This window comes from Salvelinus alpinus, chromosome 2 (assembly GCF_045679555.1).
Source record: "Salvelinus alpinus chromosome 2, SLU_Salpinus.1, whole genome shotgun sequence".
NCBI lineage: Eukaryota > Metazoa > Chordata > Actinopteri > Salmoniformes > Salmonidae > Salvelinus > Salvelinus alpinus.
In genome coordinates, this window is record NC_092087.1 from 28,026,860 (window position 1) to 28,158,267 (window position 131,408).

A 131,408-nucleotide genomic window follows, 5' to 3' on the forward strand; every position below is an offset into this window, starting at 1 on the left:
ATTCTAACAATTATTTTATTCATTCAAACTAAGCGAGATCTACCATGTAAACATGAACAGTCTCTGGCCTGGGTCATTTCTGCTTCTGTTGGTAATTACTCAAATATGTTCCATATGAGCCAGCACTTCCTTTTAAGCACAGGAATCCCATCTCCTTTATGTTTTTAATCTCTCACCCTACAATGAAAACCCAGAAGATATGCACTTGGTGTCAGTCTCTGGCATTCCAGTGTGATTATCCTACATTCCTTAAGGAGTGCTGTACAGCTCCAAAGTTGTATAATACATGTTTCATTGTTTAATGATTGAACCTGTGATACATCACCTCCTGAAGATATTCTATGAATCGCTTTGGCAACAGTGCACGGTTTGGTGTCAGATGTTATGTACAGACATGCCAATAAAGCATACTAAAATGTGTATTATGGTAACCCTAACCGTAACATGGTCAGCTTAGATTTGAAGTGCATGCATGACTGTGTCTGTATCTCAGTACTTCTCCAGCTGTGTGCGTTTCAGCGAGGACTAGGTGATTTCCATCATTGCTTGTCTATGTCTGTGTCAATAAGGAGAAGGGAAGTGTGTATTTTTCCTCTGAGGCTGATGTCGTTCCTCTAGTTCTCTGTCTGACAATGATTACAATACCAGGCCTCCTCACACGTGTCATATGCAGAGTCCCCCAAAAAGGAAAGAACAACAATACCCATCAGGCCGAGCCAAAAGCTGCTCTGAGCTGAGCTGTATCTCTCTTTACAGAGTAGGATACAGGTGCTCTCTCATGACAATACGAGTCAGACAGTGAAGACAGTTACAGTGCCTTTGCGTGAAAATATCACACACTCATAGAGAAACACACACGCTCACATCTGGGACAGTCATAGAGAACTCTGGCACAGTACACACTTTCAAAGTACACACCAGTCTCAGACACACAGACCCAAACACATTGGTGTTGGTATGTTCAGCACATAGCAATAAAATACACCGTGAACTTGTGTGATAGCTATTGACATGGAGGGAGGGAGCAGCACAGGTCAGCTCAGGTCAGTCTTGCATCGGAAAATGACTCATGCCGGTTGTTTTCTCAGCACTCATCCCTTCCCGTTTTATATAACATCTGTCAGATTACTACTCAAAATACCTATATACAGTACACTCAGCATCAGGAATGTTTTCACTATAGATCATATTCCGCTTATATTGTATATTGTCTTTGTGTGTGTTGTTCTGTATTGTGAAGGTCCATGTACAGCACATGTAAAAATGCCCTTGCTTTCCTTGCTTTCCAAGGTTCTACAATTAAAACTGTTAAGAGTTACACTGTTAAGAGTTACAGTCTCAATTGCAAAGACACGTTTAATAAACTGGGGTCCACTTCATCTCCACCATAACCTAAGTTTTCTTTTTTGCAAAACTGTAAGTCATTTCTCATTGCTTTCACACACCATGTAAATGCCAAGCACATTTTTGCAAAACAGTAAACACAACTCTCTACAGAAGACGCAAAACTCAGTTGAGTAAATCATGAGAAACCAAATTAAAACATTTGGTCACAGCTGATACAAATTACTCCCATGAATGTGAACCTCTTCTGCGCATGTGCAAAACTTCTTTGCACAATTGTTCAATTAGCAATCAGTCCTTATTCATGCATAAAAGAGGTCACCTCTTAGTTGTTGTTTGCAAGAATGGACCAAGTAACAGGCTGAGGGAACTGGCAAAGGACAGGTAGAGGGGTGCATAGAGGAGGATAGTGTAGTTCAGCTCTGCTAAACTGGAAAAAGGTCAAATAAAACCTTCTGTTTCTGAATATTCATGCTCTTGAGTGACATTCTTTCTGTATTGGTCATCTTAGGTACAATTATTTTAGGAAAAAAATAATACAGCCTATGCTCTGATAATATGTTTACTTGCCTTTTATGGTGCATACTATAATTATACTGTAGTATCAACAAATGGCACAGACAAAATTAAAGAGGGTTAACCATGTTAGAGTATATTGATAGTTGTAGTTAGTATTTATCGGGCCATTGTGTAATGACTGACTGAAAAAACTTTTCATTAGATAACAATGTTTATGTTTTATGTTTTGATGGAGGTAATTGATTTTGTGTCATGTATTTAATGTTTTCAGAGTCTTAATGCATTTTGCAAATGAAATGTGTCATTTTGGGCAACGTGTGTCAGTTTGGGCCTGCGTGTTAATTGTTTTGAAAAAGTGAACTATGTTTGGACAAATGTGCTCAAGCAATTGAGAAGAACTGTAATTAATGTATGCTAAACTTCAGAGGAGCACCACAATTGGAGCTAGGAGGGGAAGTTAATGTAACCATAGGAGGAAGTGCGCAATATTTTCACTGGATCTGACATCAAGCTGTACAAACAGAGGGATTCATGGGCATTTTAACCAGACAAAGAGACAAGAAGCAGACTTCAGCGTTATATTCAGTGGATGCTCTACTGATCAATGTAGCTATACTGAACAAAAATATAAACGCAACATGCAACAACTTCAATAATTTTACCAAGTTACAGTTTTTTATAAGGAAATCAGTACATTTAAATAAATGCATTAGGCTCTAATCTATGGATTTCACATAACTGGGCAGGGGTGCAGCCATGGGTGGGCCTGGGACTTACTTGGGAGCCAGACCCAGCCAATCAGAATGAGTCCCCCCCCCCCCAAAAAAGCCTTTATTACAGACAGAAATACTCCTCAGTTTCATCAGCTGTCCAGGTGGCTGGTCTCAGACGATCCCACAGGTGAGGAAGCTGGATGTGGAGGTCCTGGGTTGGCGTGGTTACACATGTCTGCGGTTGTGAGTCCGTTTGGATGTATTGCAGAATTTTCGAAAAGAGCGTTGGTAAAGAAATGAACATTAATTATCTGGCAACAGCTCTGGTGGACATTCTTGCAGTCAGCGGGCCAATTTGACGCTCCTTCAAAACTTGAGACATCTGTGGCATTGCGTTGTGTGACAAAACTGCACATTTCATAGTGGCCTTTTAATGGCCCCAGCCCAAGGTGCACCTGTATAATGGTCATACTGTTTAATCAGCTTCTTGATATGCCACACCTGTCAGTGGACGGATTATCTTGGCAAAGGAGAAACACTCAGTAACAGGGATGTAAACAAATTTGTGCAAAACGTTTGACAGAAATATGCTTTTTGTGCGTATGGACATTGCTGGGATCTTTAATTTCATCTCATGAAACATGGGACCAATATTTTACATGTTGTGTTTATATTTTTGTTCAGTATAGTTGTTCAGAAACAGGATATAATACATGGGAGGTTATTATGCACGTGTGAGGCTGTCTATGACTGGGGGAGTTGAGGACCGTGGTTATTGACTGGGGGGTTGAGGACTTTTGTCCACCATTTGTGCATGAGTGCATGTATGTGTGTGTGTATGTGTGTGTGTGTGTCTTTCTGTGTCTGTCTTCGACACCGGGAACCATCAGATCTTCCTCTCCACCCTCTCAGGGTTGGGCGTCTCAGACTCCTGATTTCATCCTACCTGGCAGGTCGCTTCTACTAGGTGGCGTTGTGGCAAAATCCTGCATGGAGCCTTTACTGTGCGCTGCCACTTTAAGAGCACATCAGCAGTCAGAAAGGAGGAAATAAAGATAGCTCTCCCGGCTCTCCTGGAGGTAGCTCTCGGTTGGTGTGGCAGTTTGATTGGGGTGTGCAATGCTGCAGAAGTCTTGTTTATTTTCTGCGTGATTAGTTTGTAAAGTATTTAACTCGATCATCGGTGTTACCGCTCTAGATCGTGGTTGTTATCTTTTGGGAACGCACCAGTTATTGATCGCATGGATTAGTAGCAACATTGGTGCGAAGGTTTGACATACAAACAAACCATCAGATGGACAGACAGTGCAACTGCATGCCTGAAGTCAACAGCTCTCTCTCTCTCTCTCCTCTCTCTCTCTCTCGGTTCTTTCTTGTGAATTGTTTCTAGGAAGTTGCCGTTAAATTGCTCTACCATTATTATTGTATGAGGTATTATTGGTTGGGTTACCCCTGTGCTATGGTGTCTTATCTTTTCTCTCCTCTGGCAAACAGGCTAAACTCTAGGCAGCCTCTTCTGCTGGTGTGTGTGGTAGTGGTACACTCTCTCTCCTACTATTTTCCTTTCGGCAGGGTTAATACCTGTCTGGCGCCCGAACAAAATCTTTATCTTTACCACTCTCTAACAATACCGCTACAGCGTGGACAGGATCTGCATCTGTACCACATGCGCTCACTACTGGTGTCCCCCAGGGCTCGTTTCTAGGCCCTCTCCTCTTTTCTCTTTACGCAAAGTCACTCAGCTCTGTCATATCCTCACATGATCTTTCCTATCATTGCTATGTGGATGACACTCAACTACTCTTCAACCTCGACTAAATTTCCCTCCCGGGAAAGGCCTGCCTGCTCCAAGACTTCTTCATCACGGTTGACAACTCCACGGTGTCCCCCTCCCAGAGTGCAAATAACCTTGGCATGACCCTGGACAACACCCTGTTGTTCTCTGCAAACATCAAAGCAGTGACTCGCTCCTGCAAGTTCATGCTCTACAACATCTGTAGAGTATGACCTTTCCTCACACAGGAAGCAGCGCAGGTCCTAATCCAAGCACTTGTCTTCTCCCGTCTAGACACCAATTCTCTGTTGGCCGGGATCCCCACTTGTGCAACCAAACCCCTGCAATTTATATAGAATGTCGCAGCCCACCTGGTGTTCAACCATCCTAAATTCTCCCATGTCATCCTGCTCCTCCGCAAACTCCACTGGCTTCCAGTCGAAGCTTGCATCATCTTCAAAACCCTGGTGCTTGCCTATGGAGCAGCAAGATGAACTGCACCTCCTTACCTTCAGGCTATGCTCAAGCCACCTGTGGTCTCTTGGCCCTCCCACCACTACGGGGAGGTCAGCTCCCACTCAGCCCAGTCAAACCTCTTCTCTGTCCTGGCACCCCAATGGTGGAACAAGCTTCCCCCTAAAGTCAGGACAGCGAAGTCCCTGACCATCTTTCAAAAACGTCTGAAACCCTACCTCTTTGAAGTATCTTAACTAACTCTCAATGACTAAAATGTAAAAATGTTTGTGTGTTCTTTGGACTTTGACTAAACAGTACACCTTCAGGCTCCCAGTCGTCTCTCCTGTAGACAATAAAAGCACTGCACTCCCAAGGAAAGCGAAGCTGGCTGCATGTTAAATGGTGAGCTGCAGGCAGTGTTAAGGACAACACACTCTACTAAATAAAGTCCTAATGAAGGGATGGTCCAGTGCAATGCCACAACAGCCCTCCTGTTGGGGGGGAGATCTTTAATACAGATGACTGGTCTGTAATGTGAATGTTGTTTCACATCTCAGCACATTATTGGATGTTGAAAATATTGAGAGGTATTGGTCGGGTGCATTGATTTGTTTTTATTTGTTTGTGTACTTTAAATTCCAATTTTGTTTTTGGTATTGATTGTTTTGTTAGTATTGGTCACTTGCTCAAAAGGATCCCTAACGTTAACTTGAGCCAATAAAATTTTGCAGATGGCATCCATTTTCATTTTGTTGCGTCTCCGCCTAAACTCTTAAGATGACGCAGAAGACAGAGGTTCTCTGAGGTTCTCTGTTCCGCAGCAACCATCCCTTACAATGAGGAGTGTCGTCTATGGGAGATATCCAAACAAAGCTACTGGCTGCTGTGGAGTAGTTTTATGTACAATGATGGAGAGAACTTGATTGCGATGGTTAAGGCTATGATAGAGATAGTAATTACTTCTAAAGCACAGTCTGTATTGTAGCAATTGCTTCAAATATAGTTATGTACTGTTTTGCTTACACGTGTACCCATTCATCTGTGTAAGAGTTAGTGTACTGTGAGAGTGCAGAAGTTTCCCCTTTTCCGTCTCTGATATCTGTCCAATTATCGAACAGTCCCATGTTGACATGATTAACCCAGCCTTCTCCCAAAACTTCATTGACCTCCTTCCATCCACCCTCTTCCTTCCCTCCCTCTTCCCTCGCTGTTACTGCTCTCTTCTGTTTTCTTTTCTCTGCCACTGGCAGAGGCCACCGCATAAGCAGAAAGAACATGACTTCATGTGTTTGTTGTTAGCAGTGCATAAATGTGTTTTAAATCTATTTGCTGACTAGGGACAAATTATGTTTACGTTCCCATATCCTCCACCCTAGTTGTTTATAGAGCTCATGAGATATTGTGCTGCTCATGTTTTCATAGCACAGACCAGAAAGCCTCCGTTGATGGATTTTGGACAGTGTCATTCCTGATTACTAATGTTCAGCTAAATGTCCAATCCTTTTTTTCCTCTGGGCCTTCATCAACACCTCATCAACCACTAATGGTGTATATCTCAGGCCTGGTGTGAATGGCAGCAACGCAAATCAAAACAAACTCACTGTTGCTGTTACAATATCTTACCAATCATCACACACTGTGCAGAGGACTCTGTCTGATGAAGAGCATAATCAAACAAAACACATGTTCAGGTCCTACATACACTTATCCCTCAATAATGTTTAGAGTTGCGTATCATGCTTGGTGGCGAAATAGGGGGGGGTTCTGTCATGGTTCCACTTGTCACCAAAGGGCAGCAGAGACCGTCCTAGAGACATTGACACTCAGGTGTGTCCTATTTACTCTTTATGATTTCCCTGTGTGTTTTCTGTTGTCCTTTGCAGAAGCTTGAATTGTTTACCATGTGTGTTTTGTTTCCTGAGTGAGTTTTGGATACTTTTTTTTCCTAGTGTACTGTGACCCTGCGGCTACTGTTTATCATTAAGGTATTTATGTTTATCCTTAACCACTGATTCCTCTTCTGGTCTCTTCTCTGCATCTGGGTCCAGACTCACCACATCACAGTTTCTCAGCCCAATATCAGCCAAATGGCCAACCTGGCCAGGCTGGTGAGGTAATGGCATTCAGATCTGCTGGACTGTGGACCCGGAAGGCCAGAGCTTGAGCCAGAGAGGAGACATGGGACTCTGACCGGACACACTGAACTGCTGACCATGTGCTCTTTCCCAACATTCTGAGATTCTGCCTTATTTATTCATTCAAATGTGTATTGGTCCAGCAATTAAATCTACTACTTGGGCTCCCGAGTGGCTCAGTGGTCTAAGGCACTACATCTCAGTGTTAGAGGCGTCACTACAGACACCCTGGTTTGAATCCAGGCTGTATCACAACTGGCTGTGATTGGGAGTCCCATAGGGTGGTGCACATTTGGCCTAGCGTCGTCCAGGTTTGGTCGGTGAAGGCTGTCATTGTAAATAAGAATTTGTTCTTAAAAAATAAAAAATGTTTTTTCACCTTTACTTAACCAGGTAAGCTAGTTGAGAACGAGTTCTCATTTACAACTGCAACCTGGCTAAGATAAAGCAAAGCAGTGCGACACAAACAACAACACAGAGTTACACATGGAATAAACAAAACATACAGTCAATAACACAATAGAAAAAAAGTATATATACAGTGTGTGCAAATGAGGTAAGATAAGGGAGGTAAGGCAATAAATAGGCCATAGTGGCAAAATAATTACAATTTAGCAATTAAACACTGGAGTGATAGACTGGAGTGATAGATGTGCAGAAGATGAATGTGCAAGTAGAGTATGGGGATGAGGTAGTTACATGGGCTATTTACAGATGGGCTATGTACAGGTGCAGTGATCTGTGAGCTGCTCTGACAGCTGGTGCGTCAAGTTAGTGAGGGAGATATGAGTCTCCAGCTTCAGTGATTTTTGCAATTCGTTCCAGTCATTGGCAGCAGAGAACTGGAAGGAAAGGCGCCAAAGGTTCAATTGGCTTTCGGGGTGACCAGTGAGATACACCTTCTGGAGCGCAAGCTACGGGTGGGTGCTGCTATGGTGACCAGTGAGCTAAGGTGGGGCTTTACCTAGCAAAGACTTGTAGATGACCTGGAGCCAGTGGGTTTGGCGACGAACATGAAGCGTGGGCCAGCCAACAAGAGGATACAGGTCGCAGTGGAGGGTAGTATATGGGTCTTTGGTGACAAAACGGATTGCACTGTGATAGACTGCATCCAATTTGCTGAGTAGAGTGTTGGAGGCTATTTTGTAAATGACATCGCCGAACTCAAGGATCGGTAGGATAGTCAGTTTTACGAGGGTATGTTTGGCAGCATGAGTGAAGGATGCTTTGTTGCGAAATAGGAAGCCCATTCTAGATTTCATTTTGGATTGGAGATGCTTAATGTGAGTCTGGAAGGAGAGTTTACAGTCTAACCAGACACCTAGGTATTTGTAGATGTCCACATATTCTAAGTCAGAGCCGTCCAGAGTAGTGATGCTGGACGGGCGGGCAGGTGCTGGTAGTGATCGGTTGAAAAGCATGCATTTAGTTTTACTTGCATTTAAGAGCAGTTGGAGGCCACGGAAGGAGAGTTGTATGGCATTGAAGCTCGTCTGGAGGTTAGTTAACACGGTGTCCAAAGAAGGGCCAGAAATATACAGAATGGTATTGTCTGCGTAGAGGTGGATCAGAGAATCACCAGCAGCAAGAGCGACATCATTGACGTATACAGAGAAAAGAGTCGGCCCGAGAATTGAACCCTGTGGCAATCCCATAGAGACTGCCAGAGGTCCGGACAACAGGCCCTCCAATTTAACACACTGAACTCTGTCTGAGAAGTAGTTGGTGAACCAGGCAAGGTAGTCATTTGAGAAACCAAGGCTGTTGAGTCTGCCGATAAGAATGTGGTGATTGACAGAGTCGAAAGCCTTGGCCAGGTCTATGAATACAGCTGCACAGTATTGTCTCTTATCGATGGAGGTTATTATATCGTTTAGGACCTTGAGCGTGGCTGAAGTGCACCCATGACCAGCTCGGAAACCAGATTGCATAGCAGAGAAGGTACAGTGGGATTCGAAATGGTCGGTGATCTGTTTGTTAACTTGGCTTTCCAAGACTTTAGAAAGGCAGGGTAGGATAGATATAGGAATGTAGCAGTTTGGGCAAGTTGCTGTGGAGGGGTGCAGGGCTGTTGACCAGGGTAGGGTCGGGTAATAATTAGTTCTTAACTGACTTGCCTAGTCAAATAAAGGTTACATTTAAAAAAGTACAAATAAAATCTACAATGCCTGTTCAACTTTTTATTGAGACCATTATCAACAACGGATTTGTAATTTGTGATAAAGACCTGGCCATCTGGCGCATTAGAAAACAGGAAACATGGTTAAGAATGATTAAAACAACCACTTCATCAGTGATCTATTTTGATTACATAATGTAGAAATGTCCTAGAGAAACATTGAGAAACCTACTTTATATTCTAAACACACACACACACACACACACACACACACACACACACACACACACACACACACACACACACACACACACACACACACACACACACACACACACACACACACAATGTGCTATTATATGCAGCTCCTCTGTAGCTCTCCCAGAATTTCTGGGTGTTAATGAGTCCTGAACGCCAAATAAATACTCTTTCACAGGACGGTTGGCAGCAGCACCTCTCTTTTCCCATCCCAGACATAAAACCCAGAGCACCTCGCTCACACGCTCACGCACACATTCTCTCGATCGCGCGTTCACATACACATACACACTCACAAACAGCAGGCCGTCTGTCTCGCCTGCCTTTGTGAGTGCTGATCGGTTAGGGTCTGGGAAACTCCCTTTCCCCTCTCTATATCAACCGTAAAAGTTCCCCAAGACAAAGGTCTGAATGGCCTATTGATACAGAACAATGTGAAGACAAGGTAAAGGAAGGATTCTGTTTGGGATAGGGTTATTTAGACACATATCGTAAATGAAGATGGATGTGAATGTAAACGACAGACTGTTTGTTACTGTGTTTGTGTTGGTCTCAGAGGAAACATCATGTCAACACTAAAGTGTTATACGTAATTATATTTGTTATAGCTAAATGTGTTTGTGTGTGCGTGTGTGTGTGTACTGTATACAGTGTGTATAACCCAACTTGTCCAGTCAATGAGGTGTCCCTGTTGTGTACACAGTGCCCTGATGAACTCAAACAACCCATGGCCCTGAAATTCCATTCTCTCTCTCTGACCCTTTGATCCATTGTTCCGGTGGAAGCATTCTGAGAAGAATCACATTCTAAAGAGGCAAGACTACGGGTGTGGAAAAACCACTCATTCATAATTCTCTTTCTTTCACTCTCTTTCCATGCTCTCTTCATAACCTCTCTTTTTTCCCTCCATTTCTGACAAACTCACTTGGGAGATCTGGGCTGTCAGCCTGTGTATGGGAGAGTTTTGTAACAATTCCTAACAGTTTTTATAAAGAGTAAGGTATCAAACCTGTCGGTAATACAAATAGCATGTATGTCAAGTGTCTGGCAGGGTTTGATCTACGCTGATGGGACACAGACCCCTGAAAGTGTAAAAATAACCCATTATCTTGTGCTGTCTCTCTCTCTCTCTCTCTCTCTCTATAGATGGTTGCTGTTAGATTTACAAACAGACATCAGCCTGCAGACAGACAGACTAGAATGCAAGCAAGCTGAAAGTGTCAGGGTAACTGAGATGAGTAGGCATGTCTTTGAGTCAGTGATCTTATTGTGAAAGATCTAGGCTCAGATATCTGAATGTGTGTGTCAGTGAATTACAAGTTCAGCCAAAACATGGCCCTGTCCTATTCAACACCCCTGTGAACACACATTGGACCTTGTGGTGACTTTGTAGTACCAGGGGAATTGAGGTGACGTGACTGCACGATGACACAGCTCTAACCCTGTGACTTCTGCTATGTGTCTTTATAACCTTTCTATTTAAAATAAGCATAAGATTTTTGATTGGTGTGTCAGTGAAGTAACAACACATTTGGGTATTTAGGGTCATTTACAGTTACAGTTATGGTCAGTTAATATGGTAACGGTAAAGGTAGAACAAGTAAAAAGAAAGAGAATGGGGAAGGTGCTGATTGACATAGCGGGCACAAGTAACTCCCGGCAACACTGACAGACACGGACACAATGGGGTCCTGACGACAGCTGTATGGGACGTGAGAGTGACAGTGTGTGTGTGTGCACCAAATATTTAATTTAGTCCAATACACTCCAGACTCAGCACTTTTACATATGTACGCTGAGCAAGATAACCTTGGATATTGAACAGCAACAGTTTCTAATTATAACATTTGAATGAGGCAAATAATAGATAAGGTTTGTTATGAGACTGGTACCTAGGCTCATTTTCCCACATAAGGTTCCAAATCCACTCAAATGACCTTGTAATGCATACTCATGTCCCCAGGGCTTGATCTTGTGCTTGAGTGATGAGTCATTGGTCAGAGTTAATATCAGACTTACAGATGTTGGAGAGTTCAAAGGTCAAATCCTCAGTCCATCAGGTCAGCAGGTGAAACAGAACAAGCTTATTAATGTCAACTTTCCCCGAGGACTTGGCTCACACACAGGTGATAAAGCCTTCCCTGTTAGAAGAGGTCCTTGGTCTCTACTAACCAAAGATCAAGAGAGGGAGCTGAGGGACTTAAAATTGATCCCGTCACACCAAAACCCCAACCACAAGTTTCTGTCTGGAGATTAGTAGATTCACGAGGAAGTTAAAACTGGATATCCAGTTTCAACTGTGCTGCCTGCGGCTATGGAACCCTGACCTGTTCACCGGACATGCTACCTGTCCCAGACCTGCTGTTTTCAACTCTCTAGAGACAGCAGGAGCGGTAGAGATACTCTGAATGATCGGCTATAAAAAGCCAACTGACATTTACTCCTGAGGTGCTGACCTGTTGCATCCTCGACAACCACTGTGATTATTATTATTTGACCCTGCTGGTCATCTATGAACATTTGAACATCTTGGCCATGTTCTGTTATAATCTCCACCCGGCACAGACAGAAGAGGACTGGCCACCCCTCATAGCCTGGTTCCTCTCTAGGTTTCTTTCTAGATTCTGGCCTTTCTAGGAAGTTTTTCCTAGACACCGTGCTTCTACACCTGCATTAATTGCTGTTTGGGGTGTCATGACGTTGGCCTGGGGGTAGGTTTATGACAGTCATAAATACCTCTTCCCCCCTTTTCCTCTCCCTACTCTACTGATGTGACATTAGAAAACCCTTTGGTTAACATAGAGATTCTGGGAACATCAGAAGTTAGGGGGAAATTAACTATATTCTGGTAATCCGACCAATTGAACATATGCGGTGGTACTTAAGGTATATTATGTCAGTTCGGTTGTCATCTGGCACATTCTCATCAATGATAGAATGACATAAACTCTACTGTGGAAAGTCTACACATCAGAGTTATCGGATTCACATGGAATTGTTGTTCAATTCAAATGTTTGAATATGAAATTATTCGTGATGGGATGAAATGTGATTTTAGCTTCTAAAATGTGAGAATTGGGTTTTCATGAGTGAATTAGGCCCGACTCAGTGGCCCGCCCACGTGAAGAGACCTAGGTTGTAAATTATAAAACACACCCCTTTTCTCCCTCCACTATATAAGCCATTGACGAAAATGTAACCTCCTGTTCCGAGGATGTGAGGACGACGGTCCGATGTCAGAATGGTTCAGATAATAACTACAGAACGAAGCCAACATCAGCGTGAGCTTTGGTTGCGAATGGTATGAACTTTGAACTCTTATTCACTATAGAAGTGATACCTCCTAGACGTTGAGTTAGCAACAGCAGCTGCAAACGTAAATTAGGATAGGACAGACAGAGTATCCCGTCTACCACACAACGACGTTACTACAACGTATCCAATTGACCAGCAGAGACATTCTTCAAAGGACAAAGGACTCGGTTGGGCAACACGTCCTTCCATCTACCACCAACCTACCGAAGCGCAGCTCAGAGTAAATATTTATTGCATTTTCCTTTTCCAAATGGACGGTAATTTAGAATGCATAGGATACTGTATTTACGATAGCATGGCTTCTTTCTTTGTTCCTCAAGTCTTCCCGCTCTTTCACTGAAACCCAGCCTCCTTTTCTTTTGTAACCAGCTGTCATATCTGTTCCGCCCACTAGGGACGTTTTCCTTTATGACGTAATTTGTAATCAAGTTATGATTAATTATGTGTATGTGTAATTCTGTGTGATTAGTTAGGTATTTAGTAATGTCACGAACCGGCTCAAAGCCCGTAACAAAAGGGAGACAACGTGGAGGTAAGGAGTAACAAAAATATATTTATTAAATAAAGTAACCTAAATGCAATTAACAATGGTGTGTGTAATCAGTAATCAGTAGTGTAAGTGAGTGTTTTGCATGCATGAATGTGATAATGCGGTGTGTTGAAAGGTGCTAAAGCAAACAACCAAAAAGTCACAAAAAGCCACAACAAAATCTATGACGGTGTCTGCATGGAGAGAGTCTCCTCCATGAATGGGGAAGTGGTGTATTTATCCTGGGAGACACCGGGCCCAGGTGTTTCCCATGTATCTGACGACCCTCCCAACTCCGCCCACCGACATCCTAATAAGGAAACAAGAACAAAGAGAGAATACAGCAGACAGAGTGGGAGGGTCGTCACAGTAAATAAATAATTAAACCCAATTTTGTATTGCTGATTCAACTTGTTAGCCAGGGTTCGTGAAGATAACCAAGAATTTACAACTTTCAGATGAGACTGAAATAAGGTGACGATTAATATTGACTGCTATTTATGTAAAATATTACTAGGTCTTTAAGAGTTTATTCGGAAGATAACAGCTCTATAAAACTTATTTTGTGGTGCCCCGACTTTCTAGTTAATTACATTTACATGACTAGCTCAATCAGGTAATAGTTATTACAGAGAAACGATTTTATAGAATAGCATGTCATATCACTTAATCAGGCATAGCCAAAGACACGACAGGGGTTTTAGGCTGGGTTTCTGTACAGCACTTTGAGATATCAGCTGATGTAAGAAGGGCTTTATGAATAAATTTGATTTGATATCCACAGGTTAAATTGGGAATTCGGAGGTAGGGGAGCCATTCTTGGGGGGGTTATAGTTGAGGCTAGGGTTAGGGTTGAACCGGGACGTGGACATGGGATTTCTCTTAATGGGACTCCTTGCAGCCAATGGCAATGTCTGCTTTAGGTGTAATGCCGGGAGCCACTTGTGGATTTGACAGCTCTAACGCAGTTTAAAGTAATTTAAATTGTATTTGTCACATGCACTGAATACAACAGGTGTAGACTTTACTGTGAACTGCTTACTTATGAGCCTTTTTTCGCAACAATGCAGTTAAAAGGTAAGAACAAAAAATCTGATAGTCTCATTATCGTTATTTTATTACTATGTAAAAGGAGTAGCGGTACCAAGTCAATGTGCAGGGTTCAACATAGTTGAGGTAAATGAGGTAATATTTACAGGGAGGTAAAAGTGACTAGGCAATAAGGATAGATAATAAACAGAATAGAAGCAGTGTGTATAAAGAGTTTGAAAGTGTGTGTGTGGTGTGTGTGAAAGAGACAGCAAAGAGGAGGGTTTCCTGTGCAAGTTAATGCTTGATTCTGTGCCCGATGAAAACAATACTAGGCACAGTTCCATTTTTGTGGATTTCCCATTAGGAGCCAGCGATGGCTTGGCGGTGGAAGACACAGAGGACCTTGAGGCTCTCAACCTGCTCCAATACAGCCCTGTCGATGTGAATGGAGCCCTCCGTTTCCAGTAAACCAAGAGGCGAAGGGAGAGGTTTTACTCAGCCCAAAGTCTGTCCTAGAAAATAAGCCCACAGAAGTGAGGAATTTTTGTATGGAGGTCAATGAGTGTCGAATTTAGTCAACAAAAAATGTAATTGCTCATTTGCTACGTGAGGATTATTTGATCGAATAGAGGTTTCGTAATGGTTATGTTGTTGTGAATGCACTGATCTACACTTGAAGTCGGAAGTTAACCTACACTTAGGTTGGAGTCATTAAAACTTGTTTTTCAAACACTCCACAAATTTCTTGTTAACAAACTAGAGTTTTGGCAAGTCGGTTAGGACATCTACTTTGTGCATGACACAAGTAATTTTTACAACAATTGTTTACAGGCAGATTATTTGCCTTATAATTCACTGTATCACAATTCCAGTGGGTCAGAAGTTTACATACACTAAGTTGACTGTGCCTTTAAACAGCTTGGAAAATTCCAGAAAATGATGTCATGGCTTTAGAAGCTTCTGATAGGCTAATTGACATCATTTGAATCTATTGGAGGTGTACCTGTGGATGTATTTCAAGGCCTACCTTCAAACTCAGTGCCTCTTTGCTTGACATCATGGGAAAATCTACAGAAATCAGCCAAGACCTCAGAAAATAAAATGTAGACCTCCACAAGTCTGGTTCATCCTTGGGAGCAATTTCCAAACGCCTGACGGTACCACGTTCTTCTGTACAAACAATAGTATGCAAGTATAAACACCATGGAACCACGCAGCCGTCATACCGCTCAGGAAGGACACGCGTTCTGTCTCCTAGAGATGAACGTACTTTGGTGCGAAAAGTGCAAATCAATCCCAGAACAACAGCAAAGGACCTTGTGAAGATGCTGGAGGAAACAGGTACAAAATTATATTTTATCCACAGTAAAACGAGTCCTATATTGACATAACCTGAAAGGCCACTCCGCAAGGAAGAAGCCACTGCTCCAAAACCGCCATTAAAAATCCAGACTATGGTTTGCAACTGCACATGGGGACAAAGATCGTACTTTTTGGAGAAATGTCCTCTGGTCTGATGAAACAAAAATAGAACTGTTTGGCCATAATGACCATTCTTATGTTTGGAGGAAAAAGGGGGAGGCTTGCAAGCCAAAGAACACCTTCTCAACCGTGAAGCACGGGGGTGGCAGCATCATGTTGTGGGGGTGCATTGCTGCAGGAGGGACTGGTACATTTCACAAAATAGATGGCATCATGAGGGAGGAAAAGTATGTGGATATTTTGAAGCAACATCTCAAGACATCAGTCAGGAAGTTGAAGCTTGGTCACAAATGAGTCTTCCAAATGGACAATGACCACAAGCATACTTCCAAAGTTGTGGCAAAATGGCTGAAGGACAACAAAGTCAAGGTATTGGAGTGGCCATCACAAAGCGCTGACCTCAATCCTATAGACAATTTGTGGGCAGAACTGGAAAATTGTGTGCGAGCAAGGAGGCCTACAAACCTGACTCAGTTACGCCAGCTCTGTCAGGAGGAATGGGCCAAAATTCACACAACTTATTGTGGGAAGCTTGTGGAAGGCTACCCGAATCGTTTGACCCCAATTAAACAATTTAAAGGCAATACATTCAATTAGTATTTGGTAGCATGTAAACTTCTGACCCACTGGGAATGTGATGAAAGAAATATAAGCTGAAATAAATAATTCTGTACTATTATTCTGACATTTCACATTCTTAAAATAAAGTGGTCATCCTAGGTTAAATGTTAAATGTCAGGAATTGTGAAAAACTGAGTTGAAATTAATTTGGCTAAGGTGTATGTAAACTTCCGACTTCAACTGTAATTATAAGTGGACGCACATGTTATTTCAGCAACTTTGAAAAAATGACTTTATATCGGAGTTGCTCAACATGTTGGCTCAACATGTATATAACCCATTTAAGCATGGATATTGCCATTGAGAGTTTCCACCATTTTAAAGTAATCAACTGGGTGGGTATTCCTATTAGTTGTGAGCGATCAGCCAATGAAAATTAAGAAACTAGTCTACTTGGTTATAGCCTTAACTTCTTGCAACTATATGGGGTGCTGTTCCGCATTAGCATATTTGGGTCTCCAAATTAAACTGCCTCGTGCTAAATTCTTGATCGTACAATATGCATATTATTGTTATTATTGGATAGAAAACACTTTCTAGTTTCTATAGAAGTTGGAATTTTGTCTCTGAGTGGTACAGAACAATATCTACAGCACTTTTCATGACAGGGGTCAGATTTCAGAAATTTTTACCCCTGATCTGGAGTCTGTTTTTAAGGCGACAGTGAATGCTATGAAGAAACCGACACTGCCTACGTCTTCCTCTGGGTGTCTGTACGTCATCACGTTTTGAATGGAATCGATTGCACAATCACAGCCATTATAAAACCACAAAATGTATAGGGACCTCCCTTTCTCGTCGCGCGCCTGAAGCGTGAAGGACATCGGACTTGCCTCATTCCAAATCGTTGTCTAACCAGCAATATTTCTCCGGTCATGTTTTCAGTCGTTATAGTTGTTAAAAACATCATAATGTAGTTAATTTGAACCGTTTTATAGCAATTTATATCCGTTTAGTGCGATTTTGAGGAATTTCTTTGTTGTGCACTCTGAAACTTTGGACACGTTTTGTGGTCCCGTTCGATCGTTAGTGGATATTTCCAAGGACAGAGGACATCTATCGACCAAAAGAAGATTACAACATAGAAAGGATACATTGCCCAAGAATCTGATGGAAGAACAGCTCAAAGTAACCAATATTTAATATGATAAATCGTTGTTCTGTCGAAATATTTTAAACGCATATTTCGCCATTTTGTTTGTTATCGCGTCACTTGGCGAACCCTGTATTGAAAAGTAAGGATAATTTTAAAAATGTAAGTCAGCGGTTGCATTAAGAACTAATTTGTCTTTCGATTCCTGTCAACCCTGTATTTTTTAGTCAAGTATATGATTAGCTTTCAATTAAACTAGATCACTCTGATAGATGACGTCAGACATATTGAGGCTTGATTTCCTAGTATTTTTATTGTGTAACCACGGTTTTGTATGGCTAAATATGCACCTTTTCGAACAAACTGTATATGTATGTTGTAAAATGATGTTACAGGAGTGTCATCGGAAGAATTCTGAGAAGGTTAGTGAAAAAATTAATATATTTTGGCGGTGATTACGTTATAGCGCTCTTTGGCTGGAATCGATGCTCTGGTAACGTTTGCACATGTGGTATGCTAACTTATCGATTTATTGTGTTTTCGCTGAAAAACGCTTAGAAAATCTGAAATATGGTCTGAAATCACAAGAACTGGGTCTTTCCATTGCTATGCTTTGTCTATTTTTATGAAATGTTTTATGATGAGTAAATTGGTCATACACGTTGCTCTATCTAGTAATTCTAGTCGATTTGTGATGGTCGGTGCAATTGTAAACTGTGATTTCTACCTGAAATATGCACTTTTTTCTAACAACACCTATCCTATACCATAAATATGTTATCAGACTGTCATCTGAAGAGGTTTTTTATAGGTTATTGGCTATCAATATCTTAGTTTAGCCGAATTGGTGATAGCACCTGAAGGAGTAAGAAACTGATGGAGTTAGAAAAGTGGTGTATTTTGCTAACGTGTTTAGCTAATAGATTTACATATTGTGTCTTCCCTGTAAAACATTTTAAAAATCTGAAATGGTGGCTTTATTCACAAGATCTGTATCTTTCATCTGGTGTCTTGGACTTGTGATTTAATGATATTTAGATGCTACTATCTACTTGTGAAGCTATGCTAGCTATGCTAATCAGTGTGTGGGGGGGGTGGGGGGTGATCCCGGACCCGGGGTAGAGGCTCGTGAAAGGTTAATGGCACTGCCAATGCTGTTACAGACTATCACGTATCAGGATATGACCCAGATGCAGACACAGGAGGCGGATAGTACAGTTCTCATAATATTTATTACACAAGGAGACAGGCCAGGGCAGGATGAGGGAAGTCAGAGGTCAGTAATCCAGGGCTGAGTCAAAGAGGTACTGAACAGCAGGCAGGCTCAGGGTCAGGGCAGGCAGAATGATCAGAATGCGGGTCTTGTTGAAAACCTCCCGGAGGTCCTGATACTCCGCGAGGACGGTGGAGAGATCAAAGGCCTTACCCAGGCCCACGGGAGGATGTCAAGGGCTAAGCTGCGCCGCCTTGAGGCAATGTGCGTGGCAGAATGGGTTACACAACAGGATAGAACCCGTAGCCCAGTCGATCAGGGGGTTGTGCCTCTGGAGCCATGACAATCCCAAAACCACAGGTGCATGAGGAGATTCAATGAGCAGGAACTGCATGGACTCACTGTGATTCCCTGACACTCTTAGGTTAATAGGAATAGTGCTATGATTCTTTTTTTTTTACCTTTATTTAACAAGGCAAGTCAGTTAAGAACAAATTCTTATTTTCAATGATGGCCTAGGAACAGTGGGTTAACTGCCTTGTTCAGGGGAAGAACGACAGATTTATACCTTGTCAGCTCGGGGATTCGAACTTGCAACCTTTCGGTTACTAGCCCAACGCTCTAACCACTAGGCCACCCTCCCGCCCCTATTGCCGATTGATCCTGCCAATAGAGCGCCCATTCAATACTCTGGCGTCCATGGGAACGGAGAGAGGTTGTGTGGAGATCCCCAGCTCCGACACTAGGACAGTGTCCAGGAGCACCCGGAGAGATTTAGACCGGTCACCCCACAACAGGATAGCATGGAGAGGAGTACAAGTAAAGGGAGATGGGAGACTCCCTGTATGGCCCACCAGCGTACTCGTACCTACTGATGGGCCTGGGCTTTTTATTGAACAGGTGGAAATGTAATGTCCCGAAATATCACAATACTGAGAGCTATTAGAGCTCAGTCTGCTTGAACGTTCCTCAGGGGATAATCTAGCCTTGCCCAGTTGCATGGGCGCCGGAGGAGACGAGTTGACAGTCCTCTGAGACAGTCCTCTGACAGTCCTCTGATGATTCCAGATGGAGCTCTGGTAACTTCAGATTCTCTCGGGAGTGTAGGAGTCGGGGACTTCCGGGATTTTTCAGAGGCGAGGGAAAAACCGAGGACAAGCGAGGGTGGTCGGGAACAGACTTCCTCTCCCTCCTGCATTTTCGTAATCGCCCATCAATCTTTATGGTCAGGACTATGAGGGAGTCGAGGTCCACGGGTAGCTCCTGGGCTGCGAGCTCGTCTTTAATCCTCTCCGATAATCCATGAAGGAAGGTGTCGAAAAGGCACACCGGATTCCAGGCATTCTCGGCGGCCAATGTGCGAAAGTCTACCACGTAGTCAGGTACACTACGGGAATCTTGATTCAGTTGCAGTAGCTTCTGAGCCGCTTCTCTCCCGGACATCGGAGAATCTAACATCTTCCTTACCTCCGCCGCGAATGCCTCCAGATTATGGCACACGGAAGTTTGTTGCTCCCACACCACCGTAGCCTAGGCGAGCGCCCTCCCAGACATCAGCGTTATAAGATACGCTATCTTCGAGCGATCTGAAAGAAACAAAGAGGGCTGCGGCTCGAAGATGAGGGAGCACTGGGAGAGAAACGCCCAGCATGTTTCAGGATCCCCAGCCTAGCGCTCCGGAGGAGGTAAGTGGGGTTCTCGGAGAGCCGGGGTAGGAAGGGGAGAAGGACCGCTAGTAGCGGGGTTACTGAGAGTCTGGGTGGTTACCGTTGTGGCTGGCTGCCTATTAGATAGCCCGCAGAATTGCTCCAGTAAGGTGTGGAGGGTTTGGTCATGGCGTTCTGCCACGGTGAGGAATCCTTCCATAAGGTTTTGTAGCAACTCCTTTGGTCTTCCAATGGTGGCTCCTTGTGAGGAGACAGTGTTGCAGAGCTAGTCCGAGTCTGTTGTGTCAGTCATGGCCAGTTCATACTATCACGACTCAGGATGACCCAGATGAAGACACAGGAGGTGGATGGTACAGTTCTCATAATATTTATTATACAAGGGGACAGGCCAGGGCAGGCAGAGGTCAGTAATCCAATGAAGAGTCAAAGAGGTACAGAACGGGGGTCAGAACCGAGAAGACTAGAAAACAGACACTAGACAGACTGGAAAACGGAAAAAACACGCTGGTAAGACTTGACGGGACAAGATAAACTGGCAACATACAAACAGAAAACACTGGTATAAATACACAGGACATAATGGGGACAAATGGCAGACACCTGGTGGGGGGTGGAGACAAGCACAAGACAGGGGAAACAGATCAGGGTGTGACACAGACGCTATACTTGCACAGATACAAAGATGAGTGCTGTATCTGTATCTCTATGGCCTGTTGTCTATCTTGTCAATATAATAGACAATTGAATTGGGCCCCAAGTAGGGGCTTGGATGGGAGCTTTAATTTTGTTGTCCCTACTGGGTGGCTGGAGACTTGAGATGGTGAAGTGAGATGCATCCAGCTGTAGCCACGCAGCAGCCTGTGACTAAAACTAGCCTGTCACAAAAATCAGCCTGTCACTAAAACCAATACTATCGCCATCTACTGGCCGTGGTTAATCCCTACCACATACTGTACATGTGAACTTCTCCTTTTCTTTCCTATATTCCTTTCCTCCTTTTGTCACTCCCTTTACTTTACTCCTGTCCTATCTTTCTTTCATCCTTTCCTAACTTCTTTTCCTTCTTCCTTTCCTATCCTCTCTACTGGCCGTGGTTAATCCTTACCATATACATGTGAACCTCCTTTTCTTTCCTTTCCTACTATTCTTGCTCCCTTTCATTTCCTCCTTTCCTAGTTCCCTTTCCTTTACTTCTTTCCTAGCTTCCTTTCCTCCTTTCCTAACTTCCTTTCCTCTCTACTGGCCATGGTTCATCCCTGCCACATACATGTGAACTTCTCCTTTACTTTCCTAGATTCCATTCCTCTTTTCGGAGCTTCTTTTCCCTCCTTTACCAGCTTAATTTCCTCCTTTCTTAAATTCCTTCCTTTCCACCCTTTCCTCTGCTCCTTTCCTAGCTGACTTTCCTTATTTTTTTTCCCTTTCCTCCTTTTCTTTCCTAGATTCCTTTCCTCCCTCCCTTTCCTTTCCTTCTGTCCTAGCTCCCTTTCTTTTCCTCCTTTCCTAGCTTCCATTCCTTTCCTCTTTCCCTAGCTTCCATTCCTCCTTTTCTAGCTTCCTTTCCTTTCCTTCCCTAACTCCCTTTCCTTTCCTCATTCCCTATCTCCCTTTCTTTATCTTCTTTCCACTCCCAGCTCCTCTCCTTCTTCCCTAGCTCCCTTCCCTATCTCCCTTTCCTTATCTCCTTTCCTTTCCTCTCTACTGGCCGTGGCGAATCCTAGGAAAGGAGGAAAGGAAAGGAAGCCAGGAAAGGTGGAAAGAAAGGCAGTGAAAAATGGAGGAAAGGAATCTAAAAAATAAGAGGAAATGAAATGAATAAGGAAAGGGAGATAGGAAATTAGATACGAAAGAAAGGGAAATAAGGAAAGGGAAATAGGGATTGAGGCGAGGAAAGGGAGGCATGGAAGGAAAGGAATCTAGGAAAAGAGGAAAGTAGGCTACGAAAGTAAAGTAAGCTAAGAAAGTAGGAAAAGAAATGTAGCTAGGAAATAATGTAAGAAAAGGGAGTGGGGAAAGAAGGAAAGGATTTTAGGAAAGAAAAGGAGGAAAAGAAAGGAAGAAGGAAAAGAAGCAAGGGAAGGAGGAAAGGAAGCTGGGGAAGCAAAGGAAGATTCTGGGAAAGGAGGAAAGGAGGAAACAAAACGGAGTGAGGAAAGGAGGAAAGGAATATAGGATATACAATGAGGAAAGGAAATGTTTAAGGAAAGGAAGCTAGAAAAATGGAGCTAGGAAAGGAGGGAATTATCTAGGAAAGAGGGAAGGAAGCTAGGACAGAAGGAAAAGAAAGGGATCTATGAAAGGAGGAAAGGAATGGGGGAGAGGAACGGAATCTAGGAAAGAAAAGGAAGCGTTCACATGTATGTGGTAGGGAGATAGAAAGCAGGAGTCTAGTGGTCTCACTCAGGAAAGAACACACAGGGTAGGAATTATGTGGTATTACCAGGAAAATTAGACTGATTGAAAATATAGAGAGGGACTATGTGGATGAAGGAGAGAGTGGAAAGATGCAGAGAGAGAATGATAGTAGGCAGAGCTGGATGTTTAGGGTAAGACCACACAGAAAGTGGATGGGTCAGAAATGGATGGGTATCACTCTAGTTCTATCCAATATTTGTCATTGCCAGGTTGCCATTGAGCACTTTACATTATCTGAAATTGAATTGATTTGTTGAATGGTCATTTGATTTTGCTGGGAGTTACCACACCCCACTCCCTCTCACTTTGCTACCTCCTTCCTTCTGATTCAGCTTCCCAGCCCGGCCGCAGACACTTATCACGTTGCTGACATTTATCTAGGGTTTTCATCCAAGCCACCAAGTCTCTCCATCCCTTCTAAAGGGAGGAGAGATTACTTTCATAAGGCTGGGGTTAGTGGGGTATAAACCACTAACATCTTAGGGAAAGTTACATGGCTGGTTATGCAGGAAATCCAAACATCCAAACCACTAAGCCTCTACTCATCACCAGAGTGAGTGGAACTTTTCACGTTTTCATGTATGAATTCAGTATCCTGGTGCAGTTTGTCTGCAACGAAAGCATCATATCAGACTCTTAGGACACAGCGTGAGTATCAAGCTGGGCTTCAAGGGCTCAAGAGGCTATAAGGCAGGACAGTCAGACACATAATGCATAGACAGAGAAGTTTTAATATACCATCCATTTGCAAATGTGTTCAAAGAACAAATCATTGGTTTTGATACTTAACAATACTCCATAGTTAATACTCAATAACTCACGATGCATTGCATCCATACATTAGTACTGTAGCTTTTGCAAAACACAATATTAGGTACAGTTGAAGTCGGATGTTTACATACACCTCAGCCAAATAGATTTAAACTCAGTTTTTCACAATTCCTGACATTTAATCTTAGTAAAAATTGCCTGTCTTAGGTCAGATAGGATCACCACTTTATTTTAAGAATGTGAAATGTCAGAATAATAGTAGAGAGAATGATTTATTTCAGCTTTTATTACTTTCATCACATTCCCAGTGGGTCAGAAGTTAGTATTTGGTAGCTTTGCCTTTTAAATTGTTTAAGTTGGGTCAAATGTTTTAGGTAGCCTTCCACAAGCTTCCCACAGTAAGTTGGATGAATTGTGGTCCATTACTCCTGACAGAGCTGGTGTAACTAAGTCAGGTTTGTAGGCCTCCTTGCTAGCACACGCTTTTCCAGTTCTGCCCACAAATTGTCTATAGGATTGAGGCCACTTCAATACCTTGACTTTGTTGTCCTTAAGCCATTTTGTCACAACTTTGGAAGTATGCTTGGGATCATTGTCCATTTGGAAGACCCATTTGTGACCAAGATTACATTTCCTGACTGATGTCTTGAGATGTAGCTTCAATATATCCACATACTTTTCCTTCCTCATGATGCCATTTATTTTGTGAAGTGCACCAGTCCCTCCTGCAGCAATGATGGTGTTCTTCAGCCTGCAAGCCTCCCCCTTTTTCCTCCAAACATAATGGTGGTCATTATGGCCAAACAGTTCTATTTTTGTTTCATCAGACCAGAGGACATTTCTCCAAAAAGTACGATCTTTGTCCCCATGTGCAGTTGCAAACCGTACTCTGGCTTTTTAATGGCAGTTTTGGAGCAGTGGCTTCTTCCTTGCTGAGCGGCCTTTCAGGTTATGTCGATATAGGACTCATTTTACTGTGGATATAGATACTTTTGTACCTGTTTCCTCCACCATCTTCACAAGGTCCTTTGCTGTTGTTCTGGGATTGATTTGCACTTTTCGCACCACAGTACGTTCAACTCTAGGAGACAGAACGCGTCTCCTTCCTGAGCGGTATGAAGGCTGCGTGGTTCCACTAGTGTTTATACTTGCGTACTATTGTTTGTACAGATGAACGTGGTACCTTCAGGCATTTGGAAAATGCTCCCAAGGATGAACCAGACTTGTGGAGGTCTACAATTCTTTTTCTGAGGTGTTGGCTGATTTCTTTTGAGTTTCCCATGATGTCAAGCAAAGAGGCACTGAGCTGGAAGGTAGGCCTTGAAATACATCCACAGGTACACCTCCAATTGACTCAAATTATGTAAATGAGCCTATCAGAAGCTTCTAAAGCATGACATAATTTTCTGGAATTTTCCAAGCTGTTTAAAGGCACAGTCAACTTAGTGTATGTAAACTTCTGACCGACTGGAATTGTGATCGAGTGAATGATAAGTGAAATAATCTCTGTAAACAATTGTTGGAAAAATTACTTGTGTCATGCACAAAGTAGATGTAATAACCGACTTGCCAAAACTCTAGTTTGTTAACAAGAAATTTGTGAAGTGGTTGAAAAACGAGTTTTAATGATTCCAACCTAAGTGTATGTAAACTTCCGACTTCAACTGTATATGCATACAAATATACATTTTTACAATTTACTTCGATTTTTTTTTTAAGAACAGATAATATAACATAACATACTTTTCTTATCAAAGGATTTGTTCAGATTGTTAAATTGGAGTAAGCAAATGTCAATGTGTACAGCGGCTTGCGGAAGTATTCACCCCCCCTTGGCATTTTTCCTATTTTGTTGCCTTACAACCTGGAATGAAAAGGATTTTGGGGGGGTTTGTATTAGTTGATTTACACAACATGCCTACCACTTTGAAGATGCAAAATATTTTTCCTGTGAAACAAACAAGAAATAAGACCAAAAAAAATTAAAACTTGAGCGTGCATAACTATTCACCCCCCCAAAGTCAATACTTTGTAGAGCCACGTTTCGCAGCAATTACAGCTGCAATTCTCTTGGGGTATGTCTCTATAAGCTTGGCACATCTAGCCACTGGGATTTTTGCCCATTCTTCAAGGCAAAACTGCTCCAGCTCCTTCAAGTTGGATGGGTTCTGCTGGTGTACAGCAATCTTTAAGTCATACCACAGATTCTCAATTGGATTAAGGTTTGGGCTTTGACGAGGCCATTCCAAGACATTTAAATGTTTCCCCTTAAACCACTCGAGTGTTGCTTTAGCAGTATGCTGAGGGTCATTGTCCTGCTGGAAGCTGAACCTCCGTCCCAGTCTCAAATCTCTGGAAGACTGAAACAGGTTTCCCTCAAGAATTGCCCTGTATTTAGCGCATTCCATCATTCCTTCAATTCTGACCAGTTTCATCCCCACAGCATGATGCTGCCACCACCCTAGGGGTGTTCTAGGGGTGATGAGAGGTGTTGGGTTTGCGCCAGACATAGCATTTTCCTTGATCGCCAAAAAGCTACATTTTAGTCTCATCTGACCAGAGTATCTTCTTCCATATGTTTTTTTGAAACAAGTATTTTTTTTTCATTTCACTTCACCAATTTGTAGTATTTTGTGTATGTCCTTTACATGAAATCCAAATTAAATCCATTTAAATTACAGGTTGTAATGCAACAAAATAGGAAAAACGCCAAGGGGGGTGAATACTTTTGCAAGGCACTGTAAGCTCATTAAATAACCATCAGCTATCAAACAATCATCAGCTTTTCAGATACAGTGTAAGCCCTTCTCATACATTTTGCATATAGAATGTTTTCCACTTTAGGTATGGATAGAATGTGTTCTTGTCATGTGTAGATAGAATCCTCTCTAAAAGACCACTAGCGCTCACACACTCTAGGGAAATTTTCACTGCATCACAAACTACTTCACTATCCAAACAGATATGTGGATTTCAAATAGAAGATAAAGCCAATAATCAATTGTTACTGTTACTCAGACTTGAACAGATATGACAACTTGCACTGCCCTTGTCCCTGTCCACATGTCAAGTTTCCGATTTGGTGAATATCATTTACCTAAAATAAAACTGTTGGTATGAAGATTACAGAATAAAGGCGGCTATTTTATGTGTGTAGCTTACAATTAGTGCTGTGTTAATACAATACATGTTTTATCCTCTCCCTCACATTTTGAATCACACCGTGCAATCATTGGACAGGCTACACACTGGGGAAAGCCAGGGTTGGAGAAGAGTTAGCCTCTTTTAATTGTCACACACTGTATAATAACATCACTGAGCAGAAAGAGACACAGTCATTAGTCCCTGTCCTGGTTCACCTCCACTTTATCTGGAAGACCTCAACATGTAGTCGATCTCATTGATAATCTCAGCTCAGGAAACCAAATGTTGCCTCCTTTTAGTGATAAGTCGCTAACACTGTGCTAATTTTATTTGAAGTCATTCCTTGGTTATGAAAATAGCTCTACTCTCAGTTTAATGAATGGCTCTTTGAAAAGATAACCGATGAGGAATTGTGTAGAGTAGACTGCTGAGTACACAACATTGACAGAAACACTGAATCAAAAGGTCTATATTTTGACTGTAAGAAACAATCAATCACAGCTCAATATCAATAAGGGGAACAGCACAGTCAATGATCAGCATTTAGACCAGCACAGTACACAAAAGCCACTGAAACAGGAAACGCCAAGGCAAATATGTCAATCAATTAGCTTAGGATAGGATCACGTCCCTCTCCCCTCTAGTCTCGCGTTGCCACACTTCCAAGTCTTGTTCACTTGGCAATTGGAATGAAAGTAAGAAAGCCCTAAATCTTACTTACAGTAGGAGCTACAACCCACTGGACTGGACTGTCCTGGTGATGGAAACCCATTGTACCCTTCTCATCAGATAATTAAATCAAGTGAGTATGTGTTCATTAATCAAAGTGTGAGTATAATATGGCACATCTGTTCTATTGTCAGCTAGTGCTGTGTACAGTAAATGTATGAAGATGATGGAAAGAACGTGAACTGAACTGTGGGGGGAAAAAATTGTAGAGTAAAGCCCAAATCCTGCTTTCTCTTTTAGAGCTAAATGACCTTAAGATGAGTGAGATAGAAGAAATGAAGAGGTGAGACAATGAGATGTATATTTACATTCTTTAATTCAAATTCTCTCTGTACAGATACATTGGCTCGGAAAACAACCAACATATGAATGGAGGTAAGATCCATGGAAGAGTAGTCAAAGTGGGAACGTTAGTAGTATCTACATGGTCAGATAAGTATCTACACTTACAAATGTGTCTTTAGTTAAAAACATCCACATCCTGCTTTGGGTTGAGGAAAGGCCGGACCTCATTTCATTCTCCATGGTCTTACAGTAATATCTATAATGGATTAAGTCTTGAGCAGCTTTATCAACGGTATCATATTCCCCCCATAGGGAAGAGTGTGGCTTTTAAGAAACATCAAGGAGTAAAAACTGTGGGTTAACTGAGACCTATTCTTAGTACTAAGAGGAATGGCTGTGTATGTAAGTCTATCTCCCATGAGGTATTACACTTCTCAACTGGGAAAGAGATCTAGACAGAAGAGAAAAGTCTGTATTTTAATGATTCAATTACCACAATGAAATATGTACAACAATACAATGATAGAAATGAAATTGCCTCTAATGCTGCATTAACTGTACAGAGATATAGGTGTATCTTTAAATTTGTAAAAGCTACCAGAAAATAAACCTTTGACATTGTCCTAAAGGCATAGAGAGGAAGTTCCTGTGCTGAATTAGTTAAAATCAGAAAGCCTTGTTCTGTTACAAGCCTGGGGAGCACAACTACAAACTTACAGTGGTGAAGCACAAACATGCTGAGAAAAAAAAGACAAAGTATATAGTCCAATAGATGGAGTATTCCCACATGGATTCTCCAGCAGTGGTATTAGGTGAATGCATCTGTGTATTGTAAGGCTACATTTATACAAATATAAAATACAACAAAGCCATACAATTATAATTCTGAGGGGCTAAACTTATTATCGTCATAAAGATGTGTATCTGCAGTACAGGAACTATAACACAATGGTTACCACCATACATGATTGTGCAATAGACCTTTCATGCTATAAAACACATGTTTCCAATAGGGACCTGTCTTCTGACCATGCAGATATCATTAGTGGATTCTCTTTCTAGAAGTTGTCAAAGGGGAAGGATAATTAAGATAGAAAACAGCATGTACATAAATGCAGAGATGTAAAAAGCAGACACACATTTTAAAAGGACAAGTAAACAGTTTGTCCCGCACCTCAAAAAATAATACCCAGGATTACTCTGAGCACCACACCTCTCCTCCTCTTTGTTCTCCTCATCTCCCCCAATCCGTTCAAATTACCTCCTCTTGTTGGCATCAAGTCCCTCCTCCCCAACCTGAATTCATAACCCGCCTTCCCCCCCTGTTGGCAGGGCACTGGAACAACTCTGTATTCCTGGCCAGACTGGGTAGTTCGCTGGTGTCCAGAGGTAAATAAATGGGAAAGCCATTGCTGGGCAGGGATCAGACCAGACTGGTTGGATGGCAGCGGTAGGTGCAGTTGGAGAGGGGGTCGCGCTCAGCCCCCCCATCAGCACTCTGGGAGCAGCATCCCTCGCACGGAGACTCTGGAACACAGAGTGAGAGTGGATGATCACCACACAGAAATCTGAAAACTCAGGACGCTTCTAACTACACTATAAATCTGCCTCTTATTAGCTTATTTCAAACAGTCCCCTATTGGGCATTAGACAAAGATTACATATCAAAGTGTTAATGAGTGAGACAGTGTAACTGATTGTGTTTGAGAAGTACGTAAGCCTGAGCCTAATACACTGTGAAAAGGACTGGTTATTCACTAACAACATACTGTACATAGCAACAAGACATACTGGGGATGAACAAAACAGAACAGCTAAATTAAGTATTTTTTTGGAGGGGTGGGGCATTCACAATATCATGTCATGTCTCCAGTTATTCAATTATGTTTTGCTACACTTAGTCCTAACTTGTGTTGTGTGATGGAGGTTTGCCCCACTGACCAGTGGTGTGCTCTGTCTCTGTGGCCTCGGGCAGCAGCAGGTGGGCTCGGAGGGGGCTGGGCAGGGTGGTCTGGCTGGGGCCCTCCTGACTGGTGCCCAGCTGCAGACGCCTCATGTGACGCACCACTGCCGTGGCGTTAAACGCTTGCTGCAGGAGGGAACACATTCAAATCAGAATGTTTAAAAGTGATACATAATAACTGCCATAGAAAACTGTACTGGCAATGACAGACAGCTGAATGCTGTAGGATTCTACTTATATAGTAAACAAAGCAAAAATGTCTTTGCATTTTTAAGAAGGCCAGGTGCACAGAAAAAGTAACTCACCCTCCACTTGCTCTTGGCAAAGTTCTTCTTGATCTGGGCACTGACAGACTCATGGATGTTCTTATCTAGAGCTGTGTCACCAGCGATCCTGAGGAACAGAGAAAGACATGAGGGGACAAGTTCAGCTGGTTGTCACAAGAACAGGTGAAAACTAGACAAAAGCACAAATGTAGTAGATTATGATAAAGTTGTGTTATGTGCATGCCTGTGTGTGTGTGTGAAGGAAAATATGGTGTACACTACCAGGGGTGCTGCAGAGCCTGGTCACATGTGTAGCGTATCCTGGGGTCCTTCTCCATCAAGTGAACTATGAAGTCTTTGGCTGAAAACAACACATGAACAGCCACACATTTACAACTCACATATTTCACCCAAAAACAATGCCTTTTTTCTTAATTTACATGAGATATACAGTAACTAATAATGCTACATACAGGTGACAAAAAAGGTAGCTAAAGTAGAAATAGACTAGCTCCCAGGTTACTACAGTACAAGAAGCTTCACTGCATCAGAAACACTGTCCAGACTGACAGTAAAAAGAAAAACTGTCCACATGCCTTTGACCTGACTTCAGAAACTCCCTACAGGACTAAGAAATGGTGATCTCACAGGGCCTCAGTGATTGTTCTATGGCCAGTGAGTGTCTTATGGTTAATCCCATACACACTGACAGCTTGGCAGACACTCAAAGCATAACAAACCCTAGAGCTAGGGAGTAATTTCCATTAATATGAAACTGCTGACAAGGGGAACTAATAATGGCAACATAATGTTATACATACTGTATTTCACTATGCTGTAGTGTCCAGGTTTTATTTCTCTCTCCAGGGAGCAGAGAAAGGAGAGGATTACTGTACCTGAGTCAGAGATATCGTCCCAGTACGGAGAGTCAAACTCATAGTCAGCCTTCAGGATCTGCTCAAAGAGCTTGGCATCATTCTCGTCATAGAACGGAGGGTATCCACACAAACTGTGTCAGAATAAGAGCGTAAAGGCATCACAGGAGAGTTAGGAGACCTGTTGTAGTGCTTTCATACTTCAAAATGCATCCATGAAGTTATCATTGATCTGGTATGAGTTGATTGTTGAAAACAATGTAGTGGAAAGAAATGTAACACAGAAATTATGTTTTAAGATTGGTAGGAGAAAGACTAAAGTTAAAGAGTCAGTCCAAGCCCATAACTCACAGGATGTATGCGATGACCCCGATAGACCAGCAGTCCACCGCCTTGCTGTAGGGTTTCTGGGCCAACACTTCAGGGGCTGCAAGACATCAGAGCAGTGTTTTCATCAGCATCATTACACATGTAGTCTGACATGATCACTGTGTGTGCGCTTGTTCTCAAACACACTAAAATCATAGAAAACACATGCTCTTGACAAATAGATAAAGACACACACACACAGGCATACACTGATCAGTGCCAGTCCTCCTTACCCACGTATCCTGGTGTTCCGCAGGCTGTGGACATGACACTTCCAGATCCCTCAATCTTGGACAGGCCAAAGTCACTGATCATGATCTTAGAGTCCTCCTCCATACTGTCGTACAGAAGGTTCTCCGGCTGGAAAAGACAGAGAAATCAATCAACTTTATTGTCACAAACATTTAACACACACACGCACACGCACACACACACACACACACACACTGGGGAAATAATTAGTTATCCAAACTAATGATCAATCAGTTTACACTCTGCTGAACTGCCTGTAAACAAATTATAGTTAATTAATCTAATTTGCAGGCACTGCAGAATGCTTGGGGCAAAACACTAGCGTAGGAAACAAACATTTTGCAGTTTTCATGGTGGGGATACCTATCACTCATCCAGTCTTGTGACTATTCAGTCATTGGACAGAAACGAGAAGGTAAAGGACTCCATTGTTAAAGACTCTGAAATCTTGTCTTTCATGCCCTTTGTCCTTCCCTTACACCCAATCACGGACAGTTGTGATACAGCCTGGAATCGAACCTGGGTCTGTAGTGATGCCTCTAGCACTGAGATGCAGTGCCTTAGCAGCTGCGCCACTCTGGAGCCCCTAAATGCCCATCTAAATATCGTCCTCACCACCTGACCCTTGACTCAGGCTCACCTTCAGGTCGCGGTGTACGATGCCCATGTCATGGAGGTATTTAACAGCATCCAGGATCTGCTGAATGAGCTTGCTGGCATCTTTCTCTGTGTAAAATCCCTTCTCCACAATCCTATCAAACAGCTCCCCACCAGACACCCTGGATAGAGAAGAGGAATGATTTTGATATACATATGGCCATCTAACTGCTACATATGGCCATCTAACTGCTATATATTGCCGTCTAACTGCTACAGGGTGGCGGCTGCCTACCTACAGACTTGATATCATTGGCCACTTTAACAAATGAAACACTAGTCACTTTAATAATGCCACTTCAAGAATGTTTTCATATCTCGCATTACTCATCTCATATGTATATAATGTATACTGTATCCGTCACTGTCTATTCTTTACGAACTATTGCATCTTAGCCGCTCGGTCACTGCTCATCCATATATTGTATACTTACATATTCTTATCCCATCCCTTTACTAGATTGTGTGTATTGCGTTTCGTTGTGGAATTCGTTAGATATTAGGTTTTGTTGTGGAATTTGTTAGATATTAGGTTTTGTTGTAGAATTGTTAGATATTACCTGTTAGACACTGCTGCACTGTCGGATCTAGAAGCATAAACATTTCGAAACTCTCGCAATAACATCTGCTTACTGTGTGTATGTGACCAATAAAATTGGATTTGATTTGATTATATGTCGTCTAACTTCAAACTACTTTATCTATCTTCAACCTGGTATTAGCCTACATCACCACTAGGTGGAGGCATCACTTCTTCCTAGATGTACCCACCACTGCTCTATATGATTCAGCACTAACAACAAGCTAAAGCCCTGTCAAGCTGCCTCCCAAAGAGAGGAGGGAGAGAAAAAGAGGAAGAGTGAGAGAAAGAGTTAGAGAGAGGGGATTTTTATGTGTGCAAACCCCCAACTGTTCTTTGGTTAAATCTGACTGCCCTTACGGCAGTGTTGCTAAAGTGAACACAACATCCCTCTGTCATCACACCACCCACTGTTTTCAACAGCAAAAAAAACTCTCTCTCTCTCCCCCTTTCTCTCTGTCTCTAACTTGCTCCACACCTTCTGACATTTCAGGAAGAGAGATGGGTGGGAGAGAGCAAAGTTACTGTGTGAGGACATATTCCCCAGTGGTTGTCAGCAGGCACGATGCTGTGAGTGTATGTCTGTATGTGTGTGGGAGGGGGGCTTCTCTTGAGATCAGTGAACAGAAAGGCCCCTGAGCTCAGAGAGTAATTAATGGAGAATGACACTGTGCGTGGGAGACAGCACAGGCAGGGAGCCTGAAACACACACGCAAACACACATTACAGAAGCATAATCCTGTAAGTTTTTAAACTGAAGGCTGCAGAGAGTGAGTTGTTTTAGGGACAGGAAGTGTTGACGTGGGTAGAATTGGAGAACAGAGATAGATAGCAGAAAGAAGGACAAAATAAAGACAGCAGGATGGTCACTCACAGCTGCATAATCAAGTAGAGGTGGGTTTTACTCTCAAATATGTCCTCCAGGGAAACAATGTTGGCATGTTTTAACCTAGAGAGAGGGAGAGAACTTTAGAGTCATAGTCATGAACACCTGCTCTTACCATGACCTAGACTGACCAGGTGAATGCAGGTGAAAGCTATGATCCCTTATTGATGTGACATGTTAAATCCACTTCAAATCAGTGTAGATGAAGGGGAAGAGACAGGTTAAATAATGATTTTTAAGCCTTGAGACATGGATTGTGTACGTGTGCCATTCAGAGGGTGAATGGGCAAGACAAAAGATTTAAGTGCATTTGAATGGGGTATAGTAGTAGGTGCCAGTTTGTGTCAAGAATTTAAATGCTGCTGGGTTTTTCACACTCAATAGTTTCCTGTGCGTATCAAGAATGGTCCACCTAGGGCTGTGGGGTCACAAAATTTAGTAAGCCGGTGATTGTCAAGCAAATAACTGTCGTCTCACGGTAATTGAGCGTTAATTAACATAAACACATTTAGCATCTCCTGGCTTCCACACATAGCATACAAGCAAGACACTGATGCAGACCTTGGGAACATCTACATTTTAATAAGTCTAATAAATCCATATAATATAGCCTACACCATCACAATAAATCCATTATTTAATTTAGACAGGTCTAAAGAAGCATGATATGAAGAAAATGTAGTCTATTTCAGAAGAAAAGAACAGCATACTCTGAGTTGTCCTTATGTTAGGTCCTGATGTGGCTATGCCAAATGGCTGTAGGCTACACTAGTCCATTTATCAGACAAGATTTGCTTTGAATTCCGTGGCATTATTTTATAGTATGAAGAATACAATTGAACAAAGCTGAATAAAATCTAAATATATTTGAGGGAGTGCGCACATGCAACTATTCTGTGTTGAGCGGTTAACAAATAAGTAGGTAGTCCTATATATGTAATTTTGAGTTTTAAAGTAACTTTAGTTGTTGTTCAAACATTGGGCTATATGTTAGGATTGTACATTGTAAGGCTGCATGATGAGATTCATGATGAGACAAATTATGATTTGAAAAAAGTTGCTTGAAAGGTATGAGCTCTGCTTTATTTTTTGCAGGCTGTACACACTTCAATAGTCTCTCATTCACAATTTAGAAAGCACTTGATAATGCCTCGAATTTCACAGCAGCATCCCCTTTGTGGCCGTAATGCACCCTAAAAAAATGTGCAGCGTTGTTCCCTTCTTCCTGATTGCGGCGCAATCCGAAGCGCCTCTCACTCACATGGCTCTTCATCACGTGATCAGGTCTTTCTCACAGGCTACAAGTGAAGACAGACACATCAGGGATGCAACTGCGTGTGTCCTTATTCAATTCCCGAGGTGCATATTGAAGATATTGGAAGAACTGTCCACATTTACTTTTCATCAGCCAACAAGATGAATAGGCCTGACGAACAGCAATCTACTATCCCCCATAGTACAAAAGTTGACCAATTCTATTCTGTGCAAGAAATAAATATGCCAAACATAGTCTGGGACAGTTGTGGGGTGCAATAGATCCCAAATTAATACAATCACTAGCATCAAAAAATATTTTTTTACGCAATGTGGCTGACCTAAGAGATGTTTAGCCTAAAATGTTGATAAACTATTAGGCTATTTCTTCACATTAGAAGCGCTGCAATGCGCACATGGCAGTAGGCTATAAGCGCAAATGTGCCATTAACGGGAAAACACCATTATCAAAAGTGACTGCAAATGCAATTTTGCATGTAATGTTTTAATTATAAAGGTGCATTTATTTTTATGGTGAAAATTATCTTCCCCAAACTTGAAACTAACGTGTTGCTTATGTATGCCAGTTAGGCTCTAAACCCCTTGTAAAGCATATTAATGTGCTTCATTTTAAGAAGTTATTTGGCCACTTCAGTTGTGATACAAACCTTCTAAAAACACATAGGCCTATGGGCTAGGCTACATGAGGTGTGTGACTATGATTCGAAAAAGTCGCCAAAAAAAAGGAAGTTTCTTATGCTGGGCATCATTTACAAGTGACAATATATAATTCACAAGTGATAGGATAATATTGACACCCATCAGACTATTCTTGATTTAATCTTTTCTTTACATATACTAAATAATACATGTGTGAAATTTGTTTTGATTTAGAATGGACCATTATCATGGAGCTGTCTCGAAACAGGGGCAGTGGGAAAAAGTACATGTCATCTATGCACTTAAATAGCGAATGGAGGATGCTTTCCTGTGGTTCATTTTCATGCCAGCCATGTAGTCCTGTTGTAAAGGTAAACAATGTGCTTAATATTAGGAAAGTTGAGAAATAAAATAGTAGGCCTAGTCTATAGAAAGCTGATGGGAACCTCCTTTTTTTAGTAGAGGCCATCACTCTGTTTTCTCACGCAATTGTATAGCCTATAGAAATGTTGCCCAACATGAGCTCATGGGCTCTCATTAAGTATTTGATTAGATTTTCGATAACATTTGGATTTATGTCAGAGTGATTAGAAGGACAATAGAGTGCTGAGTACCAGATAGTTAGCAAGTTTGGTAGGCTACTAATGACCAGCAGCAACATCAGAGCTTGGAGAAGCCTAATTACTGTGACTAAACGGTCACGTGGAATTTGACTGCCTTCATGACTTGTGACTGCCGGTGTGGCGGTAATAGGGTCACCACAACAGCCCTAGGTCCACCACCCAAAGGACATCTAACCAACTTGACAAAACTGTGGGATGAATTGGAATCGACATGGACCAGGATCCCTGTGGAACGCTTTCAACACCTTGTAGAGTCCATGCCCGACGAATTGAGGCTGTTCTGAGGGCAAAAGTGGGTGGTGCAACTCAATATTAGGAAGCTGTTCCTAATATTTTGTATACTCAGTCTACGTTACCATGAGAAATACAGAACTGTCTTTTTCTTGACACAGTGTGATTGTTAAAAATAGCATTTCAATTTTCTCTCAGATCATTTAGATCATTTTTGTATATAAATTAACTTCATAGGAGCACTATATGAAAAAGTTTAAAAAATATATATTAAAAAGGTAATATTAGTTATCTGGAGCTAGAGTTTTATCAAGAGTGGTCAGACTGTGTGGTGGCACACAGCTCTCTAATTGGTTGAGCAGTGTATTCCGTCGGCCCTGAGAGTCGTTGGCGTGGTGACAGAACACTGGTGATTCACTGCTCTGGAGGCGGTTTTTACAAACACACACAATCTCTCAATCTCTCTTAGACACTCCTCACCTTACTGACACATCTTCTTCACTGCCATTTTTCTATCTTTGGTTTTAGCTCTGCAGGAGTGCAGAACCATTCATGGGGTAGAAAGCTAACAATGCTCTGACACAAGGCTGAGTCCTCCTATGACTGCAAGAGTAGCTCCTACTCTGTCTCTAGGTCTCTCTCTCTCTACACCAAAGTAGCATGGCACAGCACAGGTAGAATACATTGCTTTCCCCTTAAACTACCGAAAACTCATCCATCTGTGTCACTAAATTTTGAGAAGACCTGCCCATAAAGAATGATATTAGGTGAAGGCACTGCATCTCAGTGCAAGAGGCGTCACTGCAGTCCCTGGTTCGAATCCAGGATGCATCACATCTGGCCATGATTGGGAGTCCCATAGGGTGGCGCATAATTGGCCCAGCATCGTCCCGGTTTGGCCGGGGTAGGCCGTCAATGTAAATAGGAATTTGTTCTTAACTGACTTGCCTCGTTAAATAAAGGTTAAATGAAATTAAAAAAAATAAAAGTGGCCTAAGTCTTCAGTATAGCAGCAACTGACACTCACAGGGAGAGCCAACATTAGTCATTCTTCCCATGGAATTTAAGCAGACGGGTAACTACTGGCCCATGTTGACTCCAATGATTCCCACAATTATGTCAAGTTGGCTGGATGTACTTTGGGTGGTGGATCATTTTTGACACACAAGTGAAAATGTGGAGTGTGATAAACCCAGCAGCGTAGCAGTTCTTGACACAAACCGGTGAATCTGGTACGCACTACCATACCCTGTTCAAAGGCACTTAAATATTTTGTTTTGCCCATTCACCCTTTGAATGAAACACATACACAATCCATGTCTCAAGGCTTAAAAATCTTTCTTTAACATGCCTCATCCCCTTCATCTACACTGATTCCTAATGTTTTGTCCACTCAGTGTATAGGAGTCGTATTGAGACTGACCAACAGATAGCCAGACAATCAGAGAGACGAACAGCACCCCATTGATGACAGACACAGCTCAGAGAGAGGCCAGATCAAACATGGAACCGCACCGCAGTATTAATCTAGTATCACGTGTGTAACTATGCCCTTTCTGAAACACTGTTGTCTGGGGAAAAACACAACACTTTGTCATTGGCAGTGATCCAACTGAGACAAGAGGGAGATTATAAAAGCCCTTTGATTTCATTATGGTCTCAGTAAAGTATGTTTTATTGAGTGGAGAGAGTGAGCGGAGGTAATGAATTGCTCCATACAGGGGCTGACTAATGGTTTCATGCAGTACTCTGGGGGATACAGTACAGTACACTATATTAGGCTACATCTCTTACACTAAAAGGGCATTATAATCATTTTCACAAAACATTATGAACACCTGCTCTTTCCATGACAGACTGACCAAGTGAAAGCTATGATCTCTCTCTCAGTACAATACAGTAAGGAAGGTTAGTGTCACAGCCCCTCTATAAAGGGTTCTCTCTCTATCTCAGTTGATAACTGTATCCACAACCCTTCACACTGATAGTAACTACCCGCTGACTTCTACAATGATGTTAACTACATCCACAATCTCGATCACTGATGTTGTCTTCTAACCACCTCCTTGCTATCTGATGACACTATCGGTGACTAAGCAGCTCTGTCCTGGTGGCAGTAGTGACATCCTCTAACACTACTCAAAGAAATGTTGGCTTATTTGTACTTTTAGTAGTTTAAACTACGGTCTATGTATGTCTCTTTCTTTCTCTTTCTGTCTCTCTCTCTTTTTGTCTCACTCTCTCCCTCTCGAACCCCAATCCTCACCTCTAGAAGGATCCCTATATATTCACTAGGCCTATGTGTCTCCTGTAACCCAGGCAACAAGAGCACTATAAATAGCTTAGGCCCCTCTAGTTCCGTTGTTTCCGGCTTGGTACGTAATTCCCCTGTTTTAAAGTGAGGTATTTTAACCAGACTGTCATTACCACAATTGTAGTCACTATCTGACTCAGAGTTAAATCTCCTCCTCCCCTAAAATCGATGAGCAACATGTGGGTGTGTGTGTGTGTGTTTGTCACTCACTTGTGTAGGACAGCAATCTCGTTCTCAATGCTGTTCTCTTTGCCCTCCAGGGCTTTCTTAGGGATGCATTTGATGGCCACCAGTTTCTGGGTCCTCTTCTCTTCTGCTAGGACCACCTCGGAGAAAGCCCCCCTGAAACAAAAACAAGACAGGTCAGCCAAAGACAACACAAACTGCCAATCACATGTATTTTCATCTGCAATCATTTTTATTAGTAACCCAGGACAAACACTCCAAAAGAGCAAGCAGAGGTACTGTAACAATGGCAAGGAAAAACTCCTTATTAAAGTTTATGAACCAGAAGCAACTCTACAGGGGTAGCTCACTTAATTTTGGAACATTCTAGATTTTATGCAGTGGCCTACATCAAACAAGTTTCAATTTTAGTTTTATTTATTTATCCTCTAAACGAATACTGAGGAAACTGGACTTTGGACTGGGAGCATATGGGTTGGCTTATTTCCTCAAGTGTTGTAACTTGCGTAAATGTCTGAGGACGTATGTGTGCATGTGCGTGGTTTGTGTACATATGTGTGTGTTATGCAGTGGTAACAGTCCCCAGCCTCACTCAGTCTTATCTCTCTCTAGGTTGCTGGTAGCTGTGTGCAGGACATGGACATGGCTGAGCCTTAAGCCTCAGAGGGCAGGTTTTATACAAACATAATCTACAGTAAGACAAGGCATGGCACGATGGCACCATGCCAGGGTCTCAGAGAAGACTCTGCGTAACAAAATCTTCTTCACTAATGGCAAGCCGTAGGTGCAATACACAGTCAGAGAATAAAAATGTTTTACTAAAATGACATGAAATTTGACTTTTCCAATACAGGTGATCAAATCCCAAAGGCCAGCCATATATTTGGCTTTGGATAATGATGACGCATGCTCTCAGGCACACCTGAGATGGAACTGAGGGGTTATTGTGGTCAGCATGCTCCATCTGATTCTAACTTCCTGGAATTAAAGTAGGACATAATGGCTGTTGGACAACACATGTTATTGTTTGTGTGTTTGGTACACATGGGCACAGGTGTTACACGTAACGACAACAAAGGATGTGTTAGATTTGTGTTTTGACCCTCGGGACTGGTTCATTCATTTGAAAGGACAGAAAGAAAAAATAACGTTTGCATGCTATTTATAACCCTGCAGAACAGCATCAAACGCTTAACATTCAGGAGTCAAGCCAATCACTGACCTTAAACCACAATGGGAATGATTGTGCTCACCGGGTTATTTCAGTAGAAACACACCAACAACTTGCAGGAAAACAAAAGAGACAAATCTTCTATAAATTGTCAATTTGACGAAACCGGGTTTTCAATGGTAATTCATCAATGTCGCGCAAAATCTTGAATTTGGTATATGGTTGTTGTTGTTGAGTCTTCTTCCTGCTCTTGCTAAGACAAAGTGTAAACATATTATCTCATCTAAATCACTGTGGAAACGGAACGTTTTAGTATTCTTGTGATTCACTCAATACAACCATGTTTCTTGTCTCAACCCAGCTACGACCCAAGGGGACTGACCACCAGTAGCGGTGTCTGGGTAAAATTACTGAAGAAGCCAAGCCAGATTACAACCTATGTGTTGTGATAATTGCGTTGTTTGCTCTATAACTTGTTAGTTCATATCCCTTGCCACCGTCATATATAGGTCTAAGGCCGAGACAATAAGAAGGCACAGTGGCAGAATAAATTCAATCGCACCTTTGTTTCATCACAAAACTGGAGAGCAACATCTGTCCGGTGAAGTCCACAAAAAAACAGTTACATGACCTACAGCAGGGATCATCAACTATATAGATTCAGCCGGGGGACGATTTTTTGTTGAGTGGATGGTCAGGGGGCCGGGAACATAATTATAAATAATTTGTAGACAGCAAATTGACCGTAGAAATCCCAAACAGATATAATGCTTGACTAAAACATAATAATTTCAAACCTTGCTTACATTTGTATACGATCACGTGTCTCTCTATTATGTGTGGGAATCCTTGGAAATAGATTTCTTAAATTAAATCACTTGGAGCTGATTTCCTGGTGTTTTTACAGTCTTTAATGTACTACAATGAAAAAAAAACTTTGCGGGCCAAATTCGGCCGTCAGTTGGGTAACCCTGACCTACAGCATGGTCAAGCAAGTTAATGTTTCCAACATTTTCAGACTACTAAACTAAACTATTGATTTAGAAACACGGAGAGTTACCACAAGTCGCAAAGAAAACAGGAGCTGCGTTCATTATTCCAGCACCAATTAAACTTCAATTGTTCAAAATAATAAAATCACCTATGCTTAGTCTAATACAGTGAGAACTAAGATACCAAAAACAATTTAGACTAATCAACGTGAGCTAAATATGATCTCTGTGTGTGTGTGTGTGTGTGTGTGTGTGTGTGTGTGTGTGTGTGTGTGTGTGTGTGTGTGTGTGTGTGTGTGTGTGTGTGTGTGTGTGTGTGTGTGTGTGTGTGTGTGTGTGTGTGTGTGTGTGTGTGTGTGTGTGTGTGTGTGTGTGTGTGTTTGTGCTGCTAGTAAACATTATCATACCACATCTAGCTACATTTTGAACTTCCATCCTCTCAGGTCAGGGGCACAATGTATGCATTTATGGTTAGATCAGAATCACTGTTTTAATCATTGGCCAGTAAATAGAATTAAGTAAAAACCACAAGTCCAAATCCCTTTCTCCATCCATGGCTAATTTAGGAATGGGACGATTTTAGATAGCTAGCCACTGGAGGACAACGACACGATGAGATGCAACAATTCAAGTTTTTTTTAAATCTGTAAATGACGTTTGGCTTGTGATTGGTGTGAAGCCAAATCCAAACTGGCTTCCCTTGACACTTTTGTTTTTGGTGCGCCAGGACCATTCACAGTTGAGCTCACTCAGTTTAGCTCAACGGCGATTGGCTATTATTATTATTTTTTATTATCAAGAGAAGCCAAATGTTTGCTGGCTTCCCTTGCAATCAATGCTACGGGCAGCAACAATGTCATACTCTTTTTGACCAGACAGAATCAGATAGATGGCCTACACATCCTGAGACAGAGGAGCGCTGTTTAACTCGGATGCTTTCTCTGGTGAGATACATTCAGCCTCTTGATAATTAAAGGAAAATTGTGAAACACAAAGAGACTAAATATATTTTTAAAAGAATCTTGGGGGAAACCTGGCTTCCCTTTGCCTCCATGAATACACGCCACTGCTGGCCACAGTTCACCATTAGGAAACATGGCTCTATACTGGTCATTGTGACTCTGGGCCCAAATCCAGCCCTGCAGCAGAGGGTGGGGAGTCACCAGTTCAAATTCCACTCTAGAATCTGTAGCAAATGCAATTCTGAACTCTGAAGCTGCCTCCAGAAAGACCAGACTAGAAATGGCAGAGAGTGCAATGGACCCATGATAATAACAATGATGGATGATGATGGTGATAATGATGATCTCATAAGCTTGCAAGTCTGTTTTAGGATTAGCTTGCTCTATTGTCAGGGTATATTCAAACATGACAGTACCACATCCTCTCACGTGCCAATGTGTCCTGTTTTCACAGACCTGCTGTATTTACACAGAAGATACGTGATAACAGACAGTAAGCATGCTCTACAGTACATTTAGATGTTTGACTGATAATGATGCCTTATAAAAAATCTTGGAGCCTTTAAATCACCTCCAGTTTTTTTCATAACAAACAACATAGATCCTTTTGACTAATGCTGAAACAATCCCCTGGACATCTTGAGGGATGTTAAGAAAATATACTATGCAGTCTTCTTAATATTTATTAGGAACAGGGCGGGTGGTTTTGGTTCAGTGACGTGCTGTGCTGTGGGTTTTGGCTGGGATGGAGCAGAGCCGGGGGGTGGGTGTTTACTGAGCTGATCCTAACAGGATGTTCCTATCATCACCAAGAGACATAGGTCGGGGAAGACGCCTGGCCCTGACACTATCCAACACCAAACAGTCCCAACATACTACTAATACCAGTAGAGAGAGCCTCCTCTAAGATACACTCACATAGACACTATCCAAACACACACCTATCGCAACAGTACACAGCTTAGACACTATCCAAACACACAGCTATCGCAACAGTACACAGCTTAGACACTATCCAAACACCCTCCTATCGCAACAGTACACAGCTTAGACACTATCCAAACACCCTCCTATCGCAACAGTACACAGCTTAGACACTATCCAAACACACAGATATCGCAACAGTACACAGCTTAGACACTATCCAAACACACAGCTATCGCAACAGTACACAGCTTAGACACTATCCAAACACCCTCCTATCGCAACAGTACACAGCTTAGACACTATTCAAACACCCTCCTATCGCAACAGTACACAGCTTAGACACTATCCAAACACCCTCCTATCGCAACAGTACACAGCTTAGACACTATCGAAACACCCTCCTATCGCAACAGTACACAGCTTAGACACTATCCAAACACCCTCCTATCGCAACAGTACACAGCTTAGACACTATCCAAACACACAGCTATCGCAACAGTACACAGCTTAGACACTATCCAAACACACAGCTATCGCAACAGTACACAGCTTAGACACTATCCAAACACACAGCTATCGCAACAGTACACAGCTTAGACACTATCCAAACACCCTCCTATCGCAACAGTACACAGCTTAGACACTATCCAAACACCCTCCTATCGCAACAGTACACAGCTTAGACACTATCCAAACACACAGCTATCGCAACAGTACACAGCTTAGACACTATCCAAACACCCTCCTATCGCAACAGTACACAGCTTAGACACTATCCAAACACCCTCCTATCGCAACAGTACACAGCTTAGACACTATCCAAACACCCTCCTATCGCAACAGTACACAGCTTAGACACTATCCAAACACCCTCCTATCGCAACAGTACACAGCTTAGACACTATCCAAACACACAGCTATCGCAACAGTACACAGCTTAGACACTATCCAAACACCCTCCTATCGCAACAGTACACAGCTTAGACACTATCCAAACACCCTCCTATCGCAACAGTACACAGCTTAGACACTATCCAAACACACAGCTATCGCAACAGTACACAGCTTAGACACTATCCAAACACACAGCTATCGCAACAGTACACAGCTTAGACACTATCCAAACACCCTCCTATCGCAACAGTACACAGCTTAGACACTATCCAAACACCCTCCTATCGCAACAGTACACAGCTTAGACACTATCCAAACACCCTCCTATCGCAACAGTACACAGCTTAGACACTATCCAAACACACAGCTATCGCAACAGTACACAGCTTAGACACTATCCAAACACCCTCCTATCGCAACAGTACACAGCTTAGACACTATCCAAACACCCTCCTATCGCAACAGTACACAGCTTAGACACTATCCAAACACCCTCCTATCGCAACAGTACACAGCTTAGACACTATCCAAACACCCTCCTATCGCAACAGTACACAGCTTAGACACTATCCAAACACCCTCCTATCGCAACAGTACACAGCTTAGACACTATCCAAACACCCTCCTATCGCAACAGTACACAGCTTAGACACTATCCAAACACACAGCTATCGCAACAGTACACAGCTTAGACACTATCCAAACACCCTCCTATCGCAACAGTACACAGCTTAGACACTATCCAAACACCCTCCTATCGCAACAGTACACAGCTTAGACACTATCCAAACACACAGCTATCGCAACAGTACACAGCTTAGACACTATCCAAACACACAGCTATCGCAACAGTACACAGCTTAGACACTATCCAAACACACAGCTATCGCAACAGTACACAGCTTAGACATTATCCAAACACACAGCTATCGCAACAGTACACAGCTTAGACACTATCCAAACGCACAGCTATCGCAACAGTACACAGCTTAGACACTATCCAAACACCCTCCTATCGCAACAGTACACAGCTTAGACACTATCCAAACACCCTCCTATCGCAACAGTACACAGCTTAGACACTATCCAAACACACAGCTATCGCAACAGTACACAGCTTAGACACTATCCAAACACACAGCTATCGCAACAGTACACAGCTTAGACACTATCCAAACACACAGCTATCGCAACAGTACACAGCTTAGACACTATCCAAACACCCTCCTATCGCAACAGTACACAGCTTAGACACTATCCAAACACACAGCTATCGCAACAGTACACAGCTTAGACACTATCCAAACACACAGCTATCGCAACAGTACACAGCTTAGACACTATCCAAACACACAGCTATCGCAACAGTACACAGCTTAGACACTATCCAAACACACAGCTATCGCAACAGTACACAGCTTAGACACTATCCAAACACCCTCCTATCGCAACGGTACACAGCTTTGTGCTCTTCAATACAGACTATCATACTACACTCTTGAAGAACCGTTTTTGGTTCCAGGTAGAACCCTTCTGGGTTCCATGTAAAACCCTTTCCACAGAGGGTTCTACATGGAACTCAAAATAATTCTACCTGGAACCAAAAATGGTTCTACCTGGAACCAGAAACAGTTCTCGTATGAGGACAGCCGAATAAACTTTTTGGAACCCTTTTTCTAAGAGTGTAGTCAAACAATCCAAACAGTCAACTATACTAATAATAATACCAAAAGGTTTAGTATTTAAGTCAATCAACAGTTAAAACAGCCAATTGTTCACATAGTCAAGCATCCTAGCAGAAAGTTATTTTAACAGCCAACTGTCCCTTAACAGTCCATCTCTTAAATCAACATTTTGCTTCAGAGCTTCTTAAGACAGTCTGTCACTATGCTGACAGTCTAGTGTCCCAACGGAGTCTTCAGAGCTTCTTAAGACAGTCTGTCACTATGCTGACAGTCTAGTGTCCCAACGGAGCCTTAAGATCCTCACTGTTTGAATCAAAGGCTTTCATAAGCAATGCCAAATTCATTCTGTGGCAAGGCAGGGTCTCTAAGGGAGAGAGTTAAAAATATACTAAGGGCCAGTGAAAAGTGTGTATGATTGTCTTCTGAAACTTTTACAATTGGATTACAAATAACTTTTACAATTGGATTTCCTCTAAAACAAGTTGACTCAATACAGGTTGATTGTCTTTGTCTTGTAGACACAGAGGACAAAGTTCAAGCTTTTTTCTATAAATCTAAGTGCACTATATCTAACCCATAGACTTGGAGACTATTTACTGTATACACTAGTCCCAGGCAGGCAGCACCCAGGATATGACTTCTAGAGAACAGCATGTAGGCTAGCTGCAGCCACAGTGGCCATACTGCTGCCTCAGGCTTCAGGCCTCACTGCTCAGGCACCTCCGAGACACAATTACAGTAGAAATCCAATCAGCTCTCCATCTGCACCAGGCTGGCAGGCCTGGATGAGTGTAGCCACAGGACACTGACACACATCCTGCTGTACGCATTGGGCTAGCACCAGTCCTCTCGTACACCACACATACTGTAATGCAAGGAGCTAGCGCATAGGTCTACACCACATACACACTACCAGCTCTAATGCACACAGTGTATCCTACGATATACAGCCATGATACAGTGCATGTATAATTCATCGCTTCACACTCCTTATGCAAACTGTATATAAGCTACATGTAAACTATAGCATACTGTTTGTAAAGGCTATGGTCTGTATGCAAACTACAGGTTCAGGAGGACTGACTAGTGTTATCAGAGAGTTGCAGAGTATGTTGTTCACAAGCCATCACGCAGTCATGATGTCATACAAGACCTTATTATCTACCAATAAAACTTTATTATGCACCAATGCAACTTTATTATGCACCAATAAAACAAGGTGAATCAAGCAGACATACACTAAAACACTATGTACTGGCCAGAAAGTGCACAGAGCTTTGTTATTGCCAAACCGGGGAAGTTAAAACACTTGTCCTATCTGATCTTACAACACATTAACGCTGACAAGCGAAGGGTATCTGCTCTATATGAAACAAAAAACAAACATTGGAATAATCGAGCCATTAAATCTCTGGCAGTGGAAGATTGTTAGAACATTTCCCCCATCTGCAAATAGCGCTTAAAATAAAGACTTGGTGTTGCTTAGATTCCATTGCTAATAGCAACCCCCTGTGAGTGTGGTTCGCTCTCTCTCTGCCTCATATTTTAATGACTTTGCTGTGCATCAAAGGAATTCAAAGCTTAACACACTCTCCCACACACAAGCGCACAAAAAAAGGTGTACACACACACAAACACACACACAGGCAAACACCCATCCACACACACTCATTAGAGTGTTGTCGTGTGGCAGAAATAAAGGTCATATAAAGCAGTACCAGGCTAAAATGAAAGCAGTCTCTGCTGGTGTGTAAGATTCTGGGAAGCAAACACAGAGCTCCCCCATAGTGAGGCAAACTGAGATAGGAATACACCATCTTGGGCCTTTGCTCTTATTTCCTGCCTGCTGAACATGGGCCTGGTGTTTTCTGGACCATGCAACAACTGAGCCATCTGTACCACTTAGACTCTTGGTCAAGCAGGTAGGAAACAAGAACATATGAGCCAAATGAAGCAAGGCGAAGGAAAGGTCAGCTCTCTCTACTTTGAATAAAAAACGAGTGATGAAATCCTTCATTCCTCTTTTCAACACCCTTAACAATGCTATGATATGACCGTTTGAGATCTTGCCTAAAAGCCATTGATAGTGCGTGTCAAAAAACAACTCAAAGAGCACACTGGCAAAATGTTGGACCATTTGCGTGCAAAATGACAGCCGTGACTACAAACGCTTCTTTAAGAGAACCCTGATAGAGCTGTGTCTAACAGTATGAGTAACAGCATATAGTGTGAATGACACTTTTCTCTGTGTATTGCTAATCCCCCTCAGGGTCACTCAGATGGCTCTCAGCTAGCCCGGGGAGCCAGTCTGTTCTTGCATAAGCCAGTGACGACAGAGCAGCAACCCACTGTCTGGCACCCCTGCTATAGCCCTACTGATGTGGACATTCCAAACTTCCCTCATCATCTTTGATAACATGCAAACCTGCCTGATGGAAACAATGGTCCCGGTGAGCTCATTAAAGAGACCACTCTCATTCCCCTGCTTTCTCTCCTCCCTCCAATCCTCTCATCCCTCGATCCTATCCTCCGCCGCTCTGCAAGACTGATCAAAGGAGCTACATCTCCTCCCTGCTCTCTCACACGCTCTCTCCCCTTGACATCTCTATCTTCTTTCCCTCTCCTGATCTCTTTCTTCCATCTCTTTCGCTCTCACATTAATTTTCTCTGTTTTTTCATTCCTCCATCCTATCCTCCTCCTTTTCTCCATTGGGCCAGCATCATCTATGACAACTGATTACAGACTGGTATTACTGTGACGACAGCAGGCCTGGCCAGAAGAGGGAGGACAACCCCTCATATCCCTCACTCTCCTTTTCTCTGAATCCCCCTCCACCCCTCATTCTCCATTTTTACTCCCTATCCCCTTATGATAGTGTTTCCATGTCCACTAATATTCCCCTCTGTCCTCTCTTTCCTACTATTACTTCTCTCATACTCCTTTCACGACACACTACGTAGTGCACATGGTAATATGAGGACAATAAAGGCCAATAAGCACACTTAACTGGAACGTCCATGGAATTCATGACTTGATGTCAAAGGGACATTTGTTCCGCTTGTTTCTCACAATTCCCAGTGCATCTTGTGTATGATTGGCTGAGGCTTTGTGGCTCTAGGGCCTATTCTGTGATGGAGTCACCACTAGTTCTCTGAGACAGAGGAGAAAGTGGGACAAAATAATAAGGGGGGCAGACACCTAGGGTGGCAGAGGAATGGGAAACTCACATTTTATGTGCTTGACTACTTAACACTTTAACAAAGATGAAAGTAAACCCAGGCTGACAGAAATGCTCACATTTGTGCCAGCATTGAGTGGTTTCGTACAGGAAACTGGGCTAAAAATAAAGACGTGTTATTAGAGAAAAGGCTGACCAAGTTTAGGCATGAGCCTTCTTCAGAAGCAGGATACTTTTCCTCAAAAGCTCTGTGAAGAAGAATCTGTTACGATCTGACAAGCACACAAACACAGCTGGGAGAGGTAGTCACATATAGTGTGGAAGCTACTGGAACAGAAAGGTTCAGCCAAAGGAACTCATGTGCTGATAAGTGATAAAGCAGACTTTCACTAACTCTTACTGAGCTAAATACAGAGGGATTACTTTTTTCCTATTTGGCAAGTGAGAAAATCATCCTCATGTCCATTTATTTAGCATGAGTTATCCTAATCTGGAGAAAAAGCAAAGTACCATTATGACCCAACTGAAAGCCAGGGAGCCGTATCACTGAAAGAGTAAGAACCTAATAGAACAGTGCATGTCCCAGACTACCACCAAGCCCCCAAAAGGTTCAACATACAGAAGGTTACCTAAACAGACTCTTTGATAAACACTCAGTTAGCATCTTTCCTATAGTAGCTGTCCAAAGTGCCTTGTGTGTTACTGAGTGTCTGGCATATTTGGCCATCAGTCATGAACCCCTCTCAGTAGTGGTTGAAAGCAGATGGTCTTATGTAAGAGGGACAAACACCAGGTGTGTGTGGCCCAGACACTGCAGGCTATCCTGTGCTGTGCTGCTATTATGTAGGGTTGATACTAATAGAAGTGGGTCAGGACAGAGCTGCCGGTGGTTAATGTACACTGCTGAACTGCTGTCCATGTCTCTAGTGAGCCATTTGTTCTCCTGACACAAAAAACACAGAGACATTCTACTTCGGGTTGCACTTTACAGCTTTTATTAAAACCTTCATAGACTTGAAGTACACTGATATGTCCAAACTGATACATCCAAAAACTGATATCTGTAAAAGCTTTGCATGTTACAGTATTCATGCTTACCACTGTTCTTGTAAATAGTGACATACAACCTGTGAGTAAATTGATACCAAAAAGACCTTTCCTCCCGCTAGCATGAAAAGTATCAGGGGGCAGTTAGTTAGAACTCACAAAGCATTCCTCAAAACACTGCTCTCCTGACTGATCCTTCACATGCTTTCGCTGGTGGACATCAAAGTAAAGAGAGATCTATGGTGGTGGTGGTAGGCCCATTAGTGACTGATGTGCCCACAGAAAGATTACATCCTGGGAGTTGTTAGCATGGAGTTAGGGGACCAGTGTCAGATAATTAAGTTAAAATGCTTAAAATACACTGTGAATTGAATTCTCCAAGCACATTAAAATGACATGAAAGCGTAATACTTAAATCAATAAATGAGACAGATTGACATTGAGCCTCACTTGTCTCCTCCTTCTGGCTATTGGGATAAAATCGATAGTGAGGTTTCAAGACTTACACTGAGTATACCAAACATTAGGAGCACCTTCCTTATATGGAGTTGCACCCCTTTCCTCCTTTTGTCCTCAGAACAGCCTCAATTTGTCAGGGCATGGACTCTACAAGGTGCCAAAAGCATTCCACAGGGATGCTGGCCAATGTTGACTCCAATGCTTCCCACAGTTGTGTCAAGTTGCCTGGATGTCCTTAGGGTGGTGGACCATTCTTGATATACACAGGAAACTGTTGAGTGTGAAAAACCCAGCAGTGTTGCAGTTCTTGACACAAACCGGTGTGCCTGGCACCTACTACCATACCTCTTTCAAAGGCACTTAAATCTTTTGTCACACATACACAATCCACGTCTCAATTGTCTCAAGGCTTAACGTGGAACTGACAGCATTTCAGCAACATTAAATCGTATTCAAATCTGTTCATATAAAGATTTTACATTTTCTGACAAGCGAGCACCTAGATATCGTCATTTTCAAGTTTTCCTAAATTCATAGCATGTTTGGGAATGACGTATAGTAAGGTTTTTTGGAAAATTCTATAGCAATATAGAGTGGGAAAGCTGCCACGCATTTGGACAAGTTATAGACACTGCAATAAATAAAACCAAATAAAAATCTGTCCAGTCCAGGACCGGCATCTACGCAAACCAGTGTACCATAGCCAATCAGAGCTACAATAGGCCTATATGCAAATAAGCCATTTGCCAAATGGGCCTGCCATCATGCCCTTTAACTGGACTGTGTGTTTACAGGCAGTTGCAACAGAATAACTTTAGATCATTAGAAAGCATTCGCCAAAAGCCACAAAATACACCTGAATGGATTTCTGCAAATATGTAAATACCACGGGAGTCCTCTTACATCTCTCCCTCAGTTGCCTAAGCACATCATCAACAACCAGATCAACAACTAATGCTAGCCAGAGGAAGATGAGCTAAAATCTAAGGAGGGAACATTAGATAAACCCTCTCAAACTTTTTCAGCTAGTAGGCCATCAAAATTGCACTGATTAAAGATGGGGAAAAGTAGCCTACTCATCCTTCTGCAACTTGCCTACCAATGCATGCTTGTCCTAACCCACGGCTTGACAACTGAATTGGAACTTGCCTGCTTGTAGGCCTATTACAGCAAATGTTGCTGTAATAGGCCTGCATGTTTCTCTTTTGCATGATGTTTTGTTGCAGGTTTAGTTTTTGGTTATTCATTGTCAAGCTTTAAAAACCAAAGCCAGACTGCAACATTTTAGTAGCCTAGCTAAGACTGTGGCATGTGTCTGTACACTTTCTCTCCGCTGCCTGCTGTAAAAGGAGCACAAGAAAGCAGTGAAATTGAAGTTGAATTCACCGATGCATGCACATCAGGCTGTAATTTCATAAAGTAGATGACTCAACTGTTGACGCATTTATACTCGCATGTGTGTCCTATTCGGCCCATGGGTCTTGTGTTTAACACAAGTGCGCTAGCCTATTAGCCACGTTATGACTGACTTGTGATAAGTGCCCTTGCTAGTTTGATTGTATTGACATTCACAGTCTTAGTTACAGTCATCTGTTTTTGTTCAAAATATTGAGTCATTGAAACTGAAACGGTGCACCCCGAATAGGTGGCAGTAGCAAACAATGTACCAGGCCAGCTGATAGCAATATTTTTTGGACTAACAAGAAATGTATTGGTGAATTAAGTTAAGGATCGAACCCTTTTCTTTTCACCTAAAATGACATACCAAAATCTAACTGCCTGTAGCTCAGGACCTGAAGCAAGGATATGCATATTCTTGATACCATTTTAAAGGAAACACTTTGAAGTTTGTGGAAATGTGAAATTAATTTAGGACAATATAACACATTAGATCTGATGAAAGATAATACAGAGAAAAAAACATAATCTTTGAAATGCAAGAGAAAGTTCACAATGTATTATTCCAGGTTAGGCGCAATTTCGATTTTTACCAGTAGATAGCAGCAGCGTATGTGCAAAGTTTTAGACTGATCCAATGAACCATTGCATTTCTGTTCAAAATGTTGTATCAAGTCTGCCCAAAAGTGCCTAATTGGTTTATTGATACATTTTCAAGTTCATAACTCTGTACTCTCTTCAAACAATTGCATGATATTATTTCACTGTAATAACTACTGTAAATTGGACAGTGCAGTTAGATTAACAAGAATTTAAGCTTTCTGCCCTTATCAGATACAGTACCTTGCAAAAGTATTCATCCCCCTTGGAGTTTTTACATTTTGTTGCATTACAACCTGTAATTTAAATAGATTTTTATTTACATTGCATGTAATGGACATACACAAAATAGTCCAAATTGTTGAAGTGAAATGAAAAAAATCACTTATTTCAAAAAATAAAATAAAAAGGAAAAGTGGTGGGTGCATATGTATTCACCCCTTTGCTATGAAGCCCCAAAATAAGATTTGGTGCAACCAATTACATTATTAGTTAAATAAAGTCCACCTGTGTGCAATCTAAGTGTCACATGATCTCTCACATGATCTCAGTATTTTTACACCTGTTCTGAAAGGCCGCAGAGTCTGCAACACCACTAAGCATGGGGCACCACCAAGCAAGCAGCACTATGAAGACCAAGGAGCTCTCCAAACAGGTCAGGGACAAAGTTGTGGAGAAGTACAGATCAGGGTTGGGTAAAAAAATATCCCAAACTTTTAACATCCCCATTAAATCAAAAAATGGAAAGAATATGACACCACAACAAACCTGCCAAGAGAGGGCCGCCCACCAAAACTCACGGACCAGGCTCTCCAAACATATAGAAGAAGGTACTCTGGTCAGATGAGATAAAACTGAGCTTTTTGGCCATCAAAGAAAACGCTATGTCTGGCGTAAACACAACACCTCTCATCACCCCGAGAACACCATTTTTCATCAGCAAGGACTGGGAAATTGGTCAGAATTTAAGGAATGATGGATGGTGCTAAATACAGGGCAATTCTTGAGGGAAACCTGCTCCAGTCTTCCAGAGATTTGAGACTGGGACGGAGGTTCACCTTCCAGAAGGACAATGACCCTAAGCATACTGCTAAAGCAACACTTGACTGGTTTAAGAAACATTTAAATGTCTTGGAATGGCCTAGTCAAAGCCCAGACCTCAATCCAATTGAGAATCTGTGGTATGACTTAAAGATTGTTGTACACCAGCGGAACCCATCCAACTTGAAGGAGCTGGAGCAGTTTTGCCTTGAAGAATGGGCAAAAATCCCAGTGGCTAGATGTGCCAAGCTTATAGAGACATACCCCAAGAGACTTGCAGCTTTAATTTCTGCAAAAGGTGGCTCTACAAAGAATTGACCTTGGGGGGGTGAATAGTTATGCACGCTCAAGTTCTTTTTTTTGGTCTTATTTCTTGTTTGTTTCACAATAGAAAATATTTTGCATCTTCAAAGTGGTAGGCATGTTGTGTAAATCAAATGATACAAACCCCCAAAATATCAATTTTAATTCCAGGTTGTAAGGCAACAAAATAGGAAAAATGCCAAGGGGGTGAATACTTTTGCAAGCCACTATGTCCTGGGAAATGTTCTTGTTACTTACAACCTCATGCTAATCACATTAGGCTACGTTAGCTCAACTGTCCCGCGGGAGAGGGGGGGTGACACCGATCCTGTAGAGGTTAACCAATCTCATTCTGTTTGCAGTGGATTTAACAAGTGATATAAACACTCAACATGCAAAAATGTCAAAGATTTTAGTTACGGTTCATATAAGGAAATCACTCAATTCAAATTAATTAATTAGGCCCTGATCTATGGATTGGTTACAGGTACCTTAAAAAAGGTAGGGGTATGGATCAGAAAAGCAGTCAGTATCTGGTGTGGCCTGTGGAATGTTGTCCCACTCCTCTTCAATAGCTGTGCGAAGTTGCTGGATATTGGCGGGAACTGAAACACTCTGTTGTACACGTCGATCCAGAGCATCCCAAACTTGCTCAATGGGTAAGTGGTGAGTATGCAGACAATGGAAGAAGTGGGATATTTTCAGCTTCCAGCAATTTTGTACAGATCCTTGCGACATAGGGCAGTGCATTATCATGTTGAAACATGAGGTGATGGCGGCAGATGAATGGCAAAGCAATATGCCTCAGGTGGGTGACTGACGAGCAACCCTAGTTTCTGGGGGGGGGGCATTGTTTCCAGGAGTGGGGGGTTAGATGGAGACATGTTGACTGCGTGGGGTTGGGGGAATGGGATAGGAGGTTGGGGGTGCAGGCCCACTTCTTTTTTGCTTTCTTTTCCTGTTAATACTAAATTTGTTATTCAACGTTGTATTATTCAACTCTGTATGTATTTCTTAATGTTTTTTTTTCTTTTGAGTGGCAGCCTATGGGTACATGAAATGCACCTGTAACCTGCCCAACAACAAATAACAAAACAAATATAAATGGCATTGAGCTAGTGGAGATAAAATATATATATATATATAGTTCCATTCGTACTTTCATAAGGTGAGGCTAAATTGGTACTGGGTTCCTCTCACAGGACAGATGACTGGTTGACAGGACCTCTTTATTTAAACTAAACATGAGCCACTGCTTTCATGCAATGGTGTCATTAGTGATTCTCTGAAGCCACAAGACACAACAACAGGCCCCATTCAGCAGGTTTCTCCCTCAAAATCCTCCTGTTACCAAACGTGTGTGTGCGTTTAAGAGAGAGAGCAGAAGAGAGAGAAGACAAGATAAGGAGAAAGAGAAAAAGACAGAGCAGGGAGAGAGGATAGAGGAGCTGGGCCAACTGTCTGGAGGGTCCGGTACAGTAAATTACAGTGCTGTCTGAGCTGGCTCAGGATAGATAGGGGTTACTGGTTTCCTCTCACAGGACAGATGAGCGCTTGACTTGACTTCTTTATGTAACCTAAACATGACCCACTGCTTGCATGCAATGGTGTCATTAGTAATTCTCTGAAGCCACAACAACAGGGCCCATACAGTCACTGCAGTGTGCATGTGCAGGTTTCTCCCTCAGAATCCTCCTGTTACCAAAACATGTTGCTAACAGGAGGAGCTGCCTAGGGCCACAGTAAACAACCAAGGTATCTGCACTCATCCTTTCTCCTTCTCTCTCTCTCACTTATCTAACCTCTCCTACTTTCTAGCACATCCCTCTCTCACGTGCACAAGTGACTATTTCTATCACCCTTTCTCAGTTTCTCTCCCTCCGTTTCTCTCACTCCATTTCCCTTTCTCTCTATCAAATGTTAGTAATCTGTAAACCAAATGTGATGCAGTCAACAGCAAATGCAAACAGATTGAGTCGAAGCTGAAGTACTTGCTGTGGTTTTGCATATGTGCATTATTTACTCTAAAGATTAGGCAAATTATAATGAGACGCACAAAAACCAGGAAGAAAAGATGAGAGATGAAAAGAGAGAAAAAGAAACGGGGAAATATTGAGATAGTGGTAGAGAAACAAGGGAGAAGATACTGTATATCAAGTTTGTGTGTGTCAAATCAAATTGTATTTGTCACATACGATGAATACAACAGGTGTAGACCTTACAGTGAAATGATTACTCACAAGCCCTTAAACCAACAATGCAGTTTTAAGAAAAATACCTAAAAAAATAAGAAATATAGTAACAAATAATTAAAGAGCAGCAGTAAAATAACAATAGCGAGGCTATATACAGGGGGTACCGGTACAGAGTCAATGTGCGGGGGCACCGGTTAGTCGAGGTAATTGAGGTAATATATACATGTGGGTAGAGTTATTAAAGTGACGTATGCATAGATAATAACAGAGAGTAGCGGCAGCATAAAAGGGGAGGGGCAATGCAAGTAGTCTGGGTAGCCATTTGGTTAGATGTTCAGTAGTCTTATGGTTTGGGGGTAGAAGCTGTTTAGAAGCCTCTTGGACCTAGACGTGGCGTTCCGGTACCGCTTGACGTGCGGTAGCAGAGAGAACAGTCTATGACTAGGGTGGCTGGAGACTTTGACCATTTTTGGGGCCTTCCTCTAACACCGCCTGGTATAGAGGTCCTGGATGGCAGGAAACTTGGCCCCAGTGATGTACTGGGCCGTACGCACTACCTTCTGTAGTGCCTTGCGGTCAGAGGCCGAGCAGTTGACATACCAGGCAGTGATGCAACCAGTGCATGCATGTGAATGTGTGCCTGCGTGTGTGTGTGTGTGTGAATGCGTATGTGGGTGCGTGTGTTTAAGTGAGCAGAAGAGAGAGAAGAGACAAGATAAGAGGAATGAGAAAAAGAGAGAGTGAGAGATCGAGGGCAGGGAGAGAAGATAGCTCTCTATAGGGTCCAGTACAGTAAATCACAGTGCTGTCTGAGCTGGCTCAGGATAGATAGGGGTTATGTTCTCCTGGCTGAGCCAGTAACTCAGACATGCAGCACAGAGAGCTGTGTCAGCACACTGAACCTACAGCCTGAGCTGTAGAGGACAGAGGGAACACTGTCGTGGAGACCTATGGGATGGAGGGATGATAGATAAGTCAGGATGTGGTAGAACAGAGAGTCAGACAGATGGGGGAGCTGGTGGGATAAAGAGCTGGATAGATGGAAGAAATGTATGGAGCAGAGCTGAGGGACAGTGGAGTGGTGGAACAGAGGAAGGGCTAAAGACATGGTGCCATGAACAGGGAGATGGACTCTCATGCTTGTCTGTGTTTGTCCTCTGGAGAGTGTCTCTGGAGAGGGGAAAGACTCATTTGTTCACAAAGAATGGGTACAGACCTACAGATGGGTAGGGGCCTACATGGGCACACTCAAAAGAGGTTCAGTGTACTGTTACTTTCATTGTGGGGAACTGAACTTTTTCCCAAGCAGAGATGGAAATATGTGGGTGTGGGAAATGTGGGGTTCAGTATGGAGGGGTATGGAGGGGTGATCTATGGAGGGAGGCTAAGGGAGTGAGTATGGCGGTTAGAGGGGAGCGAGGGGGAGGCTGAATAATTGATGGAGTGAGACACCTCCCTGTGTTTTCCCCATGCTGGGAGAGACAGCTGCTCCGTTGCCTCTCCAGACTTGCCTAGACTACCTCCAGGGAGAAAAACTACAACTGCTGTACCTATGAAAGGAGGGCTAGGATAATTTGGAGGTTAAAAAAGTATGTTGACTTTCTATTAAAGGTCCAATGCAACCATTTTTATCTGGGTAACAATTTATGGGTAACAATAAGTAACTTGCTTTGATTGTTTTAAATTAAAATGGTAAAAAAATGGCTTCTTAGCAAAGAGCAATTTCACAAACAAGAAATGTGCTAGGACTGTCTGGTAGTGGTTTAGTGGGGAGGGTAAAACTGAAAAGTTGCTGTTATTGGGAGAGATGATTTGAAACACTCTTATTGGTCTACTAACTAATTTACTACGTAGTGATGTCACCATGGAAGGTCAAAACAGGCTGAAATTTCAGGCAGTCTTTTCAAACAGCTCTTACACTAAAAGGGCATCTCTCCCTCTCTCTCCAACAATACAAATTAAAAGTAAACATTATCACAATATATGGTGTCAGTACTCTCTGTTTAGGGCCAAATAGCATTCTAGTCTGCTCAGTTTCTTTGCTAATTATTTCCAATGTGTCAAGTAATTATCTTTTTGTTTTCTCATGATTTGTTTGGGTCTAATTGTGTTGATGTCCTGGGGCTCTGTGGGGCCTGTTTGTGTTTGTGAACAGTCCTAGGACCAGCTTTCTTAAGGGATTCTTCTCCAGGTTCATCTCTTTGTAGGTGTTGGCTTTGTTTGGGAATCGCTTCCTTTTAGGTGGTTGTAGAATTTAACGTCTCTTTTCTAAATTTTGATCATTAGCGGGTATCGGCCTAATTCTGCTCTGCATGCATTATTTGGTGTTTTACGTTGTACACGGAGGATATTTTTCGCAGGATTCTGCATGCAGAATTCTTGGTTGGTGAACGGATCCCAGACCTCACAACCATAAAGGGCAATAGATTCTATAACTGATTCAAGTATTTTTTGCCAGATCCTAATTGGTATGTCAAATTCTATGTTCCTTTTGATGGCATAGAAGGCCCTTCTTGCCTTGTCTTTCAGCTCGTTCACAGCTTTGTGGAAGTTACCTGTGGCGCTGATGTTTAGGCCGAGGCATGTATTGTTTTTTGTGTGCTCTAGGGCAACGGTGTCTAGATGGAATTTGTATTTGTGGTCCTGGCAACTGGACGTTTTTTGGAACACAATTATTTTTGTCTTACTGAGATTTACTGTCAGGGCCCAGGTCTGACAGAATATGTGCAGAAGATCTAGGTGCTGCTGTAGGCCCTCCTTGGTTGGGGACTGAAGCACCAGATCATCAGCAAACAATAGACATTTGATTTCAAATTCTAGTAGGGTGAGGCTGGCTGCAGGCTGTTCTAATGCCCTCGCCAATTCATTGATATATTTGTTGAAGAGGGTGGGGCTTAAGCTGCATACCTGTCTCACCCCATGGCCCTGTTGAAAGAAACTTGTTTTTTGCCCATTTTAACTGCACACTTGTTGTTTGTGTACATGGATTTTATGATGTCGTATGTTTTTCCCCCAACCCCACTTTCCATCAATTTGTATAGCAGACCCTCGTGCCAAATTGAGTCAAAAGCTTTTTTTAAATCAACAAAGCATGAGAAGACTGCCTTTGTTTTGGTTTGTTTGTTTGTCAATTAGAGTGCGCAGGGTGAATATGTGGTCTGTCGTACAGTAATTTGGTAAAAAAACAATTTGACATTTTCTCAGTACATTTTCATTGAGGAAATGTACGGGTCTGCTGTTAATGATAATGCAGATGATTTTCCCAAGGTTGCTGTTGACACATAAGATATTGGGGTCAAATTTGTCTCCACTTTTGTGGATTCAGGTGATACGTCCTTGGTTCCAAATATTGGGGAAGATGCCAGAGCCAAGGATGATGTTAAAGAGTTTAAGTATAGTCAATTGGAATTTGTGGTCTGTATACTTTATTTATTTTTTATTTTTATTTTTTATTTTATTTTTTAGGGGTGGATCAGCTTAATATTGCGGAAAGAATGTTGCTTCCAATGTAATTGTCTGCATCATTTCCAATCCCCCATATTTTTTGGGGTAAATATATATATCCATACACGCATGCATACATATACACATATATACATACACATACCTATATAGACATACATACTTTTTTAAAGAATATACCTTTATTATTATTCCCCGCAACCCTACCACCGCTCCCCCAATTGGAGTAAACTAATAAACACTTCTGCTTTTACCTTCAATTTATACATCTTATACCTATTTTACAGACACAGTCTACTTTATAATAGTTCTCTCTTGTTTGTTCTTAGTCCTTCCTCTATTTCTGTTGTCCATCCAATTTTATTTCCACTTGTAACTGTGCTATTTCACAAAAGCTCCGCACCTATACACATTTCACAGATCCCGTATGCCCTACATTGTTTATCTTGTTATTAGTCCCACCCTTCAGTTCCACTCAACCCTTCCCATCTATCTTCCAACATCATCCATTTCGGATTTTTATTTGCCATATATTTTTCAACTGTGCTGTGATGCTTCACAAAAGATTTGAACCTTCCTATTCTCATAGCTTCTACAGATTGTAAATTAAAAATAAACATTTTTGCTAAAATAATTATTATATTATTGATTGATTGACTATGGCTTTTCAAATCCCCCAGTATTGCCATCTGTAGCGTTAGTTCTAGGCAAATGTTGCAATTCTTCAGCCATTCCTGGACCTGTGACCAAAAACGAGCTACATATGGACAATACCAAAATAAATGATCTAATGACTCTGCCTCCTCACAACAGAATCTGCAGAGCTGGGAAGATTGTATACCCCATATATATAACATTCTATTAGTTGCAAGAATTTTGTACAGTAATTTAAATTGAAAAATTCGAAGTTTTGAATCCGGCGTTGTTTTGCATATCAATTCATAAACCATGTGCCATGGAATGGGTACATCGAAAATCTCTTCCCAACTATTTTGCAATTTATATGGCACAGCTGTCAGTTTTTTGGTCCTTAAATGAAATTGGTATATGTTTTTATTTATCACACTTTTCTTTAACCATTTATGTTCTTTAATACAGGGCCGACATACAAGTTCCTTACTTTTTTCCCCTTCTACTTGCCTCTTCCATTTTTGTGGTAATGCTGCAATTAATTGGTTGTAATTTTGGGTAGTAGTGGTCTGTATACTTTATAATTTCATTGAGGATACCATCAACACCACGGGCCGTTTTGGGTTGGAGGGTTTGTATTTTGTCCTGTAGTTCATTCAATGTAATTGGAGAATCCAGTGGGTTCTGGTAGTCTTTAATAGTTTATTCTAAGATTTGTATTTAATCAAGTATATGTGTTTGCTGTTTGTTCTTTGTTATAGGTCCCAAAAGATTGTAGACGTGGTTTACCCATACATCTCCGTTTTGGATAGATAACTCTTCGTGTTGTTGTTTATTTTGTGTTTTCCAATTTTCCCAGAAGTGGTTAGAGTCTATGGATTCTTCAATTACACTGAGCTGATTTCTGACATGCTGTTCCTTCAATTTCCGTAGTGTATTTCTGTATTGTCTTAGTGATTCACCATACTGAAGGCTCAGGTTTTCTTGGTCTCTATGTTTTTGGTTGGATAGGTTTCTAAATTTTTTTCTACCAAGCATGCGACAGAGCTGCAGGAGTTGTGACCCATTTTTGTTGGTTATGTTGTTGTAGTTGTGCCTAGAGGGGGGGGGGGATATGGGGGAGGGAATGCTGTCACCTCCAGGTAGGTGTTTGTCCCCATGTGCTGAGGGTGTCAGGTTCTTGTCCAGTTCTGACATTTAGGTCGCCACAGACTAGTACATGTCCTTAGGCCTGAAAATGATTGATTTCCCCCTCCAGGATGGAAAAGCTGTCTTCATTAAAGTATAGGGATTCTAGTGGGGGATATAGGTAGCACACAGGAGGACATTTTTCTCTGTTGAGATCATTTCCTTTAGAATTTCTAGCCAAATCTAAAATGTATCTGTTTTGATTAATTTAATACAAGGAGTTAGATCTGCTCTATACCACATTAGCATACCCCCCAAGTCCCTTCCCTGTTTCACACCTGGTAGTTTGGTGGATGGGACTACCAGCTCTCTGTAACCTAGAGGGAAAGCAGTGTGTCCATCTCCTCTATACCATGTTTCTTGTAGGATGACAATGTCTGTATTTCTGATTTCATTGGTGAGGTCCAGGTTCCTGCTCTTTAGGCCAAAGGCAGATGACTTCAGGCCTTGGATATTCCAGGATGACATAGTGAAGGCATTGTGTTCCATAAAGTGTCCAATGTTGTTAGTCATTTGGTTTGGCCTCAGACCAGTAAGTGTGAGCAGAGCCTGTTGAGCATCTGGGGGTTGGGCCTGTTTGCCTGCTCCCGGCCTTGGCGTCTGTGTGACCTTCATGTTGAGGCCCTCTTTGTGGGAGTGGGGGGAATGGGGTGGGCAGGAAGGGTATAGGTCTGATCTGAGGGGGCCTAAATGGGGTGTGGGCATGGTTGACTTGGGGGGATTGATTGGTTGAGGGGGGTGGATGTGGCTGGTGGTGCTGTGGTCTGGATTTAGGTCCTCTCGGCGTGGGTCCTCTGTGTTGGTTGGTGGTGGGGGGGGGGGGGGGGGTCTATTGATCTGTTGCTCTTGTGTGAGGTGTTGTGGCTGCGGTTGAGGGTAATGTCCTTTAGGGTCCGGGCGAAGGTGGGCACTGCTGCCTTGTATAAGTGGACCTCGTCATAAAGGCTGTTCAAGTCTAGGGTGGAGTGGTGGGCATGGTAAACATTTGGTTTTGAGGCACAGTCATAGGAAATACTTGCGTTTACCTGTTGTATGGTAGCAGGGTGGAAGTGTTTTCGTGGTAGCAGGGTGGAGATAACCGTTGGGGAAAATAGAATGTTTTTCAATCAATCAGTCCCTTGAGTGCTGTGGCCACCCTTTCCTGCTGTGCTCTCAGGTCGTTCGTGCCTGTGTGTATTATTATGTGGCTGGGTGACCCTAGTTGGTTCTCAGACAGAAGGTCTAGGGCGAGCTGGGTGTTTGAACACCAGAGATTAGACACTGTATTTGGGAAAACGTTTATTTTCTTGTATATATTTTCCGTTTGTGTCCATAAGCAGTACAATCTGTGGCTTGTGTATGTCCTCAGTGAGTGTGGGGGGGGGGGTTGTCAGGAGGACTATCAGGGTGGCTGAGTGGGGGGTTCAGAAGGGGGTAGGATCCCCTGGGCTTGGGGTTCTTCATTTATCTGTCCTGTTGTGATGTCGAGGCTATGGTCAGGGGCTGAGGTGGGCTCTTCTGCTGGCTTCTCTGCGGGGGTGGTCAGCTCTCTAATGGGTGGTTCTCTGTCACACACCATCACCCTCACCCTTTCCTCCATCAGTCTGATCCTCTCCTCTAATGCTCTGTTCTTCTCCTGCCTCTGCTCTTTCTCCTGTTGATGTTGTCTCACCACATTCCAGAGTGCAGATATGTCTCTCTCCACCTCCAGCTCTCCGGGTCTGGGTGAATGTATCCTTCATTTCAATGAGGGAGTAGTACTCTATGCTGGGAGGTTGACTTTCCGCTTGGGGTTGCTCGTATGTGGGATTGTATAATGAAGAGGTCTGGTCTGACACGCTAGAGGTGGGGGTATCTATCTCAAGAGAGAGCTTATCCTGCTGAGCTCTCTTTGATTATGTGAAAGTCCACAATGTGGTTGCCCTGTACCATTACTGTTTCAGAATTGTACAGGTTAACATTGGCTGACTCAGTCATCGTTGTCTAATATCCTGAGTTTCCATCGCTAACACCCCCCTCTTAACAGATTGGTAGTGTGTAAATATAGCACTGCGCCATGCCAGGGGATGGTCTGCGTGGAAGATTAAGTTGCTTTTGTTCCCAGTTTTATAATAGACAGCAAAAAGTATCTCTTGATTTTCCATAAGGAGATTATTTTTGTACTCTCAGGTTTTTGCCTTATCATTTTTTACATCCAGGTAGGCTGTGAAACTCTCCTGGCTGTGAAACTCTCCTGCCATTGTTGGGCTCAAGGGCTTTGACATCTCTCAAGCCACACCTCAGTGCTAATTGAAGATGCAGTCTGATACAGTTGAAGTCAGAAGTTTACATACACCTCAGCCAAATACATTTAACTCAGTTTTTCACAATTTCACATTTAATCCTAGTAGAAATTCAATTTCTTAGGTCAGTTAGGATCCCCACTTTATTTTAAGAATGTGAAATGTCACAATAATAGTTGAGAGAATGATTTATTTCAGCTTTTATTTCTTTCATCACATTCCCAGTGGGTCAGAAGTTTACATACACTCAATTAGTATTTGGTAGCATTGCCTTTAAATTATTTAACTTGGGTCAAACGTTTTGGGTAGCCTTCCACAATAAGTTGGGTGAAGTTTGGCCCATTACTCCTGACAGAGCTGGTGTAACTGAGTCAGGTTTGTAGGCCTACTTGCTCGCACAAATGTTCTATCGGATTGAGGTCAGGGCTTTGTGATGGCCACTCCAATACCTTGACTTTGTTGTCCTTAAGCCATTTTGCCACAACTTTGGAAGTATGCTTGGGGTCATTGTCCATTTGGAAGACCCATTTGCGACCAAGCTTTAACTTCCTGACTGATGTCTTGAGATGTTGCTTCAAAATATCCACATAATTTTCCTCCTCATGATGACATCTATTTAGTGAAGTGCACCAGTCCCTCCTGCAGCAAAGCACCACACAACATGATGCTGCCACCCTCGTGCTTCACGGTTGGGATGGTGTTCTTCGGCTTGCAAACCTCCCCCTTTTTCCTCCAAACATAACGATGATCATTATGGCCAAACACTTCTATTTTTGTTTAGTGTTGTATGCGTCCATTCTATATTTATTAAAAGAATGAACACTGAACAAACTAACAAAACAACTAAATGAACCGTGAAGCTAATATGAATAGTGCAGACAGGCAACTAAACATAGAACAAGAACCCATGAACACAAAATGGAAAATGGCTACCTAAATATGATCCCCAATCAGAGACAACGATAAACAGCTCCCTCTGATTGGGAACCATATCAGGCCACCATAGACATACAAATACCTAGACCTACAAAACCCCTGACATACAAAACCCTAGACAATACAAAAACTAGCATACCCACCCTCGTCACACCCTGACCTAACCAAAATATAAAGAAAGCAGAGATATCTAAGGTCAGAGCGTGACACTGGCTTTTTTAATGGCAGTTTTGGAGCAATGGCTTCTTCCTTGCTGAGCAGCCTTTCAGGTTATGTCAATATAGGACTCATTTACTGTGGATTTAGATACTTTTGTATCTGTTTCCTCCAGCATCTTCACAAGGTCCTTTGCTGTTATTCTGGGATTGATTTGCACTTTTCGCACCAAAGTACGTTCATCTCTAGGAGACAGAACGCGTCTCCTTCCTGAGCGGTATGACGGCTGCGTCATGGTGTTTATACTTGCATACTATTGTTTGTACAGATGAACATGGTACCTTCAGGCATTTGGAAATTGCTCCCAAGGATGAACCAGACTTGAAACAAACAAAAAAATTCTAAGGTCTTGTCTGATTTCTTTAGATTTTCTCATGATGTCAAGCAAAGAGGCACTGAGTTTGAAGGTAGGCCTTGAAATACATCCACAGGTACACCTCCAATTGACTCAAATGATGTCAATTAGCCTATCAGAAGCTTCTAAAGCCATGACATAATTTTCTGGAATTTTCCAAGCTGTTTAAAGGCACAGGCAATTTAGTGTATGTAAACTTCTGACCCACTGGAATTGTGATACAGTGAATTATAAGTGAAATAATCTGTCTGTAAACAATTGTTGGAAAAATTACTTGTGTCACGCACAAAGTAGATGTCCTAACCAACTTGCCAAAACTATAGTTTGTTAACAAGAAATGTGTGGAGTCGTTGAAAAACGAGTTTTAATGACTCCAACCTAAGTGTATGTAAACTTCCGACTTCAACTGTATGTACAATCTGTGTTCTGTCCTAGCAACTTGGTAGCCTTAACTTAGAATTTAGTCCCTATGAAGTAAAATATATAATAATATTTGGTAGTAGGAAGGGTGTAGGTTTGGAGTTTATGTTGTGGAGGGTAGTATCCTGTATAGGTCCAAGTTTATCTCTCTCACTGAAAGCAGTGTTTAATTTCCCATCAAAGTTATTATTCACATTTGAAATAACTCCTTTGAACTGGAATGCTTTAGGTATTTTGTATTTTCCTCTCTCTCTCTCTCTCTCTCTCTCTCTCGCTCTCGCTCTCTCTCTCTGCATGCTGGGAGTTTTTTGGCGTTTGAGTGTTTGGTGTGGAGGGCTCTGTCCTAACTAACTTTCTTGATTATTTTCTTGGTCTTTTGTTTCAATTTTATTTTCTATGGTGGAGGGTTAATGCAATATTTGTTTTAGCGGTATCGACAATTTTTTCAAAGTTAGCTTCTCAGCCTAGCGCGGAGGAGACGCTGTCGATACGGCATGGATTCAGGTGTGTTCCTGCAAATGGAGTTAAGGTGGAGGAGGTTCTGCTCACGGTCGGTGAACAGGTAGGAGCTGAATTCATACATTCTGCTTCTAGAATGAACAAAGCTGTGGTTGTGTTCATGAAAAGAGCAAATTTGGTTGGTAGGCTAATTGCTAGTGGAATATTTGTAAGGGGTGTGTTGGTGCCAATTTCACCTCTCTCTACCCCTTCGACAAGAGTGGTAGTTGAAAATTTGCCTCCGTTTATTACGGATGATCAAATCAGGAAAGAGCTGAGTCGTTTTGGTAAGTTTGCTAGCGTTTTTCGTGTACTGTCGGCAGGTTTTCAGGCAGATGCCGTTAAGCACGTTGTTTCGTTCCGGAGGCAAGTGTTTATGTTTCTGAATAACAATGCGCAACAGCTAAATGTGCATTTTAAAGTGAGACATGGGGAGGGGCTCTACGCAGGGTTTGCCAGCACAGATAGTCTACGGTGTTTTGAGTGTGGGGGATTTGGGGCATAAGAGCTTTGCGTGCCCACATAAAAGCTGTAGACAAGGTGAGGGTACAAGCGCCAGTGGGGGAAATTGAGGTCAACGTGCAGGGGGTAATGAGATGCAGACAGCAGAGGCTGGGCCTAGTCATGCCAGGGATGGTAGTGTAGATGAGGCTGTGCCTAGTCATGTAAGAGATGGTGGTGTAGATGAGGCTGGGCCTAGTCAGGCTAGAGATGGTGGGGTAGCTGAGGCTGGGCCTAGTCAGGCTAGTGATGGTGGGGTAGCTGAGGCTGGGTCTAGTTATGCTATGGATGGTGGGATATCTGAGGCTGGGTCTAGTCATGCTATGGATGGTGGGGTAGCTGAGGCTGGGTCTAGTCAGGCTAGAGATGGTGTGGTAGCGGAGGCTGGGTCTAGTCAGGCTATGGATGGTGGTGTAGCAGAGGCTGGGTCTAGTCAGGCTAGAGTTGGTGGGGTAGCGGAGGCTGTATCTAGTCAGGCTAGAGATGGTGGGGTAGCTGAGGCTGGGCCTAGTTATGCTATGGATGGTGGTGTAGATGATGCTGGGCCTAGTCATCCTATGGATGGTGGTGTAGATGAGGCTGGGTCTAGTCAGGTTATGCTAGTGGATGAGGAGAGTATAGTGGGGAAGTGTAAGAGACTAGGGGGGAGGAGGAGGGTGTCAAGCGGAAAAGGAAAAAGGGTGTGGTCAAAGGCACCATGGAAACTTTGCCTGTTGCTGTGGGGGATACCCTGACCAGAGAGGAAGGCCAGGTGGTCAGGATGGGAGATAGAGATGAGGAGGAAAGTGAGTGTGAGGAAGAGGATGAGGAGTTATTTTTTTGTACCTGGGCTCGGAGAAGTGGGTCAGGAAGAACTGGGAGGGGCTGTCACAGGCAGTGGTGTCAAGACTGGCCAGGTGGAGATGGCTCCTGTCCCAAGTGTCATATAGAGGGAGGGTGCTGATAATCAACAAACTGGTGGCATCTTCCCTGTGGCATAAACTGGCTGTCCTCAACCCTGTCGCCGCTCTGCTCACAGACCTGCAACGCAAGCTGGTGGACTCTTTCTGGTCGGGCCATCACTGGCTGAGGGCGGCAGTGTTGTACATGACCGTCAACGAAGGAGGACAGGGCCTGGTGGAACTGGAGAGCAGGATGGCTGCTTTCCGGCTAAAGGCGGTGCAGAGACTGCTGTACCATACTGATGTTGGCTGGAGGGAACCAGCATGCGCGCTGCTGAGGAGAGCTGGCAGATTAGGGTTGGACCAGCAGCTGTTCCTCATGAAGCTGGAGAGGCTGAGTACAGCAGGTCTCTCAGATTTTTACTCTGCAGTGCTGAGGGCCTGGCAGCTGCTAAGGCCCACACGAGAAGGGGGTGTGGAGCCTGGGCTGTGGGTGTGGGAGGAGCCTATCTTCAACAACCCAGCCATCCCTTTGAGATCGGTTCAGTCGGCCAGGTTTACAAAGGCTGGGTGACCTGAGACTGCTGGGAGAGGAGGGGTGGAAAACCCCGGAAGTCTTGGCACAACAAACAGGAATAATGTTTCTTAGGCTGCTGGAGAGATTCCTGGAGGAGGTCCAGGAGGCACTGTCTGAGCCGGTAAGGGAGGTGTTTGAGCGGCCAAAGGGGGAGGGGCCACCAATGTTTCCACCACTACAGGTGACGGCAGAGACTGGAGACTGGCAAGGGGGTCTGGAGGACTTGTTAGATTTTAACACTCCGAGCCTGGGGGGGGAAGTAAAGCCCTCTACAACCTCTGCGTTAAGGTTAGGAACATTAGGAGCCTAACAGGAGTGAAGTCACATCAGTGGCAGGGGGTATGTGGGGCGGAGAGTATGGTGGGTTTTAGATGGAGGGGGCTCTACAAACCCCCAGTACCAAAGAGGTCAGGGGACCTCCAGTGGAGGGTTCTTCATGGAGCTCTGGCCACTAACAGCTGGTTGAACTGGGAATCGGGCCTGGGTGTCCTTTCTGTGTAATGAAAGAAACTGTGATTCATGTGTTTTCTGTGTGCACCAGGTTAATGTCATTAATATCTCTGTTGGAATGTCTGTGTGAGAGGTTGGGGGCGGGTTTTACTGTTGGGATGTTTATAATGGGATACAGGTATTCGATTAAGGAGGCCAAATGTGTTTTGTTGAATTTTCTGTTTGCTCAGGCGAAGTTGGCTATTTGGCTAACAAGGAGGAACAGGGTCAAAGGTGGGGGGATAACAGACCCTTTACTATTGTTTAATGGGATGGTCTCTGTGCTCCTTAGGGTTGAGTTTGAGTACTATAGAATGATAAAAAGTGTGGAGATGTTTCAGGAGATATGGTGTGTTGGGGGGCTGTCTGTATAGCTGGGGAAGATGTTTTGGATATACGGTTGTAGAAGTGGGTATTGTTTTGGGTATTGTGATGTTGGTTTGTATCATGTGGTAGATGGAAAGGTGAGTATGGTACATGAATGCAGTACAGGATATATTTTGGTGTTTTATTTTTAAGTGGGGGGGGTGAGTTTTTTTTTATGAAATGAGAAGGTTTCAGTAAAGAAAGACAAAAAGTCAAAGTCTCTCTCTCTCATTGGACAAAATGAGTATAGTAAATCCAATCCTATAGTAAATCCATTGGCGTTGAAAAGATTTTCCGCTGGAAAAAGGCTAGGATACTTTACAACACATATCGCTGTGTTTTCCAAAGATGAAGCGATAAGAACAATGTAGGACATCTCAGAAAGACAGGAGGAGGAGCGGAGCCCAGAGTTTCCTTATTTCAAAGAGGTGGTTAATCCATCATTCTGAGGTCTCCGAGCTCTGAAGCGGCCTGCTGAAGAGGTCCAGTGGGACAACTGCCCTGTGTCCAAGAGAGCAGGCAGATCACTGGCCCTGACTAGGAAATGAAAAAAAGCTATGGACTTAATTCCACTTCAACCAAATACTGCAACAAAACAATAAACACATGTTATTGATTTAATATGCAGCCTGTATTATGAAGGTATTGAGGAAACAATGTCCCCATGTCTGTCCGTGTCCATAACAGGCACAATATGCTGAGCTGGTGTTCTCAGGCTTTTCAGGCATTTCTCAGAGCCTACAGGCTTTTCTCAGAGCCTTACTCTCTCTCTCTCTCTCTCTCTCTCACACACACACACACACACACACACACACACACACACACACACACACACACACACACACACACACACACACACACACACACACACACACACACACACACACACACACACACACACACACACACACACACACACACACACACAGACAAAGACGACACAGACACACAGAAACAATCCCAGAAATAGCAGCCAGTGAGAGACAGAGCACACTGGGCCACCATTAAACGTCAACACTGGGGAACGTTGATCCATTAGCCCTATTGATTTTAGATTATTCCAGTGCTTTCCCCACCTCCCCCTCTCCTCTCCTCTTTCCCCTCTCCTCATCCCACACCCCCTTTCCCTGCTTTGCAAGGCATTCTGGGATTGCACATAATAACTGTATTGAAGGGCTGTAAAGTATTTTCCTCTAGAGGCCTGTGCTTACTGCTGGGGCCCGGACTGTCCTTGCAATGTATTACTAAGCCATTTAGAAGTCAAAATGGCACTGGCAAAGGCGGTTGTACAGTATGAACAGTTTGTTGAGAAACCCCAGTCTACCCAAAGGTCACTGAGACATAGCTATGGACTTTTAAAAGAGAACCACTACTACACAGTACAATCTAAACAAGGAGAGTGATGCTGGTTAGGAAGTGCTATGTAGTCAGTGGGCCCAGTGTGAGCAATAGACTGATAAATAGTAAAACAATAACTACAATGAAAGATACACAGCTATTAAAATATCAACACATGCCAAAAACATAATCAACCAAGACATTCTGCCAACAAATTAAAATGGCGATTAACTAATCACATTTGCTCAAGGCGTAGTCAAATATTCCTCTTTGGAAAATTGCCAGGGGGCTCTAAACATTCCCAGTTATTTTTTGTGTGCACGTGTATGTATGTGTGTTAGTGTGCTTCTGTTTCCATTGAACCCTTGCTTATCATACTTGTCTATTTCACCCTACATACAGTCTGTCTGTCAGCTATGGAAATGATCAATATGTGTTTTTATGTTTCACTGCCCCCATCAGCCTGCACAGTGGTGCTCCCATTTCAGCTTCACAACACACTCCAGGGCCCAGTGGCATAGAAACCCCAGTGTGAAAACTGCTACTGATTATGAGGCACTTGGGGAGAAGAGAGCCAAAATGGAGCTGGATTTCAAATAGGATAGTTAAGAGGCAGCTAGGGATATAAGCTAAAATAAAGCTGTGTTTGGGGAAGGTGAAAGAGAGATAAAAGCTGAGGACATAGATGGAAGGACAGATAAAGAAACAACAGCAAAGATAACAATTAAGATAAGGAGCACGGAAGAAAGGAAAAGAGAAAGAGATGAACATAGTGAGGGGGAGAGGATTTGAGTTGATTGCAGTGGCAGTGATGTTGACTGTGTGTGCATCATTAATCCAGATCTGTTTTAATTACAGAAACACATGCAGCAGCAGGACACACACACACACAAAATGATGGCAACAGTCTGGGATGTTTATCATAGGGCACATAGCCCAAAAAAGGTATTCTTCAATGTGTCTGAAAAAGTCACCTTCAAAAACTCACTACATGAAGACACACATTCATTAACCAGGAGTGCATTCTGTAGTCTGACAAAAAAATATTTACTTAAAGAGACTCATTACATCCTTAACAAATAGAGGCACATCAGCCCTGTGTCAGTACAGGACAAGACAGTGAGTAGAAAAAAGGTTCTCCCCAAGATGCCTCAGCCTCTCTCTGTGTGACAGAATACATCATTGGGTAGACGAGGGCCTGAATTCGATTTTAAATTAATGAAATGGTTTGTCATTAGAGTGCTTCATTACTATGAATGAGAAGATAGTGGATACATAAATTCATTGTACTTGATAGAGGCAGATTGATCAGTCAGCTATTGTGCTGTGGATTAGAGCTGAATAAGATGAAAACACAGGCGAGGACACAAGCTTAGGCCATGATCAGAGAACGTCTGCTATGAAGAGATGGCATGAGGGGGTGGAGGGTGGGATGGGAGTCATGTGGACAGGGGACTACATGGTGAACTCCACACATGAACAGACACACACACAGATTCTTCCCTCATAAGGCCTATTCGTGACAGAATGTCAGAGAGGGAGGCTCCAGGAATTTAGCTCTGCTCCCATATTCAACAGTGTATACAATGAGGGGACTTAATCGCCCCTCACAATGCTCACACATTCAACAGTGTATACAATGAGGGGACTTAATCGCCCCTCACAATGCTCACACATTCACAGGCCAGGATTATTAATAGCAGATAAAGACGTTGTTTCCATAGTGACTGTTAGAGTCCATATGGAAAGTGTCTCCTCCTGTTGCCAAGACAACCAGCCAACGGTGAACTTGCAGCTGAGCGATGTGGTGAGCCGGTGATCTTTCCATAAACAGGTGTGGACAACACAACTGGCAGACCATGGGATATGGGGGAAAGAAAACATACCGAACACATTCCTAACAAAGGGATCCGAGAGAAAAGGTGGTTTACCATGTAAATGTTGTTTACCCAAAATGTTTGACAAACATCACGATGATAGGAATGAGACAAGCACTGTGGTAGGTTTATCCCAATCAAATACAGACTGGCTTATACATACACCAACACAGGAGCCTGGGGAACACAAGGTATCATTGGGCTACATTATGTAAAGCGTGTTATGGATGATGTTTAAATCCTCACTAACAATAATCCATGTGTGTACTTAACGGGCACTTCATATAATGTATGTGTGTCTAATGTAAGCGCACCTTAGATAAACATCCTGTATCATTGAAAGAGTTCATTGCTAAGTGTTACTGTAAATAAGAATTTGTTCTTAACTACCTTGGCAAGTTAAATAAAGGTTACATTTAAAATAAAATAAAATGTTTTACTCTTTGCACAAAATAGAGTAGGCTCAAGCCAGAACTGACAGAAGCTATGAATGTAAAGTAATAACAAAAAATGTCAAAAGACAAGCAGCATAGAGACAACATAATCCCAGGTAAATTCACTTCAAATGCACGCAAAGACAGGCGTTAGTTTGAGAGCCTCCCTAAGGGCTTGGGGAATAGTAAGTGAGAGAATAGCACTGTTTGGTACACAAAAGCCTTTTAAACACCTCCACTGGACAATAGGTTTAGCCTGATTCCATTATCCAGGCACCAGGAAGAGATCAGAACAGAGTAGTCAGCAGTCTGAAGACAGGCTGGGCCAGAGACATTTACCTGAGAACCTAAGAGCATCACAATAAGTTCCTTACAACGCCTACTACTGGGGAATTGAGCGTGAAATCCCCTGACCTAAATGTTAAAGAAATAACCAGCGCACTCTGACCATTAGGGTGTGTATCTGTTAACCACTAATTTATGTCAATAAACCCTCCTTACATCAGACACAGACACACACACACACACACACACACACACACACACACACACACACACACACACACACACACACACACACACACACACACACACACACACACACACACACACACACACACACACACACACACACACACACACACACATACACACACCAGACACACCAGACACACAAACAAACAAACTGGGAACAATATTCTCATCATTGGTATTGTGAGGGGGAACAGAGCCACCTATCTATCCACCACTCAGGGCTAAATGAAGAGAGTAGACCCTGTTGAAAGGCCCTGTCGACTGGATTAGTCAATGCTTTGGTGTAGAAGGCAGACCCCCTCGAACCTAAACACAGAGTGGTTGAAAGGAATGGTTTCATGAAGCTACAACTGGCACTGACACAGGCACTACTCTGATGGAGCTACAGCTGGCCCCCTGCATGTATCTCATGCACACTCCTGGCTCTTCTCTCTGTCTGCGTCTTGTACATGCTAGACATTTAGTCTCTCTCAACCTTTCATTCCTCTTTACCAATGACCTGACCTAAGCAAAGATATGGATATAATATTTATCATTTTATCTCACTTGACACTGTACTGCAAGGCCTTCTTAATGTAAAGTTCCTCACTAGAACTGGCTCCTGCATGGATATAGTTTGTCTCTCCTGTAACTTCTGGTTCCTGCCGGTCTCTCTCTTCCATGCTCTCAGGGAAAGGGCACCAGAGCCCCTCTGTTAACTACTTCCTGGGTCATGGGTCAGTGGACACGTCGACACACTGAGCAGGCAAACAACATCACTGAAGAATAAAAAATAAATACAAATAAATTATTATTAGGATAAATGTTCTCCTCCACCAGGGACTACAGCGCCTTCAGAAAGGATTAATACCCCTTGACTTATTCCCCATTTTGTTATGTTACAGCCTGAATTCAAAATGTATTAAATATTATTTTTCTACACACAATACCCCATAATGACAAAGTGAAAACATGTTTTTAGACATTTTTGCTCATTTATTGTCAATACATGTTAGAACCACCTTTGGCAGTGATTACAGCTGTGAGTCTCTCTGGGTAAGTCTCTAAGAGCTTTGCACACCTAGATTGTACATTATTTTCACATTAGTCTTTTTTTATTATTATTCAAGCTCTGTCAAGTTGGTTGTTGATCATTAGTAGAAAGCCATGTCATAGATTTCCAAGCCGATTTTAGTCAAAACTGTAACTAGGCCACTAAGGAACATTCAATGTCATCTTGGTAACCAACTCCAGTGTATATTCGGCCTTGTGTTTTAGGTTATTGTCCTGCTGAACGGTGAATTTGTCTACCAGTGTCTGGAAAGCAGAATGAACCAGGTTTTCCTCTAGGATTTTGCCTGTGCTTAACTCTATTCCATTTATTTTTATCCTAAAAAACTCCCTAGTCCTTGCCAATGACAAGCACACTCATAACATGATGCAGCCACCACCATGCTTGAAAATATGAAGAGTGGTACTCCGTGATGTGTTGGATTTTCCCCAAACATAACAATTTGTATTCAGGACATGAAGTTATTTTCTTTGCAATTTTTTTTTACTGATAACATAACTCAAACGGAAGGAGTTTGCATTTTGGCACATGCATGTTTTGGAATATTTTTGTTCTGTACAGGCTCCCTTCTTTTCATTTAGGTTAGTATTTGTGGAGTAACTACAATGTTGTTGATCCATCCTCAGTTTTCTCCTATCACAACTCTAACTGTTTTAAAGTCACCATTGGCCTCATGGTGAAATCCCTGAGCGGTTTCAATACAATTCAAATTTTATTTGTCACATGCGCCAAATACCGTGAAATGTTTACTTACAAGCCCTTAACCAACAATGCAGTTCAAGAAATTTAGTTAAGAAAATAACAAAAGTTAAGAAAATATTTACTAAATAAACTAAAGTAATTAAAAAAAAAAAAAAATTTAAAAATAAAATCTAAAAGTAACACAAGAAAATGTCATAACAATAAGGAGGCTATATACAAGGGCTACCAGTACCGAGTCAATGTGCAGAGGTACAGGTTAGTCGAGGTAATTTGTAAAGTGACCATGCATAGAAAATAAACAGCAAGTAGCAGCAGTGTAAAAACAAAGGGGTGGGTGGTCAATGTAAATACTCCGGGTGGGCATTTGATTAATTGTTCAGCAGTGTTATGACTTGAGGATCGGAGCTGTTAAGGAGCCTGTTGGTTCTGGACTTGGCGCTCTGGTACGGCTTGCCGTGCAGTAGCAGAGAGAGAAGTCTATGACGGGTGACTGGAGTCTTTGACAATTTTTTGGGCCTTCCTCTGACACCGCCTAGTATATACAGTAGGTCCTGGATGTCAGGAAGCTTTGCCCCAGTGATGTACTGGGCCGTACGCACTACCCTCTGTAGCGCCTTACGGTCAGATGCCAAGCAGTTGCCATACCAGGAGGAGATGCAACCGGTCAGGATGTTCTCGATTGTGCAGCTATAGAACTTTTTGAGAATATGGGGACCCATGACAAACCTTTTCAGTCTCCTGAGGGGGAACAGGTTTTGTCGTGCCCTCTTCACGACTGTCTTGGTGTGTTTGGACCATGATAGTTCATTGGTGATTTGAACACCAAGGAACATGAAACTCTCGACCCACTCCACTTCAGCCCTGTTGATGTTAATGGGGGCTTGTTCGGCCCTCCTTTTCGTATAGTTCACGATCAGCTCCTTTGTCTTGCTCACATTGAGGGAGAGGTTGTTGTCCTGGCACCACACTGCCAGGTCTCTGACCTCCTCCCTATAGGCTGTCTCATCGTTGTCGTTGATCAGGCCTACCACTGTTGTGTCGTCAGCAAACGTAATGATGGTGTTGAAGTCGTGCCTGGCCACGCAGTCGTGGGTGAACAGGGAGTACAGAAGGAGACTAAGCACGCACCCTTGAGGGACCCTAGTGTTGAGGATCAGCATGGCAGATGTGTTGTTGCCTACCCTTACCACCTGGGGGCGGCCCATCAGGAAGTCCAGGATCCAGTTGCAGAGGGAGGTGTTTTGTCCTAGGGTCCTTAGCTTAGTTATGAGCTTTGTGGGTACTATGGTGTTCAATGCTGAGCTGTAGTCAATGAATAGCATTCCCACATAGGTGTTCCTTTTATCCAGGAGGGAAAGGGCAGTGTGGAGTGCAATTGAGATTGCATCATCTGTGGATCTGTTGGGGCGGTATGCAAATTGGAGTGGGTCTAGGGTTTCCTTCATGATGGTGTTAATGTGAGCCATTACCACCCTTTCAAAGCACTTCATGGCTACCGACGTGAGTGCTACGGGGCGGTAATCATTTAGGCAGGTTACCTTCGCTTTCTTGGGCACAGGGACTATGGTGGTCTGTTTGAAACATGTAGGTATTACAGACTAGGTCAGGGAGAGGTTGAAAATGTCAGTGAAGACACTTGCCAGTTGGTCCACGCATGCTTTGAGTACACGTCCTGGTAATCCATCTGGTCCTGCGGCTTTGTGAATGTTGACCTGTTTAAAGGTCTTGCTCACATTGGCTACGGAGAGCGTGATCACACAGTTGTCTGCAACAGCTGGTGCTCTCATGCAAGTTTCAGTGTTGCTTGCCTCGAAGCGAGCATAAAAGGCATTTAGCTCGTCTTTTAGTGTCGCGTCACTGGGCAGCTCGCGGCTGGGTTTCCCTTTGTAGTCCGTAATAATGTTCAAGCCCTGCCACATCCGACAAGCGTCAGAGCCGGTGTAGTAGTATTCAATCTTAGTCCTGTATTGACGCTTTGCCTGTTTGATGGTTAGTCTGAGGGCATAGAGGGATTTCTTATAAGCGTCCGGATTAGTGTCCCTCTCTTTAAAAGCAGCAGCTCTAGCCTTTAGCTCGGTGCAGATGTTGCCTGTAATCCATGGCTTCTGGTTGGGATATGTACGTACGGTCACTATGGGGACGGTTTCCTTCCTCTCCGGCAACAGAGTTAGGAGGGAGGCCTGCATATTTGTAGTGACGCACCATCCAAAGTGTAATTAATAAGTTCACCATGCTCAAAGGTTTATTCAATGTCTCCATTTTTTGTACCCATCTACCAATAGGTGTCCTTCATTGTAAGGCATTGGAAAAGGTCCCTGGTCTTTGTGGTTGAGTTTGCGGTTGAAATTCATTGCTTGACTGAGACACCTTACAGGTAGTTGTATGTGTGGGGTACAGACATAAGGTAGTCATTCAAAAATCATGTTTAACACTATTATTGCACAGTTATTAGTTATTATGTTATATGTTATTATTATATAGTTATTATGTAACTTGTTAAGCAAATTTTCACTCCTGAACTTATTTAGGCTTGCCATAACAAATGAGTTGAATATTCATTGACTCAACACATTTCAACTTTTTATTTTGTATTCATTTCTAAAAACATAATTCCACTTTGACATTATGGGGTATTATGTTTAGGCCAGTGACACAAAATCTCAGTGTAATCCATTTTAAATTCAGGATGTAACATAACTAAATGTGGAAAAAGTCAAGGGGTGTGAATACTTTCTGAAGGCACTATATGTCAAAATAGAACAGCTGATGTCAGCTCTTTAAAAAAAATCTCTATTTTAGCTTGCACTTTCATACTTAATGTGGTACAGAATATCTAGCACACCATTGCCGTAATTTCCACTATAATCACATAAAGACATGAAACACAACACACTCTGGAAACTGCATGAAAAGCTAAATATAAAAAGCAAAAGTGTAAAATCCCCCGGGCCATTTATAATTCAGTGATAATACGCGTGACGCGCCAAAGCACTGCTCAGAGCAAGGCAAGTTCTATCATACAGCATATATACCCCAGAGCTGCTGTTAGAATACATTATCAACTGGACCAGACAGAAACGTACAAAAGAGACATGAGAGCCTATACAGACACAAATACACACACACATTCACATGCATGTGCACGCCAGCATGTACACACGTACCCACACACGAACGCACGGACGCACGCACACACATGCACGCAAGCACACGAACGCACTTGCACACACAACTAAACAATGTAATCTAAAACCATGGCCAATTTTCCCAATAGGCTAGTAGACCTCAGCATTAATAATGACCACCCATGGGCATATCACCAAGCTAGATTCCTGATCTAAGGGCTTTACACGAAGAGGATATCCCCCAATCACTTTCTACCCACACACTGTCCACTGTGGCCTGCATTAAACAATACCATTATACCTAAAGAGGTAGTCAAGTCAGTCCATGTCAAACATACAAATTCAATAAGTACAGGTACAGAAAACTACTCTGTAGTTATAGTTCTGTAGCTTGCATCTGAATAACACCGCTGAACTCTTCAGGGTGTTCTCATCATGAGTAGAGGGATAGTAAAAGGCTTAGACACTCTTGAACCATATTGTCAACAACAAAATTAGATATGATTTCAGCACTTACGTCCCCAGTATCTCCTTGAAGTCGTAGTTTTCCTTCACATCTGATGTTTTCTTCTTCCAGGAATGTCCATCATCACCCAAAGGCATCTTTCTTTTCTGTCGGTCGGCTACAATACTGGAGAAGAGGAGAGAAACTGATTGTTTAAACAACGGGAAAAAACTGTTAAGACAAGACACACTCTTTCTGGATAGTTGCATACCCAAATATTTGTCTAGGTATGAGTTGAAATTGAAACGATAAGAGTTATTTGTGTTTGAGGATAAGATAGAGAATAAAATGTAAAATATATGCGTTATTGTCACATACACCGGATAGGTGCAGTGAAATGTGTTGTTTTACAGGATCACACTGAAAAGGATTTAAAGACAAAGAGATAAGGGATGACTGACAAAGTCACTGGACTGGACATCTTTTGGACATTTTTTGTTTGACACAATTGTGTTAGACTTACCTGGAAACTAAGTTTGATAAGGTGAGTCAGGCACTTAAAACAATAAATATTTCACACAGAACAGACAAACTTCTACAAACTGCTTCAGGTGACAAGGGTTGTCAGTCCTATTCTTCCTTTACCTCATATCATCCTGAATCAACAAAACTTAAGCTTCACTTCAACATCTCGTGTTGCTATTCTTACCAGTCCGAACACCAAAGAGAAGTATCAGAGACTAGTTTTGCAGGTCCATAGCAATGCAGACTTTTAAACCGAAACACTGTGGAAAGTAGATGTAGTTATGATTCAACCAATAAAACAACCATAACTAGGTCAAACATTATACAATTTCTGTGTTACTATAATTAGTCCTCACAGACACAATCTTTCTGCATTGTAAAAAAAAGATTTGTTGAGTCAACTTTAAAAAGTTTGGATTTTAACGCAGCAGGGAAACAATCTAAATCTAATGTTGAGTTAAGTTAATCTAAAGTTACTTCAATTTAGTATAGTAAGTTAAACTGATACATTTCGATTTAAGAACTTGTTGAGTGAACTTGATACTTTTAGTCAAAAGTATTTTTTTGGTTAAATTCTTCACTGTGAGCACACTTGGGACTCAACCTCATCTGGGATTTGAGCTCACCACCTCTTGGTTGCCAGTGACTTGAATGTCCTGCTATGCCACCAGGTCTGTGCGGATGGAAGAGATTTATTGCCAAGAGTGCATTAAGCACTTAGCTAAAACACTGTAATCAAAATTAAAAGTTCAATGTTTTTCCATCGCATTTTTAACTCTACAGATAGTTTTGTCACAAAAACTGTTGCATTAAATATTAAACATGTCTACTCTGGTCTTGGCACGTGAGCTCTAGCCAACAGCTGGCAGATACAGTACGGTTAGGCTGTACGGGTAGGCTAGTCTATATGATGAGATTATTATGGATAATATTTGTATTTGTCAACCAGCAGTCAAGCATCAATCGTCATGTCACCAGAATAAGACCCTCAATATTTATTGGAAAGGAGCATCAAGATCACCTTGCACTTTCACCACCCTGGTAAATTCATCATAAATTATTTAATCTATAGCCTAATAAACTGCATGGTTTCCCGAGTCGTCGTGGGAGGACCACACACCATATCATCGTGTGACTGAAAGTTTACTTCGATTGGATGGTTTTTATATCAATATTTCATGCATAATTAATTTTTGAGACACAAAAAGATCCCACCATGTTGAATGAACAAATTATCTATTGGCATTTATAAAATTGTACCGAAACAACCTGTTTCTGTCACAGCTGTTTGATATGGTATTACTTTACTCGCATAAAAATTGTGGATAGAAAAAACATGGATACTGAAAGCTTTACAAATAAAAGGAACTGAAATTAGAAGTAGACATCATAGACCAGTATGGAAAGAAATCTGCTTGGGGAAGCAGTAAGAGGAAGTCTAGTCAAATGTGTGACAGAGAAAGAGAGAGCCCTGTCAGTTACTCTCATTAGTAACACAAGTCTTCTGGGCATTTCTGGTCTGGTAGCATGTGCAGCATCTCAATAGTCTAGTGGCTTCCTCTGCTCTCCTCTTCCTAGTCTGCACTGAGCTGAGAAGACGGGATAGCTGAGAGTAACATGGTGTAAAATACCCAGCTCAGTATTTTCGCTTAAAACCTGTCCATTTATTATAGATCAGAGCAGATGAAGGAAAGTAAGCAGAGAGGAAAGTATTGATGCAGCCCTAGCCTATATGCTCTCTGAGTGTCTGTGTTATGGGCCCTTAGTTGACACAGGTGCACTGCAAAGAGATACTGGCCAAGAGCAATGTTGTTCAGAAAGATCAACGCTGCTAAAGTTGGCAATGGCATGGATTATAATTTCTCTATTAAAGGGTGTCTTCTTATACTGTACCTCTACCATAATGACTGTTAAAGTCTAAGTGTGTCGATGTAATGTATTATAATATGTTTATCCACTGTACTGGCAAAATAGATGGGTTTTATACAATACAATATACAGCTTAGCCGCAGGAAGATGTTTTGAGTTGGAAGTGCTGTTTAAATTTTTTTCCCCTGTTATAATAACACATTCTATCTATTTCATTTGCCTAGTGGCATACAGTTACGGAGAAACATTTTTAGGATTTACACACATGGGGGAGAAATCTTAGCAGGGTCGAGAAAAATGTGGCCTTTTATAAACGCATTTCATGCAATTCTACGTAATTTAGGAGACATTATCAGAATATTTGTTAATACTACACAAAGGACCAAAATGAGTGGCTACTCTGACACTGTCAAACAGATAAATAAAATCGCCCTGGGCCCAGTTTCCCAAAAACATCTTAAGCTAAGTTCATTGTTAGAACCATAGGATCCAATGGTTCTGAGATTAATTTAACTTGAAGGTGTTTTTGCCAAACCGGGCCTTGGTCTTGACCTGACTCAGGGCCAATAAAAATAAGGGAGACGGGGCCTCCCGGGTGGCGCAGTGGTCTAAGGCACTGCATCGCAGTGCCACCAGAGATTCTGGGTTCGAGCCCAGGCTCTGTCGCGACCGGGAGGTCCATGGGGCGACGCACAATTGGCCAAGCGTCGTCCGGGTTAGGGAGGGTTTGGCCGGCAGGGATATACTTGTCTCATCGCGCACTAGTGACTCCTGTGGCGGGCCGGGTGCAGTGCACGCTGACCAGGTCACCAGGTGTACGGTGTTTCCTCCGACACATTGGTGTGTCTGGCTTCCGGGTTGGATGTTCGTTGTGTCAAGAAGCTGTCGGCTAGGTTGGGTTGTGTTTCGGAGGCCTCATGGCTCTCGACCTTCACCTCTCCCGAGTCCGTACGGGAGTTGCAGCGATGAGACAAGACTGTAACTACCAATTGGATACCATGAAATTGGGGTAAAAAAAGAAGAGAGATGCACACAATAATATGAGGAAATATATAAATATTATAGGCAAGAGTAAGTTACTAAATCAACTTTCCAGTGGCATGATGAAGATAGCATGAATACGGGTAGCCTAGGCTTCTCACCGTACTGGTGATGGTCTCAACATAGGCCTGAGCTACTTTGGGAAAAAAAGTGCTGTTCGTCCGAGGTGTTGACAAAATAAATGGTAGCTTCTACTGACAAATTAGTGTTCTCGTTTTAGCAGTAGCCATTTGCTTTACAAAGGTATTTCCCGCTATTGTATTATGACATTTGCAAAAGGCAAATGTTACTGTCAGCTATTCACTGACAGTGCAAAGAGAAATTGAATCCATAGAACCCATTCAAGTCAGGACTAACAGCCATTTGGAGCATACCCATTTACCAGTTAAATTACCCGGGTGAGGTTCCAAAACCCTTCCCAGCTAGCATATTTGGTTCCTTGGAAATTGTGGGAACGTACATTTTTGGTTTCCCATTGGTTCTGGGAATGAAGCCATAAGTTTCCTGACCTTTAAAACTGAAAAATAAATTACGTTCTGAGAACAGAAGTGAAAATGTTGCCTGTTTTGGGAATGTACATTTTTAGGTTGCAGGGAGGTTCTGAGAATGTTTTTCTATGGTTCCCTGAAAGTTTTCCTAGGAGATTTTATTAACATTCTGATAACAAAAATTATAGGTTATTTGAAGGTAATTAAATAAAATTCTGAGAACATGTTAAAATAAGACTTTTAATAACACTGCTAGCTAGTTTTTGTTAACTGTTTTGAACACAGATAGAACACATTAGAAATAGATATAAATACATTTGCTTAAGCATTTATAATGCTTTTCTTTTTATTGTGGCATGGCGTCAAGTGATATTCAAACCTATGATCTTCTGCTCTTTATCCATGGAATTAGGCCACTGCGCCACCAGGATGGAGCTAGCATGCAATGTTGTTGTTTTTTTAACCCATACCAAGATGTTAATTTTTGTCTGTTTAAACAGACCCTAATTTCAAAGGAAACGAGCACTCATTAAGATCAAGTGTGGCCAATTTGTGAACGCGGCCAACACACCTGAACACACTTAACAAGATAGACGATAGAGAGAGTTTTGTTGAAGCTGAGAACGGAATGTATATGTTTTTAAATAACATTCAAGAACATTACTAATGTTTTCTTATGTTTTTTATGGAAAGTTTTCTTAATGTTCTGAGAACAGGACTTTAAATTGAACCATGAGGAAACCTGTAGAAAACGTTATGCTGAAGTACTGGAATTCCCACAGAAGAACATTGTTTCTCAATGTTCTGAGAACATGACTTTAAATAGAACCACGAAGAAACGTTATGCTGTACTGAAATTCCCACAGAAGAACGTTGTTTGCTAACGTTATCTGAACAGTTAGAGAACATTACTTTAAATAAAACCATGAGGAAATCTGTAGAAAACGTTATGGGAAGGTTGTATGCAAAATAATCAAAGGACAATCATGCCCTCACCCAGCTCTAATAATTATACGGCTCTCAGAACGTTATGTGCTAGCTGGGTTCTATGGATTATACTGTATTTCTATGGCCGCATGGTAACAAGTTGTTCGTTATTTGGAGCGTGTGCTGCCCAAATTCAGTCAGTGTTCAGACAGGAGTAATTATATCATTTAGAAAACATTATTTCATGTGAACCTACAGCACCCCTACTTCCCTCAGCTATGGTATACAGTATCAGCATATACATATAAGCATATACTCCAAAATGCTTGAGACACTTCTGCAACTCAGTTGAACAGGACAGAGGACAGGCCAATGAACACAGACAATTGTATATTTATCCAAGACCCACAATACAATGCACATATTAACCTATTCAGGCTTGTAGAGCTGAAGTTGAGCTCTCAAAAGGGACAAAAAACAATAGAAAAAGTTCAAAAAGAGCAAGGGATAAGTGTCTTAAAACAAACAAGGATTATTTTATATAAAAACAGTAGGGCTTGAGACTTGCATAAGAGCGGACAGGAGCAGATAGGAGAAGTTATAAAGGGAAGTTGAAGAGGACCACATGCAGGTAGAGCTCCCAACAATGTTCTGAGAGAAACAAGATTTTCTGTTTGATTAGATCGTTTGCATTCATCAGGAAACGTCAAGACGCCCAGCGACATATCCGGGAGGCAACAGGATTGTGCAGGCTTTTTGGATAAAAATATATAACCATAACCACATTCCTAAGAGCTATTTGACATGCAGCATTCGCCGTTGTTAAGCTTATTGAGAGAAGCACTGTACTCACTGGTTTCCCATTGCTGCGCAGTGGACAGAAGAAACACACATACAGAAAAGTGCTGACATGTATGAGAAGGCAGTTTGACAAACTGGGAGTTTCTGAAACCTGTGACCTCACAGGCTTGCAGCAAAAGAGATAAGGAGTCCCTTTTTAGATGTGCTCCAACCACACATACACACAGAGTCACACGTACACACACAGACACAAACATAGTGACAGCCACACGCACGCACATCCACACACAGTCACACGTACACACACAGACACAAAGGAAGTGGGGAGACCCATTGGCAAGCCCTCTTGCTTAATAAGCCCTCAGTAACATGCAATGGAAAATTAAAAACATCCTGGCCATTTCTCTGAAGCTCATTCTGAGTACAATCTGTCTATAAAGATCCTCAAGCTTATCTATCTTTATTGTATAATGTCATCATTCACTTAGGGATAGGGATCATTTCCTGATCACACACAGCTATGTAGACTGGACTATCCTAGCAGCATACCTGTCATATGAGCATGGCAGAGAATGCCAAAGGGCAGCAGGGATGTGTGTGTATGTGTATGTTTATGTGTGTGAGTGTGTGTGTGCATGATATTGGCCCCCAACAGAGAACAGGGACAGAGGTGCGCATAGGAACAATGAAACTAAGTACGACATAACAAAAAGAAAACAAATCAGGTTAAAAACATGGTCAATTATAAAAGTCAATATTTATGGCAATCATTATGCTATACGTTTTCAAAATCGCTCTAGCCTAACAGTAATTCCAGACAAGCCTTGAGCAAATACATGCTGTGTCCCCAGTCGCTTTTATCCACTGTAGTTAACACACCTTTATATGTTTGGCCTATTGACATAACTTTACCCCTTATGACAAGAAGTCAAGAACACGTTGGCTATCCTTACTGATAGATCCACATTGAGAGCTGCCACATGAGTGCCTCTGTGTTACAGTAACATCTCACTGTCCCATACACAGATATCACATTCTCCTTGTCATGATAACATCCTGATCTGAACCACAAGCTCATCTGGGGCACCGGTGTCCAGGACACTAAGCAAATCCCTTTCAAAATGAGCTTATTAATTGATAAGCCGCCTTCTCCTTCCGAGCTGGCATGTGGAAAGAAAGCGATGGTGTATGTGTGCGTGTCGTGTCTGTATGTGTGCGTGTCGTGTCTGTGTGTGTGTGTGTGTGTGTGTGTGTGTGTGTGTGTGTGTGTGTGTGTGTGTGTGTGTGTGTGTGTGTGTGTGTGTGTGTGTGTGTGTGTGTGTGTGTGTCGTGTGTGTCGTGTGAGTGTGTGTCCATGTATGTGTGTGAATATCATTGACTCTAAAAAAAATTATGAACACTCAAAGTTGAGAGAGAGAGCGAGAGAGAGAGCGAGAGAGAGCGAGAGAGAGCGAGAGAGAGAGAGAGAGAGAGAGAGAGAGAGAGAGAGAGAGAGAGAGAGAGAGAGAGAGAGAGAGAGAGAGAGAGAGAGAGAGAGAGAGAGAGAGAGAGAGAGAGGAAAATACAAAATACCTAAAGCATCCCAGTTCAGTAAGGCACTAAACACATATGTACAAAAAGTACAATAAGTATAACACACTCTCAAATGTGAATAATAACTTTGATGGGAAATTAAACACTGCTTTCAGTTTATCTTTGTTCTATTGGTTTGCACACACTCCATCAGTCCCTCTGATATCCACTGAGAAATACACAGAGTGCCATAAACAAATATTCCCTTCAGTATCTGGGCATTATTAATATTAATATTAATGTAATACATTAGCATGCATATTATGAATGAACATTCCATATGACGGGGCACTGTCTGTCTCTCCGGCAGAGTCATAACCTTGTTTCATTCTGCGATGTCAACCAGCTGCGTTAAACTATTACTTTCCATACATTATTAATTTAAACTATTAAGTAACTACATTTATAAACTTAATAAACTATTAGGCTATGTATGGTTTAACATTTCAAACAGACCAGAAATGTCAACTATTCTCGCGTTTAGGGCATGTTTCCATATAGCGAATACATCTCGATTATGTCAATAATTTTCATTTTGTCCACACAATGTTACAATCAACATGACAGAGACTCGTACCTGTAAATTGCACGATCTCAAAGGTCGATTCTTTCTTCACTGCTTCTCCAATTTAGACTCACGGCGTTCGCCGAAAAACTGGATTCGACACCCCCCATCTGCACTCTCCTGACGTCAGGCAAAGAGCGGAGGGAGTGGCCAACACACAAGGGGCCGACCATTCTTGTCAATCAACCAATCAACAACCTGTTTGTGGCACACAGGTAAGCAAGCTGCTTCATAATTGGTTTATTTTATTTGCCTGGCATTCAGTCATGAACGGTGTCTTCTTCGTCCAAGGACACATCTTTACTTTCACCATTCAATTTTTTGTTATTATGTTAACTTAAATAGAATGGTGAACGTAGCAATCGAAAAGGCTATCTGGACGGGTAAGTTGTCCCAGATGATTAGATAAATCGTTAGGCTATAGATAGACAGGCTATATAAAGCCTACTAAAGACATCCAACAAATTAATATTTCATTAGATGGGACATGTGTTACAATGATGACATGTCGTAGAAGTAGGCAACATCCATTCCCACTGGAATTGTATTCAATATGCCTATCTGTATTGTCGCCATAGGCTATACACAATGTCAGGGTGAGAAGAATAGACAACATAAGTTATCAATGACTAAAGCAAGATGAAAATCTAAACAACTGCACCACCAACTTTGTTAGATTCAACTGCCCTCTAGTGGATGATATGATAGTGGCGTTACCTCATAGATGACTCATTATTTTCCATCCATCTCAAATACAAATCCCCATTCATTCATGAGACTTTATGCATGACATTATAGGGACTCGATATAGGCTATTGGATACAGGTTGGGAGCATGACTATAAACAATACTATTTGTAATTAAGCATTTTCTGAATATCGATGCAAGTGCAATATAAATCAGTGATGTGTGAAAGGCAGACAGCATTGAGCTATAAAAGAATGTGTGAAAGGTAGATGCACACAAAAAACGTTGTGCAATATCCGGGGAACACTTCCATACAACAACTGCCACCACATTTTCGACCCTAGTCGTATATGGGATTTTTTATAACTAAACCAACTAAACCAAGATAGACCGCAGCCTGTCATTTCCAATGGGAACAGAAGAGTCATAGTGGGCAGAACATGCAAGGTGGTCCCGTGTGGCTCAGTTGGTAGAGCATGGCGCTTGCAACGCCAGGGTTGTGGGTTCATTCCCCACGGGGGGACCAGGATGAATATGTATGAACTTTCCAATTTGTAAGTCGCTCTGGATAAGAGCGTCTGCTAAATGACTTAAATGTAAATGTAAAGGTGGGAAGCCAAGCACGAGCTAGCGAGATCCCATTGGCCCGTTCTAGCTCACATCTGCATATTTCCGTTAGGGAACGCCTACTCTGTGAAATGCGCGTATGCAATAACTTAATTCGACTTTGCACTCCTAAACAACACGATTTGTAAAGGCTAAAGTCTACAAAACTTAGTCCACTCAGTTCATAACATAGTGTCGTTTTGGGAGTAGAAAAGTGTATTGAGATCAAATGTTTCATCGATGAGAAAATGTGCAGAATGTAGGCCAAAATCCATCTTCTCCCACTACCCGCCAGTGGGCTTCCTCTCACTACCATATTTGGTAGTGAGTGGAAACGCCAAACGGATGCTTCATATTTATACATCCAGTGAAATATCTGTATCATTGTTCTATCTGTGGTACACCCGTCAAACAAACGTCGACGTTGATGTACCAGTTGCCTAGTGACGGAAAAGCTACTGATGATTTCCTGTTTTGACAATCGTCCTGTTGGTACATTAGCCTGCGCTAAGTAAGTTAGATATCTGGATTTATTATGTCCAGAAAATGGGAGATATTCACAGGTTTTCTTCAATTACGTAGTTAGATTATACCCTTTGAATTCGGGGTAATATTTACAAAGATTGGACGATTTGAAGTCATGAATAATTACATGTTCATCAGAGTTGTTGGAAAGGGGAGTTATGGAGAGGTGAATCTGGTGAAACACAAAACAGACCGTAAACAGGTAATACAACAATCCACTTCAAAACTGGGTTTCAATAATGTTATAATAGCTTTGTTTGGTCGACTCTGATACATTTCTCCCCTTTCATGAATCTTAGACATTACAAGTTAGCAAGTAGCTAGCTAAGCTAACCAACCAACTTTGATAGTGCCAATACTAAGGGATCTACAAATAATGTTTGCCAATTAGAAATAAATAACTGCGGCATTTGTGGTGAACATTCTGTCTAGACGCATTTGTGACAAAACTGTCTAGGCAGAATGTTCGCCACTAATGCATCTAGACAGAATGTTCGCAGAGTGCAGCACGTGTCGAGCCCTTTTCTTAAATTTGTTTAGTATGTCATAAAGAAGTTGAACTTGACCACGTCCTCGAAACGTGAGCGGCGAGCCGCGGAACAGGAGGCTCAGCTTCTCTCGCGACTACGACACCCAAACATCGTGACTTACAGGGAGTCGTGGGAAGGAGAAGACTGCCAACTCTACATCGCCATGGGCTTCTGCGAGGGAGGCGACCTCTACCATAGACTCAAGCAACAGAAGGGGGAACTCCTGCCTGAAAGGCAGGTGGTGGAGTGGTTCGTCCAGATAGCTATGGCCCTCCAGGTACATTAAAGTGCATTTAATCAAATCATAGCTGAGATATTATATACAGATTGATTGATATGCTGCAACATCTGCTCTGCCCCCAGCCATTACCTTTGGCAGAGGCCGAGGCTTAATTACAGGAGAGTTACAGTGACAACACCATGTTCTCTGTTGAATTGTAGTATCTACATGAGGAGCATATCTTGCACCGGGACCTAAAGACCCAGAATATCTTCCTGACCAAGTCTAACATCATTAAAGTAGGAGACCTTGGCATCGCCCGGGTTCTGGAGAATCAGAACGACATGGCCAGCACTCTAATAGGAACACCGTACTACATGAGCCCGGAGCTGTTTTCCAACAAACCCTACAACCACAAGGTACTGTGTGTATACAGTAGATCCATGCTTGAGATCATCACTGTTGAAGCACCAGTTATGTTGAGCCAGAAGGAATCTGAGGAGGTAGATGCTGTTGTGTGCACTAGGCTAACTCAACCCTCCTTTTATTCCCAGTCTGACGTGTGGGCGCTGGGCTGCTGTGTGTACGAGATGTCCACCCTGAAACATGCCTTCAATGCCAAGGACATGAACTCACTTGTTTACCGCATTGTAGAGGGAAAGGTCAGTCCCTTACATCTTGCCCAAATTATTAGTCACGATGACAGATTATTTGTCTGCTACTAGATTAATTGATCTATGTCTTTCCAGCTGCCTCAGATGCCGAGTAAGTATGACCCTCAGCTGGGAGCTCTGATAAAGAGCATGCTGTGTAAGAGACCAGAGGACAGACCTGATGTCAAACTCATCCTACGTCAGCCCTACATCAAACGACAAATCGCCATGTTTTTAGAGGCCACCAAAGAGTAGGTGGCATCATCTGTTGTAGTACCTGGCTAGTACTCTCTCTCTCTCATCTATGTATGTTGAACCAAGAGTTAGTAAATTAAGTTTGTTGGATTGATCTCATCTTGGATGCCTTGTTTGTTTGATTCACTCCAGGAAAACTGCCAAGTCCAGAAAGAAAGCGGTTGGTGGCAGTCGCAGACCCAATAGTGCAGCATCTGTGGTTTCATCTCAGCCAAGGCCTGAGCGCCCCCCTCAATGTCCCCAGCCAGACCCAAACACCAGAGGGAAAAGGGTGAGTTAACAGCTAACAGAACAGCACTAAAATACAGTGGATAACATCTATATTTTTTTTTATAGAGAGCGGCCATGAAGTAAAAACGATGCTCATCAAGTCCCACGAGTGTCTCGATTTTTTAAATTGCGGTGTGTTTGTTCTGTTTTTTTGTTATCATTCATAGAAGGAAGAGATCAACACACAGGAGCACAAAGGACGCAATGGAATCACACAGGACACCCCACCCCAGACACATCTAACAACCAAATCCCCTACACAAGACATTCTCAACACCACTGGTGTGTCTTTGGCAACCATCAGTAACATTGACATTGATCTCCAGACACAGGAAGAGGAGACAAACGCCCAGAGAGGGGATCCTCCCCAGACCGTGTCCAACGCCAGGGCAGATAATGAAGCTCTTTGTCAGAGGTCTGTGGAGGAGCAGAGTGGAGGGAATCCGGATCCCCCCCTGCCTCTGCACAGGCTGCTATCAAGTGTCAGTACCAGGGAAGAGGAGAGCAAGACCACCAATGGACCTGTAATGCAGGGCGCCCCAAAGACCAGAGACAGAGTCAGAACCTCTGTAGAGAAAACTGTGAACACGGATGATAAAGATGACACAATGGAGCTACTCAAGGATGTGGTCATTGAGAGCCAAGCTACTGGACATAGTATATGTCTGGGTGTTTCTACCAGTTTGTCTGAGTTAAGGTCTGCAGGACAACTCAAAGTGGAATCCACTGGACAGACCTTTGAAGTAAATATAGAGAAGAAGGATGACACCAGGAATCTTCTCAAGGAAGTTCCTGCACACAAACATACTGCCGTTGTCAAAGTAAGTGCCTGGCTTGTGGATGGGGAATGATACTATCATGTGCTGCACACAGTGCACATACGGTATAAATTTGGTGAATGAGAGTAAGCCTCTCTGCGTTATTGTCTTTAAAGGAGAGCTTGGTATCCACAGAAAAGCTCTTAGAGCCCCTTCCTCCTGTGGTAAGAACATGATTTTACCTGTGTTTGATCATGCATAGTCTACTCTACCAGACTCCAGATATTATTGAGATATCACAATATTTTAGAGGTCATTGACACTGGTTTATGTTTTATTGGTGTATGCAGGCACCCTGTCATGTGGAGCCCCTCCCCCAAGTCCCAGAGCAGGACACGCCCCCTCTGTGTACCCCCTCCTCCTCTGAACCCTCTGTCTCCTGCCAATGTAGACAAAGGGACAGGGGGCGGATACAGAGTGATCAGGACAAGGTGAGGACAGTGTCAGGAACTTTTTATCATGGCTTTGGGCTATCAAACTGTACTTTATAACAAAAGGCTCCTCATCCCTTGCTTGTTCTTCTACAGTGGAATAAATTAGCAGCTCCTAGACCTCTACCGCCTCCTCCTGTTAATGCACTGGTAGTGGAGGTGAATAAGAGAAGCAGGACGAACACAGATAAGAAGAGGGCCACCGCAACAACTTCCTTCACAACCATTAGCTCCTCCAAGGACGGCAACACTCCACTGCCACAGGTGAGCTAAATAGATTAAACAATTAACAAGGTAGATTAGTGTTACTGCACACAAAAAAACTGTCTTGAGGTCTGGAATGTATATTGTAAAGAAGTGTATTTTGTGTTGTGTTGGTCCCACTCACAAGTGCCCCTAATACTATGTATTTACACAGTAGTTACATAGGCAGGTAACGTTAATAACATCTCTACTGCTAGCAGGAGCGTCCTCTGACAGCCAGGGAGAGGAGAAGACTGAGGCAGTCCCAGCAGAACCCCAGCCAACCAAGTAAATAATAATAATTAGGGGGCACTTATATAGTCCTGTTTCACTGTATGTACAAGTGTGAGTTGTGAATAATTTTTTTTGCACATCCTACTCCCCTGAGACACCCTCCGAGTGTGGTCACAGCCAGGGGATCAGCCATTATTGACATTGATTCTTGAGCAATTAGGGTTAATTGCCTTGCTCAAGGGCAGAACGACATATTTGTACGTTGTCGGCTCGGGGATTGAATCCAGCAACCTTCCGTTTACTGGCCTAATGCTCCTAACCGCCAGGCTACTCCTCCGACCTCTGTTGTCAATATTTCATATGACCATGGGACCAGAAGGAATTAGCAAGGGACATTTTGTCTAGTATAGTCTGCCTATTTGAACAATAAAGCGGTAGCTCTGCTTACTATTGCTCACTGTAGTATTCTTCTTTCCCACAGTTGTCAATGCAGAAAGAAGGGCGTCTTATGATGTTGCCTCTTTACATAAGCAGCCAGAGTCCCAGAACTCCACTGTCACTCGCTCTGTATCTGAAATGGGAAAGGAAACCAACCAGGTAAATATAGGTTCATCTCCATTGTCTTACTGTTTCAGTAAGCTAAAAGTTCAAAATATGGCTTCAGTCTATAACAGTGGTGTGTGTTCCTGTAGCAGGACAGGTTTTTGGGGCGCCCATCAGACGAGGACGAATGCAGTTCCTCCACCAGCTCAACAGATCACTCAGAGGGGGACTGCAAAGAGGGGTAAAAGCAATTTGTGGCTCTTTGGGAGCAGTGCCACACCACACCCATAGAAGCACATTACCCCCTTTGTATTGCTGGTAATGTTCACATTTAAATCTGACACATTGTTATTTTCTTCTCTTTTTACATTGCAGAAAGAGTGAATCCAGTGATATGCAGGACCTGGTTCAGATGATGACCCAGACATTGCGAATGGATAGCAGAGATACTGTTTGTGAGCTGGATGGTGTTAGATCTACTCCACTAGCTGAGTTTAAGCTGAACAGGAAGTATAGGGACACCCTGATGCTGCATGGGAAAGCTAGAGAGGAGCAGGAGTTCCACTTCAGTGAATTATCCACCGGTAAGTCTCAGCCAAAACAGTCTCTCTGAGTTTCCCTAGCAAAGGGTTGCCCAAACTCAGTCCCGCGGCCTCCCTGGATGCACATTTTGTTTTTTTGCCCTAGCACTACACAGCTAGTTCAAATAGTCAAAGGTTGATGAGTTGGTTATTGAAATCAGCTGTGTAGTGCTTTTGGAGAATAAAAAAAGTACACCCAGGACCGAGTTTGGGAAACTCTGCCCTAGTAGATTCTATCTGGTGTCTACATACTTGCATGTTTCAATGCAAAATTGCTGTCGACATGATCTGGCTTATCAGTGAGAAATCAATTTATTTCTTATGGAGGAATAAATGGATTTCTTTGAAACTTATGTTTTTTGTATTCAACCCACCTCTTACAAGGCACCACATCTGGACCTGCAAAGATCCGCAGAGCCATTGAGCACCTGAAAAGAGATGTGGTGAAGGGACTTGGGGTGAAGCTGTTGGACAGAGTCCTGGACATAATGGAGGACGATGACGAGGACAAACGAGAGGTTAGGATTGAAAATGGCATCCATGATACAGTCCTTTTTAGCTAGGCATGGTTGTAATTTTTCTTTTTCTTCGCACACAGCTGTGTCTTCGGAGGCAGATGGGAGAGGACAAGTACCAGTCATATGCTTTGATGGTGCGGCAGCTAAAATTCTTTGAGGACGTTTCTTTCAAGGGTTAGAATCACCTAATGAAAAATGCATTTACACACAAGCAATGTAATACTTTTTGTATAGACAATCATATCTCCATTTCTATGTACATGTACATGTAGACTATTTTTATACCTCACTTTAAGAGCAAATTTAGAAAATACATGGCATCCATGATAGTCCTTTTTAGCTAGACATGGTTGTAATCTGTTTTCTTTTCTTTCTTCGCACACAGCGGTGTCTTCTAATTATCCATACAGGTTACAATATGCAATGAATTTGAGTCTTCTGTTACTGTGTCCACCTGTCAGGTAGATTATTGTAGCAAAATACTAATAAAATGAGTTAATATTTCAAATGCAAACTAGTGAAACGAGATGTACCTATAAATACTACATAGGAAATCCTTAATTTGCTGATTGTATAATATAAGTTGCAGGATGTAGAAGTAGTGTAGATATTTCCAACCCCTCTGACTTTATAATGTGAAAATAGTTTGTTTTGATTTATCCACATGATTAAACAGTTGGGACAAAATCAACATGTGTGAAATCGACAAAGTAGCCACAGTAGCAGAAATTAGTTTGACATGAGACATTCCACCACTGATGGAAAATTCACTGTTAACAAAGGCTTCCTTTAAACTTCCTTCCCTTGGTCCTTCAAACAAGTATTTATTGTACAGACAAACAGTTTCAGTTACAAAACGTGTCTTGGGCAAACTGGTACAAACATTCATGAGCTACTTGTGCTTCTTCTTCTTCAGATTCTCCTGAGGCTTTTGCTGGGTTTCTCCCGTAGTCTCTGGTAGGGCTGGCTGCCAGGAGAGGGGGTTCTGTCTGTACATGGGCCAGGGGGGCAGGGTCAGCTGAGACAGAAGGTGGTGGTGAGGGAGAGATTGTGAGATGTAAATCAGAAGTTAGTTTGGGTCCTGTAAAAGCAGATTGAAGTCAACGTGGGTCTGTGGGTGCACTATTTGCACAAGTGCAACATTTTCTGCTTGGCACAACTGAAAGAATGTCAAATAAACATATACAAGGAGGTTGGAATGAAACTTAACTCACCAAACAAGACACAGCGAAACCTCCTAACACTATGTACACAGTCCACCCAAACTGTTCAATGATGAGGCCGTAAGCAAATCCAATCACCTGGAAGGTAATACAAGGGGTTAGCCTTGTGTAAAAACAACACATATGAAAAGTCAATTTTATTAGTTATGTTTGACAGGCCACTCACCGCTGAGACAAGTATGATTCCTTGGAAGATCTGCTCCGCCAGTTTCTGTCCTTTATAATCCTATAACATCACAAGTTTTATTTTTGAGGAAGGACTGGTAGATGGTTGATCACAACTGGAAAACTAATATCTGAAGTGTCAATAATCAAAACAAATCAGGAAGGTTCATCCGAAGTGGTGACTTAAAGAGGGTTGTGAATATTATATCTAAGCTTTGTTATTGAGGATGCATTTATACATTTGGTTACGACAGGTTCATAGACGTGCCATATGGGCATCTAGCTGGCTAGCATCCAAACAATTCATATGAAATGGATTGATGGTTGTGATGAAGAGCTAGCTAATTATCATAACGTTAGTCTTAACCATGTTCAATATGATTACTGAATCGGTCTAACTAACTTGTGTAGCTCGCTAGCTAGTTGCCAATTACCACTTGGCAAGTTAGCTAGCTACGTTACCTTGATATTTGTAGCAACAGGCTAACGTTTTTAAATTGGTATCTATTTGTAACAGTCGGCGAGTTCACTAATAATTCAAACTCTTACCATGTGTGTTGGAATGGAGTTGAATATTGACAACATCTTGCTATATTGGATAATCAGATGAAAGAAGAAAAATTCTTCAATTTGTCTGGTTAGACTTCCGGTTTCAAAAAGCATACGTAGTATTTCGAAGGAACCCAGACTGTTGATGCATTCAAGCGCATCAAATCTGCGCGAGGCTTGTGCAGCTACACAACGTTACTACTTCTCGTCCTCTAATTAAGTTCCCACCCCTTCAACGACTTAAAAATATCTAAATAAATACTTATACAATTCAAAGTGATGTTGTGGTAGTGAACTCCATTGTAATTTATGATTATCCTACAGTAGACTTTGCGATTTAAATACAGGCAAATATGTAGGCAACTATGGCCATTCAAGTTAACAGGCGACATACTTGTTGATGTTGAGTTGGCACTTCGCTTTTGATTTGAATTGCTTTTGTGTGTTTTTGTCATTGTTAAACGTTACAGAACATATACTCACGCTTTCCTTTACCCCAGATTGTATGTATATGTTGTTTTAATAAGAAACGATTTGATTTGGTTTAGAAATCATAGCGTAACCATCGGGTTTGTTATTGTGCTTATTTGTGGGACAGTGGTTAAATCACTATATAAATCAAAGTACTTCGTTTTTTGTATGGATCATTATAACATTTTGCTTCATTTGTACATTCTGTGCAAGATAACAAAGGAGAGCGAAGGTTAAGCATGTAACCACGATTATGTGAGCTATATGATCACTCCAATATATTGGTATCACTCCACATCCAAAGTGAGGATTTACCGATTCACTCCTGTGTCACAGGCTGGGTTCCACCCCTATATATAGACCCCATGGCCGCGACACATGTTCTCTACATCATTTTTGAGGCGCCTCTGGCACCGTAGAGGATTGGAGTGTGTTTCGTTACCTTCGTTATGTTTCACTTTATTGGATCACTCCAATATATTGGTATACCCGTACCAGATTTAGTCAATGCTAGAGGGACCTGGCCAGCCAACCAACCACAGAGGGAGGTGCCGCATTACCCGATAGTACCTAGCAAAGGTGCAAGAGGAAGCCCAGCACAGATATCAGCGAGGGGCACTGCTCTCAGTAGAGCCCAGGACGCAGCCACACATGTTGAATGTGCCATCACAGATCCCAGCACTGGCCTGCCAGCCAGGCGGTATGCTGTTGTATTTGTGTCCACGATCCAGTGAGAGAGCCTCTGCTTGATAGCCCATCCCCCAGGACTCTCTCACCATAGCAGACAAAAATCCTGTCTGTTGTTCTCACTGACCGTGTCCACTCCAAATAGGTGGCCAGTGTCCGCACAGGACACAGCATGTCGGAGGGAGGCCCAGACTCCCCTGCCACTGCCGGGGGGTCGTAAGCAGACAGGATAAAAGGGATGTTCACATGCCTGTCTGACAAAACCTTCGGGAGGAATGAAGGGTTGGGGCGGAGCGATATACTCCTCCCACCGGGGTTCATCCGGTAGCACTCAGAATTTACCGATAAAGCATGGAGCTCACCCACCCTCTTCATGGAAGTAATCGCTACTAAGAAAACCACCTTCATAGAGAGGTGTTTCGGGGAGGCAGACTCCCAACGGTTCGAATCCCAGCTCGCCATTGAGCGGGTCCTAGCTGGACGCAGGCGACAAACCCCCTTCATAAACCTGGCGACACACAGTGGGGGCCATCCCTTGGTCTCCAGGTATTTCTATTATATTTGAGTGACATTCTACTGCACTGTTGGTGCTAGTAACATAAGCATTTCTCTGCACCTGAAAATCTGTGTATGCAACCAATAAACTTTTGATTTGAATGAATACTAGACATATGAATATGATATATTTGCAGGGGACATCCAAGAGCTTTTTGACACAAGCCTAAAGTCGGCATGCAGCTGCGTTGTCAGATGACAGTGATTCTGCATCCACAAAGGACATCGTTGGAGGAGCTGGGAACCAAGTACACAACACAAGCTGTGGACTCTACAATGACACACAAAGGAAATAAAACCTCAATATAATAAATGAATGAACAGAAGGGGTCTTATTTTACATAATGGTATGAAAGCATTTTCCCCCCTTCATATTTGTACTTGATACCATATCAAATAATGTCAACGTTTTAATTATCTTAAGTATGTATTCCTTTAGAACAACTATATTGGCTTTTAAAAAGAAGGCCATCGAGAAGCTGGGCATGAGTGCCAACACGTGTTCCTTTAATCCTGGGGTGATCGTGGCCAACCTGACGGAGTCGAAGCATCACAACATCACCAGCCAACTGGAACACTGGATGGAGCTCAATGCACAGTAAGTCACCAGCAGAGCCAGACAGCCTCAGGGGCATAATTCCCTCAGCACTCCAGAGATTATTTTGAAATAAAATATCTACACGGTATATCAATTAAAACAATCCAAATAGACATTCACTGTAGACAATTGAAAAGCATTCCCTTTGAGTTTTCATTTGCTTTAATTGTATACATTTTTTTGTCAGGGAAGACTTGTACAGTAAGACTCTGGCAGAGTATCACCACACCTCCCCTGCTAATTGTCTTCTAGAAACACCACTCTAGCATCGACCCCATGTGGCACATCAGGTAAGAACTGTACTACTATGGTCTGTCCATGTTTCCCTAACGATGAGCTGCAGACAGCCCTGGCACACTTAGTGGTGTAATGTTGTATGGAAAAGTACAAATAAAGGTTATAGTTAGAGTATCATCATTGCCCTGTACAGTTTATTCTCCTCTAAACTAGCAAGCTGTTGGTCTTTGTTTGCATAGAAATATTCAGTATTCCTCTATTTTCTGGGGCTACTGGTGCTGGAAACCGCTACTCTCCCCAGTTTGTGAAAGCTGCCAAACTCCTCCATTGCAACAAACATTACAAACCATGGTTCAGGACCTCTTCATTCACAGAAGTCTCGGACAAGTGGTATATTCAACATCCCACGGGTAAATTCCACCCAGTTCAAAAACATACAGGGGACAAGTAGACTAAAGCAGGGATGTGACCAGACAACAGCTCATCTGCCCGTCCTCCAGTGACTTCTCAGGAACCCTAACATACACCTAACGTGATACCACGATGGTGTTGTTTATCTCAGGCAGAGACAGGGCATGTTCCATATGGTGTAAGAGGATGTTGCAGAGAAATGAATGTCATACATAACATACATTTAAATTACCCCATTCATAAAAGCTAGCTACCTTCGCACCTATTGCCGATAGTATGTTCTGACCAGGGGTTTTTCTCAAAAGTCCCAACGCTCGGTCAGAACTTGAACACGCATCGCTTGTGGTACGGTTTTGGAAACATAAGGAACGTATCTTTCATATCAGCAAGAAATCATTTTCAGAAAACAAAGGTTAAATTACTACACACCTTTATAGGGTTAGCGTTCCCACACGGCCATATCCATGTTACAGCGCTTGTTTACGGAAAACAGACTGAAGACAGATTCGACTACCTACCTGTGCTAATTAGCTATCTGCGTCTCCGAACACCTGTGTGTAAACGGATGCCACAAAGGTGTTAACACTGTCACAGAAAGATACTGTAGCCAGCAACTGTGTTAAAACCAGTTAAACAGTGTGTATATTCTGCATTTATGAAATTAGTTTGATGTGATCTGAAAGTAGAGGGCATAATGTTTCTAGAACTGTACCGCAATATATAATCTATTTACGTTTAGATTGAGTATTTGAATGTTTTGGCTGCCAAGCCAATCTGCTCTCTAAACAGAACATGTAAGGTCCTTGGACTATAAGGATTGCTAGGCTCCTTTAGTCCATTGGGCTACATCTCAATAGTCTAGTAACCTTCCTTCTGTCTTATATTTTCACATCAATGCAGATGCAGCTACTTAAGACTGTTGAGATGCACCCATGGTTCTGGGCTTAGCTTCACATGAGAAAAGATCATGTATATCTATAACATGAAGTAGTGTTCAGGAACTGTCCCCTGTGACAATTTGCCAAGATCACCATTTTCCTTAGACATTCACTTTGATACTGTTAGAACAAGGATCAATGTTTTGTTACTGCCGGTTGTCTTGCACTTTAACTCCTTATCCTTTAAAAGGCTGTCTCTATGGGGGTGCCACAGGGTTCAATTCTCGGGCCGACTATCTTCTCTGTATACATCAATGTCGCTCTTGCGGCTGGTGATTCTCTGATCCACCTCTATCCAGACGACACCATTCTGTATACTTCTGGCCCTTCTTTGGACACTGTGTAAACTAACCTCCAGACGAACTTCAATGCCATTCAACTCTCCTTCTGTGGCATCCAACTGCTCTTAAATGCAAGTAAAACTAAATGCATGCTCTTCAACCAATCACTGCCCGCCCAGCATCACTACTCTGGACGGTTCTGACTTAGAATGTGGACAACTACAAATACCTAGGTGTCTGGTTAGACTGTAAACTCTCCTTCCAGACTCATATTAAGCATCTCCAATCCAAAATGAAATCTAGAATCGGCTTCCTATTTCGCAACAAAGCATCCTTCACTCATGCTGCCAAACATATCCTCGTAAAACGGACTATTCTACCGATCCTTGAATTTGGCAATGACATTTACAAAACACTCTACTCAGCAAATTGGATGCAGTCTATCACAGTGCCATCTGTTTCGTCACCAAAGCCCCATATACTACCCACCACTGCGACCTGTATGCTCTCGTTGGCTGGCCCTCGCTTCATATTCGTCGCCAAACCCACTGGCCCCAGGTCATCTATAAGTCTTTGCTAGGTAAAGCCCCGCCTTATCTCAGCTCACTGGTCACCATAGCAGCACCCACCCGTAGCACGCGCTCCAGCAGGTATATTTCACTGGTCACCCCGAAAGCCAATTCCTCCTTTCCTTCCATTCTCTGCTGCCAATGACTGGAACGAATTGCAAAAATCACTGAAGCTGGAGACTCATATCTCCCTCACTAACTTTAAGCATCAGCAATCAGAGCAGTTTACAGATCATTGCACCTGTACATAGCCCATCCAACTACCTCATCCCCATATTATTTGATGTATATATATCCCCCCCCTTCGCACCCCAGTATCTCTACTTGCACATTCATCTTCTACACATCGTGTTTACTTGCTAAACTGTAATTATTTCACCACTACGGCCTATTTGTTGCCTTACCTCGATAATCTTACTTCATTTGCACACACTGTATATACTTTTCTATTGTGTTGACTGCACGTTTGCTTATTCCATGTGTAACTGTGTGTGTCACACTGCTAGGCCTTATCTTGGCCAGGTCGCAGTTGTAAAAGAGAACTTGTTCTCAACTAGCCTACCTGGTTAAATAAAAATAAGTAATTTGTGTATCAGGATCACTACCACAACTTTACACAAGCCTACTATCCTTTATCTTGATTGCATTTTGCAGTGTCATGCCTTTTGTGCTAAGGATGGATGTCATACACCCAAACCACTAGTGTGAATACATATGCAACAGCTGAAATGGTTATGAATTTGATAATTGTCAAGTAGCTTATTTACACAATCCACAAAGTATTAAACATGGTGTTAAGTTACACCATTTCTTTACTTTGTACAAAAGGATTAATCTAACCAATGTACATTTTCAAATTGTCATCCTTTTGTAAAAGCAGCTTACTAAAACAGTCAACCACATTGAGTCTTGGTCCTGATAAGGCAACCTAACACCATGGCAAACTAAAATTGAACATCATATGTGGGGTTGAGCTGTTGTGTTCATCACCATTTTAACTGGAATGAGAAAGCACAACTTGAGCCAAAATATGGATCAATTTATTTGTGTTCAGGCTATATACAATAATTCACAATGACCATGGACAGATCTTAAACAATTTACCGCTGGACCTTTACGCAAAAGGCAAAACATTGTTACAGGTTACATCCACACACACAGGCCTTCAAACAGTAACTTCAGATGGTGCCAGTACAGCTAGTAAGGTTAAGATATGAGAGAGTTGAAAAACAAAGGCTGCGTTTACACAGGCAGCCCAACTCTAATATTCTTTCCACCAATTATTTTGACTGATCACATCAGATTTTTCTCAGAGCTGATCTGATTGGTTTAAAGACCAATTAGTGAAAAAACTAACCAGAATTGGGCTGCCTGTCAAACGCAGCCAGAAGGTCATAGATGTTCATTTAAAATCTGTGTTGAAGTCATAGGCATCATCTGTCTGGACTGAGGAGAGAACGTTGACTGGGACAGGAACCTGGAACCTCACTTTGGCTGGTTCTTCTGCAAAAAGGAGAAATCATTAGTTAAGTGATGTTGACAGACTTGTTTGGGAATGTAACAGGAATTAAGCTATTCCCCGAGGGAAAAAATTAAATATCCATTTAATTCTAGATTCCAAGCAAGGTTCTCAGTCTGGCTCAGCAGTGGGATCAGAGTTGGATTAGAAGTCTTCACTTAAAGTCAGACTTGCTTTATTGTCCTCATTTCCACACAGACCGATCCTATGTCAATAAGGAACATAACAGGGATGAAGCTGGTCTCTAATATTGATTTACTTGTGACTGGTGTCTTTATCTGTGGTTCATCCGTTTCATCTGCATCAGACACCTCTTCAACCCCATCATCCTGAAATTAAGAGATATTCCATTACAAAGGCCTTTATTTCTCTGCAGTAATAGCTCAGATCTGCCCTGAAAAGAATAGTTTAGACATTTTATACATTGATTGTAAATTCCAGACAAGGCAATCAGAGTTGGATTAGATGTCTTCATTAATTCAGTCCATGCTAGAACAGACTGATCCTACTTTAATCTGATTTATCAGGTGAGAAATAAGAAGTGTAAAGATTTTCAGCTACCTCTTGGTTCGCACAGCTACCCTCCATCTCCTCCTCTTCTTCAGTGGACCCTTGAGCAGGTTTGTCCTCAACCACGTCACTGTCACTCAGCACTCCGGCAGTGGGGCCTTTAGAAAGGAGGACAATGCTGCTGGCCTGGTTTGGGAACTTTACACCTAGGAGGAGAGTAGGTCAGTCATCACATACACTTACTGCACAAAACATTAGGAACACCTTCCTAATATTGAGTTGCACCCATTTCCACTCAGAACAGCCTCAATTTGTCAGGGCATGGACTCTACAAGTTGTTGAAAGCAGTCCACAGGGATGCTAGCCCATGTTGACTGCCAATGCTTCCCACCACTGTGTCAAGTTGGCTGGTGGACCATTCTTGATACACACAGGAAACTTGAGCGTGACAAACCCAGCAGCTTTGCAGTTGACACTCAAACCAGGGCACTTGGCACCTATCATTCCCCACTCAAAAGCATTTAAATCTTGTCTTGCCCATTCACCCTCAATGGCAAACCATGTCTCAATTGTCTCAAGGTGTAAACATCATTATTTAACTTGTCGCCTTCCCTTCATCTACACCAACTGAAGTGGATTTAACAAGTGACATCAATAATGGATCATAACTTTCACCTGGTCAGTCTGTCATAGAAAGAGCAGGTGTTTGTAATGTTTTGTAACCTCAGTGTACATCAGTTTTCCAACTCTGGTCCTCCAGTACACCCACCAGTACATATTTTTGTTGTGGCCCTGGACAAGCCCACCTGATTCTACATGTCAACTAATCATCAAACCCTTGACAAATAGAATGAGGTGTTTTTGTCCAGGGCTACAACAAAAAGGTATGCTGGTGGGGGTACTCGAGGATCGGAGTTGGGAAACACTGGTGTATATCAACAAACTCATTCATTACTGGGCGGAAGGTAACCTGGCAGTTGAGTGTTGGGCCACTAACCGAAAGGTCGCTGGTTCAAATCCCCGAGCCGATTAGATGAAGAGCGTCTGCTAAATGACTGAAATGTAAAACGAGAAATACTAAATTAACACACTTCTTAGAGTCTCCTCGTTGTTCTTCCTCAGCTTGTCCAAGTCCCAGCCCTTCTGCATCTCTGTTACAATGTCTTCTGAGAGGTATGGGGGAAGGTTTGGCTTCTCAGGGGCTTTGCAGTGATAACTCAGCTTTGCCCTGAAAAGATAAACATTTTAACTATTTACAAAAAATACCTTTCATTCTAGTTTCCAGGCGAAGTGCTCAGTCTGGCTCAGCAGAGGGATCAGAGTTGGATTAGAAGTCTTCACTCGAACTCAAGAATTGCGTTAATTATCCTCATTTCCATGCTAGCCTCAACTTACTTTAAATTTGATTGGTGACAAATCACGACGATGACAACACTCACCCTGTCCAATCACTGAGGAAGGTAGAGGCAGCCAGCTCTGTGTTAGGGACTCCACCCTTCTGCAGAAATCCACGTTTCTTGGCAAAAAAGGATAAAAACTCCAACGAGTTTCTGAAGTCTGGAACATTGTACTGAAGCATTACCTGAAACACAAAGTCCAGGATTAACTATTAGTAGGCTCAGCAGACCTAGGGCTTGATCTCAAACTTGGCAGTAAACATTTCCTCACACCAGTGATCTCAGTTTCACCTGTTGCTTGTTGCACTGTTTGAGCAGGGTCCTGACGGCCTCTAGAACAGTCTCCTGCTTGTCCTCCACCTGAAGACTCCTCAGCGCCATGGCAGCTTTTGTGTTAGACTGGGCCGCCACTACCCCTGGGCTGTCAATCATCTTCACATTTTTAGAGATGTGGACATCTTGGAAGCACCTGCAAGAGTCAGATGGTAAGCTACAAGTGGCATTTGTGCATTTGAGCAAATACAGGTAAACAGACATGACCAAGGGTTTTGGACTGTTCTGCCCTAATTGGTAAGACCTCGATGAGGTGTATGAAGCTCAGTGTTGGATTGAATATAGACTCCATTGTTTTGTCAGATCTTCAACTTCATCATGCTTCATACAATTCCTCGCCATCTACGAATAGAATGGACTCCATCACTATCATGAATGGTTCAGCTTCACTCACCTGGTGATCCCTCTCTGGACTCCTGCATTACAGGCCCTCATCCCTTTCAGACTGTTGATCAGACTGCTCTTCCCCACGTTGGGGAACCCTGAGGACAGCGGAGGGCATAAGTGGTTCAAGTAAAAGACAACGTGCATTTATACTATTCAGGATAAACCCTTAAAGATTAATAATCTTGTTGTAATATAACAGATAAGACAGGCTAATGTGTGCATACAGTACGATAATATAATTGGATAAAATAAACTGAACGAACACAAGACAGATCAGACGAAATATGACATAGGGTACACAACAGGACACTGCGATCGCTATGGATGAGATCAGCGTTGTAGTAGTCGTCACAGACATCAGTAGTTCACACAAAGCATCATAATTTCGTAAGCACAACACTTTAATACCACCACTTGAGAGCCATACTAATTACGAGAGGAGATGCAGTTTATGTCTAAATAATGGTGAGGGGAGTAGCTTCCTTACCGACTAAGCCCACTTTTACTGAGCCCTCTCTCCCTGTCCCATTTGCAAAGTCTCCCAGGAGCTGGAGAAGACAGCCGCTGCCATAACAGGCCACTCCTTTGGTCTGGTCTACTACTCCATTAAGAGTTGCAAACCTAGCCTTCTTCTCTTGCTGTTTAACAAAAAAACATGTATAAGCATTTATGATCCATATTCAAATATTCTACACAGTAATGACCAATTTTCTACATTCTGCACGTGTGACCGAACCCGGTAATCAATATGGATTCCCCAAGTAGTCAGTGAAATTAAATCCATTAACTTAGGCACTGCATGTACATAGTCCATACCACTGTTTTATCCTGTAGTTGTGTGGACGCCTTGAACGCCACAGCTGGGAACTCAAGCTGAAGACACTGCAGCCACTTCTCCACATTCTCTTTAGGGACAAGATCTGCAGGATTTGGAAATGTAATTTTATGGTTAAGTTGAATTACCCTTTGAATAAAGATAACACTACATCTACATATAATTGACATTAAAGACTTATCCCTAAGATAATTACCTATTTTGTTCAACAGGAATAGTAGCTTCTTGTTTCCACTCCTCTTCAGTACAGCTTCCTCTAGCTGTGGACACCTGCAGCCAAGGGGATCTCTTGCGTCTAGGACTTCAATTATAACGTCAGAGGCATCGATCACCTGGAGAAAATATAGACTGAATATTAATCCACGGGGACACTCAGGTAGGGCATGTCTTTATTAAAGCTTCTGTCTTGCACAGCAACTCTGCCAGACAAGGGCTAAACATTCCTTGCCTGGGCACCTAATACCAATTGAGACATGTAGATTTAATAATCTTAGCTACCTTGTTTAATTCTGAACAAAAGTGCTTCTTTGAATTCCTTGGGTCACTTTGTTGCACCATCTGTTTGACAAGGTCCTCCTGTGACGGTAACTCCTATGGAGTTAAAATGTGGAGTTAAAATACTGTCAAGCTACATGAGTGCATGATTTTTGATGCCCTTCACATTTTCCTATACCTTTCTGGCTTTCTTCACTTTGGTGTCTCCATCACTACTGGCAGCGTTTTCCTTCTTCCTCTTCTGAGCCCGTTGTAGTTGCTTGGCAAGCTTTTTCCCCTCTTTTTCTTCTTCAAGCTGGGTTGGAAAGAGATGAGTACACGTTCATCTAGGCCTAATTATTTGCCACCTAAAATATGAGAGAGGACCACAAAACAGTTCATGAACTCACCTTTAACCTCCTATGTTCTGCTTCCCTCAGAATATCCTCTTTGAAGGGTGCTTTGTTGGGAACTCCAATATCCCGTTTCACTTTTTTGCCTACTCCTTTCTTCTTTGCATCTTTTTTTAGTTTTCTGTTGTGTTCCCGGACCTAAAATCAAATGAGGGAAAAATCATGACAAGACTTCAATTGCGCATATAGTATATTTATAATTAACAGTACATAGCTTATTAGAACAATATACTGAGCTAGCCAGCATACCTGATTCAACTATTCATCATGCCCCTGAATAGGTGAATTAGGTGAGCTAGTTCAGGGCTACAACACAATTGTGAAACGTATGGAGGTCCCCGCAGGAGAGGTTTTAAACCCACCGAGCTAGCTAACTTAGTTAGCTACTTAATGACAGCAACTGCTACAGTTAGGAGTAGCCTAAATATAATTAAGTATTGACAGTAAATAATACAATTCACAATACCTTTTTCTGTATTTTGTAACGTTTGGAGCAAGACACACGTTTACTTGCTTTCTTTAACCCTGGAAAAACATGAAACACGCATGAAAGTCTCGGGCTAGCTTGCTAGCAAGCTAATGCTAGCCAGCATGGGTCATTAGTTAAGTGTTAGCAGTCTAACTGGCAATGTACACATATATATTCAACTGAAGACAATATTATTTGTGATTAATAAAGAAAAACGACTGTACAAGCCAAATGTAAAGACTTCAGCTACACATACCTGGGCGCTTCATTGCAGGACTGTGGTTCTGGCACTGTGACTAAAATTCTGCTGCACGTGGAACCACCAGCTAGCCTTTACGTTTCCGCTTCCGGTTTGGTCATCTTTGCTCATCTGCAGCTGTGCCCAGCAGATGGCGCCAAAGCAGTATTTGACTCACTTTGACTTCATTCAGGTGGGTGCCACTACCACATCTATTTCATAGGATTTAAGTTCCATCAGTGCAGTACAATTAATAACCATTGCAATAAACGCAAGAAGTCATACTTTACTAAAACGCGATCTCTCTCTTCAGCCTACTGCATGGGTGGCCCCAGAGTTGACACACTGTGCTTTCTCTACCCCAACTTCACACTCCCTGTGACTATACCCTCCTGCACACTTCTCTCGCAGCTTGGGATCTCTCTCCTACACACTGCTGCAACATGTCTGAATCATTCGCAACTAAAGCACCGCAACAGGTTCGGAACAAAGGCCTTCACAGAATAGCTGATGTAACCCAACCTGAAACTGTATCAAAGTTCAACAATACAGACAGGGTACACTATTTCCACCGTGTCTACGTCTCACCAAACGGCGGGCGTCACAAACACCAGAAATATTATTTCTAATCTGATCCACCTCTACACTAAACGTCACCCCATTTATTACTCCAGAGACTGTCCGTAAAGTAAAGAATCCCACAAAAGCTTTGGGACCTTTAGTCTTCCGAAATAGAGGTCCAGAAAAGTCGGATCCGCAGCCACTCCATATTGAAATTTCATGCAGTCTGACTGTGCTGTAAAATGGCTATACAAATCCGATTGGTCAGATTTTTGCAACTCATTTACCAATTACATCATGCTTTGTGTTATATTGTGATTGGTTCCAAACCCATAGGAGGCCATTTTTAAATTACTTTCTCTTTCTTTAAATCCCCCAGGGCCGAAGTAGTCTGGTTTTCAACCAAGAAGCATTTTTATCAAGTTCCACTCTCCCCCGATAGTTTCTGAAATTCCTTTTCACTTTAGTCCACAGATCTTGGCCTATCGGTGCCGGTGAGCAATCTGTATTATGTAGCCTATATTTTATGAAATTATGTAGAATTGGCATGCAGTATTCCCCGAAAATTATCAATTATTTTCTTGTATCAAGGGAAGCAATATACAGTCGTGGCCAAAAGTTTTGAGAATGACACAAATATTAATTTCCACAGTCTGCTGGCTCAGTTTGTATGATGGCAATATGCATATACTCCAGAATGTTATGAAGAGTGATCAGATGAATTGAAATTAATTGCAAAGTCCCTCTTTGCCATGCAAATGAACTGAATCCCCAAAAAACATTTCCACTGCATTTTAGCCCTGCCACAAAGGACCAGCTGACATCATGTCAGTGATTCTCTTGTTAACACAGATGTGAGTGTTGACGAGGACAAGGCTGGAGATCATTCTGTCATGCTGATTGAGTTCGAATAACAGACTGGAAGCTTCAAAAGGAGGGTGGTGCATGGAATTATTGTTCTTCCTCTGTCATCCATGGTTAACTGCAAGAAAACACGTGCCGTCATCATTGCTTTGCACAAAAAGGGCTTCACAGGCAAGGATATTGCTGCCAGTAAGATTGCACCTAAATCAACCATTTATCGGATCATCAAGAACTTCAAGGAGAGCGGTTCAATTGTTGTGAAGAAGGCTTCAGGGCGCCCAAGAAAGTCCAGCAAGCGCCAGGACCGTCTCCTAAAGTTGATTCAGCTCCGAGATCGGGGCACCACCAGTACAGAGCTTGCTCAGGTATGGCAGCAGGCAGGTGTGAGTCCATCTGCACGCACAGTGAGGCGAAGACATTTGGAGGATGGCCTGGTGTCAAGAAGGGCAGCAAAGAAGCCACTTCTCTCCAGGAAAAACATCAGGGACAGACTGATATTCTGCAAAAGGTATAGGGATTGGACTGCTGAGGACTGGGGTAAAGTAATGTTCTCTGATGAATCCACTTTACGATTGTTTGGGGCATCCGGAAAAAAGCTTGTCCGGAGAAGACGAGGTGAGCGTTACCATCAGTCCTGTGTCATGCCAACAGTAAAGCATCCTGAGACCATTCATGTGTGGGGTTGCTTCTCAGCCAAGGGAGTAGGCTCACTAACTATTTTGCCTAAGAACACAGCCATGAATAAAGAATGGTACCAACACATCCTCCGAGAGCAACTTCTCCCAACCATCCAGGAACAGTTTGGTGACGAACAATGCCTTTTCCAGCATGATGGAGCACCTTGCCATAAGGAAAAAAGTGATAACTAAGTGGCTCGGGGAACAAAACATCGATATTTTGGGTCCATGGCCAGGAAACTCGCCAGACCTTAATCCCATTGAGAACTTGTGATCAATCCTCAAGAGGCGGGTGGACAAACAGAAACCCACAAATTCTGACAAACTCCAAGCATTGATTATGCAAGAATGGGCTGCCATCAGTCAGGATGTGGCCCAGAAGTTAATTGACAGCATGCCAGGGCGGATTGCAGAGGTCTTGAAAAAAAAGGGTCAACACTGCAAATATTGACTCTTTGCATCAACTTCATGTAATTGTCAATAAAAGCCTTTGACACTTATGAAATGCTTGTAATTATACTTCAGTATTCCATAGTAACATCTGACAAAAATATCTAAAGATACTGAAGCAGCAAACTTTGTGAAAATTAATATTTGTGTCATTCTCAAAACTTTTGGCCACGACTGTACTGTACATAGAACAGCAGCAGTTTTTCTTTAAGTATTACTCATGGTGGGACGTCCTTGACTGTCAATCTAATGGACACAGGGACCCATTAAGGACCCATGATGCATTCTCTTCATAATGTCATAGGGATTGGAACATCACTGCACTGAAATGGACATCATTTTAATTAACATTTACATATGTCGAGCATGTGCTGTTTGTTGTCTGTGTGTCATCTGGAATCTAATGGTGAATAAGGTGAATGCACCAATTTGTAAGTCGCTCTGGATAAGAGCGTCTGCTAAATGACTTAAATGTAAATGTAAATGTAATGGGTTCTTTATGATTATTCAATTGTGCCATGAAGTGGAGCACTGCCCGAAGGGGATGAAGTGGAGTGGGGAAGAATGTTTGTGACTGAAGCTCTATGGGCTGGTTTCCCAGACACAAATAGATTAAGAATAGAACTGGACTAAAAAGTGATTTCAATGGAGAATTTCCATTTTAATTCAGGACTAGGCCTAATCTTGGTCTGGGAAACTGGGAAACTGGTCCTAAAAGATAGGGGCCCAACCATAAGTCTATGGGCCCAACAGTATGACAGAGTTGCCCTTGATGTACAAAGGTATCAAAGCTGAACACAAAGAAAGGACTTCTTAAAATCAAAAAGGATTGCAAGTGCAATTGAATATGACTACTGAAGAATACCAGGACTCAAAAAGACACTGAAATCTTTTAATATCTTCCAATTGTTCATGACTATTATGAATCCAGATATGGATTATAGTGAGAAAGCACAGCCATCCCTTGATGTTGCTATTACTATCCGTTAGTTCACACTCTCCTCTTCGATATTCCTGTCATGCCATTGGACACATTTCTATGCAGAATATTAAAGCTCAGAACATGCAGGGGAAGCACTCTGTTAGATATCCTCTCCAGACTCAGACCCGTATCCCCCTCTTCTCTTCAGGTCATGAACAAAAAGGGTGTGAATGAGAAAGAATGAAGACTCTGGATCACTGCTTATACAAGAAGACTAATGACTTCAGGTTAGTGAATGACTCCTCCCACCCAGCTTTTCCCACTAATGTTGACACGGTGTTAGTCAAGTCCCCCCTGTGTCTGTGATGCATCTTCTCCCTCCAATATGTAGTCGATACCTTCCTCACAGTTTTACACTCGGTCTGAATCAAATTGACCATTACCATTATATACATGTACATACTACCTCAATCAGCCTGACTAACCGGTGTCTGTATGTAGCCTCGCTACTTTTATAGCCTCGCTACTGTTATTTTTCACTGTATTTTTTCTGTTGTTTTTATTTCTTTACTCTACCTGTTGTTCACCTAATACCTTTTTTGCACTATTGGTTTGAGCCTATAAGTAAGCATTTCACTGTAAGGTCTACCTACACCTGTTGTATTCGGTGCCCGTGACAAATAAACTTTGATTTGAGTTGATTTCACCAAGAAGACTGGCATGTTATAGAGACTGAGAGTGTTCTAGGGACTTCATTCATGCAGGAGGTAGTCAGAGGGAATGATTGATAATAGTATTGATTATGGGGAGAAGAGGGAGTGAGCTGTCTACCAGTGCCAGGCATGGGTGGCCAAAGCCTTGGTAGAGTTACCCTCCAACCCCCCCCCCCCCCCCCCACAACCCTCTCCCTGCCTCTCTCCCTCCTTCTCAAGCCCTCCCTCAACATCCCTGCTGCTAGCAACAGTACTCTGTAATTTAATCTATTTAGGCATGGCTCGGGATCAATATCCTATATTTCCTGGGCCTTGGGGATGGCCTCTTGATTTGCCGTTCTCTCACGGTGGCAGGATTAGCAGCCAATGAGCTGGCGGCATCTGTCTTCTCTGAGCCAGCAGGGCTACACAGATGTTGCATACCAGAGCATGAGAGGAGAACACAGAGCTTACATCAGACGCTCATGCACTCTGTGTTGTGTGACCTCTCATGTGTGTTACTGGATTAAACAAACATGGGCGTGCCGTGAAGTAGTCTGGAGTTGGTTTAAAATGGGTTTATAATCACATGTTTGAATGCCACATACTAGCACCCTCATTCCTTCAGAATCAGAATGCTTAAACAGTGTCTGATCACCAAATGGGAAACGATCAATGCCACCCAATTAAGTTTTCTTTTCTCGTAAACTTTTATTTCAAAAGCACATTGAGACATATAGTCTATTTTGCAAGGGAAACCTGCCCAAGAACGCAACAGCAATCAATATAACATTAGGAATGTGAAACCATACAATCAGCAAAACAACATGATCCGACCTACAGGAAACATTTACATTCCTCTTGAACAGTGTTTTGCACCAGAGTGGCCAGTGCAACGTTATAAGGAACAGTGATTCTCCTACACCTGCTCCTCTGCCTTGTGCATCTCCATGTATTATAGATGTGTGCTCATTAAACATTCTGAGTCAACATTTGCATGAAAAGTATTTTCTACTTCACAGCTCTGTGACAAGTCAAAGGGACAGATAAACAGTTTACAGTATTTAACTACTGTATCTCTCCAAAGAGGTAGGTATAAGTGGGTTGTGCCTGATAGGTCAGCTTTAAGATTATCTAACCATTGTTGTGGTTGGTGTGGATGTGGAGGGGATTTTTTTGCCGATATATTATGTTGGTATAAACACAGTAAAAAATAATTTGTTGTTATGATGATGATTTATGCTTTGGAGTTTTTGCATTGAATCTGTAATCCTTAACAGTATAGTGTGTGAGGATTTTTGATTGCTATAAACAGCCAATGGGCATCTGAAAGGAAAACGTATTGTAGAGTAATTGACTTCTCATACAAGTGTAAGTGCTTTGTAAGTGTTTTGCTGTCCCCAATTCAAAATTGTCAGTGTAATTTTGGAACAATGTAACTGAATTATATTTTCATATAAACTCATGTCATATGGAGGGACCTGAATTTTTTATAAACGTCCTTTCACATCGTGCGATATGTTTTTAGTACTCTCTGTATACAAGTGGCTATGACAAGTTCCATCCTGTAAGTGAATCCCTGCCTTGCAAATTGTCCAGCCTGTGCCATCACGCAGATACTTCCTTTTCACTCATCAAATTCCTACCAGCAAATCCAATTTAGGAAATGGCCGTTTTCAAGTTCTCACCCCTGTCCTTCCTCTCCCGTGTTCTCTACCCCATCTATTTGAACCATTCTTTCTTTTTGAACTTGGCCTGTATTTAAAAACTTTTTATGACTTCACATTTGGGTTTTCCTCAGTGGAAATGCATTGAAATGGCCACAACGACAAGCACACAATCCAATTGACGTACACACATGCACCGTTATATAGCCTAGCCCACAGTTCCTGGGACTGGGGGGTGGCAGGTAGCCTAGTGGTTAGAATGTTGCACTAGCAACCAGAAGGTTGCAAGATCAAATCCCTGAGCTGAAAAGGTAAAAATCTGTCGTTCTGCCCCTGAACAAGGCAGTTAACCCACTGTTCCTAGGCCATCATTGAAAAGAAGAATTTGTTCTTAACTGACTTGCCTAGTTAAATAAAGGTTAAAAAAATAAGTGTGAGTTTAGTGGGATTTGGGCCTTTTCCCTCTGACCCTGTTCACATGCTCTCCCTGTCTCCTAGCTTCTCTCTTCAGAAACAGTAGAAGATCTGGTTAGCCCTACCTTTTTGACTCATGCATGAATCAACAGAGGTACCTTCACATCATCTCTTTTTTTATTACTTTTTTAAATTGTATTTTACCCCCTTTTTCTCCCCAACTTTCGATCTTGTCTCATCGCTGCAACTCCCCAAAGGGCTCGGGAGAGGCGAAGGTGGAGTCATGTGTCCTCCGAAACATGACCTGCCTAACCGCTCTCCTTAACACCCGCCAGCTTAACCCGGAAGCCAGCCACACCAATGTGTAGGAGGAAACACCGTTCATCTGGCGACCGGGGTCAGCCCGCAGGCACCCGCCCCACCACAAGGAGTCGCTAGAGCGCGATTAGCCAAGTAAAGCTCTACCGGCCAAACCCTCCCCTAACCTGGACGACGCTTGGCCAATTGTGCGCCGTCCTATGGGACTCCCAGCCACAGCTGGTTGTGGCACAGCCTGGAAACGAACCCGGGTCTGTAGTAACGCCTCTAGCACTGCAATGCAGTGCCTTAAACCGCTGCCCCACTCAGGAGGACTTCACATCATCTCTTGATGGTACAGTTTTCATTATGATGGTTGTCAGTGGTTAAGAAATTACAACCCTCTGTCATATTACCATTGACCAGATCAAAAGAAAAGAAAAACACACTATTGTTGACACAATTATTGCCTGAGTTTCCCTGTCCATTAGATGACTGATTCTTATTCTAAGTCAAGCGACATTTATCATCTGTTCTCTTCTGTCAATCAATACCCATCTGGAGGGAAATTGAAAACTCATCATCTGTAACTATCTCCCTCTGAACATAGGAATAATGGTGTTTAATACCAGCGATTTGCTCATCGAAATGTGTGAAACTACTTTTATAGAGCTCTGCAAGAGAGAGGATGTCACACCAATGTCTGTATCATTTCATTGATTTCCTTCCTTCCTTTTGACAGAAGCTTTGAGACAGATATTGATGAGGAGCCTTGGACAGACAGGTCCTTTATGAATGAGCACTCCTGCCCAAACCTTGAACTTTTCTAAATTGTTCAGTAATAGTTTTTATAAAAGAGCTATCTAATCAATGATGATTATGGATTATAATATATAATTGATACATAAATGCCTGGACTATTTTCATTTTGGTGAATGTCTTATACAATGGGTTGAAGTTATGTATAGAAACCCCATATGTAAAATAGTAAATAATCTACTTATCAGAAAGTATTGAACTGTCAAGAGGAGTTAAACAAGGTTGTCCACTGTCTCCATATATATATTTGTTATGGCCATCGAAAAATAGCTATTAAAATCCGATCTAACAATAATATCAAGGGGTTAGAAATCCAGTGTTTAAAAACAAAAGTGTCAATGTATGCCAATGATTCTAGTTCTCTCTTAAATCCACAATCTGGACCCCTGCACAATCTCATTGAAGATCTAGATCACCTCTAGGCTCTCTGGACTATGATAAGTGTATTGTATTACATATTGGATCGTTAAAATACACACCATTTACATTACCCTGTAGTTTACCAATAAAATGATCTGATGATGAAGTATGCATACCTGGTATTCATATCCCTAAAGAAATAAATGAAATGAACAACAAATTTGAATACAAAGTTAGCAAAAATAGACAAGATCTTGCAACCATGGAGAGGTACAAACCTGTCTATTTATGATAAAATTACACTGATTATCTATTTCGTCATATCACCGTTTACATATTTCCTTAAGTTGCTACCTACTTCAGAAAACGTGTTTTTTATAATTATATGAGCAAAAAAAAATTAACTTGATTTGGAACGGTAAGCCAGACAAAATTAAACTTGCTAATTTATATAATTAATACAAGTTTGAGGAGCAAAAGCATAAAACCTCTCACTAAAAGCTTCAGTCATACAAAAGTTGAACTTAAACCCAAACTGATTCTTCATTGGATTAGTAAGAATTGCTCACCCTCTGAAGCTTTTAGTGAGACGTTTAATGCTTTTGCCCCTCAAACTTTTCCTTTATCAAGATTACAACCTCTCATTTTTGTTAATTGAAAATGAAACCTTGTTCAAAGTATTGCCTTTTCTAAAACAAGCAATGCAAAGCTGGTTAGAATTTAATTTTCATCCTCCTGAAAAACCAGATCAAATATTACAACAAATACAGTGCATTCGGAAAGTATTCAGACCCCTTGACTTTTTCCTCATTTTGTTACGTTACATCCTTATTCTAAAATGGATTAAATCATTTTTTCCCTCATCAATCTACACACATTACCCCATAATGACAAAGCAAAATCTTTTAATTTTTTTGCAAATGTATATAAAAAAAGAAGGAAATATCACATTTACATAAGTATTCAGAACATTTACTCAGTACTTTGTTGAAGCACCTTTGGCAGTGATTACAGCCTCAAGTCTTCTTGGGCATGACGCTACAAGCTTGACACACCTGTATTTGGGGAGTTTCTCCCATTCTTCTCTGCAGATCATCTCAAGCTCTGTCAACTTGCATTGGGAGCGTCGCTGCACAGCTATTTTCAGGTCACTCCAGAGATGTTTGATCGGGGTTCAAGTCTGGGCTCTGGCTGGGCCACTCAAGGACCTTCAGAGACTTGTCATGTAGCCTCTAATGCGTTGTCTTGGATTTGTGCTTAGGGTCATTGTCCTTTTGGAAGGTGAACCTTCGCCCCAGTCTGAGATCCTCAGCACTCTGGAGCGGGTTTTCATCAAGGATCACTCTTTACTTTGCTTAGTTGATCTTTCCCCCGATCCTGACTAGTCTCCCAGTCCCTGCTGCTAAAAAACATCCCCACAGCATGATGCTGCCACCACCATGCTTCACCGTCGGGATGGTGCCAGGTTTCCTCTAGACGTGACACTTGGCATTCAGAACAAAACGTTCAATCTTGGTTTCATCAGACCAGAGAATCTTGTTGTCTTTAGGTGTCTTTTGGCAAACTCCAAGCAGGCTGTCATGTTCCTTTTACTGAGGAGTGGCTTCTGTCTGGCCACTCTACCATAAAGGCCTGATTGGTGGAGTACTGCAGAGGTGGTTGTCCTTCTGTAAGGTTCTCCCATCTCCACAGAGGATCTCTGGAGCTCTGTCAGAGTGACCATTTTGTTCTTGGTCACCTCCCTGACCAAGGCCCTTCTCCTCCAATTGCTCAGTTTGGCGGCCAGCTCTAGGAAGAGTCTTGGTGGTTTCAAACCTCTTCCATTTAGGAATAATGGAGGCCACTGTGTTCTTTGGGACCTTCAATGCTGTAGAAATGTTTTGGTACCCTTCCCCAGATCTGTGCCTTGACACAATCCTGTCTCGGAGCTCTACGGACAATTACTTTCACCTCATGGCTTGGTTTTTGCTCTGACATGCACTGTCAATGGTGACACCTTATATAGACAGGTGTGTGCCTTCACAAATCATGTCCAATCAGTTGAATTTACCACAGGTGGAGTCCAATCAAGTTGTAGAAATATCTCAAAGATAATCAATGGAAACAGGATGCACCTGAGCTCAATTTAGAGTCTCATAGCAATTGGTCTGAATACTTACACTACCGTTCAAGTGTTTGGGGTCACTTAGAAATGTCCTTGTTTTTGAAAGAAAAGCAAAAAAAATTGTCCATTAAAATGACATCGAATTGATCAAAAATACAGTTTAGACATTGTTAATGTTGTAAATGACTATTGTAGCTGGAAAAGGCAGATTTTTGATGAAGTACCTACATTGGCGAACAGAGGCCCATTATTAGCAACCATCATTCCTGTGTTCCAATGACACGTTGTGTTAGCTAATCCAAGTTTATCATTTTAAAAGGCTAATTGATCATTAGAAAACCCGTTTGCAATTATGTTAGCACAGCTGAAAACTGTTGTCCTGATTAAAGAAGCAATAAAACTGGCCTTCTTTAGACTAGTTGCGTATCTGGAGCGTCAGCATTTGTTGGTTCGATTACAGGCTCAAAATGGCCAGAAACAAAGTATTTTCTTCTGAAACTCGCCAGTCTATTCTTGTTCTGAGATATGAAGGTTATTCCATGCAAGAAATTGCCAAAAAACTGAAGATCTCGTACACCGCTGTGTACTACTCCTTTCAAAGAACAGTGCAAACTGGCTCTAACCAAAATAGAAAGAGGAGTGGGCCCTGGTGCACAACTTAGGAAGAGGACAAGTACATTCGAGTGTCTAGTTTGAGAAACAAACGCCTCACAGGTCCTCAACTGCCAGCTTCATTAAATAGTACCCGCAAAACATCAGTCTCAACGTCAACAGTGAAGAGGTGACTCCGGGATGCTGGCCCTCTAGGCAGAGTTGCAAAGAAAAAGCCACATCTCAGACTGGCCAATAAAAATAAAATATTAAGACGGGCTAAAGAACATTGACACTGGATAGAGGACCAATGCCATCACCCCCCCCAAAAAAAATATCAAATAAACTCCCTGATGCTTCCAATTGGGGAGTCAGCATTCTGTAACGGTTCTGTAACGACTGACATTGGGAGACAAGAAGCAAGTCCATTGTGTGGATTTAATAATAAATAGACATGAAACAAAACAAGAACAGCATTTGGACAGGATAAACTTAACAACATCAATGCAGACACGGGAATGAAACTGAGGAAGTGCAGATATAGGTGAGTTCGATGAAGCGCTGGTGCGCATATAGATGGTGACAGGTGTGCTTAATGATGAGCAGCCTGGCGACCACTAGCGCCAGAGAGGGGGAGCGGGAGCAGACGTGACAGCATGTGTGGTTCCCATCGTGAAGCATGGAGGAAGAGGTGTGATGGTGTGGGGGTGGTTTGCTAGTGACACTGTTTGTGATTTATTTAGAATTCAAAGTACACTTAACCAGCATGACTACCACAGCATTCTGCAGCAATAAGCCATCCCATCTGGTTTGCGCATAGTGGGACTATCATTTGTTTTTCAACAGGACAATGACTCAACAGACCTCCAGGCTGTGTAAGGGCTATTTGACCAAGAAGGAGAGTGATGGAGTGCTGCATCAGATGACCTGGCCTACACAATCACCTGACCTCAACCCAATTGCGATGAATTGGGATGAGTTGGACTGCAGAGTAAAGGAAAAGCAGCCAACAAGTGCTCAGCATATGTGGGAACTTCTTCAAGACTTTTGGTAAAGCATTCCAGGTGAAGCTGGTTGAGAGAATGCCAAGAGTGTGCAAAGCTGTCATCAAATCATTTTTTTGTTTCAAGATGGCGTAGCAGTCGGATGTCTGTTTTGTTTGTCTTGTCCCGTCCTGTGTATATATCGTTTTCTTTGTATATATTTTGTATATATTTTGTATATTTTTTATCTCAATTTCCATCTACGGACTGAACATATTGGGCGGAAGGTAGCCTAGTGGTTAGAGTGTTGGACTAGTAACTGAAAGGTTGCAAGATCGAATCCCCGAGCTGACAAGGTAAAAATCTGTCGTTCTGCCCCTGAACAAGGCAGTTAACCCTCTGTTCCTAGGCCGTCATTGAAAATAAGAATTTGTTCTTAAAACTTCTTCTTAATAGGGGGCGCCATTTCCACTTTGGGAAAAAATAGTGCCCAAATTAAACAGCCTCGTACTCTGTTCTAGATCATATGATATGCATATTATTATTACTATTGGATAGAAAACACTCTGAAGTTTCTAAAACTGTTTGAATTATATCTGTGAGTAAAACAGAACTCATTTGGCAGGCAAACTTCCAAATAGGAAGTGAAAATTCTGAAATGGGTCTCTGTGAAGGGCTGCTCCTATTCAATTGCATTGTATTTATGGATATGTATGCACTTCATACGCCTTCCACTAGATGTCAACAGGCAGTAGAACGTTGAATGAGGTGTCGAGCCTGATGTGGGACCGAATGAGAGCTTTTGGAGTGACAGGTCAGCCATATTGACAGTATTTTGCTGCGCACCTGGGAGCACCATATCATTTTCTGCAATGCGTTAGGTAGACCCTTAGAAATGCTCCGTCTGGGACGTTATTGGATACATATGAGAAAAACATCCTAAAGATGGATTTTCAACTGAGTTTGACCAGTTTATTCGACTTTTATTATGACTTTTGGAATTTTTCGTTCCATGCGCCAAACTTTCATGGACACTTGAGCACCATTATGCTAGCCAAAGTTGCTAATTCGACAGAAGAAATGGACATTCTAAAACAAAACAACGATTTATTGTGGAACTAGGACTTCTGGCACTGCATTCTGATGAAAGTTCATCAAAGGTAAGAGAATATTTATGATGTTATTTCGTATTTTTGTTGAATATGTTGACTCCAACATTGCGGAGAATGGCTGAGCGCTGTCTCAGATTATTGTATGCTGTGCTTTTTACTAAAGTAATTTTTTTTTAAATCTAACACAGCGGTTGCATTAAGAACCAGTGTATCTTTAATTATATGTCCAACATGTATTTTTCAGCAAAGTCTATGATGAGTTTTTCTGTTAGATTACGTGACTCTCCAAAACTTCTCCGGACAATTTGGAGCATTTTTGCGCCATGTTCACAATGTAAAACCAGGATTTGTAGCTATAAATATGCACATTTTCGAACAAAACATAAATGTATTGTATAACATGATGTTATAAGACTGTCATCTGATGAAGTTGTTCAAAGGTTAGTGATTAATTTTATCTCTATTTGTGGGTTTTGTGAAAGCTATCTTTGCGGTGAAAAAATGGCGTTGTGTGTTGCGCTATTGTGGTGAGCTAACATAAATATATGTTGTGTTTTCGCTGTAAAACATTTTAAAAATCAGACATGTTGGCTGGATTCACAAGATGTTTATCTTTCATTTGCTGTATTGGACTTGTGATTTCATGAAATTATATTATATGATATTCCCTGTGGCGCTAGGCTAGGCTATGCTAGTCAGCGTTTCTGATGAGGAGGATCCCGGATCCGGGAGGGTGATTCGGTAGAGGTTTTCACCCAATGTGGTATGGATCTGATATTTTTTATACTTTAGAACCAGAACCCCCATCAGAAGCTAGCCAGCTAACTAGTTACTAGCTAGTAGTCAGCTAGCCACTGCTAGTGGTCAACGCCGTTAACTCGGACATCAGCCAGCCTCAGCCAGGTCAATTTCTGCCAGTCTGCACAGTGCGATATCAACCCAGAGCATATCGGACTGCTTTTTCTCTACCACATCTCCGTATTCCTATCGCAAGAATTTAACCTTTACACCGGATCATCGCAGCTAGCTAGCTGCTATCCGAGTGGCTACTCCTGGCTAACGTCTCTAGACTCGAGCTAGGCCCATCTCCCGGCTAGCCGAAGAGATCCATCAGACAATTCCAGGGCTTAAATACCTCTTTTGCCAATTGGCCTGGACCCTTTGCTGCTGACACGGAGCCTCGCTGATTCATCACGACTGGTCTGCCGACGTAACCTTCCGAAGGGGTTTCAACAGGCTCTTCCATTGCGACGTCCCCCTGAGGCCCATCTGCTAGCCTGCTAGCCCCGGCCTGCTAGCTGTCTCCAGCTCGCCTAGCTACTTACTGGACCCTATGATCACTCGACTACACATGCCTCTCCATAATGTCAATGTGCCATGTCTACTGCTATTTTGGTTACTGATTTTTGTCTTATTTCACTGTAGAGCCTCCTCCCTGCTCAATATGCCTTAGCTAGCCCTTTTGTTCCACCCCACACACATGCTGTGACCTCACCTTGCTTAAATGGTGCCTCTAGAGACAAAACCTCTCTCATCGTCACTCAATGCCTAGGTTTACCTCCACTGTACTCACATCCTACCATACCCTTGTCTGTACATTATGCCTTGAATCTATTCTTCCGTGCCCAGAAATTTGCTCCTTTTACTCTCTGTTCCGAACACACTAGACAACCAGTTCTTAGAGCCTTTAGCCGTACCCTTATCCTACTCCTCCTCTGTTCCTCTGGTGATGTAGAGGTTAACCCAGGCCCTGCAGCCCCCAGCATCACTCCCATTTGTTGACTTCTGTAACCGTAAAAGCCTTGGTTCCATGCATGTTAACCTTAGAAGCCGCCTCTCTCAGTTTGTTCTATTCACTGCTTTGGCACACTCGGCCAACCCGGATGTCCTAGCCGTGTCTGAATCCTGGCATAGGAAGGCCACCAAAAATACTGACATTTCCATCCCCAACTACAACATTGTCCGACAAGATAGAACTGCCAAAGGGGGCAGAGTTGCAATCTACTGCAGAGATAGCCTGCAGAGTTCTGTCATACTATCCAGGTCTGTGCCCAAACAATTCGAGTTTATACCTTTTAAAAATCCACCTTTCCAGAAACAAGTCTCTCACCGTTGCCGCTTGTTATAGACCCCCTTCAGCCCCCAGCTGTGCCCTGGACACTATATATGAATTGATCGCCCCCCATCTATCTTCAGAGTTCGTACTTTTAGGTGATCTAAACTGGGACATGCTTAACACCCCGGCCGTCCTACAATCTAAGCTGGATGCCCTCAATCTCACACAAATGATCAAGGAACCTACAAGGTACAACCCCAAATCCGTAACCATGGGCACCCTCTTAGATATCATCCTGACCAACTTGCCCTCTAAATACACCTTTGCTGTCTTCAATCAGGATCTCAGCGATCACTGCCTCATTGACTGCCTGCGTAACGACCACCCCTCATCACTGTCAAACGCTCCCTTAAACACTTCAGCAAGCAGACCTTTCTAATTGATCTGGCCCGGGTATCCTGAAAGGATATTGACCTCATCCCGTCAATAGCGGATGCCTGGTTGCTCTTCAAAAGTGCTTTCCTCACCATCTTAAATAAGCATGCCCCATTAAAAAAATGTAGAACTAAGAACAGATATAGCCCTTGTTTCACCCTAGACTTGACTGCCCTTGACGAGCACAAAAACATCCTGTGGCATTCTGCATTAGCATCGAATAGCCCCCGCGATATGCAACTTTTCAGGGAAGTCAGGAACCAATATACTCAGTCAGTTAGGAAGCTAAGGCTAGCTTTTCCAAACAGAAATTTGCTTCCTGTCGCACTAATTCCCAAAAAGTTTTGGGACACTGTAAGGAATAAGAGCTCCTCCTCCCAGCTGCCCACTGCACTGAGGATAGGAAACACTGTCACCACCGATAAACCAACGATAATCGATAATTTCAATAAACATTTTTCTATGGCTAGCCATGCTTTCCACCTGGCTACCCCTACCCCGGCCAACATCTCAGCACCACCTGCAGCAACTTGCCCCATATACTACCAACCACTGCGACCTGTATGCTCTCGTTGGCTGGCCCTCGCTTCATATTCGTCGCCAAACCCACTGGCTCCAAGTCATCTATAAGTCTTTGCTAGGTAAAGCCCCGCCTTATCTCCGCTCACTGGTCACCATAGCAGCACCCACCCGTAGCACGCGCTCCAGCAGGTATATTTCACTGGTTACCCCGAAAGCCAATTCCTCCTGTGGCCGCCTTTCCTTCCAGTTCTCTGCTGCCAATGACTGGAACGAATTGCAAAAATCACTGAAGCTGGAGTCTTATATTTCCCTCTCTACCTTTAAGCATCATCTGTCAGAGCAGCTTACTGATCACTGTATCTGTACACAGCCAATCTGTACACAGCGCACCCAACTACCTCATCCCCATATTATTACTTACCCTCTTGCTCTTTTGCACCCCAGTATCTCTACTTGCACATCATCATCTGCACATCTATCACTCCAGTGTTAATGCTAAATTGTAATTATGTAGCCTCTATGGCCTATTTATTGCCTACCTCCCTACTCTTCTACATTTGCCAACACTGTACATAGATAATTTTTTTTTTCTATTGTGTTACTGACTGTACGTTTGTTTATGTGTAACTCTGTGTTGTTTTTTTGTCGAACTGCTTTGCTTTATCTTGCCCAGGTCGCAGTTGTAAATGAGAACTTGTTCTCAACTGGCCTACCTGGTTAAATAAAGGTGAAATAAAAATTAAATTAAATAACTGTGAAATGCGTACTTACAAGCCCTTATCCAACAATGCAGTTCAAATATTTACAAAATAAACTAAAGTGAAAAATAACAAAAAGTAACACAATGAAATAACAATAACAAGGCTATGTGCAGGGGGTACTGGTACCAAGTCAATGTGCAGGGGTACAGGTTAGTCGAGGAAATTTGTACATGTACAGATGAAGTCGGAAGTTTACATACAGCTTAGCCAAATACATTTAAACTCAGTTCTTCACAATTCCTGACATTTAAACCTAGTAGAAAATCCCTGTCTTAGGTCAGTTAGGATCACAACTTCATTTTAAGAATGTGAAATGTCAGAATAATAGTAGGGAGACTATGGGGTGGAACTAGGACTCCTGGCACTGCATTCTGATGAAAGTTCATCAAAGGTAAGAGAATATTTATGATGTTATTTCGTATTTTTGTTGAATATGTTGACTCCAACATGGCGGAGAATGGCTGAGCGCTGTCTCAGATTATTGTATGCTGTGCTTTTTACTAAAGTAATTTTTTTTTAATCTAACACAGCGGTTGCATTAAGAACCAGTGTATCTTTAATTATATGTCCAACATGTATTTTTCAGCAAAGTCTATGATGAGTTTTTCTGTTAGATTACGTGACTCTCCAAAACTTCTCCGGACAATTTGGAGCATTTTTGCGCCATGTTCACAATGTAAAACCAGGATTTGTAGCTATAAATATGCACATTTTCGAACAAAACATAAATGTATTGTATAACATGATGTTATAAGACTGTCATCTGATGAAGTTGTTCAAAGGTTAGTGATTAATTTTATCTCTATTTGTGGGTTTTGTGAAAGCTATCTTTGCGGTGAAAAAATGGCGTTGTGTGTTGCGCTATTGTGGTGAGCTAACATAAATATATGTTGTGTTTTCGCTGTAAAACATTTTAAAAATCAGACATGTTGGCTGGATTCACAAGATGTTTATCTTTCATTTGCTGTATTGGACTTGTGATTTCATGAAATTATATTATATGATATTCCCTGTGGCGCTAGGCTAGGCTATGCTAGTCAGCGTTTCTGATGAGGAGGATCCCGGATCCGGGAGGGTGATTCGGTAGAGGTTTTCACCCAATGTGGTATGGATCTGATATTTTTTATACTTTAGAACCAGAACCCCCATCAGAAGCTAGCCAGCTAACTAGCTACTAGCTAGTAGTCAGCTAGCCACTGCTAGTGGTCAACGCCGTTAACTCGGACATCAGCCAGCCTCAGCCAGGTCAATTTCTGCCAGTCTGCACAGTGCGATATCAACCCAGAGCATATCGGACTGCTTTTTCTCTACCACATCTCCGTATTCCTATCGCAAGAATTTAACCTTTACACCGGATCATCGCAGCTAGCTAGCTGCTATCCGAGTGGCTACTCCTGGCTAACGTCTCTAGACTCGAGCTAGGCCCATCTCCCGGCTAGCCGAAGAGATCCATCAGACAATTCCAGGGCTTAAATACCTCTTTTGCCAATTGGCCTGGACCCTTTGCTGCTGACACGGAGCCTCGCTGATTCATCACGACTGGTCTGCCGACGTAACCTTCCGAAGGGGTTTCAACAGGCTCTTCCATTGCGACGTCCCCCTGAGGCCCATCTGCTAGCCTGTTAGCCCCGGCCTGCTAGTTGTCTCCAGCTCGCCTAGCTACTTACTGGACCCTATGATCACTCGACTACACATGCCTCTCCATAATGTCAATGTGCCATGTCTACTGCTATTTTGGTTACTGATTTTTGTCTTATTTCACTGTAGAGCCTCCTCCCTGCTCAATATGCCTTAGCTAGCCCTTTTGTTCCACCCCACACACATGCTGTGACCTCACCTTGCTTAAATGGTGCCTCTAGAGACAAAACCTCTCTCATCGTCACTCAATGCCTAGGTTTACCTCCACTGTACTCACATCCTACCATACCCTTGTCTTTACATTATGCCTTGAATCTATTCTTCCGCGCCCAGAAATTTGCTCCTTTTACTCTCTGTTCCGAACACACTAGACAACCAGTTCTTAGAGCCTTTAGCCGTACCCTTATCCTACTCCTCCTCTGTTCCTCTGGTGATGTAGAGGTTAACCCAGGCCCTGCAGCCCCCAGCATCACTCCCATTTGTTGACTTCTGTAACCGTAAAAGCCTTGGTTCCATGCATGTTAACATTAGAAGCCGCCTCTCTCAGTTTGTTCTATTCACTGCTTTGGCACACTCGGCCAACCCGGATGTCCTAGCCGTGTCTGAATCCTGGCATAGGAAGGCCACCAAAAATACTGACATTTCCATCCCCAACTACAACATTGTCCGACAAGATAGAACTGCCAAAGGGGGCAGAGTTGCAATCTACTGCAGAGATAGCCTGCAGAGTTCTGTCATACTATCCAGGTCTGTGCCCAAACAATTCGAGTTTATACCTTTAAAAATCCACCTTTCCAGAAACAAGTCTCTCACCGTTGCCGCTTGTTATAGACCCCCTTCAGCCCCCAGCTGTGCCCTGGACACTATATATGAATTGATCGCCCCCCATCTATCTTCAGAGTTCGTACTTTTAGGTGATCTAAACTGGGACATGCTTAACACCCCGGCCGTCCTACAATCTAAGCTGGATGCCCTCAATCTCACACAAATGATCAAGGAACCTACCAGGTACAACCCCAAATCCGTAACCATGGGCACCCTCTTAGATATCATCCTGACCAACTTGCCCTCTAAATACACCTTTGCTGTCTTCAATCAGGATCTCAGCGATCACTGCCTCATTGACTGCCTGCGTAACGACCACCCCTCATCACTGTCAAACGCTCCCTTAAACACTTCAGCAAGCAGACCTTTCTAATCGATCTGGCCCGGGTATCCTGAAAGGATATTGACCTCATCCCGTCAATAGCGGATGCCTGGTTGCTCTTCAAAAGTGCTTTCCTCACCATCTTAAATAAGCATGCCCCATTAAAAAAATGTAGAACTAAGAACAGATATAGCCCTTGTTTCACCCTAGACTTGACTGCCCTTGACGAGCACAAAAACATCCTGTGGCATTCTGCATTAGCATCGAATAGCCCCCGCGATATGCAACTTTTCAGGGAAGTCAGGAACCAATATACTCAGTCAGTTAGGAAGCTAAGGCTAGCTTTTCCAAACAGAAATTTGCTTCCTGTCGCACTAATTCCCAAAAAGTTTTGGGACACTGTAAGGAATAAGAGCTCCTCCTCCCAGCTGCCCACTGCACTGAGGATAGGAAACACTGTCACCACCGATAAACCAACGATAATCGATAATTTCAATAAACATTTTTCTATGGCTAGCCATGCTTTCCACCTGGCTACCCCTACCCCGGCCAACATCTCAGCACCACCTGCAGCAACTTGCCCCATATACTACCAACCACTGCGACCTGTATGCTCTCGTTGGCTGGCCCTCGCTTCATATTCGTCGCCAAACCCACTGGCTCCAAGTCATCTATAAGTCTTTGCTAGGTAAAGCCCCGCCTTATCTCCGCTCACTGGTCACCATAGCAGCACCCACCCGTAGCACGCGCTCCAGCAGGTATATTTCACTGGTTACCCCGAAAGCCAATTCCTCCTGTGGCCGCCTTTCCTTCCAGTTCTCTGCTGCCAATGACTGGAACGAATTGCAAAAATCACTGAAGCTGGAGTCTTATATTTCCCTCTCTACCTTTAAGCATCATCTGTCAGAGCAGCTTACTGATCACTGTATCTGTACACAGCCAATCTGTACACAGCGCACCCAACTACCTCATCCCCATATTATTACTTACCCTCTTGCTCTTTTGCACCCCAGTATCTCTACTTGCACATCATCATCTGCACATCTATCACTCCAGTGTTAATGCTAAATTGTAATTATGTAGCCTCTATGGCCTATTTATTGCCTACCTCCCTACTCTTCTACATTTGCCAACACTGTACATAGATTATTATTTTTTTCTATTGTGTTACTGACTGTACGTTTGTTTATGTGTAACTCTGTGTTGTTTTTTTGTCGAACTGCTTTGCTTTATCTTGCCCAGGTCGCAGTTGTAAATGAGAACTTGTTCTCAACTGGCCTACCTGGTTAAATAAAGGTGAAATAAAAATTAAATTAAATAACTGTGAAATGCGTACTTACAAGCCCTTATCCAACAATGCAGTTCAAATATTTACAAAATAAACTAAAGTGAAAAATAACAAAAAGTAACACAATGAAATAACAATAACAAGGCTATGTGCAGGGGGTACTGGTACCAAGTCAATGTGCAGGGGTACAGGTTAGTCGAGGAAATTTGTACATGTACAGATGAAGTCGGAAGTTTACATACAGCTTAGCCAAATACATTTAAACTCAGTTCTTCACAATTCCTGACATTTAAACCCAGTAGAAAATCCCTGTCTTAGGTCAGTTAGGATCACAACTTCATTTTAAGAATGTGAAATGTCAGAATAATAGTAGGGAGACTGATTTATTTCAGCTTTTATTTCTTTCATCACATTCCCAGTGGGTCAGAAGTTTACATACACTCAATTAGTATTTGATAGCATTGCTTTTAAATTGTTTAACTTGGGTCAAACGTTTCGGGTAGCCTTCCACAAGCTTCCCACAATAAGTTGGGTGAATTTTGGCCCATTCCTCCTGACAGAGCTGGTGTAACTGAATCAGGTTTGTAGGCCTACTTGCTCGCACACACTTTTTCAGTTCTGCCCACAAATTTTCTATAGGAATGAGGTCAGGATTTGTGATGCCCACTCCAATACCTTGACTTTGTTGTCCTTAAGCCATTTTGCCACAACTTTGGAAGTATGCTTGGGGTCATTGCCCATTTGGAAGACCCATTTGCGACCAAGCTTTAACTTCCTGACTGATTTCTTGAGATGTTCCTTCAATATATACACATAATTTTACTGCCTCAAGATGCCATCTATTTTGTGAAATGTCCCAGTCCCTCCTGCAGCAAAGCACCCTCACAACATGATGCTGCCACCCCCGTGCTTCACGGTTGGGATGGTGTTCTTCGGCTTGCAAACCACCCCCTTTTTCCTCCAAACATAACGTTGGTCATTTTGGCCAAACAGTTCTATTTTTGTTTCATCAGACCAGAGGACATTTCTCCAAAATGTACAATATTTGTTCCCATGTGCAGTTACAAACCGTAGTCTGGCTATTTTATGGTGGTTTTGGAGCAGTGGCTTCTTCCATGCTGAGCGGCCTTTCAGGTTATGTCGATATAGGACTCGTTTTACTGTGGATTTGTACCTGTTTCCTCCAGCATCTTCACAAGGTCCTTTGCTGTTGTTCTGGGATTGATTTGCACTTTTCGCACCAAAGTACGTCCATCTCTAGGTGACAGAACCTGTCTCCTTCCTGAGCGGTATGACGGCTGCGTTGTCCCATGGTGTTTGTACTTGCATACTATTGTTTGTACAGATGAATGTGGTACCTTCAGGCGTTTGGAAATTGCTCCCAAGGATGAACCATACTTGTGGAGGTCTACATTTTTTTTCTGAGGTTTTGGCTGATTTCTTTTGATTTTCCCATGATGTCAAGCAAAGAGGCACTGAGTTTGAAGGTAGGCCTTGAAACACATCCACAGGTACACCTCCAATTGACTCAAATTATGTCAATCAGAAGCTTCTAAATCCATGACATAATTTTCTGGAATTTTCCAAGCTGTTTAAAGGCACAGTCAACTTAGTGTATGTAAACTTCTGACCCACTGGAATTGTGATCGAGTGAATGATAAGTGAAATAATCTGTCTGTAAGCAATTGTTGGAAAAATTACTTGTGTTATGCACAAAGTAGATGTCCTAACCAAAACTCTAGTTTGTTAACAAGAAATTTGTGGAGTGTTTTTGTGTCACGCCCTGACCTTAGAGATCCGTTTAATTCTCTAATTGGTTAGGTCAGGGTGTGACTAGCGTGGGCAATCTATGTTTTCTATTTCTTTGTTGGCCTGGTATGGTTCCCAATCAGAGGCAGCTGTCTATCGTTGTCTCTGATTGGGGATCATATTTAGGCAGCCTTTTCCCACCTGTTGTTTGTGGGATCTTGTTTTTGTGTATTGCCTGTGAACACTGCATTTACATCACATTTCATTTGTTCTGTATTGTTTTTGGTGAGTTTCATTTATTAAAAACATGTTGAACTCTACGCACGCTGCGCCTTGGTCCATTCATTCCAACAACAATCATGACAATTTGACAGAACAACAAAGAGAATACTTTTTACCTTTTGCATGATTACTTTTTTTGGTGTTGTTCTTCAAAATCTGTGCCAAGGGCAATAGAAACGGGAATATGTTTAATGTCTTACTGGTCATTGTCATCACTGGCTCCTAATGGGAAATCCACAAACATGGAACTGTGCCTAGTATTGTTTTCATCGGGCACCAAATCAAGCATTAACTTGCACAGGAAACCCTCTTCTTTGCTGGCTCTTACACACACGCACACACGCACACACACACACACACACACACACACACACACACACACACACACACACACACACACACACACACACACACACACACACACACACACACACACACACACACACACACATGCATGCATACACACACAGTCACAGTCATGTATTCACATAGCATATTTCCTCTTCTCATTCCCTTTTTGCAAACAAATGATGGTATGGTGCCATGGTGTGCTTTGATAGTTACTTTAGGAGCTGCATGCTAACTCTACATCGGCATTTGGCCAGAAGCAATAACTACAGTATATGATCCCAAGTTGTATAAAATCTAAGTAGCTAGTGTGACTAAATACTGTATTTGCTATGACTCTTATTGTCTACTGGGATAATACAGTATTTAGTGTAGTTTCCAGACATGCCAGTTTGATGGGCCATCTTGCTTTACTCTACCATTTGAATTAAAGAGATTGCTTCCAATACCTGTCCAGCTAAGCCACTTAAAAATGATCTCTATCAAGTTCTTAAGACTGGAAGGGGAAATAAACCAAAGGTTTATAACCCTTATGAATAGTTAAGATGTGTATCTACCTTTGCATTGGATGTCATTTCCTCTAGTACTGTATGTCTCTTCCACAGTTCATCTTGTTTGTTTTTGAACATATTCACATGTTTTCCAGAGGTGACCAAGCCCCTGTTGGTTGAGGAAAAACATTGGTGGCATGGTGTACACTACAGTTTCGGTCTGTTAGGTTGTCGTCTCTTGTCTCTCCTCTGGGATGAAAGTACACTAATAGATATTCAGTGCTGGGTTTTCACTCAGCCATGCGTGCTCTCCTTCGTATTCCTCTGCTGGGAGGTCAGCTCCACTGTGACAGTTATAAGCCTCTTACAGGACTGCCTGTCCATCTTGAATGAGCTCTCTGAGCTGGTTGATGTCTTTTGTTTTGTATCTGTGCTGACCGCAGACTACCATGATCTTTTATGTTTTGTGGATGTCTGAGTTGTTGTAGATTAGGGTAATTTGATATTTTTTACAGATGGACAATAGGCTTACTCTTTTCCTTACACTGTTAACCCTCTTAGATGTAAAGTCCCTGCATGGTTCTGGTACCGGTTCCGACCGACATTTTCACTTATAAATCGATCTGTGGACACCGTATGCATTTTACAGTTATAAGGAAGGTGAAATGTTATAGTTAGTCATTTTATCATTTGATTATACTATATTTAGAACGCATATATGTCATTTAAAGCCTCATTCATAAAGTTTTGTTGAATAGGAAATACATCATATAAAACATTTCATATTTTCATATTTGTATCATATTTGTACTGTGTACTTGAGCTTGTGTCCTCAAAAGTGACTACACCTCAGCAATTTATAACTATTTTTACCATAAAGTTGAGACTTTAACCTTTCTTGGAGTATACAGAATTACTAGTTATTGTTCATGGCCCTCTCATGATAAATACATACTTTTGGGGATTACGTAGACTACATTTTCGATTACATTTACTTACATTTAACTGGTATAAATAATTTAACATTATTGAAAATGTGTGTTTCAGTTCAAACAGTAACTGTAAGCCTACATAACTCTCACAGATTGTAATTTAATTACTGTTTCACAGTCCAACATGTCTTTTCAATTGCACCACATTCTGGGCTATAAACGAGAGTGCTGAGATACAGTACATGTGACAGGTTGCTTTTGTAAGAGCCTCTAAGTTCTAAGAGGCTGAGAGTCCGTGTCATGGCCCAGGAAAATTCTCAAAATCCCTAGTAAGACTTGGTTTAAGCTAATGGAGTTCTCTCGTGATTCTAAAGGATGGACATCTCATCCTTAGTATACAGGCATAATAACCCTCTAATATACTGCAATGAAATGGGGTTAAAACAATCATCAGACACAGAGAAAGTGTGGTTTCATTTTATACAAGGTGTCTCTGAGAGGTAGGCAGTGTTTTTCCTGTTTTCCCCGTTTTCACTAGTATGAGTTAGCTTGGTTCTAAGATTTGTATTCGACCCAAACAGCTTGCTTCACAGAAGGCAATAACATCTATGGCTGATTATCTTTATAACACAATGGGCCCCCTTTCACTTCATAGAATGAATGCAGGTCATCTGGGGCTTGTCGAGATGATGTAAAGCACCAGGTTTGCAAAGAGAAGTAATGATTTCAAGCAGGAGAGAAGTAATGGAACAACAGAGTGTTTCTGGAATCCTGCAGTGTTATGAAAATGTAAATTGAGGGCCTTGGGATACATAGGTGCAAAGTACCTCAGAGACCAAATGCCTAAGAACCCTAAAATCTAAAATGTAGTTGTGAGTCAGAGAGCATACAACACACTGAAACACAGAGAGGTGCTTGTGTTGCGTGTGTTTACTACACTGTGCTGCTGTGTTTGCTGGCTGTGCTTCGCTTGGTTGGAGGACCATGTTCATGAGTCATTCTCTCTGCCCTGGAGCTCTCCAGCCAGATGAAGGAGCATACGTATTTCCTTCTTCTTTTAGTTTCTCTAATATACCATTAAGGCATCATTACATCTCTGTAAACATTTATTCAACACCCAGAACCTTTCAAAATGAACTAAATGGTTATGAATAATTTGGTTATTTCACCTCAGTTTTTTGTCATCATTGCTGAGCAGTGTCCTCTCTCTCTCTCT

The 131,408-nt window shown here is 42.4% G+C and overlaps 4 protein-coding genes, 1 long non-coding RNA gene and 2 other non-coding genes across 17 annotated transcripts; 2 read left to right on the forward strand and 5 right to left on the reverse strand.

Annotated features, from left to right (window-relative positions):
- Window positions 1-27,626: 27,626 nt before the first annotated feature.
- LOC139557701 (calcium/calmodulin-dependent protein kinase type 1-like) lies at window positions 27,627-85,801 on the reverse strand. 3 transcript variants are annotated; one of them, XM_071372813.1, is made up of 12 exons: window positions 85,670-85,801; window positions 77,942-78,055; window positions 38,755-38,886; window positions 33,451-33,525; window positions 31,980-32,118; window positions 31,321-31,447; window positions 31,070-31,145; window positions 30,740-30,852; window positions 30,126-30,204; window positions 29,883-29,970; window positions 29,556-29,703; window positions 27,627-29,141 (listed from the first exon to the last, which is right to left on the reverse strand). In XM_071372813.1, the coding sequence occupies exons 2-12, from the start codon at window positions 78,025-78,027 to the stop codon at window positions 29,038-29,040; spliced, it is 1,167 nt and encodes a 388-aa protein (XP_071228914.1). In that variant the 5' UTR covers window positions 78,028-78,055; window positions 85,670-85,801; the 3' UTR covers window positions 27,627-29,037. The 3 variants fall into 3 exon arrangements, with proteins under 3 accessions (XP_071228914.1, XP_071228904.1, XP_071228924.1); XM_071372803.1 differs by lacking the exon at window positions 85,670-85,801 and adding an exon at window positions 83,573-83,585; XM_071372823.1 differs by lacking the exon at window positions 77,942-78,055 and having other exon boundaries at window positions 85,670-85,688.
- Window positions 85,802-87,293: 1,492 nt separating this feature from the next.
- On the forward strand, window positions 87,294-93,462 carry LOC139557714 (serine/threonine-protein kinase Nek4-like). 9 transcript variants are annotated; one of them, XM_071372836.1, is made up of 17 exons: window positions 87,451-87,677; window positions 88,016-88,282; window positions 88,447-88,644; window positions 88,780-88,887; window positions 88,975-89,129; window positions 89,266-89,404; window positions 89,571-90,224; window positions 90,338-90,385; window positions 90,512-90,652; window positions 90,749-90,916; window positions 91,114-91,183; window positions 91,611-91,726; window positions 91,822-91,913; window positions 92,048-92,256; window positions 92,638-92,771; window positions 92,852-92,945; window positions 93,157-93,462. In XM_071372836.1, the coding sequence occupies exons 1-17, from the start codon at window positions 87,591-87,593 to the stop codon at window positions 93,234-93,236; spliced, it is 2,760 nt and encodes a 919-aa protein (XP_071228937.1). In that variant the 5' UTR covers window positions 87,451-87,590; the 3' UTR covers window positions 93,237-93,462. The 9 variants fall into 9 exon arrangements, with proteins under 9 accessions (XP_071228971.1, XP_071228937.1, XP_071228953.1 ...); XM_071372852.1 differs by having other exon boundaries at window positions 91,825-91,913; XM_071372843.1 differs by having other exon boundaries at window positions 91,117-91,183.
- Window positions 93,463-93,570: 108 nt separating this feature from the next.
- LOC139557761 (signal peptidase complex subunit 1-like) lies at window positions 93,571-95,075 on the reverse strand. The gene is made up of 4 exons (XM_071372929.1): window positions 94,709-95,075; window positions 94,161-94,220; window positions 93,986-94,072; window positions 93,571-93,789 (listed from the first exon to the last, which is right to left on the reverse strand). The coding sequence occupies exons 1-4, from the start codon at window positions 94,820-94,822 to the stop codon at window positions 93,664-93,666; spliced, it is 387 nt and encodes a 128-aa protein (XP_071229030.1). The 5' UTR covers window positions 94,823-95,075; the 3' UTR covers window positions 93,571-93,663.
- Window positions 95,076-95,774: 699 nt separating this feature from the next.
- LOC139557767 (uncharacterized) lies at window positions 95,775-96,742 on the forward strand. The gene is made up of 2 exons (XR_011671458.1): window positions 95,775-96,412; window positions 96,559-96,742. It is a non-coding gene; the product is annotated as an uncharacterized lncRNA (long non-coding RNA).
- Window positions 96,743-100,473: 3,731 nt separating this feature from the next.
- On the reverse strand, window positions 100,474-106,178 carry LOC139557754 (guanine nucleotide-binding protein-like 3). Its single transcript, XM_071372916.1, has 15 exons — window positions 106,049-106,178; window positions 105,790-105,848; window positions 105,321-105,461; window positions 105,110-105,226; window positions 104,935-105,027; window positions 104,633-104,768; window positions 104,418-104,521; window positions 104,089-104,239; window positions 103,609-103,696; window positions 103,173-103,350; window positions 102,924-103,066; window positions 102,576-102,712; window positions 101,536-101,690; window positions 101,234-101,303; window positions 100,474-100,958 (listed from the first exon to the last, which is right to left on the reverse strand). Exons 1-15 carry the CDS (start codon window positions 106,059-106,061, stop codon window positions 100,858-100,860), a joined length of 1,686 nt encoding a protein of 561 aa, XP_071229017.1. The 5' UTR covers window positions 106,062-106,178; the 3' UTR covers window positions 100,474-100,857.
- On the reverse strand, window positions 101,093-101,168 carry LOC139569026 (small nucleolar RNA SNORD19). The gene has a single exon (XR_011673862.1). It is a non-coding gene; the product is annotated as a small nucleolar RNA SNORD19 (small nucleolar RNA).
- LOC139569027 (small nucleolar RNA SNORD69) lies at window positions 103,469-103,544 on the reverse strand. Its single transcript, XR_011673863.1, has one exon. It is a non-coding gene; the product is annotated as a small nucleolar RNA SNORD69 (small nucleolar RNA).
- Window positions 106,179-131,408: the final 25,230 nt, after the last annotated feature.

Excerpts from the sequence above, each read along its gene's own strand:
- LOC139557761 (XM_071372929.1), bottom strand. The coding sequence starts at position 94,822 with ATGCTTTTTGAAACCGGAAGTCTAACCAGACAAATTGAAGAATTTTTC. Across the intron at positions 94,073-94,160 it reads GAATCATACTTGTCTCAGCG|GTGATTGGATTTGCTTACGG; the intron begins GTGAGTGGCCTG and ends ATTACCTTCCAG. Across the intron at positions 93,790-93,985 it reads GTTTCGCTGTGTCTTGTTTG|CTGACCCTGCCCCCCTGGCC; the intron begins GTGAGTTAAGTT and ends CTTCTGTCTCAG.
- LOC139557754 (XM_071372916.1), bottom strand. Across the intron at positions 103,067-103,172 it reads AACAGTGCAACAAGCAACAG|GTAATGCTTCAGTACAATGT; the intron begins GTGAAACTGAGA and ends TTTGTGTTTCAG. Across the intron at positions 100,959-101,233 it reads GATAAAGACACCAGTCACAA|AAGAACCAGCCAAAGTGAGG; the intron begins GTAAATCAATAT and ends TCCTTTTTGCAG.
- LOC139557714 (XM_071372836.1), top strand. The coding sequence starts at position 87,591 with ATGAATAATTACATGTTCATCAGAGTTGTTGGAAAGGGGAGTTATGGA. Across the intron at positions 91,184-91,610 it reads GCAGAACCCCAGCCAACCAA|TTGTCAATGCAGAAAGAAGG; the intron begins GTAAATAATAAT and ends TCTTTCCCACAG. Across the intron at positions 92,772-92,851 it reads ATGACGAGGACAAACGAGAG|CTGTGTCTTCGGAGGCAGAT; the intron begins GTTAGGATTGAA and ends CTTCGCACACAG.
- LOC139557701 (XM_071372803.1), bottom strand. Across the intron at positions 33,526-38,754 it reads GAGATTGCTGTCCTACACAA|GTTAAAACATGCCAACATTG; the intron begins GTGAGTGACAAA and ends CCCTCTCTCTAG. Across the intron at positions 29,971-30,125 it reads CAGGCTCTGCAGCACCCCTG|GATCGCTGGTGACACAGCTC; the intron begins GTAGTGTACACC and ends TCTGTTCCTCAG.